Source organism: Etheostoma cragini, chromosome 2, assembly GCF_013103735.1.
Source record: "Etheostoma cragini isolate CJK2018 chromosome 2, CSU_Ecrag_1.0, whole genome shotgun sequence".
NCBI lineage: Eukaryota > Metazoa > Chordata > Actinopteri > Perciformes > Percidae > Etheostoma > Etheostoma cragini.
The window spans coordinates 2832700-2974573 of NC_048408.1; the positions used below are offsets into that span (position 1 = coordinate 2832700).

The 141874-nt window shown below is 39.9% G+C and overlaps 12 protein-coding genes, 1 long non-coding RNA gene and 1 other non-coding gene across 25 annotated transcripts in view; 3 read left to right on the top strand and 11 right to left on the bottom strand.

The window, feature by feature from the left end:
• The window catches only part of LOC117957301 (microtubule-associated tumor suppressor 1 homolog), a 71731-nt gene extending 69921 nt beyond the window's left edge, over window positions 1–1810 (top strand). For all 4 annotated transcript variants that reach the window (XM_034892959.1, XM_034892950.1, XM_034892975.1 and 1 more), the window contains 2 exons: window positions 1–17; window positions 565–1810. The exon at window positions 1–17 is cut by the window's left edge and continues 81 nt beyond it. In XM_034892959.1, coding sequence (XP_034748850.1) covers window positions 1–17; window positions 565–778 — 231 coding nt within the window. In that variant the 3' untranslated portion in view covers window positions 779–1810. The remainder of the gene's footprint in view (window positions 18–564) is intronic.
• Window positions 1811–1933: 123 nt separating this feature from the next.
• On the bottom strand, window positions 1934–6581 carry LOC117957323 (fibrinogen-like protein 1). The gene is made up of 7 exons (XM_034892986.1): window positions 6420–6581; window positions 5460–5628; window positions 3879–4038; window positions 3529–3626; window positions 3358–3446; window positions 2377–2573; window positions 1934–2228 (listed from the first exon to the last, which is right to left on the bottom strand). Exons 1-7 carry the CDS (start codon window positions 6474–6476, stop codon window positions 1949–1951), a joined length of 1050 nt encoding a protein of 349 aa, XP_034748877.1. The 5' UTR covers window positions 6477–6581; the 3' UTR covers window positions 1934–1948.
• A 1163-nt stretch (window positions 6582–7744) lies between these two features.
• On the bottom strand, window positions 7745–7836 carry trnar-ucu. The gene is given in 2 exon segments: window positions 7745–7780; window positions 7800–7836. It is a non-coding gene; the product is annotated as a tRNA-Arg (tRNA).
• An 8760-nt stretch (window positions 7837–16596) lies between these two features.
• On the bottom strand, window positions 16597–42148 carry patl1 (PAT1 homolog 1, processing body mRNA decay factor). Its single transcript, XM_034897768.1, has 20 exons — window positions 42014–42148; window positions 38222–38327; window positions 35280–35504; window positions 34752–35003; window positions 32490–32578; window positions 32229–32309; window positions 31437–31637; window positions 30240–30341; window positions 28702–28788; window positions 28133–28350; window positions 26813–26957; window positions 24962–25079; window positions 23367–23464; window positions 20411–20470; window positions 20155–20300; window positions 19852–20011; window positions 19033–19158; window positions 18393–18484; window positions 17924–18073; window positions 16597–16916 (listed from the first exon to the last, which is right to left on the bottom strand). Exons 1-20 carry the CDS (start codon window positions 42026–42028, stop codon window positions 16895–16897), a joined length of 2493 nt encoding a protein of 830 aa, XP_034753659.1. The 5' UTR covers window positions 42029–42148; the 3' UTR covers window positions 16597–16894.
• A 4389-nt stretch (window positions 42149–46537) lies between these two features.
• LOC117937725 (LINE-1 retrotransposable element ORF2 protein) lies at window positions 46538–48431 on the bottom strand. Its single transcript, XM_034861908.1, is given in 2 exon segments — window positions 46538–48254; window positions 48286–48431. Coding segments are annotated over 2 exon segments (1863 nt in total).
• Window positions 48432–49859: 1428 nt separating this feature from the next.
• Window positions 49860–57084, bottom strand: ndufs8a (NADH:ubiquinone oxidoreductase core subunit S8a). The gene is made up of 8 exons (XM_034899078.1): window positions 56970–57084; window positions 55318–55373; window positions 54875–54940; window positions 54435–54524; window positions 54204–54312; window positions 53712–53775; window positions 53334–53462; window positions 49860–50566 (listed from the first exon to the last, which is right to left on the bottom strand). The coding sequence occupies exons 2-8, from the start codon at window positions 55358–55360 to the stop codon at window positions 50435–50437; spliced, it is 633 nt and encodes a 210-aa protein (XP_034754969.1). The 5' UTR covers window positions 55361–55373; window positions 56970–57084; the 3' UTR covers window positions 49860–50434.
• Window positions 57085–58787: 1703 nt separating this feature from the next.
• On the top strand, window positions 58788–65166 carry si:dkey-9i23.8 (beta-1 adrenergic receptor). Its single transcript, XM_034861153.1, has 8 exons — window positions 58788–58844; window positions 60028–60167; window positions 60260–60323; window positions 60498–60623; window positions 62070–62208; window positions 62289–62446; window positions 63756–63829; window positions 64913–65166. Coding segments are annotated over exons 1-8 (912 nt in total). The 5' UTR covers window positions 58788–58843; the 3' UTR covers window positions 65123–65166.
• Window positions 65167–70761: 5595 nt separating this feature from the next.
• On the bottom strand, window positions 70762–72104 carry tmem187 (transmembrane protein 187). Its single transcript, XM_034861126.1, has one exon. The coding sequence runs from the start codon at window positions 71963–71965 to the stop codon at window positions 71180–71182; it is 786 nt and encodes a 261-aa protein (XP_034717017.1). The 5' UTR covers window positions 71966–72104; the 3' UTR covers window positions 70762–71179.
• A 776-nt stretch (window positions 72105–72880) lies between these two features.
• On the bottom strand, window positions 72881–78958 carry saraf (store-operated calcium entry-associated regulatory factor). 2 transcript variants are annotated; one of them, XM_034861099.1, is made up of 7 exons: window positions 78713–78958; window positions 77437–77615; window positions 75387–75568; window positions 74995–75281; window positions 74648–74801; window positions 74425–74522; window positions 72881–73644 (listed from the first exon to the last, which is right to left on the bottom strand). In XM_034861099.1, exons 1-7 carry the CDS (start codon window positions 78777–78779, stop codon window positions 73619–73621), a joined length of 993 nt encoding a protein of 330 aa, XP_034716990.1. In that variant the 5' UTR covers window positions 78780–78958; the 3' UTR covers window positions 72881–73618. The 2 variants fall into 2 exon arrangements, with proteins under 2 accessions (XP_034716990.1, XP_034716982.1); XM_034861091.1 differs by having other exon boundaries at window positions 74995–75279; window positions 75370–75568.
• Window positions 78959–82702: 3744 nt separating this feature from the next.
• Window positions 82703–105992, bottom strand: galnt7 (UDP-N-acetyl-alpha-D-galactosamine: polypeptide N-acetylgalactosaminyltransferase 7). Of its 3 annotated transcripts, XR_004655119.1 has the most exons (16): window positions 105403–105990; window positions 99981–100092; window positions 97439–97757; window positions 93238–93404; window positions 92983–93113; window positions 92710–92789; window positions 91345–91527; window positions 89736–89853; window positions 89488–89610; window positions 88568–88683; window positions 87673–87775; window positions 87424–87522; window positions 86463–86591; window positions 86333–86363; window positions 84926–85094; window positions 82703–84895 (listed from the first exon to the last, which is right to left on the bottom strand). XR_004655119.1 is itself a non-coding variant. In XM_034861078.1 (15 exons), exons 1-15 carry the CDS (start codon window positions 105523–105525, stop codon window positions 84988–84990), a joined length of 1941 nt encoding a protein of 646 aa, XP_034716969.1. In that variant the 5' UTR covers window positions 105526–105992; the 3' UTR covers window positions 82703–84987. The 3 variants fall into 3 exon arrangements, 2 of the variants coding, with proteins under 2 accessions (XP_034716969.1, XP_034716960.1); XM_034861078.1 differs by lacking the exon at window positions 91345–91527 and adding an exon at window positions 91809–91991 and having other exon boundaries at window positions 82703–85094; window positions 105403–105992; XM_034861069.1 differs by having other exon boundaries at window positions 82703–85094.
• LOC117937302 lies at window positions 95294–97379 on the bottom strand. The gene is made up of 3 exons (XR_004655123.1): window positions 97365–97379; window positions 97068–97074; window positions 95294–95365 (listed from the first exon to the last, which is right to left on the bottom strand). It is a non-coding gene; the product is annotated as an uncharacterized LOC117937302 (long non-coding RNA).
• Window positions 105993–106882: 890 nt separating the features above from the next.
• Window positions 106883–117054, bottom strand: asb5b (ankyrin repeat and SOCS box containing 5b). The gene is made up of 7 exons (XM_034861112.1): window positions 116804–117054; window positions 110644–110723; window positions 109330–109437; window positions 109062–109215; window positions 108174–108308; window positions 107155–107346; window positions 106883–107064 (listed from the first exon to the last, which is right to left on the bottom strand). Exons 1-7 carry the CDS (start codon window positions 116922–116924, stop codon window positions 106937–106939), a joined length of 918 nt encoding a protein of 305 aa, XP_034717003.1. The 5' UTR covers window positions 116925–117054; the 3' UTR covers window positions 106883–106936.
• Window positions 117055–123370: 6316 nt separating this feature from the next.
• On the top strand, window positions 123371–129065 carry spcs3 (signal peptidase complex subunit 3). The gene is made up of 5 exons (XM_034861140.1): window positions 123371–123637; window positions 124836–124909; window positions 126452–126528; window positions 126728–126843; window positions 128802–129065. Exons 1-5 carry the CDS (start codon window positions 123495–123497, stop codon window positions 128932–128934), a joined length of 543 nt encoding a protein of 180 aa, XP_034717031.1. The 5' UTR covers window positions 123371–123494; the 3' UTR covers window positions 128935–129065.
• A 1706-nt stretch (window positions 129066–130771) lies between these two features.
• kdm2aa (lysine (K)-specific demethylase 2Aa) overlaps window positions 130772–141874 on the bottom strand; it is a 28543-nt gene continuing 17440 nt past the window's right edge. For 2 of the 6 annotated variants that reach the window (XM_034895268.1, XM_034895252.1), the window contains exons 16-26: window positions 141666–141749; window positions 141144–141392; window positions 138988–139023; window positions 138733–138847; window positions 137926–138528; window positions 137641–137806; window positions 136580–136831; window positions 136309–136472; window positions 134037–134183; window positions 133516–133734; window positions 130772–131578 (exon numbers count right to left, since the gene is read on the bottom strand). In XM_034895268.1, coding sequence (XP_034751159.1) covers window positions 131397–131578; window positions 133516–133734; window positions 134037–134183; window positions 136309–136472; window positions 136580–136831; window positions 137641–137806; window positions 137926–138528; window positions 138733–138847; window positions 138988–139023; window positions 141144–141392; window positions 141666–141749 — 2217 coding nt within the window. In that variant the 3' untranslated portion in view covers window positions 130772–131396. Of the gene's footprint in view, window positions 131579–133515; window positions 133735–134036; window positions 134184–136308; window positions 136473–136579; window positions 136832–137640; window positions 137807–137925; window positions 138531–138732; window positions 138848–138987; window positions 139024–141143; window positions 141393–141665; window positions 141750–141874 lie in introns of all 6 variants that reach the window. The other 4 variants (XM_034895260.1, XM_034895292.1, XM_034895284.1 and 1 more) reach the window with 4 other exon arrangements.

Here is a 141874-nt window from a genome sequence, read left to right on the forward strand (position 1 = left end):
CATGCTGCTCTCTCCAAGTATGTTCTCCAGGTGCTATGTGTGTGCGTTGTGTATGTGTCTGTGTGTGGGGGCGTTTTGTGTGTGTGTGTGTGTGTGTGTTTGTGTGTGTGGTGAGATGGTGATTCATTGCTCTGCAGAGGTGTCAGTTTTGCCATCTGCTTTCACACAATATTTACACAATCAGATTTGTGACAGAATCCACATTACTGATTAATAAGTGGGTCAAAGTAAATAATAGAACTGCGAGAACAGTCCCTGAATTTAAACAGTTAACAATAATCTCAAATTAATAAATAATCTGAATAGGCAAAATAATCACAAGCATGTAGCATCTGCATTGTTTTCTAGTGTATCATCTGAACGGTAAAACACGGACATTTGTTGATAGACGGAGTGTATTTTATTGGATAAATAAACACATAGAACACATGGTCGATCTTGTTTAGTTAACCAGTGTTAACCAGTGTAAAGCATGTTTTACATAAGTTCTTTTATCTTTATGAATCATGATAGCCACAGTGTGTCTCCCTTCAGCCCACTCCAGCTCTCTGTCTCCCCCTGCAGGCAGCTGTCCAGTGAACAGGCCATTCTCCAGCAGACGCTGCAGAAAGAATCCAAAGTCAACAAGCGTCTGTCCATGGAGAATGAGGAGCTGCTGTGGAAGCTACACAACGGTGACCTGTTGGCGAGTCCCCGCCGGCTCTCACCCACCTCACCTTTCAACTCACCACAGAACTCTGCCTCCTTCCCATCAACCGCAGCTGTATCACCCAGATAACCCCAACAACAATGGATATTAATGATAAACTTGTACATTTGGAATAAATTGCATTAAAGACGCTTATTTTGAAAGCGAAAAGACATTGCAGTGGCACCGATGCACTTAAGTCTAAGAGTGGGACTGGCCTTGTTCTCTACCAAATGCCTGGTTCTTCAACAAACACTTCTTCTTTTTCTGAAGAAAACATAACAGGCACACCTCAGGGTCTGTACAGGCGCCTCACTCTTGTTTTGACTATTCCTACCTTTTATTTCTAAAATGTTGTACAGTTTAAGTTCAGTTTGTCCTGCTCTTTTATACCACTCTTGCTAAGGGGGTGGATAACAGAAAACCTTGGATTTGTAGCATATGTAGGATTGTGAAAACATACTCAAAGATGTTTGGGTTTGACAAATCATAAAATGACGGGTACTTCTTGATGGATTAGCATGGATTCTTTAACTTTTTCCCTTCTTTTAAAATGGATGTTTTTTCCCCTTAATAGCGAAGCTCAATCACTTCAATAAATCTGCTTGGGACCTCTGAAAGAAGTGAATGAACTTGATGTCTTACTGTGAACAAACAGGAACAATTGTTCAGTTTGTTAATTTGAGGAACTGACCGTTCATGAACCTTTCATCCAAAGGATATCTGTTCCTCCCTGAAAGCTCCTCACAACCCTCTACCTTAATCAACTATGTGGAATGTAATCACCCTCGGATGTTAAGTCTGAGCAGGCATCTCAGAGCCAAATATACAAAAGAAGTGTGTTGGCCAGGACAGTGTTCACCCTGCTCCCCTTTATTTTTTCCTTTAAATCTCTCATTAACAAAAGCATACGACTCACCCACCTCCTCTAACCTCCTCACCTTGTGCTCAAACAGAAACATATCTGTCTTTGATTTGGGTCACATATTAAAGTCCCAGAAAAACTCCCAGACTATGTAACTGGCCTGTTTGTCCTGAAAAACCTCAAGTGTACTCAAATTGCCTCAGTTCACCATGTTTTACTTTGGACACAGAATAAATGCAATATGACATTATATTAAAGCAACATTGTTTTATTTTGAGCAATAAAATAAACACAATTGTATACATATTTTGAAAAAGTCAAACAGCAAAGATCAGGAAAGGCTTGCGTGACAATGTATTCAGTTTAAGTCAAATGTATAAAAAGCAGGAAGCTTTTCAGCTCGAGTAAGGAGACGCGTCGCTTCCAAACTGTCGGCCTCTCTCTTCAGCCTGTCGGTCATAAGGGATTTCACCTGCAGCTCTTCTGGAATCACGTTGTTCCGGTAACGGCGCAATTCCCAGTGGCGGATGTTCGAGGTCAGCGGCTCGTACCATCATGACTACGGATTTGATGGAGTACCACCAACCGTGCCATGTGTACCACACCACCCCATCATCTGCCATCGCTTGGTACGGCCCTTTGTAGTAATGGCCATTCAAGTTGCCTGAATCACACCTTTGATGAGGAAGTAAAAGGAAAAAAGATTAGACATATATGGTCTTGTTCGTGTTTGTATATTGCCATTTTCAACTTTTCTCCCTTTTTTTCCATTACTAATTTGCGTGTTGTCTTAGCAGCATAAATGAAGGTGTCAGTCTATTACCTGCTGAACCACCAGCCTGACTTGCTGTGTCTGATACACTTAGCATCATCGTCATTCTGGTGATCATAGGTGCTGAACTTGACCCCACCTGAGCCCAAGTCTGGACTGGTCCATTTCTGCCCAGCAAAGGGGGGGCCATCGACCAGGGCATCCCCTGCATTCCCAGTGTACTCTCCCACATGTAATTGGTACTGGTCCTTTTTGTGAACAGGGGAGGAAATTGCAAAGAGTTTTGAATAAATTGTTGATGTTGCAAAAGCGCTTTTTTACATATTATACATATACATATATAGACTATCATCTGATTCTTGCATCAATGAGGAACAATGTTTTAATTCAGAAATAGAAAACATATGCAATCAAAACTAAGGACTGCAAGAATTGTTGCATATTTTAAATTCATATATGTAATACTGTAGGTTGATGGAGGGGATAAAGTTTTGTTTTAAATCATGACATCAAGATAAGAGGAAGGGAAAAAGGGCAACGGGGGTAAATGTAGGAAAAAGTGAATGGTTAGAGATGAGAAGATTAACATGTGTTGAGAGGAAGATTAAGGAGCAGTAAGGGGTAGTAGTATGATGAAAGAAAAATTGATTATTGGAGATTGCATAGGAAGAGAACCGCTAGCAAGCCGGAAGCCAGGCGTCCTTGATGTTGTTCCCATAATAAAGGTCGTAAAACAGTCTAAATAAGAATATTGTTATGGGAAATAAAGAGAGTGCAAGATTAAAGACAAAAGAAGGCAAGTCAGAAGAGAAACAGAAAAAGAAGGTTATAGGCAGTTTTTACTGAAAGAAAAAGAGTAGAGTGGAAAGACATATAATTACAAACGCTTTATTGATTTAATCCAGTTTGGGGAAATTCATAAAAAAAATTGTGTTTTGCAAAAGAGAATGAGATAACTTGAAATTTCACAATTTTTGTTGTGCCTTTTTACTTCCTCATACTGTTTTAATTTTGGCAGTGTCCCTGTTTCACCTTTTCATCACCCACTTTGAAGTTATTGTACTCTGCATAGCGCTGATTACCCACAAAGTCCTCCATGTCGATCCGCAGGTTGTAGTTTCCTAGAAAACACTGAGTTACACAGGCAACAATCCTATAATAAAAATACAAATCCTGCAAAGCCACACATAGATAGAAACCCACCTTGTGAGGTGAGATCGTGTAGAGGTTTATTGCCCAGCCAAAATTCTCCATCAGGGGAGTAGAGGTCTCCAAATCCATGTTTGTACTCGACCCATGCTCTGGACACACACAATGATTATAATACATGCACATACAAGAAAGAGTATACTTTATACAAAAAAAGGAACCAAAAAGCCAAGGCTTTTTGTTCAAGGTCTCACCTTTGGCATTTCTTTTTCACACACACACACACACACACACACACACACACACACACACACACACACACACACACACACACACACACACACACACACACACACACACACACACACACACACACACACACACATACACACACACACACACACCTGTCAAAGTTCTCAATGCCATCTCTTCTTCTCTGGAAGACAGTCCATCCTCCTCCATTGTTCATGTCACAGTAGACGCTCAGTGCGGTGGGAGAAGCATCTGGACGGATCACATACAGGCCACTGGCCACGTTACCGTCTGCAAACACCTCGGAGCAGTCTGTATGCACAAAGATAAGGCAAGGTAAAGTATTATAACCATGTAGGTACATAACTGGTATTAATTGCAATTCATCAGAAGCAAACAGAAACACACAGACATTTATTTTACATCTTTGTGGGATTCCTCTAAGCTTCCCACCTACAAGGTCTTAATTACTGCAACAGAGGGGTGTTCATGGACTCTCACAGGAAACATAACCACACTTAAAGGCAGCATAAGCTACTAAATGCCAACTGCTGATCGGCTGCCTGCTTATAGTTGATTAGCAGGGCCTTAAGAAGTTGTTTTAGCTTAGATAAATGGAAGGTTAAATATTCACTCTTCTTTGAGCTTTGTTTGGGTCTTTACCAACTCCACAAAGTTACCAAACACATGTTGTAGTTGGAAACAAGATTAATATGAACACTTTTAAGGCTGGAAATCTAAAACAATGAGCTAAAAGAGTTGGTGATTATTCTTTGTGAGTTTTCCACTACAAGCAAAACCCTTTTACATTACAACTGGTCATCTAATCCACTGTTATTAAAATACTGATTAGCATTGCTTTTACACTAAAGACTGGTTTGTGGGTACAGTGGCTTGAGAAAGTTTACACACCCAGGCTAAAGTTGATTAAAAAGAGGAATAAAAAGAAATCTTTTGAAAATTGATCTTAATGCCTTAGGAAAATCTAACCTTTTAAGGACACAGATTTTTTCTTTGTGAATGAATAATGTGTTATAAACAAATAAATGTTCTTCCTTAAAATACAGGGGGCGTAAATATACACACTCCTCTGTTAAATTCCGATAGCAAGCAGATTTCTATTTTTAAAGGCCAGTTATTTCATGGATCCAGGACACAATGCATCCTGATAAAGTTCCCTTGGCCTTTGGAATTAAACTAATCACATTTAGTTATTTCAGTTAACTAAATGGCTGGTTTGATTTGCATTGAGAGATGATCTTTTGGAAAGTTCCCCATGCCTATCGCTATGTATGGTGAAGGCTATGTGATGATATGGGGTTAGTTTAATTCCAAAGGCCAAGGGAACTTTATCAGGATGCATAGTATTCTGGATCCATAAAGCAATTGGCCTTTAAAAAAAAAAATGTACCTGCCTCTGTGGGAATTTAACATAGGGGTGTTTATATTTATGTCCCCTGTGTTTTGAAGAAGAAAAAGTGATTTATTAACAATACATTATTCATTCACAAAGAAAACTGGTGTCCTTAAAAAGTTGGATTTTCCTAATTTCTTTTAATCAAGGCATAAGATATTTCCTTCTCTACATTCCTCTTTTTAATCAACTTTAGCCTTGGTGTGTAAACTTTCTCAAGCCACTGTAGCTAGGCAGGTAGGACAGCCGACAGGTGATATAATGTAGGAAGTTTTGAAGTGAAGGCAGATGAAATGCTAATGTAGGTAACTCTGCCTACCTCTATAGTGGTTCTCAGGGCCCAGGTGTGTGTTGGGTATGTGCTCCAGAGACTGTGCCTGGCTGTTGTGGAGCTCCTGGATGTAGCGATGCTGGTCGTTGATTACAGACACCAGGCCCTGGATCTCGGCTTCCAGACGGGCCACATTCTCCTCACATGGCACAGGGGCCTGAAAAGGGGAGGAAAGAGAAGTTTCATTAGTAAAAACACATTTAAATACAGCTACTGCTTCCAGATAAAAATTGCAACCATTATAGAAAAAATAAATGCTTCATGTTTGACATTCTGTAGTTTCCATTTTTTATAGTTTTAAACCAACAATGGTCTAGTTCTACCTTGTCTAGTTTGTATCCAACTATTGTTTTCACTTTGAAAAATTATGTTTAAAACATTAACAATTCAATTCACTGGTGTTTATAACAGAAGTTATCGCGGGAAACTTTACAGAGACAGTAGATTTAGACCACACTCTGTAACATACAGAGACCCAACAATTCCACCCAAGTGCAAGCTTTGGTGCAACAGAAACAGACAGAAATTCAATAACACAGAGACACAGATACAGACACTATACAGTAACATGAGAAGCAGGATGTCTTTCCAGAAACTAATTCCTTGTTAGTCACACTATTATAGTTTTGCATGCGAACCACTGATTTGCCAAACAAACAGTCACTATAAAAACTGTCCAGTGAGGTCTTGGATTATCTGCAGAGGAAAAGAGATTGGTGGTCTTTTGTAACCGGCATTTTTTCTTAATGCTATGACAACCACAAAAAGAAATTTGGATAACTTTTTTTGTTTCGTGGTGAAAAAAAATCTGAGACAGGTATCTAAAACATCAACGCTCAGAAAACCCAAACTGTCTGTATATGGAATGATTAGAGTAGTGTTTAGTATAACATTGAAAAAATAAGTTGGAGTTTCTTAACATGGTGAAAATAAGTTGGAGTTTCTTACCGCCAGAGAAGCAACCATGTGAAGAAGAAAGGCCACTGAAGTCCTCAGCATTTGCATAATCAGTGATCTGATTGACTCAAACTGCCACACTTTCTTGTCTCAGTTTATTTATATAGACTTCCTCCCTCCCCTGTCCTATAGGCTGTTAGCTAATATTGTCCACTGCTCTTTTTGACCATGGCAAGATATTATTAACTGCACGTTGACTGACACATGGCCTCCATCTAGTGGCTAGAATAAGTAGTTATTGTCTCCTTATGATCCCTGATGCCTCAAACTGAACCTGCAAACTGCTACAATGCCTACAATTATTCACTTGGCTATAGTTTCACTCGTCTGATGTGATCACTGGTGATGCCAATGGCAGAATGTTCCAATTATGAATATGTGTTCTAGTTTAAGATTTCACTTTGTTGTTAAGAGATTTGTTATAGTTGCTGGAATTACAGATAACAGAGTAGTTTTTTGTTACACAGTTGTCATTTTTGATTGTTTAAGACCAAAATGTTGTCAATGATTAAATCATTACATAAATGTTTAAATCAATTCATAAATAATTAAATGCATACATTAATAATAAAAATGTTGGGTTTTTCAGTATTTGTGTCTGGATGTTAATGAGGTAGGGGGTAACCGAAGTGTAAAGCAAAGTGGACCTGAATCAATCATGTGATTAATCTTGTTTAACAGTTAGATTAGATTGAAAGATTACCATACCATCTACCTCATTAACATAAATACATACACTAAATTAATAAATAAAAAGGTGGAAATATATAAAAGTATAAATGTGGGTTTGTAGAAATAATCACTTAGTCATTTTTTTATTTCCTGATTAACTACCAATAATTAAAATTAAATAATATAATATCATTATAATTAAATACTGTAATTACTTATTCAGCCAAAACACATTTAAATACATACATAAAAGCTTAAATAAATAAATGACCATACATACATTTTAATAAATAAATAAAATTGACATGAATACTTTAAGGCGCTCTGCCACATGTATTTCATTACTTTGTGGTAATGTCACAGGCAATGTAAAGGCACCTTTAAACAATTTACTAAATGTTTCTCTATTTCCATATTTCATATTTTAATTTCCAACAAACATTTTGCCATTCATTGATTTAAGTATACATTTTATCAAGCATGTCAATTTTTATAAATTACTATGTGACATTTTTGTTATCTGAAGTCAAACTTGCTAAGATGTGTAAAATATAACAAGAGAGCAAGACGGAGGTTAGCTAAGAGAACCATAATTTGAACCAGTCGCGAAATCTCTGTCATTGTGAAGCGCAAATGAAAAAATGCGACTCCGGTGGGACTCGAACCCACAACCTTTGAATCACTCCTCAAGTGTTTGACTAGAAGTCCAATGCGCTATCCATTGCGCCACGGAGCCACCTGTAGGATTTCACGCTATTCACGGTAAAAATGTTCTTTAGATAACATTGTATAAAGTTGTTTCTATACAGCAGAGACTTGGACCCGGGTGTACGTTTTGATAGTTTTTTTTTTCAATCTGAACAAAAAAAACAAATTAACTAGAAAACGTTTTTTCGTTTGTCATTTCAAACAAAAAACAACGAAACGGTAAAAACAAAAAAAAGAGCACTTGTCCCTTTTTGGTTTCTAATAAACGAAAAACGACTGGACCAAATTCAAATAACGGTCCTATTTTCATTTCTCCGTTTGACGATCTACGTTAAAAGAAAGACAGATGGGCCAAGTGACCCGGAAGTAATAGTAAATAGAGCCCTTATAAATAAAAGCCAAGCTTTTAGACTGGTCATAATATGCAGCACTGACGTTATAGTAACGTTAGAAGAACAACAAGCAATCAATAAATTGGCTTAAATGAACATAGACCCAAAGAAATATGTTTGCAAAAGTAGGCCTAGTTTATTACAGTGATTTATTATCCACAAACACATCACCAGTCACGTTTAATGAGCGCATTGTGTGGTTCGATAACCAATTTTTTTTTTGTGTGCAGAGATGTTCCTGTTACCGCTAAATTATAAAATTAAACTAGAAAATTCCGCAGAAATTTTGTCAGTGGGCCTGTCTTGGTGCCCACATACACACACATTGGAAACGTCAGTTAGGAGTAAGTTGGTCAACACGGTCTCCAGGGAACAGTATTATGATAGGTGTGTGTGTGTGTGTCTGAGTGTGTCTGTGTCTGTGTGGGTGAATGTGTGTGTGTGTGTGTGTGTGTGTGTGTGTGTGTGTGTGTGTGTGTGTGTCAGAACTGGTTGCTATGCCATAATGACATGTCTGCGATCGGCACAAGATTTCTTACATGTTGACCTAAAATGATGTCTAAAGAGTTCAAACTGGAGGAGAGAGAGCAACTTCCAGAGATCCGTACGCCCCCCCCACTCTGTCCTCCACTCTAGCTCTGAACCTTCCACCACATACACACACATTGGAAAATCTGAGACGGTCTGAAAACGGGACGATACGTAAACTCACACACACACACACACACACAAACACACACACGCACACACACATGCATCTAAGAATCTATTATTTTTCCCACCCCTAATGAAAACCTGCACAGATTACTTGTTTTTTTTCCCAAAAAGTAAAAAAATGGATTTAATGGAACTAATGGAATAATATGTGTGTAAATGCTTTTACCTGTGTAGCCCATTAATGGTGGAGCTAACAGGTTTTGCTCGGTCCTTGCCCTTTACCTGCCAATAATAGACAAACTCCTTTGCTTCTCTTTTGACCCCTTTCAGATAGAGATGGTCTGATACCATTTTTTGCTTCCTGACACCAATTCTGATACTTGCGTATCGGCCAATACCAAGTACTGATCTCATACCAGTGTGTGGTAAATATTTTATTATGTGTAACTGTGTACTACTATCCCTGTATGGATGTGATATGATGTGATTTGTTGTCGGTCTGGCTCAAGTTAAAGTCTTTGTCAAATATAAACAACAAACACAAACAATGAACACAGTAGAACTTTTCTTTCTTTCTTCAGTTACAACAGACAAATAACAAAAATAAATACTACTACATGGATTCTTTTTTAAGGCTTTATTATGTGGTATTGGATCGGTGCCTAAGCTCCAGTACTTCCCGATTCCGATACCAGCTTTTTAGGCAGTATCGGAGGCAATACCGATACTGGTATTGGTATTGGTATCGGAACATCAGGAATCCACCACGGCTTTACAGGACTTCAGCAGAACATTAGTCAGATTAACTGATTATATGAATGTTTCGCAACTTAACAATGACACCGAATGCCATCTTGGGGGGTTAAAACATGTGATTACAGCTTTTTGATTCCTACATTTATTTTTTATGACTTCTTTCTATCTGTGTAGATTGAGCAGGAGCTTATCGATAAGATCTGGCCAAATTTGAGAGTCATGCCAGATCATCTCCAACGAACAAACACACTCTGGTCAAAGGTTAGACACACTCAAACAATTTAAACAGGTCATACAGACAGTCAGACAGGGGGATAGAGACTGACTGACTATTAACATTATTTACCAAAACTAAATGGTATAGCCACCAGCACACCAACAGGACTGCTTCAGTCAGACGGACTGGGGCGTATTTGAACACCAGGAGCTGGAAACATTCACAGAAACAGTACTGGACTACATCAAGTTCTGTATTGGAATTGTGACTGTGGACAAAATCATTCGGGTCTTCCTTAACCAGAAACCCTGGATAACCAGCCATGTCCGTACACTCCTCAGAGACCGCGACGCTGCCTTTAGGTCAGATGGACCAAGCAGCCCTCTGTACAGGGCTGACCTGAAAAGTGGAATTAAAAGAGCCAAGGTCTATAAGAGGAGCTGGAGCAACTCATCTCCCCCAGCCATGCCCCCACCTGGTTCCTGCACTAGCCCAGCCCTGCCCCATCCACATCTGGTTCCTGCACCACATATATAGAATATATAGAGCATATATAGAAATTCAGAGGCAATGACATGGCATTCAGAGGCAAAGACATGAAAACCAAATAATAGTGATAAACACAGCAGGAAAAAGTGATCAAAAGTTTGGGCACATGCTCATTTGGTCCATACATGTGAAAAAAGTGTCTGTCTCAGGTATCTCAGGTATGATCAACAGCACGTTCTGGAGGAGAGGCAGGTTTTTGCGGTAGCCGGAGACGGAACAAACGACGACCCCCCCCTCAAGAAAGCAGATGTTGGCTTCGCCATGGTAATGATTGTAGCTGATGTCATCCCACTGCTTTGTAACATTTACGGCAGAGTAAATTATAAAACAGTAAATACAGTAATCAGTACATAAATTATAAAAAAAGAAACATTTTCAACCCATTAACTCGTTCATATGAGCTGATTTAAAAGACAACAAGGTGTGAACTTATTTGTAAATGTAATAATATAAAATTTGTATTATTCAAATATCAGATGCATATTAATTTGCTACGTTTTCAAGTTAATGGAAGATAAACAAAACTAATGTGCGAATAACTGCTGGACAGCCTGTCCGTGGCCCCAACCCTCAGACCTTCATTCTGACAAATCAGGTTTTGATCCAGAGCAGACAGGAGGTTACAGGAAAAACAATTGATTATTCTATTAATTCTGATTTGATGATGGATCTTTCTCTTTGTTTTTTTCATTATCGTCTAATCCACTTTACTGATTCCTTTCAGAAATATTTAATTGATAAATTAAATATCCTCTAATACCCCATTGAAAACAAAAAAACCTTAGGGTCCAGCTTTAGTGTAAACTTTATGTAAGCTGACCGACATGCTGCGTTCTGCAGGGCATTGCGGGGACGGGTGTGGCAAGGGAGGCTTCTGACATCATCCTGACAGACGACAACTTCAGAAGCTTTGTGAAGGCTGTGATGTGAGGCAGAAACGTCTCCAGCATCGCAAAGTTCCTGTACTTCCATCTCACAGTCAATGGTCTTTGTGGGAGCCTGCATCCCCCAGGTCAGAGACACCTGACACTGCTGCTGCCTACATTAGTGGCCAACATAATGATATTGACACTCTACTAGCCCAAACTAACTGACAGTAGGGACCATTTAGTACATGTCTCCAGATGTTAGCAGCACCGCTGCTGCTATCATCTGGCATCATCATGCCTATGGTGCTTCCAAAAAATAAGCATTGTCTGTGTTTCGTCATTTTAGAACCGGAAGGAACCAGAAGTATCAGTTCTGGTGACATAGTAGCCTAGGCCTAGAGACAATAAAATAATTAATAAAGTCGCAGAGGCAAGACGCTCTGCCTATAAGAGGCTGCCGGTGTATGGGGCGTGGCAGAAGACGGAACGCAGCACGCCTCTGTGAAAAACAGGGGTTAGAGACCTTGTCATCACACTGACATTTCAGACTGACAGGATTAGCTGCCGTCAGGGTACAAGCGGACAAAATGGTTTCTCTTCGAAAGGAGCCAGTTGAGGTGATTTGGGTATCTGTTAAGAGTGCCACCTGGGGGCCTCCCTAGGGAGGTGTTCCAGGCGCGTCCAGCTGGGAGGAGGCCTCGGAGAAGACCCAGGACTAGGTGGAGAGATTATATCACCAACCTGGCCTGGGAACGCCTCGGGATCCCCCAGTTGGAGCTGGTTGATGTGGCTCGGGAAAGGGAAGTTTGGGGTCCCCTACTAGAGCTGCTGCCCCCACGACCCAATACCGGACAGGCGGATGAAGATGGATGGATGGAAGATTTCTGCCACAAATCAAAGTTTGGCAACATTTTAATCAAAAGCTATGGAGGTTGTTGACATCAGCTCATTCTCTGATCGCACCGCTCCGACACAGTTCTGAAGATTAGCTCAGGTTTGGAATGTTAAGCTCCAATCTTTCTTAAAAACACATAGTTTTGAATATATCTGCACACATATTTTGTCCACATGAGGCCAAACCATTCATTCGGCAACGTGTTGTGAAAAAACCCTTGGAGGGAAAACCCAGATTTTTTTATATCCCCATTTTGGCAAGTCCATGATACTGCTGGGCGGTATGACCACAAATCACAGTATTTTTTAGGATTCTGGCGGTTTCACCTGTTAGAATTTCACATCTAACATCGCGTTCGTTCGGATCTCTGAGGAAGGAGCTGAGGGTCTAATTGAGAATTAAGAAAAGGTTTAATGCAACAGAATGATGAAGATGATAAGACAAGACAATCAGACACAAAACAAACATGATCACACTGCAGCTGACAGCGGACTGGATCCATGCTGCCTCCTGATGGAGTCACATGAAAGCAGTCCTGAATATGACTAAATCACACACACATATATCCCCTGCACCGGGGGGCGGTTCCATTTCACCTGGTGCATTCCAATCTATTCTCATTGGGTCGTCGTTGGCATGGCAACATGCGGCGCATCTTTGCTGTCCAATGAGGAACTGCCTTCTGCACTTTTTGGGGTCGCTTTTGGTTGCAGACCAAAAGGGTCTGTCATGTAAATGTGAAACTCTAACATCAGTAAAGTTTAATCAGCATTGGATTGTCTTAGCCTAGACTATCTGGTATGATATGTGTGCACATTTTGTTGCATAGCAGGAAACCTCTTTCCTATGTTAAATGCCTGACTTGACCAGATCAACTCTTTACAGTCAGAGAAATAGAGGGGGAAGGTGAGGAACAAATGGCCACCTGACTTTATGATACATTGTTACAACATTCTTTATAACTTTTACAACTCAACACACGGTATATCGCAGTATTTTCTTTCTTTTGCTTGACTGGGTCTTTATAAAGGTTTATAAGGGGACGGACATCCGGCTGAAAAGAGTGACTTGTCGCGGAGTTTCCAGTTGCAACGGAGCAATCCCGTGTGTTTCTATCATTCATCAAATTGCTCTGAATCATTCGTGGTGTAGACAGCCCTTAGTTTCCTCTCAAATTATAACATAAATAAAGTAATGGAGACATGGTTCTCTGTGCTGCTGATCATCATCATTAGACAATAAAAACTGTCTCCAAAGCTCCAGGGGCTTCGAGTCACAGTGATGTTGAGGAAAAGGATGTTTGTGTCTGTCCCCCTCTCAGCTGGTAACCAGTGTCCCCACAAAACTGGCTGAAGTTCCTGAGGCTGCCTGGTGAAGGCACGCAGGAGGAGAACCCTGAGGGTGAGATGGATGAGACCAAGACTCAGGAAGAGATTGACTGCTGAGAACAAGCAAATGAAGTGAAAGAGGTGGCTCCGCAGCTAAAACCGCATGTCGACGCAGGTATTGTTTCACCTGTGAAAGGCGATTCCTATTCCTATTTACATAGCACTGTCCATTCTGAATAGATTCAGGAAATGTGATTGACAAAACAATGTCTTGTCTTGTTCTCATGAGATATGAACCCAATATTGTCTTGTGAGCCGGGTGTCTCGTCCCACCTCTATTTGCGATATGTGCTGCCTGCTCTGATATATGTAGCAAAGCCACCTATTATTATCATCCACTGTCAGAACAGACAATATAGAATGAGAATTAAACCAGGATAGAAAACACCAACATGTTCCTCTAAAATAAAACCCTGAGATGGTTGTTTTTCCTCATCTTTCAGACTTGTGGAGTGGATGCAGCGTGTCTCCCCGCAAAGATCTGGAGAAACCTGAGTCTCGAAACTCCATCCACAGCTTAATGAGCAGCCAGGAGTTCTGCGTCAAGGACTCGGCTGCTCGGGTCCCCATGATAGTTGAAGATGATGCTGCTAACGATGAAGTGGTATTAAGATTTCATATCATAATTTTAGTGAAAGTCTTGTGTTGTTTGACCCATCCAGCCCCTTGAACAACCTCCCCACATGGATTTTAGCCCTTTCATAGGCCTACTACTCGCTAGTATGAACAATTATGCGATAAATTGAAGGTAATACCTGAAGAATGCATTCCATTGGTTTCCTGCTGAGAACCATGGCCTCAGATTTAAAAGTGCTGATCCTCATCCCAGCTGCTTCACACTTGGCTGCAAACCGATCCAGTGAGTGCTGAAGGTCACAGACCGATGATGCCATCAGGACCACATTATCTGGGAAAAGCAGCAATGAGATCCCGAGCCCACCAAAGTAAAACACCTCCCCACCCCGACTACGCCTCAATATCCTGTCCATGAAACAGGATTGGTGACAAAGGCCAACCCTTACCTGGAACGGGTCCGACTTACTGCCGAGAACCCGGACACAGCTCTTGCTTTGGTCATACAGAGATTTGATTGCCCTGAGAAGGGACCCCCTCACCCCATACTCCTGCACCTCCCACAGTAACTCCAGAGTGACGGCAGATGACCTCAGACCAATCTGGTGTAGGGTTTCAAAATTAAAGCCCTTTAATATAGCCTTAATTAGACATTTTAAAATATGTCTAATTAAGGCTATATTTAAACTCTTATTCAAATTGATGTAAAAACAAAAAAACTAAGAAACTAAAAAAGGACTAATTCTGCTTAAGATTGATATATAGTACACCACCCCAGACTGTCACTCAGTTAATATCAGACAAATCGGATGTAGGATCTCAAAAATAAAAGCCCTTGAAAATGGTTTATAAACGCTATACTTTAACTCTGATCCATGCTAATTTGAAAAGAAAAACTTCCTATTAACACAGACTTATTTCACTTCAGAGTGATGGAACACCTCCTCAGATTGTCACTCAGTCGATATCAGACCATTTTCATGTATGATTTCAAAATAAAAGCCCATGAGAATGTCTTATTAAAACTTTTTTGTCTGATTCAGGTTGATCTGAAAGATCAGGTTGATCTTCAGATTGGTATAACACCACCTCACAGTCACTCAAGTCAATATTAGAACATTCTGACGTCGGATATACAAAAAATATATACTAAATATACTAAATAAGCCTATGTTCAGGTTTTTGTGATCTGAAAAGAAATCCTGTTTGTACTCTCGTTTCACTTTAGATTGATAGTACACAATCTAACACTGTCACTCAGTTAATAGACAAATCTGATGTAGGATTTGGAAATAAAGCCCTGGCAAATAACTAATTCATGCTATATTTTAACCCCGACTCAGATTGATCAGTTTACACACTCATTTCACTTCAGCAGCTTTGAAAAGTCTGACAATGTTAGAATAGTCTCATGTTGAATTTCACAATCTATACACACATTAATATATACAGATACCGCCCATCATTTCCCAGATACTGTACACACTTACATGCAGACAAAATATAAAACATTAATAAAACGTATATGAATAAATTCAAGTAAAATGTGAAGAAAAGAATACAAAATAGTTTGTTAAGTTTCTGTGTGTATCTGATATTTTGTAATGCTTTCTTGTCCACAAAAGATCTACATCAGTGGGATATGATGCATCATCTGTGTTGGTGAATTGTCTCTTAAGTGAAATGAGCGCGTAAACTTTTTTAGATCAATCTGAATTGAGAGATAAAATGTACATTGATTAAATTTGAAATAAATATGCCATCTGTTGGGACTTTTTGCTTCATCTGTTCAGCTCATCTATATCCACGATGTTCCACTTCCGTGATTGCTCCGGTGCGGCAGGAAATTCCGCGGGATGCATGTCTCAGATGTTCGTTTCCTTCCTTTTCTCCTTGTGTTGGAACTTTAAACACTGGTGGATTTCTGAGGACTATGGTTACCTGCTCCTCAGATCTCTGCAGTTTTCGCTTGCACGACTAAAAAAAACTTTTGAAGTACACGCTCCACCAAAATAAATTCCTTCCCAAGGCTATTTCACAGTGGCTCACTGCGTTTGGAGCCGCACAAGACGCTTGTGTTTAAAGAAATGCCAATAAACCAGAGCACATTTTTCTCCCATCCCAGAGTACTGTGAACTCAACCAGAGCCTCCTCCGCAGCGTGTGGAGGAAGGTCTGGCAAAGTCTACAATTCAGCCAATGCGTTTCACCTTGTTTTCTTTCCACATGGACTGTTTATCTGCATCAACCAAAGCCTCCGTAACTGTGATTGTAGGACAAACCAGAACACATCCAATACCAAACTCTTGTCCGTAGCATTCATATGTATGGAGTGTGTTTATCAAGATTATGCGGCCACGTTTTGATAAGGATGAAGAATGCTGCATTTTTATTTTTTTTTAAACTGTCCATTGTGAGTTTGACACAGTTGTAGGTGGAGTACGTAATGTTTCACACATTTGGTTCTAGCAGTGTAAGATCAGACTAAAACACTAGAAATAGAAATACTTTTTAATTTGAAGGTTCATCACAGGCATAATCATAAACAAGATATTTAAAAATGCAGATCATCATCATACAGTCCATCTCTCATGCGCTGTGTCACTGTTGTTCATTCACACAGACAACCAAACACCAGAAGCTAAACACAAAAAAGTGACTCGAGATTCGGCTGTATTAAAATCAATCACTCACACACGCACGCACACACGCGCACACACACACACACACACACACACACGCAGGTCTGCAACCGGTGGGCAGGGTGTTGGGTTGATGTCTGTTGTAACTTCTATCTGGACAAAGAAGAGATCCTAAAAAAAGGCAATGAATAAACTGTTAGATTTTATTTTTAAACTTTTGATGTTAACACAATGAAAGAACATATTTCCCAAATCATTCCTGCACACTAGTTTCCATCCACTTGTCAATCGAATTATCTGAAGTTATGTAATAAAAAAGTCATGTGAATAAAGCGGGTGAAAGTGCGTTTCCATCCAACGGCTTTAAAGCTTTGCGATCAGATTGGTATATCAAATTGATTTGAGACATTTTAGTTTTTCCATTCATTTTCACACTGCATTCAAGCAAATATTGGCGAACAAAGTTCTTCTAGACAAAACGGATCAAGCTGTCTACCAACAAATTATCAATATTATATACTGATTAAGCAGCTGAGACAACGTCGGCAGTATTGACGGCAAAATACATTACAGAAAATTTTGTTCTGTATTGACAGTTGAAAAAAAATATATAAATATTTTTTTTTAATTACATCTTTTATATATATATATATTTTTATATCTGCATTTATGTCAAAACCTTTGAAAACATCAAAATGGAATTTATTAAATATATTAACATCTTGTATAAACATCTTTTCATATTCTATTTTGCCTGGAAATGCCTGCATGTCGCGTGAAAAAATATTAGAAATAGGACCAATGCTTATTTTGAAAAATAATAAAAATATTAGAAATAGGACCAATGCTTATTTTGAGATGTGTGTCACGCAGGCAGCGCGTAACCTCTAACTTGTTAACGTGGGAGCTGAAATAAAACAGACACGCTACACAGCTGACAAACTCACGCCACACAAGCAGTGTGAGGAGACCTTAGTAGTTTACAGCAACATGATCTTTATGTACATTACAACATAAATATCTTAAATAAACACACATTTAAATAAAACTATTTAAAAGGATTAACTCTGTATACTGTTTTTAGTATAACCAGCTTGTTTTCTTTGTGCTAGCTTGTCCACGCAAAGCAGCTAACAAAATGCAACATGACACTTTTTGTGTGATTTGATGTAACTCACTGTAGCTTGTCCTGTAACAGCTCCAGCCTCTGCCGATCAACGTAGCGTGAGAAGAGGGAGAGCAGGTTGGGAGGGGTGAAGAGGGGAGAAGAGAGTGATGAGGTCGGCACGCTGAGCAACTCCCTCGTCACTGAAAACACCAACTCCGTCCTGGAAGGAAAGAGAAGGCCAGTGTGGATGAATATGCAAACAAAACAAAAAAACATTTAAAGAAGCGTGAAGAGAAGAGGATAGAAGGAATGAAAAATGACTTCTGGCAGAGTTTTGTCCTGGGCACAGAGCCATTTTGGGATGCGTCACTATGACGACAGCTGCTGCGGTATGATTTTTTTCTTACCGTACAAATTAGTATTTTTTTGTATCTTATGGAACACTGGATACACTTTCATTGTATTAAATGTACCAATTGACATTGATTCCATGGGACTATACAAGAAAGTAATTGACATCACTGACACACAAAGCTTACCACCGATTGTCGTCCATGAGTTGACAGTTGGGGTCGGAACTTTGCATCCTTTCTCCTTCACTCAGGATCAGATACAGCAGTGTCAAACCAAACTAGACAGAAACAGAGATGTGTGTTTGTTTGGTGCTATCATGTACTTGAGATGTATCTACACCTTTATTGGAGTCCACCTAAATTTACTTGGTTGGACATGATTTTAAAAAGGCATCCAAACCTGTAGATCAGGTTGCATTTGTTTGGCAGCTGTTCAAATATCAACAATCACTTACTGCACCTTTAACAATATGGTTGAGGAGTTGCTAACCACACTTCCTCCAGTAAACACAACCCTAAAGCCCTGTTTGACACCATCAACATTTCAAACCTTGGCCTGTCTTTCCCAATAAGAATTGCAGTGAGCTCCTCTTCTTTGTGAATAAGAGTTGTCAGGGTAGGGGCTGTGCATTTAGTCAATTTTTGATTATTTTGGAAATTACATTTTGCAAGTAAACTCTTTCTTTGTCTTGTGCTCTTGTTCAAAAAGTTCAACTTGAAATGAATGTAATAGTATTCCATTATTATAAATCATATAAATCATCAATGTTTTGTGTGTGTGTGTGTGTGTGTGTGTGTGTGTGTGTGTGTGTGTGTGTGTGTGTACCTTGTTGTGCAATACTTTGGCCAGTTGGCCCTCATTGCCCTGTAGCTCCTGGAGCAAGTCTGTAAGGGCCGAGCTTGACAATGACTGGATCACAGCAGAAATCGGCTCCACTAACCAGCACAGCACCTGAACAGGAGGGCACAGGATGAAAGACAGCGGCTGGTAAGTGCAGGTAGCTATAAAACTGTTGAAATCGTTGTCTGTAGACTTGAATCAGAAACTGTGCAGCTTCAAGTGTTACAATTGCATTAATAGATCTTATTTCATCTGATGCAATACCGTGGCGTTTTGAATCATAGCCAATGCTAGATGTAACGTTAAACAAGAAAAAAGTAAGAATAAAATTCTTAGCTTTCACCGTCTGTATAATTAGATTATCTTGTCTGTCTTTTAATGTAAAATCCTTTCGTAATTAACAGTAGCCAGCCTTCAACAAGCTAAACTAGTTGACAGGGCTTGAAAAACAAGAGGAGTTTCCCTACCAAAAATTACATTACATGTCATTTAGCTGATGCATTTATCCAAAGCAAATTACAAGTGCTATACATGTCCTATGATTCGGGCTACAGCCTCTGTGTTGTTTTATTATAATGTATGGATCCTAATGTATGTATTATAATTGGATGCTTTTATTCACAGTGTGAAAGCACAGAAATAAAACTTTAAAAAAATAACATTGAATTGGACAAAAAAAACATTCCTAGTGTGTAAAGGCCTTAAGGCACAGCACCTGTTTGTTTTTTTTGTTATTTTTACAAAGCGCCTTAGCCGAAATAAAGAAAAAACTATACTGGGAGATTGCATTGTGAAATGGTTTACCTGGTCCTGCTTGTCCTTCTTGGCCAGGGCAGGAAGATTGCGAGAAATCGCCATGACAATGGCGGCAGCTTGGGTTGAGGGCAGAAAAGGGAGGAGCCTGGAGATGAGCCGTTTGCCCTTCCTCACTGACATGATCATCACACACTGCTCATCACTCACTCTTATCAGGGGAAAGAAAATAATTAGTGTGTGGAGACAGGCATATATTGGGTGTTTTAATTATCTCTTTTTATCCCATATCTTAAATTATGTAATTTACGCAGTTATTAGTTGTATTGTACTTAATCTATCCTTCCCTCCTACCTGTCGTCCCACTCTTTCTCCCGCAGAGAGTTGCACAGCTGCAAGGTGTTGGTTTTATGCTGCTCGAGAAGAGCCTCCCTGTCCTCCTCTGGCACCTGGACAAAACGTTTCTCAAAGTCTTGTACCTCCAGCATCAAACTGTACATCTGGACAGAGAAAGATGAGGGTACAAAGATAGTCAATAAAACATTTGAGATCCAACAGTGTTTCCTGCATTTGGAAAATGTGCTTGACATGTAGAGTTTCCTTGACCTACCTTCTCCACAGTGTAGAGGATCTGTCTCCTCTTATTCCAAACCTGCTTCTCCCTTTTTTCCTGGAGTTAGGCAGTCAAAATACTTCAGATTAAAAAAACAGACCGGAATTAATAACAAAAGGAAATATTCCAGAAGGAGCAGAGTAAAATAGCAACATTATGGCACTACACGCTACTGTGCTGTTTTCAAACTGCTTTTTTCACTGCCCTTTGCATTTCTTACTTTTGAGAACAAAATGTTTTTTGTGGTTTTGTTTTATTTACAACAAAGCGAGTAAGAGGCAGCTGACTGGCTCTTTTGGTCCGTGAGACCAAAGCCAAGCAAACAGTTAGTTAAATTTGCAGCAGAGGGTTTGCTTAGAATTGATTTCACGATTCTCTGCCACTATTTTGATTGACCATGACAAACAAAACAAAACATATTGGCATTACCAAACCAAGGTTATTATCATTTTTTCATTAGATTTTGTTTTTGTTTCGTTTTGACTTTTTGTTTTCAAATTCAGTTTGAGTTTTAACTGGATTTTAAAAGCGGATTTGCTAGTTTATTTTTTTATTTTTTGAAAATGCTTAGTTTGTATTAGTTTTAGTTGTTTTTGTTGTTTTTAAGCCTTGAATGGTCTGGCACCACCTTATCTGGCTGATCTTTTATGCCACCATTCTCCAGTCAGAACGCTAAGGTCAACAAACCAGCTGCTACCACCAGCTTGTCTTGCTAAGACAAGATAGGTTAGCCTCCTTGTGTTCGTTTCTCAAATGTAAGCTACTTTCAAATTTGTGGGACAGTTTCCCTGTGTTAAACTGTCCACATATATTACCACCTTACACTGCAAGGCACTTCTTGTATCTGACAGAGTCATAATCAGAAGCCTTCATTTGCAATTTTTGACGGTAGAAAATGCTGCTACCATCTAACATTAGCCTACTGCTAAATATTCTAGTAGCTGCATGCTAATGCCGACAGCTTTAATCTTGGCGGCCAATCCAGTTGGGTAGTACTTGGTTTAGAAGACCATCCCCATCTAAGGGTTCTCCCTGCCTAAAAATTTCATTTTTTAACAATGTTGTATATTGTAAATAATGTATACTTAACATATCTTTGTAAGTAGTAAAAAAATACAAACTCCCCCCCAAAAAACATTAAGTCCCCCCTCCCTTGCCTCTCAGTGGTTTGGTCCCCTGTCTGCTGTACGTTACCCAACTGCACTCGACTCATATCGGGTAGTGACAGTAATGTAGTGAGTAGGCTGTTCAAGGCTATTTTATCCACATTAAACACCAGATGAAGTTGTTCTTTTCTCAAATAGAAATGATGCTGAGTAATTAATAAAGTCTAATGACTTTATTAGTCTAATGACATGACTAATAAATAATTAGTCATGACAAAAAAAGTTTGCTATGTTAGTGGTATATAATGTAACGTTATCTACCTTGTTTAATAGCTTGCGGGATAGAAATGCACCCACTACAACTAACGTTTAAACGGCGATATGTGTCATATGTTAAACGTCATATGTGTGAACTGATATTAGAGTTAAAATTGAAGATCGACAGGTGGTGTTTTGCTCAATATAAAAAGTGGTTGATCAGTGGGTTTGCTGCAGTTAAATGTATATCTTCTGTCCCAGATGAAACCTAATATTTATGTAGAAGACGCAAGATCATTTTATAATTACAATATGACTGCGTGGTGAACGTATGAACCTAAGTATTTATATTTAAACATCTGACGTTAAAGATTTGTGTTGTTGGAGCTCAGTTGGTAGGGCGGCCGGCCGTATATAGAGGTTTCCTCCTCAACGCAGCAGGCCCAGGTTTCGATTCCCACCTACGGCCCTCTGCTGCATGTCATTCCCCTTCTCTCTTCCCTTTTATTTATTCAGGTGTCCTGTCAATTAAGGCCTAAAATGCCTGTAAGGAGGACAAACTCGATTAAGACTCAGCTCCCAAAGTTTAGTAAGATTTGGACTTATGGAATCCATTTTGATTCTCATATTTTTCTTTTAATATTTGTAGTGGTAGCTAAAACGAAGAGGTTAAAATTACAAACAAGCAATATTTTTCCAGACGTGCAATATGCATGTTTCCTCTCAGTAATTTTAAAATGTGTAATGATTAAGTTTGTAATCAAAAGTGATGAATGTAATGGGAAAATGACATAGACAATGATTTTCTTTCAAAAATTGTTCATCTCTTAAGGGATTTTTTCATCTAAGTAAATCCTTCAAACTTCAAATATCCTAAAATAAGTCCTCCAGTGTTGGCGACGGCTAAAAATGTTATGACTCTGCATTTCTCTACTGTAAGCAAGGTTGGAGCCATGAAACATTCTACAGACGAGATAAAACTCTGATTTCTCAGACAGAATGACGGCTCCAGTCATTCTTGACGCACTAGAGACAGATACACGGGGATATAAGGAGGTGTATTACTGATTGTATTCACCAGAACTCTGGCCACTTTGTAACTCCGTTCATTGTGAAAGCTGTTCTCGTCATTTGATTGTTCTCTGCAGAAATTGAATCCAGTTTGCAGCCTGTCTTTATTTTGTTTCAACAAGGGCTCTTATGCCACTCAAATTCCTCCCTCCCTGTACAGAAACTTCCACAACATGCCCAAAAAATAATCTTATGAAAAAAAAAAAAAAGATTTGATTTGTTGTTGCCCAGATAAAATGACAGAGAAAAGAAAATGCCAAGTAAGTACAATAAGTCCTCATATGAAGACCACACATAACATCTTGACTTGACAGTCAGGTCTCAGTGTGTTGAGCTTAGTTCATATTTTTGAAGGTTCTTCTCCCCCCCCCTTTCACAGTTAAAGAGAAGGGTATGTGACTAACTGGGAAGCAGCTTCAGGAAGTGACATATCCTAAACAAGCCTCTACTGTTAGTCAATTTAGCCAGGTCAGTTTAAAGAGACCATTGTGTACAAGAAAAGAAACATGCAAACAGACCTCATCATCTGTGCGGGTTGTCACCACGGCATCAATCATCTTGCGAGGGTTGTTGACGCTGGAGACCGTCAGCTTACCGAGAGAGCCTGCAAACTGAACTGTCGACAAACACATTTCAACATTCCCTAGGGATCTCCAGTATCATGTGTGAGATTAATAAGGCTAAACCAAAAAAGAGCTGGGTATAGAAATAAAAAATAGATTTTACAATTCAAATTGATTAATAAAATCCCAAGATTTCTCTTTTAAGAGGCTGAAGCTGGCTAGTTTTAAAAGGTTTTAGAGTGGAGAAACTGGTATCATAAAACTAGACAATCTTAAGATCTATATCAAGCTAGCTTTTTGCTAAATAATGCTCCAAAATTAGGCTAAATTTTGGCGATAGACATTTAAGAATGAATGGCCTAAGTAATATAGCGTCTTATCACCACTCTCTCTGCACAACAGAAAGCACACTTTTACCTGTTAGGTAACATTGAATGATTGAAAAGCAGCCAATCAGGAATGCTGCTACCCTCCGCTGCTCGCCGAACAAGACGGCCTAAGTTTCAGTTTTGTGAAACAGACTGCGCAGTTTGTAAATAGGTAATATAATATTTTGTTGCTGTACTCAGTTCTAAGTTTTGTGCAGTGTGTGTGTGCAACTACCAGTTAGTAATTGTCGTTTGTTGTTAGTGTTACTTCATAATTATGTTATGTTGTGTTGTGTTAAAGGGACTGCAATATTGTTGGGCACGCTGCGGAGAGTTGCACTGACTATGTGTTTAATATTAATGGAGGTGTTGACTTGCAAGCCTTATGTGCCTCAAATTAGAACTATTGTTTGTTGTTCTTACACCATGAATTCAGGGTTAATTTAAAGAGTTAATTCTGCAGCTCATGACAGCTGATTTAGCATGTGTGCATCTTTATGCAGCAAATCAGTCTTTGAATAGGGATAGAGCCTATTACTGCATTTCTGAGTTTTGTATTTGCTTAGTAATAGGTATTTATTAACACAAAATTTGCATCTTGTCTGAAGACAGCGTGTGGAACGTGAGTTGAGAAAAAGGTGTGTTATTTCAGAGTAGGCAACAGAAATTATAGGTCGGAGTTATCTCAAAGATTTTCAGTGACATGGCACAATATTTAAATGATTTCAACAATGTGGATGAGATCATTATAATTGGATAACCGCCTGTATTCTCTGAAATTATCTGATGTAGTGACACAGTGTTGTGTCCGAGGTATATCACAGGACACATCCCAGATATCTGGCAGCATCTCTCTCTCTCTGTGTTTTTTTAAAGTATCAGTTGAGGCACCGTTAAGGCATTAGCAAAGTATTATTTTATCACCGTTTCGAAAACAAAAAACAAAACATACCCAACCCTAGATGTGACATGAAGCCGCCAAAGCTGTTCCACATTTTGAGTCGATTGTGATTTGTTAAAGGGAAACCAGCATTGGACATGCATGTGCGAAACAGAATTCTGTGCAAAGCCACGTCCTATGTTTCGACCATACGCCATTGATAACACAAATCCTCCGTACAGTTAAATGACCCTGTTGATCACGTACTAGGGAGTGTAGATATATTCTGGTCTGTTATTTACCTGGTCTGTAGGTGTGTTCAACCTTGGCCACCTGTGGAGTGATCAATTTGGTGGTGTGTTCCTTCTTGCTGCTGTCTCTCTCTCTTTCCTGACGTTTCTCCATCTTTTCATAGTAGTTCTATACACACACACACACACACACACACACACACACACACACACACAGACACACAAACACACACACAGTCATCTGACCGTCATCTGACCAACTTTTTGACACTCAGTACAACTCAGTCCTTCGTGTCACAGGGACTTGTTTGGTTTAATCAACGCGTTGGAGTGCAGGATGGTTCTTGGGATCACGAAGGGCAAGGCCCTCACCAGTTCACGTGAAATTACATTACATAATACGCAAGGGTCACCGGAGCCCTGAAACTCAATGCCAGGCCAATACAAAAAGTCAAGTACTTCTTGTCTTTTTTTTCACTGGGGCAAACTTCCAGACCATGGATATTATAGTCTTCACTTCAGCATTTAAATCCTGTGCTGCGTCAATGAGTCACTATCTCCACATGGCTGTAAAAAACACACTCCCAAACACACAATAGCAGCTAGATGGAAGTAATCATCGGTTGTTGACATTGGTAGTTTTGCTCATCTGGCCTATGCCGATATATAAGTAAATTACTAACATGGGCCAATACCAATGTAATTGCCTGATACAAGCAGGAGGGCCGTGTGTGTGTGTGTGTGTGTGTGTGTGTGTGTGTGTGTGTGTGTGTGTGTGTGTGGCAGAGCTGCAGGTCATTTAAGTGTAAATGCGAGTAATTTGGCCTCTTGATGTCTCATTGCAAACAGGAAGTGCATTGGAGACGGCACATTTTACTTTTTAGATAAAAAGGTAAATGTACTTTTCTGGGAAAAAAGTGTTTATTGTACTTTTCTGTAGCTACTTACGTACAACCACATAAACTATCATGCATGAATGGCCAGGCCCGCTAACAAAACAAAGAACTGAGTAGCTCAGATTACGAGACACACAGTAAGAGTGTGACTTCATTCTCTGATTTTGGACTCCATTACTCCGCTATCTTTACAGATCAAATATTTGTTTAAAGTGCATATCAATGTTCTGAATGTTGAGACAAAAACAACTTAAGAACAAAGCACTGCAAAACAGGCCTGGTGTCAACATACATAAATTAAACACAATTATGAATCTTACTGATCTTTAGTTATAGAATCAAAATACATTAACTGACCAGGGCCCTGCCACTGAGGGGGCTTTCACACCTGCCTCATTTAGCTTGGCTGAAGTTTGCTTGCCCTTGGTGCGGTTTGTTTGGGCAGGTGTGAATGCAACAATCGCACTCTGCTAAGCACCAAAAGAGGACCAAACAAATGTACCAAGACCTCATTGAAGAAGAAGAAACACAATAGGAAAAGTCCTGGTGGTTCCAAATTTTCCTTTCACAATTATTGAGGCAACTGTGCTCCTGGAAACATGGTTTTAAAATGTTTTTATACGCCTGACCTGATCTATGCAATGCCACAATTTTATTGCAGAGGTCTACAGAGTTCCTTGGACGTCATTGCTTGGTTTTAGTCCCGAAATGCAGGTGCATTGTGGGATCTATTGTACATACATTATGTCCAAAAAGTTCACATTGCACAAAGAATACACCTGACCACAATTTGGAGTGCCACAGCAAGAGCTTGGAATACTTACGTAGAGATTTAATCTTTTTGAATTTTAATACATTGTAAAACATGTTTGAACTATGTTATTATGGTTATTGAAAGTAACAAAACTGTTATCGATTTAAAATTACATATTAAAATACAATACAAAGTGTGCAAACAGTGTGGAAGTCTGAATATTTTCTGAAGCCAGTGTATGTAAAAACCAACCTGATAGTAGTAGTCATCCAAGTAAGGGTCAGTACTTTGCAGCTGCATCATCTGGATTTTGGTTACCCATTCCTTCTCTTTCTGAGTCATAAGGTTACTGTAGGGGTCCCTGCTGCGCCGGTCCATTCCAGTCCTCCCACGGTCCCTAAAGGGATGATAAAAGACAAAGATGACATAGGCTGCATTTAAATAGTCAAAAATAAATTATGTATGTATTTTTTCTAACTACTTTTCATCAACCTAGATAGACAACGTAACTGACGGAGGCCAAGGAAAGCTGTAAAAGGAGAATTTATAAGGACTCAGGAAAAAACAATCGTGGCACATGCGAATCCAACTGCACTTGGCATACTTATGAAATGGTAGATGTTACTGATGGTGAAAGTAAAATGTTCAAAAGATGCACTACAAAACATGCATCTGGATACATAAATTAAGGACATTAACTATCTTTAATCAGGATATATACTTTAATAGCCACATAAAACAAACTTCAACAAAATGATGCTGTAAAACTAGTTCTTGCCTTTGTAGCTTTGAGGCTGGACTATTGTTATTCCACTGCAGACTCTCCAACTCATACTGAATGCAGCAGCATGAATACAATTGATTTTAATATCATCATTAACTTTAAACATGAAATTAAAAACATCTTGTTAGAAATAACTAATGTCACTTTCTGGAAAAACAGACTTCAGTGTTATGGTTAATATGTAAATGTAAATGTGCTGTATTTATAAAGCGCTTTTCCAGTCTTAACGACTGCTCAAAGCGCTTTTACATCTACAGGAAACATTCACCATTCACACACATTCATACACTGTGGCCGGGATGCCATACTCATCGGATAAACATTCACACACATTCACACTCCGATGCGCAGCACCGGGGGCAACTCGGGGTTCAGTGCCTTGCCCAGGGACACTTCGACAATGACTGCAGGGGCGGGGATCGAACCACCAACCTTCCAATTGGAAGGCAACCGCTCTACCACTGAGCCACAGCCGCCCGCTATGCTGGATATAAACGGGTGAATGGCGCGCCACTTCAAATGTTCCTGTTGCAAGGAATTGTGAGGTTTGATCTCCTTTCTAGGGATGTTTTGAACAGTTTTTTTGGCACCTGATCCCATTTTTAAAGGCCAGATAATAGAGCCAACACCAGTTTGCGTCTGATCTAGGGCTTTTGTCAGGGTGCTCCGAAAACCGGACATGTAACAACTTGTGTAGTGTAAACTAGGCATTAGTGATCCGGGACCACAGTACTGCAGCTCTTAGAATCTCATTGTTCACATGCACGCAAACATACACACTTGCTTACCCTCCCCGGCTCTGCATGCGTTGGGTGAGCATGCGGCGGTGCTGGGGGTGAAGGTGTGTGGTGTTGTGCCGGATAGGTGGCGTGTGGTTGGGGGGGCCATGAGGGGGTGGCGGACCCATTCTATGACCAAGTGGAGGAGGAGGGCCCCCAAAGAACGGCCTAAAACCACCACCTGGTAACAAATGAGGCGCTGGACCACCATGAGGAAAACCAGCCACCTGGGGAAAGGGGGGGAGGGGGGGGGGAGAATTACTTAGAATAATTCATGTAATTTATAACTATTTAAGAATTGGAGCTGCTGTGTCAGTATTACTCATTTGAAAAGCAGTTTCCTGACCTGTGTGTGTGCGCGCGTGTGTGTGTGATCCTGCATGTGCAATACGCCACATGATACACATGCCATTGTACATTTAATTACTTTGGTAGCAACCACATTTCACAAAGCGTTATTACAGTTAGGCTTTCTTATTTTCGAGATATGACCCATTAACAGAGATATAATGCATATCTACAAAACAGTCAGTTATCTGTAACTTCAGAAATCTAAAAAGACCATCTTCTGTACCAACCTGAGAGTTGAGCAGCTGAGCCCGTTGAATCTGTGACAGGACAGGACCAACTCCAGGAGGGAACGGGCCGCGACACAGTGGAGAGTTCTGACCAAAAAACAGCACATAAAAAACTTCTTACTCTGGAGTAATGAAAATATAAGTTGGTTTGTCTCTTTTGTCTTTATTTCTTATAATAAAAATCAAATGTGAAAATTGATGCTTTCTTGCCAAGAATTAGATAGATATTTATTTATCCCCAAAAATGGGAAATTACAGTGTTACAGCAGCACATAGGAAAAAATATACATACATACAATATACATGAAAGAATAATAATAAAATATAAGAACAAATATTTAAATATATACAAGATGGGAAAACAAAATGTGCATCTGCTTAAGTTATATGCTAAATGTATGCTAAAATGTAAATGAACCAATTGTGCCGGTTGCCACTATTGCAAAATGGGGTGTCTAAAAGTGTCATCTAGCACCCAGGGTGATGAGCAGCAACTTAATATCAAATTTTAAAAACTTTATATCCCATTACAAGTTAAACACCGTGAAAAACTTTGACCGTGATGAGATAAGCCCAATTTATAATTTTCTGTATTAAATATTTAACATTTGTTGGACTGCAAAACAGAGAGCAAATAAGGACATCTTCTTTAGTACAGAGACAACTTAAAACCTTGTTTGTCAATAATAAAATAGATTTTCAGACCCAATGTTTAAGCCCTATCTATCTATCTATCTATCTATCTATATGTATATATATATATATAAAAACTTATGGGCATTTGGTAGTTGTTTTAAGCCACTACAGAAGTCCGCAATGCCGGATACAGAGCTCTGTCGTATCAGTGGCAGTTGGTAGTTGTGTTCAGTCACCAATAGGGGACTGTGAGCCGGTACGGGCACCGCCCAGGCCTTTCAGGAGCTGGGGTAGTTGAGTTTAGGCCGGAAAAAGCATCATTCCGCCATGCAGTTAAGTTAGGCACCAAAACAACAAGTTAAGTTTAGAAAAAAAGATCAGGGTTTGAATTTAAACACTCTCGAGGAACAAACACGCATTTCTTTGGTAAAAGTATGTTGCCGTAGCTAGCTGTCAAAGATGGTGGCCGTTCTGCACATGTGCAATTCACATTGTGTATTGACAGGGTGTAGAAACACTTAATTGTGTGAAAAATAGCACAATTGTGGTTTAGTGCACTTATTTTTTGAAAAAAACATAAAAACTACAGTCATTAAGTTGTTTCCTAAATATCGGTTGTTTAATTTAAAAGAAATTACACTTTATGATCCATTTCTGTGTAAAAGGAACGCACACCTTACGTAAAATATATATATAGAAAACTGTCTATTTTTACGCTTGTAGAGCTAATCTCCGCAGAGCATACGCACCGCTACGCGCTGCTCTCGTGCCTGGTGTAGCCAGTTTCATTGATTATAGTCAAACCCCCCCAGACAATGGTGGGGGAAACACTGATGCTCTTTGATGTGATGTTCATACAAAGCTGAAAACCAGAGGGAAGGATGGTGAGAGGGAAAACTCACAGCTATATTGAGTAGGGTGTTGGGTGACACGCGCTCAGGAAAAGGAGGAGGATATCTGTGCTGGACTGGGGCTCTCACATGAACCGCCGTGGGGTGGTGAATCTACACATACCCATTCATACACACAGACACAGGACAGGGTTGACAAAAACAAAGCAAACTACATGTTAAGTACTATCACAATATGATGCAGCATGGTAACTACTAGAACAAATAAGACTGCTAGCCACACTATAATGGGGCTAACTGACCAACTAGATACCATACATCTTCGACTTTAGTAAAAACTTACTGCTACTGTATATATTTCATCGGTAAAGCCTACATGTTTAAACTTAAAACATTTCTGACTAGGACATCCTGTGGTAGTATAAAAGAAAGACTGTGGTAAGTTAACAATTGTCTTCTACTAGGCCAAATGGCATTCCAAATTGTCAGACATCAAAAACATTATGTGGCTTTTTTGAAATGTGCTGGTTTGTCTTGACTCTGCTTGACTTGGTGCCTCAGACAGCACGGCAGGGATTTATATCTCCTTTACAACAGGGGGACTACTTAAAGGTGTGTCTTTTACTGTAATGTGCTTGTCTTGAGTCAATGACGGTTAAAATAAATTGCCAAAACTTTTGTTCCTATATCCTTCACGTTAAAAGTCCCATAAGTTTGTTAGTTAAAAGCTTTTATTATGAAGCAGCAACATCAAGTAACGTTTTTGTCAGCAGCAACTTAACAATTCCTTTACAGGTGAGGTGCAAGAATGAAGTGAGGCAGGCCGTGAGATGTTTTGTTTCCTTCCCATCTGTCTATCAAATCAATTTCAGTAGTCGGGAACACCCCACACCTAGGCCCAAACCCACACCCACACCAAACAGTGCCGAGCCTGGATTACTATTCCTTATTTCATGAGTTACTGGATTTTCACTGGTAATGCATATAAAAAAAGGATTCAAATACAGATTTTGACATTGATGATCCGGGCAACGAGGGAAGCTTCAAAGCATTGGTGTCAGCTTTGATACAATCTACGGTTTAAAATGGCAATGGTGTGAAAACACTGGACTGGGCGCAGCCAAAAGTGCCATTGGAAAAAACACCATTACCAACCACCTTAACAACCGTGAAAAGGGGGGGGAACAACGATGAAAAAGTATCGGTAAGGAAGCACAGTAGGACGAAGAACAGTTGGCGATTATTCACCTGATTATTCAGGGCATGGCTCATAGGCTGTTTGGGTGGCGTCCCAATAGGCACTGCCCTCACCGGAGGGGAGCCAATAACAGGCGAAGAAGAGCGTGGAGGTGGGACCCTTTCTGACAAATCCCGTCCTTCATCATTCCTGCCTTGAGGAGGTCGTTTAGGAAGGCCCACCTCCTTGATAATAGACATTAGTGGACTATCCTGAAGTGGAAGAAGATGGTGAACACAATATTAGAAAAATACAGATGATGAATTAACAGCTCGGTCAAGCCCTCATGTACAAAGATTAGGAGACATATTTTTTTTGTGTATTAAACATCGTAATGTTAAATTGTTAGATTATTAAATTTTTTTTACATTTGGGACCTAAATGACTTAATATCAACTGCTTTTTGTGACTAATGAGGCCAAAAATGTCCCAGCTGCAGGGGCTTTAATGAAAAAAAAATGGTTTAAGGAATCTGTACTCCCGGTTAATCTTGAACGAATGTTTTGGGTTATTATGTACATCCCCATCATATTACAATTTTGGTTATTTTGTACATCCCAATCCAATTATAATAACAACAGGTACATAGATTTAGATTATTATGCAATAATTTCGCAACGCAGAGGTGAGTAGCATTTTTTCACTTCATTTTTTAACTTTGTTAGTGTAATCTATTGTCCAAATCTGTTTTAAGTTATGCCCTATGCAGTTTTTAAAGCTATCCCCCCCCCCCGCCAAGGAGCAGCTGGTCAACTAGATATGGATGCCCAGTGCTTTGAAGAAGAAGAGTGAGTGTCCCTTACCTCCATGTGTGTAACCAGTCCGGGGGTGATACTGACCGGTCCAAAGCCCATACTGTTCTCCCAGATACTGTGAGAGTTCATCTAGTGATAATACAAAAAATTAAACTTAAAAGGTCCTGAAACAAAAATATTCTACAAAGTTTAATACACATTGTAGCAACTTTCTTCGTTTTAAATTGTCCTTTGCACAATCCGATTTATAGGGACTAAATATAGGGGGATTGCATTTCAACCAATTAGTTTGCAGGCTTTCAAACTAACCTGGGCCATAGGAGTAGTCCCTCTGCGCAGCAAGTGCTGCTGCTGTTGGTAACTGAGCAAAGATGAGGGAGAAGGGCCAGGAGGAAGGCCTGGAGTAGTAGAGATTTAAATTAAACAGGGCAAATACAGCAGGGTAAACCACAATGTCACAAAGTAGCTGAAAATAAGCTGTTGTGTCCAAAGGTAAATTTGTGGCAAAACTAAACATTTTTTTTTTTATTCTTAGCAATGACACCACTGCACTGTTCAGACTGAACACAAAGCATGGTGAATTAGGACTGGGCGATAAAAAAATCTTGAAAAGAGATTGCAATAAAATTCAGGTCAATTTACACGATAATGGCTTTTTGGATTTCCGGACACGCCCACTTCCTGTTGTGAGCATTTGTCTGTTGGCGACGTGCAACGAGGAGCAGATTGAGCTGGTCTGCAAAATATGCTGACAGGTGGTGCCAAGCAGGACAGGAAACAACAAATATTTCCTATCACCTTGTATAGGTACCATTTAGGGACCACAGAGTATAAAATGCAAACTCATGCTGGCTCAGTTAAAAGAAGTTCCGTTAGATTGACTGCTGTTAACAGCACTAGTATTAGCTGTGTTGTAGCTGCTGTACCAAAATAACAATCAACTGTTGTCTTTTGCAGCCATTGCCCCATATGAAAAACCTTTAAAAAATATATATATATTACGAGCGCAATTTCTTATTGTAAAGCGAGAGCAGTAGTGGAGGAAGTATTGAATCTCAGTACTTAAGTAAAAGTACAAATAACTAGAGACATACAATACCACAATGACAACCCTCCTTAAGAAAGTACCTGATTTTAAATGTACTTGTACTAAAACTGACTATTCACTTGTTGATTTTGAAGACACAAAAAATGAAATTGTAATTGTAAGATGACTGCACGAGGAAAGCAAGGCTACATTTTATTTTGACAGTAGAGGGCACTACTGCCCATTTTTTATTTTTTATATCTTAATAAACTATATTCTTAAGTGCAAATTGTTATCCGGCTTCGGTCAAGGCCCACTTTAAACAAGCATTAGCCCTGCCCTACGGTGAATTGTTGTATTCACTGAGTGTGAGGAATCTTTGAATGGAAAACAACTTGAGAGAAAATTAGAAGTACAGTTGTGTTCATAATAACAGACCGTTAAAAAAAGCAGTATTTACATTTTTCTATACAAACTCAAACATTTACTGTATAAACTAAAAAACCAGCATGCTCAACATTTGCTTCCTTCCTATCTTCCTTAAATATGGGCCAAAGTTGACACCCGTTTCTTCACAGAATCAAACTCACAGATTGAACACAACACTGCTATTATTTTTTTAACAAGCCCCTTTCAATTACAGATTCAAATTACAGAGAAAAGGCAGCACTGGGCTCCTACATTGCTGCTTGCAACCTTTTCCAGAACAATTTTACACCAAAATAAAACAAGTTAATATGCAGCTGAATAGTATAGGCCTACTACTGACTTAATGTATAATTTTAGCATAAACAACAACATCTTACCATTACATTTATCTGACTGACAAATCACAAAATATCCCAATTAAAATATGATGCATTGTTCATTGTTTCACCTTTTACTTTAAACATTTGAATGCAGGACTTGTGCTCTGCGGACATAGGCAGTTTTACCTAATGGCATAGTCCACCAAAAAGGGCCTTGTGAATTTGTGTGTAGAGATAAACAGTTAGTGAAATTCTGGACAGATACCAATGTTTGAAACCAAAGTTTGGCAATTTCAGAGACCCTGTTTTGTTGTAATTTTCATCTAGTCTCTTGAGTTTGCATCTACCCTCTTTCAAATGTCACATGGAGCCTAGGCAACATTTCTTTTTTGCACGTGAAGCCCAGGAGGCCAGGTGTTTCTGACCCTCTGGTTGGTTAGATTGTGAAACCTTAAGCAGCTTTTGCAATTTCAAAATAACATCAATACATTACAATGTCGGTTTGAATGGGATATGTTTCTCAACCCTTGTAATGACGTATGCATAACTTTTACTTGGACTGACCAGGCCTTTAGCCAAAAGCTGATGACTTGTTTCACTTTCACCATTGTGTTGCACACATTAAAAACTGTAATGTTGTTTGTAATTAGAACACAGATAAAAGCCTCCTACTTGGCAAATTATCATGTCAATTTTCACATCATCAGTAGTTACGTCAGAAGGTTTGCAATGGACAATGGTCTATTCGTTAACTGATATCACTAATAGAAAAATAATTATTGCAGTAATTCTCACCTGAGGTAGACGGCCCAGGAGGCAGCTGGTGCTGCAGGTGATGGTGTGGTTGAGTGGGATGCAGGATGGAGGGCTGGGGCAGGACTCTGGGTAAGTCTAGGCCCTGCAGAGCAGACAGGCTGGATCCTGTAGAGCTGGGGGATGGACCAGGTCTCTCAGCTGCTCCGACCCCAGCAATGGCAGGGTCAGCATCCAGGATGAGCCTGGCCAGGGACTCAGCCAAGTCACCTTCCCCTCCTCGATCCTCCACATCTGAAAATACAGTTTCACTTGGGATTTTCCAACCAGGTGTATTTTTTTCCCATGTATATTATTGCTTTAAATATTATCTTAAACAACTGTTCAAGCCCAGGTAGGCTGAGTCCTTTGAGCGGCACTGGTTTGAATGTGACCTGCGGCCTTTTGCTGTATGTCATATCCCCCTTCAACCCCTCCCTTTCCTGTCTATTCACTGTAACTATCAAATAAAAGGGAACAGCCCCAAAAATAATCTTAAAAAAAAAAGAAGAAGATAATTACATCACTGACCTGGTGGAGGGGGTCCAGAGGAAGACGAGAAGAATTTGAGTGAAGGGATGGAAGATAACTGGTGGAGATGGTCCGTAGAGGAAGGAAGCTGGGTGGAAGATGAGTCCTTAGCTCCTCCTGAATTTGATTCTCCTCCCATCTCCCCTCCTAACCCCAGTCCCACTTCTAGTCCGTCCCTCTCATCAAGCTGAGCGAGGCGTTTGTGTTCCTCCTGCCAGTCGTCATCTGGAAGAGGAGAGAAGGCAGGCATTCGTATTTTTATAAGTTATAACTATGACAAATTGTCTCACAGGTGATTTTACAATCCCAGTAGTGTGTTTATAAAAAGGTAACAAATAGGGCTGTACCGAAAAGTTTGAAGCTTCATTGATAACGTTGAAATAAATAAATCAATATTGGAATGATGTGCAGTTTTTTTTCCTCGCTCCTCTGTATCTCACTGACCTCCTTCATATCAACACACCCACCCGTACTCTCAGGAGCTCTTCATCTGTTTACCTCCTGCCTGTTCGATAACCAAGGCCTCGGGAATTCCATTCCACCAGACATTTGCAACATTAACTCTTTCCCTTTTCAGAACCCGTTTGAAAACACATTTTTTCACACTCATCTGCTCTTCAGTTTGTCTTTACTATTATTGCTATTTTTTTGTCTTGTAAAGGTGAACTTGATTGTCAAGAAAGGTGCCTATAAATAAAATGTATTATTCTTCTTATAATTATTATAATTATAATTTTCTGCATGTCTATTCATTTGGTTTAAACCCTGTATTACTGCACAGTTATTATAAGTAGTTTCAATTCAATTCAATTAAGTTCCAGTGTTCCACTGTTAGTGATCTATGGGTTGAAGGATTTGGATAAGCTTACTAGAAAAGATCATGGGTTCAGCAGGTGAGTCAAAAAATCAAGCAAGTTATTAATGCAGTTATTACAAAGCCCTAACCTACCCAATACTTATGGCTGTGTAGTATTGTTTCAGACTTGTGTAATCCAAACATTTCCAATAACTCTGCAGCGTTTTTCTGTCATACCATAATGACGCTAAAAGCGCCAGGTAGGGCTGGGCAATATGGAGAAAATTAAATATCACAATATTTTTGACAAAATATCATGATTTCAATTTTGTGATATTGTAGAGTTGACTATTGGTGCTTTAACAAAATATTTACACAACGAGATTTGTGAAAAAGAATCATCAATTACGTGGATATAATGTATAAGTGAGTAAAGGAAAATATTACAACAGCTAGAACAGTCTGGTAAGTTCAGAAAATTACATCACTTTACTGTAATGTAGCCTTTAAAACCAGAAAACCAGAATCTAAGACAATATCTTGTCTCATATCACAATAGATATAATATAGATATGTTGTCCAGCCTTAGCCTCAGAGACCGATTATTATTATTTAATCATTAATATATTCCTTTGTTAGAATATCCTGCTGTTATATATGCTGCCCAATGTAATTGATTAAGGATTTTTTTTAGGGTTACAATATTACAAAATAGGGAAGACAGACTCGAAGCATTCATCACCATTGTGACAGCCCTATTAGGTAGTGCCTTGTCTGCTTGCTTGTTTGATTATGAACCTCAGGGCACGTGCACTTTTCTATCCATAAACAAACAATTACAATAAAAGAGGGTGAGGAGCAGTTGAACCGGGTGTCATTGGGGTCCGCCTTTGTGAAGGCTGCTTTTATTCCTGCCCCGAAGAGCGAGGATCTCTAAGGAGCTATAAGCAAGGATACACAAGCTGAAAGTTGTTTTTACCTCTACCCATACAGCTGAGAAATTTGTATCTTCTGTCATATCTATAATGTTATGTTAACTGGTGTTTATGTTAAAAGGAGCATTCAGTTTGATTCCAATACAAAGCTGTTGTTTGTATATTTGTAGCAAGAAAAACAAAAACAATTGGTCCTGTCTACACCATGTTGTCCTCCTGCTAGAGTTAGCACCCAACAAGCTTAAACAGGGCACGTTTAAAACGTGTTTTTAGCCTCTAAACATGTTCAAAATGCTATTAAAAGTCCCTACCCACGGCCAGTGATTCCTCCTGAGTGAACACAATGAATCTGATTGCAGTAGATGTGAAAGAAATGCATTAAAGTTGTGCTAATTCAGCTCTATGCCTTATTGCGCTGATGTGACCGAGCCCAACCTGAACCCAAACATCATTTCTAAGTATCTGTTGAAACCCGGTCCGTCAGTTACCTTTGGGTCCCATCGGGCTGGGGTCGGATATCCATCCTCTACACTAAACCCAGATAGACCTTTGGAGATTCACTCAGGTAATAGAGTGACTTACATAAGGTATCTGTTTTTACTGTTGGTTCACAGATATAGTTGTAGCACATTTTTTACAATAATAATAATACATAATACAACACGTGTTACAAATACAGAGCGTTATGAAGTGTAATGTTTTCTGTTTTAAAATGCATTTTCTATTGATCAGTACACTGAATATACAGTATAGGTGTAACAGACCACTCCCACGGTTCAGCATGCATGTGACCCGGAGATTAATTGCAGTTTAACCTTTATATTGTTAAATACAGTTTTACTGTTGCTGTGAGACCGGCTACATTTGATCAAAGGTAAAACTGCAAGGTAGGCTGCAGAAACAAACTAAGGCGCAGGTATACGTTGTTGCTTCTGGTTTTAGTTGGGGCGTGAAAAATCAACATCAACACGGTCAGAGTTGAAATAATATGATCTTCCCCCCCATAGAAAAAACATCAGCACAGCCAGCACAAGGTGGTTAACTGTAGATCGTGTGTACGGACTGTGTACTCCAACTCAAAAAGAGCATGTTTAAAGTAATACGCCGTGTGAATAAACCAGGTACAACAACCGTTTTTAACGCAAATATTGTATTCATTCAATTTCAATTTTGGGAACTTGTGAATGTTTTTTTTTTTTTACATGACTCACCAATGGCCCCAGCTCCAAAGGTGTCATCGTTGAACTGATCAATTTCATCTTCCTCCTGTATCAGTCCGTCGTCTTCCTCCTCCAGCGTACAATCTTCATCCAGGGACTGCAAAGACAGCAAGGAAGACATAAAAGGACAAGGAACATAGTGAGAACAAGGAAAGAAGAAGGCAGGACATGGAGATGTGAAGGAAAGAGAAGGAAATGGGAATTAGTTACACAAATACAGTAAGTATGTGGAACGACTATGAAAGCAGCCAGAATTACTAATTTCTTTGGCCCAGCCGCAATACCCAATACAAATGTATGGTTTGTAAATTGTAATTTCCCATTGCAGGGTTAATAAAGTATAAATTATTATTATAAAATAGGAGGTCAAGCCAGACACAACCAGTCAGTTAGATAAACTTCAAGCATGCATTTAAGATATAAAATCATGGATGACCTACAATTTTCTGATGGTAAACTCAGACAAAACTGAAGTTATTGTGCTGGGCATTAAACACCTCCAAACCTGATTATCCAAAGATATAGCTACCATGGATGGTATTGCCCCTGTCCCCCAGCACTACTGTGTTTGATCAGGAATTATCTTGTAACGCCCACTTAAAACAAACCTCAAGAACAGCCTTTTTACATCTTCGTAACATTGCCGAAATTAGGAATGTCTCAAAACAATGCTGAAAAACTAGTCCATGAATGCTTGACTACTGTAATTCTTTCTGATCCAGAATGCTGCAGAGCGTGTTCTGACAAAAACTAAGAAAAGAGACCATATTTCTCCTGTATTAGCTTCTGTGCATTGGCTTTCTTGTAAAATCCAGGATTTAATTTATAATCCTTCACCTGACCTACAAAGCTCTAAATGGTCTAGCACCAACATATCTAGAAGAGCTCTTAGTGCCTTACTGTCCCAATTGAGCACTACGCTCCCAAAACGCAGAAATGCTTGTGGTTCATAGAATCTCTAAAAGTAGAATGGGAGCCAGAGCCATCAGCTATCAGTCTCCTCTCCTGTGGAACCAGCTCCCAGTCTGGGTTTGGGGGGCAGACACCGTCAACACATTTAATAGTAAACTTAAAACTCTCCTCTTTGATAAAGCTTATAGTAAGTAAGTAAGGCCCACCTGCTTTGCTTCATAGTCGTCAGATTCATTTACCATATAATCAATAATATAACAAAATCAGAGAGAGGCAGGGCAGTACAGCCCGATCCGGTTGGGGAGAGTTCTAGCCTGACCAGGCTCCTCACTTTAACCTGTCTCTCTTAATTATGCTGTAATATTATGTAGTTTTAAACTGCAGGAGGATTTCCTGTGACACACTGAGCTCCTCTCTTTCCATTTGGGTGCTTCCATGTCCCAGAAATACTTGTTACTAATGCTTGTTATTCCCTCAACCGTTCCTGTCAGACACCACCTACCTGGGTCTGTCCGAGGTTTCTTCCTAAAAGGGAGTTTTTCCCCGCCACTGTCGCACTAAATGCTCACTCTTGTGGGAATTAGTAGAATTGTTGGGTCCATGTGAATTATATTGTGTTCTACATCTACTCTATCTGTACAGTGCCTTGATATTATACTTGTTATAAATTGATACTATAAATAAAATGTTATTGAATCGAGGTAGCAGACAAATCTGTGGCTCAGCCATGTGGTGGAATTTCCAGAAAGACCATCTCTTGGTACAATGAGAAAAAGGGAAAGCTTAAACAACATGAGGTCATTCGTAAGTCCCAGGTCAGGGGACAAGAATATTTGGCCAGTCTCTAATAACCTAGTTCATGTATAAAGATGTATGTGGCTATACAGATTCAGGGAATCTCCGCAGGTGCGTGATAAAGGAATGCTTGGTTTCCGGATCATCTCCTTTTGGAGGTCAGTGAAAACTAGGCTTTAGTTAAGCAATCTGTGTTTACGGTGCCAGCAATAGCTTTGTTTGCATTGAAAGCTTAGCTAAACTTGTTTAAATGCATCTTCAGGAAGATAAGAACTTCAGAGCGTCAAGACAGCACGACATGATAACGCACCGTGGTTAAACTGTACCGCCTGCCTAAGTTCTCTCCTCAACTGAGTGTTCATTAAATACTTCTGTGTAATTCATCAAGGTCTCGTAAATTTTTACGTATGTGAAATGAGTTGCGCTGCGCTTTTGAGTGTGTCCTTAAGAACCCGCTAGGGCTGGGCAATGTATCTATATAATATCAATATAAGAGACTAGATGGTGTCTTAAATTTTGGATATAAGTGTTGTTTTTATAGCCTGCATTACAGAAACATGGTCATTTCTGAGCTTACCTGTTTTGCCCTTACCCACTTAGTCATTATATAAACATTACTGGTGATTCTGGTGATTATTTATAATCTCATTGTGTGAATATTTGTGAAAGGACCAAAAGTCAAACGGCAGTATCGCCGCAATATCAATATTGATAATTTGGTCAAAACTCATGAGATTTGATTTTCTCCATATAGCCCAGCTCTACAAGCCAAACAAGACAGGAGTAATTTGGTGTAATAAATATTAATATATATCAATCTTAGTAGATTACATTAAGTTTATGCATCTATGTTTTTAAAAAAACTATTCTTATACAGGAACACTAATCTAAGTTTGCAAGGGTTTAACAACATATTTTTTGATTCTTTGTACAGTAACTAAAATGTTATAAGCAGCACACAATTAGCACCGTTTAAAGCACAAACGCGTAAGGCATTTATCATGCAGTTATTTCATACAGACCCAATAATTAAATTAATTACCAGATTAATTACAATAATTTATGTAATTACCAGAAAAAAATTAAGATTCAAGATTAAAAATCCTTTATTCATCCCACAACGGGGAAATTAAAAGCGTTGCAGCAACAAGGGAAAAAAATTACAAGACACTCCAAGAATAAAGAAACATTAAATGGAAGAAAAGAGAATGGATTGTAAAGGTGTAGTGACTAATCTATGTTTTTAGCCCAACATTACACTATAAAAGGTGTTTGGCCATTTTGGCTTAAATAGCAAATATAGTCATCAATAATTAACGCTAGGTGCAAAACACATAACTTAGCCAGCATGATAAAATGTCAAGTAGCAACCGATGCACTATAGAGGTCAAAATGTGTCAAATTTAGTTGGTTGACAATTCAGTTTAACTCAATACTAGCCCAAGTAAGTATGACTTATAAGTTAACATAGCAGTGACTGATGCCAGTTCAATTAGCTAGTAAACTGTGTCCGGGCATGGGGAAACTCACTGGAGAACACAGAGTAGCAGCACTCGAGGCAGTAATTTAGGTAACGTTAAACATACCAGTTTATAGCTCCCCCTTTGACTACCAAGTTTAAATAATATGAATAAACAGAACTCCTGACCTTTTCTCCAGGATTTTCTGTAACCCTGTAGGTAGCAAGTGAGCCCGTTAGCCACAATGCTAATGCTGACGTTACATCACGCAGGTCGATAGAAAACTGCTTCCTTAAAACCAACTAATATGATACTGTGGGGACACAGCTTTAAACTGTCGCATATTGACCTTTCATAACTGGGATTAAGTTATGAAACAATAAGCTTATCCTTGTCACCATTGGAAGGGAGCGCTCACCTTTCCTCGGGCTCATATCACCAGCCAAGCTGACTGATTCACAGGCCGCCAACCACATTGAATTTGGCAGTCGCATAAACAATAGACAACATTCCCCATATAAATCAAACACCGTCCATTATTACTATCAGCTCTCAGTAAAACATCCGATATCCTTTTCAGGAAAAGGGCACATGGGTCTTGGGGTACAATACTCACCTGAAATCGGAACATCTAACGTTATCTTTAGTCTTTCGGGAAAAGAAATGCTTCGGGAACGAGGTGGCGCGCAAATTACGCAAAAGGGACGTCCACTTGAACGTGCGTTGCGGAACAACGTGAACGAGCACGTATTTGGGGGCGGCACCGGGCGCTGCTGTTTTCCCGTCTGCGACAGTCATGTTCATGTTAGCAGTCACACCAAGAGAATATACAATTTTGAGGTGCAATGTCCGTGATCAATCCGTTTAGTAGTGGAATATTCCTTGGGGGAGTTGACATTACCGAAAAATTACTGTTCATATAAACATCACGAATTGTATACAAGAAGTAACTCTGCCCTCAGGAGGATTAAAGAGAATCAAACATGATATTAAATATTCTTTCACTTATAGAAGTTCAATCCATCAGAACAATCTGTCATTTGGTCTTTCACTGTATGTATACTAAAATATTTTGAATTGATGGTCAACATTTTATAAGACAGAACACTGGGCAATTCCATTTAAGGATAAAGATATTTGTATTTGTTTTGAAGGCAATGAGATGGACAAATGTCGATGTATGTTCTTTATTACTAATAATAAAAATAAAAAATAAAGAGTTTTTTTTAGTTTTAATATAGTATAATATAGTTTTTAAAATAATACGTTTCTGGGTAAAATATATAAATGAAAAACTAAATAAATATGCATTCACGTTCTTTTCGGATGGTCTCATTCCCCATATATCATGTTGTTCTCGTTACTTTGTTGTGTTTAGGAGCTTTAAGTCGTAATATGGAAACATCATGGGCACTACAAAAAGATGTGTTGTGTTTTATTGCACAGAGCATTTAAACAACACACTGATCGGTTTCCAATTTTTATTTTCAGTTTGAAGCTGATTTTCTCCCAGACGCACCAGTAACATTGCATTTCCTAAAATATTGCTTTAGCATACCTGACTTGTGCTGCATTCCAGGCAACACATATCCAGTTTTTTCACAACCTTGTACCAGTAAAAATGCCCTGGAACGGCAGTCTAATCCGTTACTTACTACCTGTGAACTCCTACATGATAGTATACTCCCAGTTACAGTTTTTGACCTCACACACACATACACAACAATGGCGTCCCCTGTTGATGATGTACCGACGCTGGTTATTGACAGTGAGAAATTGAAATAAATAGACATAATTGGGCAAGGTAAAGTAATTCCGCACATTGTAATCAAGACAATGTCTTGGTTTTCTACTCCTTTAAAATAAACTAAAATATTTTATAACGATGGAGTCGAATCTCCAAAGACTCGTATGTATGTATGTATGTATGTACAAATAAAACTTTGCATATCTGCAATAAAGTCTCTCCGGATTGAAATCTTATTGTTGCTCTTCCCCTTGCAAAGTTATCTATGGTAAATAACCATGGAGAAATGCCACACTGAAGATTATGTTGAACAGAAATAACACATGCCTTATTTGCACCTGAACTCTTCCCTACCAAATTATGTAACAAGTTTGCCTGCTTCTTTACAGACAAAATCAGACAAACTGTTAGTGCCTCCGTGTAAGGCCAAGGCTCAGTGTCATTCAGGTTCCCTCCTAAAAACAATTCCACCTGCATCAAACAACTAAATCCCATCAGATTTAAAAAAAAAAGATTATTTAGATTAAGAGAGCTTCCCTCTAGGCTGGGTAAGGGTCGTGGCAATTTAATAATCCCACTCTGACAATGACGAACGAGACCAAAATCTCTTTACAGTATTGTCACACTTTTAATGCTAAAGGTGGGTCTGCATCATGCATACCAGTGGGAAGCTGTTCTCTATCTTTATACCTTGGCTAGTTCCTTCTCCTCTTGCCAGGGGGGTGAAGGAGGTTTCAGTTTGTGTTTTGCATGCCTTTGTTTTCAAGACAAAGGGCTCACCAGCTTGAGGTCAGTACTGTCTGATGACAACCAGGTGGGAGATTCCGTAGCATATGCGATCAGGTTGCATTGTAAAGGAATCCACATAATCAAATACAAAAGAAGTTTAAACCTGACTACATTAGTTTGGTCAAATGCATTTTCATTACACCATGATCAAACATAGTTTTTCATCATAGTATACGTTGTCTGTAATTATTTAACTGAGACAGCCTTTTCCACAAGGGCTACACTGGTATGACTTTTCTTCAGCATGGATACACATGCATGTCTTGTAATCATCTGTGTGACTGAAACTCTTCTCACATTGGTCACACGGGTATGGTCCAGTGTGGTCAAGTAGGTGTTTTTTCTTCTTCTGCTCTAAAAGTATCTTTAACTCAGAAACTGCAACACCTACAGACACCAGACTTTACACTTCAAGTGTCTCACTCACTCCTCAGATAAAAAAAAAATAGACAACTGAATTTCTAAATATGTTCATGTTCATATGCCTTTAAATATCTTGTAACCAAATGTAACAATACTGTCTGTTTATGTATGTGTAAGTAAATAAAAACTTATATGACAAAAGACAATGACTGACAAGATGGTTGTACTACATGAGGATATTTTACATTATTATATGTCAGAAAGTAATGCATCATCAAGGCTGTGTTGTAGAAGTTGATTAAAGCCTTTTACCCTTGCACAGTTAACCATATGCAGTGCACCCATCCACATGCTGCACATTACACACATTCAGGTGATGTGAATGTAAGATGATTCCAGAAGTAACACTAATTTGTGTTTTTGTTAATTACTTTTAAAGAAATGGCAGACATTTTCATGATGTAAATTGAGGGAGCAAAAGCAGTACTGGCTCCAAATATATTCTAGAAAATCGGCAGCCTGTATCGGACATCGGCTTAGGCTGAGAAAAAAAGAAATCGGTATCCGTGCTAAAAAATCCATATTGGTCAATCCCTAGTGATACACACATTATTTTTTTAATGTACTTAAACAACGGAAACCTCTCCCACATTGGTCACAGGGGTGTGGATTCTCTCCAGTGTGGACACGCAGGTATACTGGGAAATTACCCCACTGACTAAAGCTCTTTGCACATTGGTCACAGTATGGCCCGATGTGGTCACTCAGGTGATTTCATGTTTTTTTTTTTAAAGAGGATTTTTTTGGCCTTTTCCCCCTTTAATGGACAGGACAGCAAGGTAAGAAAGGGGGGAGCAATGCCAAAAAATCATCACAGATCAGAACCATGGACCTCTGCATTGAGGCATAAACATTTATGTAAATGTGTGCCTGCTCTACCAACTGAGCCAACCTGGCCAACCTCAGGGGACTTTTGAAGGAACTCTGATTGCTAAAATGCCTCCCACACTGGTCTAAATGACATAGTCTAAATTATAACTTGTTTGAATGCCTTGTTCTAAGTCTTCAACATCCAACATGGAAAATGTTTCAGCCAATATATTGTATATTTGTTGTTGTTTACCAACTCCAGGACCGTATTCTGATTTTATCTGAATTCTCTGAGTTTTTATCAGGTGTAGTCCTTAAATCATAATGGATATTAAAATCACCTACAATAAGTAGGTGGTTTTAATGTCCATGTGGACATTGACAATGATAGCCTAAGTATTGCTTTCAACTCACTACTGAATTCAATTGGTTTTACTCAGAGTGTGCATAATACCACTCACTGTTTTAACCTCACCCTCAACCTTGTTATGGCATATGGCATCAAAATTGAAGAGTTAATAGTATTTCCACAGAATCCTTTATTATCAGACCATTCTCTAATAACCTTTGAATTCTTAATACAGTAATATAGGAAATTAAATTAAATTGTCTACACTAGATGCATATCTCGTCATAGTTGTCAGATTAATTTACCATATAATCAATAATATAATAAACCATAGGGAGGCAGGGCAGAGTTCTTACCTAACCAGCCTCCTCTCTTTACCCTGTCTCTCTTAATTATGCTGTTATAGTTTTGGACTGCTGGAGGGGGGCTTTCTTAGACACACTGAGCTCCTCTCTCCTCTCTTTCCATTTGTGGGCATCCATGTTCCAGAAATGTTTGTTAATAACCTAGATTTGGGGAGTTATTCCCCAGAGTCCTTTCCCCCCAGCATGTCTCCTTGGACTAGGGAGGCACCAAAATCATGGTTGCAGCTGTCGCCTTGGGCTGCTACATGTCCTGCGATGCCGTTACATTCTGCTACGGTCTGCATTGCCCTGTAATGCCGTGAAGTGCCCTGCCATGCAATGAATTAGACAAACTACTTTTTCTAGTCACTGTTCCATTGTCTTTTACTGTGACTGTTATTGCCACTGTTCATCACACGCCAAACCGTCCCCGTCAGACACTGCCTATCAAGTGCGTGGGTCTGTCTAAGTTTCTTCCTAAGGAGTTTTTCCTCGCCATTTCACACTCCTTGCTCTTGTCGGAATCAATAGAATTGTTGGGTCCTTGTAAATTATAGATTGTGGTCTAGACCTAGTCTATGTGTAAAGTGTCTTGCGATAATTCTTATGAATTGATACTATAAATAAAATTGAGTGGAGAATACCATTGCTAATTTTATTCATGCTTTACTTACTTACTTACTGCCTGTCACCCCTACCAGGGTATGGGCCGCCAACAACAACAGCTCTCCAGAGTCCTCTGTCCTGGGCCATTTTCTCTTACTGGTTCCAGGTGTAGCCCATCTTGGTGGTGTCAGCCTCAAGGTCGCGTCGCCAGGTGTTTCTTGGCCGACCTCTCTCCCGCTTGCCTTGTGGGTTCCACCGCAACGCCTGCCTAGAGATGCTGGTTGGTGGTTTTCGTAGGGTATGCCCTATCCAGCCCCATCTCCTCTTCCTGATTTCTTCTTCAGCAGGGAGTTGGCCCCTCCTTTCCCGGAGGTTGGTATTACTGATGGTGTCAGGCCATCGGATCTGGAGAATTCTTCTGAGGCAGGTGTGGATGAAGGTCTGTACTTTTCTGATGGTAGTCTTATTTATCCTGCAGGTCTCTGCCCCATACAGTAAGACTGACTTTACGTTGGAGTTGAATATTCGGATCTTGGTGGTCACTGACAGCTCTCTGGAGGTCCAGATGTTCTTGAGCTGGGCGAAGGGGGCTCTTACTTTACAAATCCTTGCCTTGACACCTGCATCTGAACCGCCCTGCTGGTCAATGATGCTTCCCAATTATGTGAAGGACTGCGCTTCTTCCAGGGGGCTCCCATTCAGGGTGATGGGTTCTCTGCTTGCTGAGTTGGTCTTTAGGATCTTGGTCTTGTCCCTGTGGATGATTAGGCCGATTTGCTGCGACAAGGTTGCCACTACATTTGTCTTCTCTTGCATCTGCTGCTGGCTGTGGGAAAGTAGTGCCAGATCATCGGCAAAGTCTAAGTCATCGAGCTGAGTCCATTGTATTCCGTTCCTACGCTCGCTGGTGGATGTCTTCATAATCCAGTCGATTGCGAGAAGGAAGAGGAAAGGTGACAACAGGCATCCTTGTCGGACTCCTGTTCGTACTTGGAAGCTGTTTGTGAGCTGTCCTCCATGTATAACTCTGCAGGAAATGCCTTCATAGGAGATTTTAATCAGGTTGACCAACTTGGCTGGGATGCCATAGTGCCGAAGGAGCTCCTAGAGGGTTTCTCGATCCACGCTGTCGAATGCCTTTTCATAGTCGATGAAGTTGATGTACAATGATGACTTCCACTCCAAGGACTGTTCAACTATGATGCGTAGAGTAGCGATTTGGTCAGTGCAGGATCTATTTTGCCGGAAGCCTGCCTGTTCGTCTCGCAATTGCGAATCTACGGTTTCCTTCATCCTCTCCAAGAGGACTCGGTTGAAGACCTTTCCTGGCACCGATAGGAGTGTGATGCCCCTGTAATTGTTGCAGTCGCTGAGGTCCCCTTTCTTAGGGATCTTGATAAGGTATCCTTCTTTCCAGTCTGCCGGTACATTCTCTTCCTCCCAGATCCTCTCAAAGAGTGGGTACAGCATCTCCACTGATGCATCCAGGTCTGCCTTTAGGGCCTCTGCTGGTATATTGTCGGGTCGAGACGCCTTCCTGTTCTTCATCAGGGCGATAGCCTTCCTGATCTCTGCTCTGGTCGGCTTTTCACAGTTAATCGGGAGATCCATGCTAGCTGTTGCTATGTCTGGGGGGTTTGGGGGTGCGGGCCTGTTCAGGAGGTCTTTAAAATGCTCTGCCCATCTGGTCATCTGCTGGTCTTGACTATTGATGGTGTTCCCCTGCTTGTCTTTGACTGGCCTTTCTGGCTTGCTGAACTTCCCGGAGAGTCGTTTGGTGATATCATACCAAACGACTCTCATAGCAGCATACAGTGGCAACATGTTTCATGTTGCCACTGTATGCTGCCTGCTCCGCTTCTGCTGCCAGTCCTTCTATATAATCTTTTTTGTCTTTCTTGATGTTTCTCTTCACTACTCTATGGGCTTCTGCGTAGTCCTCTTGAGCCTTGGCCTTGGCTTTCATGCTTTACCATTACTTTAAACTGTATGGTTATGCAAAAGTAAGCCACTAAAAGCCTGTTTTGAAATTTATACTTCCTGTAAGTATATTTCACTTGTGTTTCTGTGAGTAAGTAGCCATGGCTTGGGTGTGTCTTTTGAAACCATGTCCCCCCCCCCCCTCCCCCCCCAAAGGGACTTACTACTCCAACAGAAACCACTGTCCCCCGACTGCACCAAACTGCTCTATTGTAGTCCAGCCTTTACTTCCATAAAGGTCTTCATTTTGCATCGCTTTGTAACACACGTTATAATGCTCGCCTTGCTGCTGGCGTGGCACGCCTTCATACTCTGCTTCTGACTGGCTAGTAGTCCAACCTACTTACTAACCTACTAAATGAACAGTTACCTAATAAACGTGTATTCCAAACCCTGTAGACCAAAATGTTTAGTGATAGAGAGAAAACCTCAGCACTGTTTACATTTTTATAAGTTAGTGAGCCCATAAGTATGTGAAAATAAAAATGCAAACTGAATTATTGCCTGTTTATTTTCACTTTTAAAAAACATTTGGGAGATCATAGCGCTATTGTGGAATAACATTTTTAAGTGTACAAAACAATTTTAATTACATTAGCCTCATCCTAGCTTTCATATTATAGAGATTGACTATCCCTGAAATTATTTAGACATGGTCCAGCCATACAGGTTACTACCTAGATACAGATGATTTGTCACGTTGTTTTGACGTTAAGGCATTTGGATAGATAAGAGTGGGGGGGGGTATTTTGTTCAATAGTTTCCGGTTAGTTTGCGAGTTTAGCTTAGGAGCCCACCTGGGAGGACTGAATAGAATTAGTAATATAATAAAACTGAAGAAACAGAATCAAGGGACATTTCAAAGTTACTATCCAAGTATGAACAGTCAGGGTGCTTTAATAGCAGCAGACTCATTTCAATTAGGCTTTATAAACCGCAGCTGTATGACTTTCTGATTAAAAGTTTGATCGTATCATGATTGAACCTAAATACTATTGCTACGGGTTTATTTTCTCGGTTTTAAATTGGTAATATTAGACCAAGTGAACTAAAAAATCTGTTGTGCAAAATACAAGCAAGCAGGAAGTACAGTTAGCCATGAATGTAGGCAACAAACACTAACTTTAGTGATATTTAATGCATACTGCTGAATTACATGTGGGTGGGAATCTTACCTTTTTTTATACTTATATTTAAGTATACTTTATTCAATCTTTGACTTGATTTTACACAAAACATCACTCTAACTCGAGGTCCACCTGCTAGCTTTTTCAAGAGCTTTCAACCACATCTCAAGGGAGTAAGTCTTCATTAACAGATGGAGTCTGCAGAGTATGGTGACCTGGAGATTATGTTCACGGTTTTAAATTCTTCACCTAAAGTAAAGCTGGAACCTTCACAATTGACACACTTATTCTTTCTCCCAGAATTTTATTTCTTGTGTGAGGGTGGAAACAGCACAAACACCATCATACTCTCCACTGACATCCAAGATAATAACAATAATCTATGTATACTTGTGTAGGACATCAGATGCTTGCAGTCTGCCATCAGTGTACAGCACTGATACTGCTCAAGCATGACTCAGTCACCATAATTTTAAGTCCAGTGGGACTGTGCAACCAACCACATGGATGACTGGATGATCACTGACTGGACCATGCTGAGGCAGCTGGTGTACACTCATCACAGAACGCCAGTGTAATTATCATTCTACAATAAATATGATATCCAAACAATAACATGGAAAAATCTGAAACATATCAAATATATTCCGTGTATCAGAAGGGGATGACACTGACACAAGAGAAAATGTGTTTGGTTTGAATTAAAAGCTGCATTGGCAAACCCAAATCCAACCCTGAGGCACATCCACAGCTGACTGTCTTCTTTCAGTATGTACAGTATGGACGTATGTGTGTGTCAGAGGTTATTCTTGTATGTGCTAAGGGTATACTGTGTGTGTGTGTGTGTGTGTGTGTGTGTTGTCTATCGGTAGAGGTAATCCGCTTGTATGTTGGCAGCTATCTCTGCCTCCCACTTGTCACCATTGTTGAGGAGCTTCTCCTTGTTGTAGAGCAGCTCTTCATGGGTTTCAGTGGAAAACTCAAAGTTAGGACCCTGAATAAAGAAGGAAAGAGAGAAGATGGAAAGGGGAGTGTAAGAAAGAAAGAAGGGGTGAGAGGTAAGTTCAAATGGCCTTTTCTATGACATAAACTTAAAAAAGCTGTAATTTAGTTTGGTTGGGGCTTACCTCACCCTCATTGTAACAAATTGCCACTTTACATGGCACTAAACCAACTTGTGTAGATATTTAGTTTAGCCATTTCTTCCAATAGCTGGGTTGCCTGGTCGTCTTGTGTGTAATAATGCTTATATAACCTGAATCCTGTTATGCATAGTCAGGTAAAGACATTTAATTTAATTTCACTATGTATGCTGTAGGAATGTCACATGAATGTATAAATTGTGAAAAGAATATAAAGAAAAAAGAACAACTTATGGCTTTTGAAATTTGTCTAGAAGTCTCAAGGAAAACAAAAATAAACACTGTATCTATTACAAAACTGTTAAGATTTTGTTCCTAGAAAAGTCCACACGGTTTAATCCAAAGAGTTAGTTGGGTCATCTGCATAAACCACAGCCACACTTCTTTACACTGTCAGGGCAGCCTCTGACTCCCTGACCCCCAAAACAACAAGCTTCATCCACAATGCACTGCATACTGTACTCATAATGTGTACTATCATTCAACATTTATGTGAATAGACAGCAGCTCACTTTTTGTAGCTGGTTACACACCAAAATGTTCTTCTCTTTCCTAAAGTCAATAAACACAAGTAAACGGAATACAGGAACAGCACCACGCAAATGGGGTAATTTTGCCAACTAACTTATAACACTAATAACGTTAATGCTGCCAAAATATCATAAAAAATGCCGCTTTGGCTCAGTGGTAGAGCATTGTCTGCCAATCGGAAGGTTGGGGGTTCAATCCCTGGCCCTGTAGTCCCATGTTGAAGTGTCCTTGGGCAAGACACTGAACCGCAAGTTGAGTGTGAATGTGTGTGAGTGTATATCTGATGAGCAGGTGGCACCTTGTACTGCGGCCTCGGCCACAGTTTACATGAACGAATGTATGTGAATGGTGAATGTATCCTGTATGATGTAAAAGCGCTTTGAGTAAGACTAGAAAAGCGCTATGTAAATACAGCACATTTACATTTAAATACCTTTAGAAATGGTAGTGGTTATGTCAAAGTAAGCAACTTTACGCCTTTTTAGCATTAAATACCTCAGCTAAGTGCATTCACCGGTCTTTCTGACTGAGCAGGCACGACTTGGTGTGTTTTTCAGTGACAGATGTAGTGAATTCAGGGCCCCAGGCAAACAGCGTCTTCCTTTACTTTTCACCCTTCCTATTGAAAGTTGGAGAAGTACAGTGGTTTTCTATGTTGATTTTATTGTGGTAGACTGCCAGGGCAAATTTCTGCCGCCACGGTATTAGAAATAGCGCAGACACACAATGTAGTTGTGGTTGCCTTTTAAATTCTTCTGCCGACATAATGCACCCTGTTGGCTTCTGCTCACATTGCAATTTAACAAGTAGAACTACGCTATCTTCCAAGTCGACTTTTAAACCAACAGCTCCATCGAAAATGTCAAAGCGGGAGATGGCTTTGAAACACAGACAGCAAATAAAGGTAAGAAATAAATAACTATGGCTAACATTACAAGAAACACAAGCAGGATAGCCAGCTAACTGGTATCGATCTCGTAATGTGACTTTTTGTCCAAAGACAGCCTTAGAAAAAAGCATTCAGGTGGTGTTGTTAGGATGGTGTTGGGTACTTTGGGGCCACAGTATATTATAGGCTCCTGTTATCTGAAAGCTTTTCCATGTAATATGATTTTGACAATGTGGATGAGGTTGTTATAACTGGATGGCCTGCAGCTTCAAGCACAATTAGTTTGGATTCAAGAGTTACATTTTGGAAGACAAACGAACAGACCTGCCTCCAGTACAAAAATAAATCCTAAAAAGGAAACACGTTTTTTCTGATTCAAAACTTTTGACTACTAGTAAAACTATTAACTGCACAGTACAAGTGCTGCTTTCAAATGTTTACTTAAAGTGAGGAATAAAGAAGATGCATTATTTGCTAAATGTACTTACAATTAATTAATACTTAAAAATATTTTAATTGTTGTAATTTGTGATTGTCTCAATATCCAATTGAGAAGCTGATTTGAAGTGCTTTGGGAGGCCTCTAAGTTATTCCAATGAGTTAGAATAGCAACTTATAAAAAAAGAAATTATTTGTAAACAACAAAATAATTGTATAGCTGTTTGGGGTCATTTTAGTTGGAGGTAAAGCAATCTGTCCGTTCCCAACAGGCACATTTTAAACAAGCACTGCCCTAGCTGAAAAAAATTGACATTTTAATTTTTCTCTGTAATATATATTGCGATATAAATAGCCTACAGGAAGTTACCCTCTCTAGAGTCATCCAGGGGCTTGCTCTCCTGAAGAAGATGTGTAACTTTTTATTTCGCACCCCAAACGGTGTGCCATTTGAGACAAGTTTGTCTTGTTTCAAAACAAACTGCAGTTAGGGATGGGGAACTAAGCTTTTTGAAGCACTGAACCAGCAGTTGTGCCGTGTTTGATAAGTCAAAATGGTGAGATCTGGATTTGGTGGATAAATGTCCACAGACTACATTGAAACAAAAAGTGAAAGCCAGTTAGAAAACAGTGGGACCATTTACAGAACTTTCCAAAAATAATGTGTGATATTGCATCAAAAACTGAATTTACTGTATATCTACATGTTAAGGACCTGCAGACACCCTGTATGTCAGACAATGTTAGCATCATACACACACCTCTACAATAGCGTCCACAGGACAAGCCTCCTGACAAAAGCCGCAGTAGATGCATTTTGTCATGTCGATGTCGTAGCGAGTTGTCCTCCTGCTGCCGTCGGCACGGGTCTCTGCTTCGATGGTGATGGCCTGGACACACATTGTTTGAGATGAAGAGACGCACTGACATAGTCCTCTGATCTGCTATATGGCACGAGATTTAATATAAATGCCTATATGTATTCACAACTGACAAATTTATATATAATCATACATTTCTTGCTTTAGTCCCAGTAAAGACCATTACTTATGGTTAAAACATGCATATAGCCAAAGTAATTTTGTCTTGTTAATATTAAAAATGCAGACATGCAAATGCTGCTGTGCATGTGTGCATACCTGCGCAGGGCAGATAGCTTCACACAGCTTGCAGGCGATGCAGCGCTCCTCTCCTGAAGGATACCTGGTGCAACATAATAAAGACTTCAGTCACCTTAAACCGATATACTAATGCAGTTTTTACATTACACAGTACCTGCTTAAACCGAGCCGACCTGGTAAATATCTGACAAGAACTTTTCCATTTGACCGATTAAATGAAACCTTACAGGTAACATGACCAACACCAATTTATTTCTAGCAGAAACTCTGGCTAGCAAGCATGTGACTTTGTCTTGATTAGAGAGCACATTTTATTAAAAATGAGAAATCAGTGAGTCACACTAATGCCTCCTCGGGTTAGTCCCTACAATGACTAGTGTTGTGTGTAAAAAGTGTGTACTGAAAATTTGGTAACGGAACGTAGTTTGACTAACATACAATGCATGTTATTGATTTATAAACTCCTGTGACCCACAATTAACTAAGTGGTTAATAAGTAGTTGCCCTCACCTGCGTAGTGCGTGTTCTCCTCTGAAACGAGGCGACAGAGGCCCCTTCTCAAATGGGTAGTTGATGGTGGCAGGCTCTCTAAACAGGTAGCTCATTGTCATGCCCAGACCTGACATCCCAACACAATCATTCATGTTTAATTATTTCTCAAACATCGTACAGGACACATAGAAAAAGAGTAGCCCAACCACCTCCAGGTTTTCTTTTTTATATGAGTGATGTTCAGCTGACCTCTGAAGAGCTCTGTCCAGAGCAGAGTCTGAGCAGCTCGGTCTGTGATGGACTTCATATCTGTGGGGATCTCTTGGGCATTCACATACTCTGCACACAAAAACACAAGGTGAGAGGCCTGTTGAACTTTTATTGCACTTGAGACTATTATGAACAAAAAGGTGTTGTAGTGCTCGGCCCATCTTGACAAGCTGCTACACGGTCTGCACGCCACCATACATCCCTGTGTTAGCTGCGTTTGGAGCCCCAAAGCTTCTAATCTTTTTTGGCACAAATGGAAAAAAAGCCCCATGCTTCATGATACTTGATTCTCCCATAGCAACCATAGTTAGCTGGCTAACCCAGTAATCTCAAACTGGTAGAAATCCCTGAAAGCCCTTCAAGGAGACACACTACAACAATACATCAAAATGAGTATTTATGTGTGTACTGGTACTTACTGAATCCTTCCCTTTGTGTGGACACACTGAAGGACCTCACTAGATTCTTGCTGGCCACAATAGTGCCTGAAAGGAAAGATACATTAATAAGTGCATTGTCATTAAGATACTGCATCCACAACTGAATACTACTACACAGGTACCGGATATGGGCTTTAAGAGTAACTACAGTTGTTTCTTAAAATTTCTCCATGCACTTGTGTCTAATGACTGATGTGACCTGGCGTGAACCACGCTACAATGTAACCTAAAGGGGCAATTGTGGAGCCTTGATTTTTGTTATTAAAAAACTTTTTGTCCAAAGATAGCGGTGTAGAGAGTGAAATGCGAGATGGTAGAAAATGAAATTCCTCAATACTGATATGATTTCGACAATGTGTCAGTTGCATTAAAATTACTAGTATTTTGTAAGAGGACCTGTTCCTTTGGTGATTTAATCTTACCTGGCCTTGACACGGAGTACAGTAAACGCAATGTTGCAGTCATCTTGTCTTAAAAGCTGAAACCATACAGTATAATACTTTGAGAAACAAGTCAAAAACAGTGACTGCATCAAAACATCATAATATATTCATTATTTGACAATTACATGATTGTAAATAGACTGTCCCTATCTACTCCCAGTACCATAATCTAAACCGTGCAAGGTTGATTCTGACGAATACTAATGTGTGACATTGCAACTTTCTAAATATAAACCCTACTGCGAACTCTTAGCATTAAATGCGGAGGTTAAACCAGGTGTTGTCCCCAAAAGTGGTCATCTGCCAAAAGGTGCCATCTGTGGGGGAGCCCTGTGCCCTAGACCAGGGGTATTTAATGTCCTCTAAGCCAGGGACCCCTTAGCTGAAAGAGAGACTGAGCAGGGACCCCTACCATATGTATTTTTGAGTTGCATATTAAACCGGGCAGAATGGAGGAAACAAAACGGATATTATTTATGCATGTTATTATGTTAAACATACTGTACACCCAGAAAGCCCAGGGACAGTTACAATTAACTGTATAGCTACCATGGTTACCTATAGTGAGCTTATTTTCAAAGTGTAAATATTTTTTCCCCACAAATAGGCCAATTTATCTTTGGTGTTACAATGTTGCATTAATATTACATGTATATTTCCAGACTTCTTTATTTTATTTAAGAAACTCAATTATTATTGTTTTACATAAATTGGCTGCGCCCTTGCAATGACTCTGAGGACCCCCCTATGGCTCCCGGACCCGATGTTGAAGATCTCTGTCCGAGAGTATAACCATTCTAATTGTTTTTTCACTTGCCAACAAGTGATTGCAGCTTCTACCATGTCATTGAAAAGTTGTTGCCTTAAAATTTGCTGATTTGATTCCTGAGGATAATAGTTGACAGATTATAACCAAACGCGAACTTTTTACCTATTGAAATACCTTGAATGGGCCAATACAACCAGTAACATGCTTCCCAACATATTTAAACTGGGTGATACATTTGATCTGCCTCCGCACCGTCCCTCAGACAGCGATACGTTTTTGGCGGATGCTCACTTACACCTACTGGCACGACACCTGTCCGCACAGTAAAAACAACAATCACTGAATCCTGATCAACATTACTTGTTCTGCACGATGATGTAACGTTACAGGTTGAGCTGCTGACGCTAGCCTTATCTGACTTTGTTACAAAGTCGTACAACGTTACTGAAGTACATCAAACTAACTTAACTTTGATCTGAACTCTTTAACCGTGAATTCTTGACCTAAGCTAATATGACGCTAGCACTACGACACTTACTTAAGTAGCACAAAATATCCTCGCGACCACTTGACTTTGCAGCATATCACTACTGTTCTGTAATGTGTACACAATAAATGATAGCTAGTTGCCTTTAATTTGTGAAAAGTAAAGGCAAGTCGCTAAGCTAAGATAGCGTTAGCAGTGATTAGTAGCCGGGTTAGAGCACATACTGTCAAGGACTTTCGCACCGAGGTTATGTAAGGTGAATTAAGGGTGATTCTAATTCTTTCAAGGTCAGGTATAAATTATAAATATAAACAATTTGATGTGACGTAACGGAGCTGTGTAATGTTTTATGAAATTAAATGGTTTTAAACTCACCGAAACGTCGCTATTTGGCCTTCTGAACCAGAACAGCGGACGGTTTTGCGTAACGGACAGTGCGTATGAAGGGAAGTTAACCTACGTGATTGCGTCATGAACGTATTGTTTTTCTTTTTGCTGATATTACAAACAGCAGCTTGCATCCTGTTGCATTACCGCCATCTCCTGGATTAAGCTAAAAAACACAGTGCCCAGTACAAAGACTGTAGACATATTGACGGTCAATGGTCCATTACAACAGTAGCTTGCATCCTGTTGCATTACCGCCGTCTCCTAGATTAAGCTAAAACACACAGTGCCCAGTACAAAGACTGTAGACATATTGACGGTCAATGGTCCATTACATACATATATGGTCCAGTAGTCACCGTTTTGGTCTTGGGGCGCTATTTGAACAGGACAAAAATAAATATTTAACTTTTTCTATGAAGCAAGGCTTAACATATGTCATTTCGGCTTAAGAATTACTTGCTGCACTGTGTGATAAAAGACAAAAAAAATTGTGAGGACAATTTTGGTTTAGGATAAATTATTTCTGCAACACAGTCAGGGTTCATGAAAGGTTGGTACATTTTAGATACATCCAACTTGCTGACATTTTAGATTCGCCAAAATTATTTTGTGACACAATGTTATTTTTGGACTTTTACAAAGCTTTCGTCGTAATTCTTTTGATTGTCAATTGCAATGGTGAAGTTATTAAAATAAAAATGAAAACTTAAATAGCATAGATTTAGCATAGGTTTACAGAGGTGGAAGGAGTGACTGGAGAGATCCTCATCTTCGACACTCACCTATAGGATTATTAGGAACACCTTTCTAATACTATGTTTGACCCCTTTTGCCTTTGGAACTGTCTTAACTCTATGTGGCCTTCATTCAGCAAGGTGCTGAAAGCATTCTTTAGAAATGATGGCCATATTGGTAGGATAGCATCTTGCAGTTAATGGAGATTTGTGTACATGGTGGCCATAAAGGGATGGGCATGGTCAGAAACAATGCTCAGGTAGGCCGTGGCATTTAAAGGATGCCCAGTTGGCACTAAGGGGACTAAAGTGTGCCAAGAAAACATCCCCCACACCGTTACACCACCACCACCAGCCTGCACAGTGGTAACAAGGCATGATGGATCCATGTTCTCATTCTGTTTACGCCAAATTCTGACTCTACTATCTGAATGTCTCAACAGAAAGCGAGACTCATCCGACCAGGCAACATTTTTCCTGTCTTCATTTGTCCAATTTTGGTGAGCTCTTGCAAATTGGAGCCTCTTTTTCCTATTTGTAGTGGAGATGAGTGGTACCCGGTGGTGTCTTCTGCTGTTGTAGCCCATCCACCTCAAGGTTGTGCTTGTTGTTTTTGTTAGCTTAAACAGATCCACTTTCTTTACTCCCCTGTCCCTCAAATTGTACTCCACTTAAAGCCTTTAGGTCTTTCTCCAGCCTCACCCTCTCTTCCCTCACTCTCTGTTCCACCTGTGCTGGCTGGTCCTTTTTCTTTCTTAAAGGAACAGCGTGAAAATGTAAGGAAATAAGTTGATATCCTGACCCAATACCCCCCCCCCCAATACCCAATCCTTTAACTATAGGTCTCTGCAAATCCAAGGTCAATGTTGTCTAATTTTGATCTGTCTATCTAATAGTACAGTAGCTTATTTTCCTTACTGTTGTTGTTATCATCACCTACAGGATAATGATAGTAGTAGTTGCAGAAACTGAATTAGAGGCACCGTGCGTCAGAGCCATTCAAGTTTAGCTAAATGGAGCATGTGAATTTTAATTGAAAATGATTTTGATGACACACCCATCTGAGCTCTCTGCAAACACCCAGAAACCACTGTTAAAGGCTGTGGACTGACACCTCACCGCAAAAGTAAGTGTAGCCTTTCCTTTATTAAATAGATAATGGTAAGAGATTATGTCAGAATGAGGTTTAACACTGTGTCTATCAATATGCATGACTGAACTTTCTTAGACCATAGAAAAACATCAGAGCTGTTATGTACAGAAAAAGATGGATATCATTGAGCGGCAACCATCTCACCCAATCTTTTTACCATCATTTAAATGCAGCGGCTGGTACAAGCAGCAACAAGGAGAAAAATGCATTGGTGTCAACTAAAACACATAATCCTGTGCCAGTGTCTTGTGAATACCAGACACTAGAAGTCTCTGAAAAGACTTTGAAAAGACTGAAGTCTGACACCATCTCACATATAAAGACAATCAGTCCTATTGTTTTTGTCAGAGACTATAAGACTTTCCTACCAAGACTTCCAACTTACCAAAGACTTCACTGTTTAATAAACAGTATTTACCTTGCTTTGCTCCCATCTTATTTTCCACAGCCCCTAGAGCCTACTGTCTAACAATAAACATACATATGGGGTGTAATAGGTTGCTTGTACAAACGAGCAATAGGGTCATTTTTCCATTTGCATTGTCAGTTGTATTGTGTGTAATACCCAGTTCCTGTAATTTTCATTGCGGGACCCTTTAACTCAGGTTTTTGCAATCTTACTGTTCTTGTAGCATGAATTAAAGTATTCCCGTCGCTTCAAATTTTTGTTTTTGTTAATGTATTAGTTTTTCTTTTATTTGACATGACAATGACAGACAAATCCAAAAACCACCAAATAATTCCAGATGAAATCATTTAAATTAGCATAGATAAAATCACAACACAACATGCAAACACACACACACACACACACACACAAAGACAGAGACAGAGACAGAGAGAGAGAGAGAGAGAGAGAGAGAGAGAGAGAGAGAGAGAGAGATGTGCAAAAGGTAACTAGGTAACAGATCCTGGCTCTTGGGAGGTGACGATCTGCCTCGACCAGTACAGTGACAGTTAAGATAATAGAACTGACTAATAATAATTGTAGAAGGATTGCAGGGCACGCAGGGCGTTAAGCAGGACTACGGCAGCAGCTGCAGGTGCCACCACAATCCAAGGAATCCAGTCCTTGAACCCAGTAAGCAGTACCAGTTCCATGTAGGGGGTTACTTTATGGTAAACTCTGCTTTCGTCCGTTTCCTTTAAATTCCAGTGAGTGAGTATTTTAATGGGACTGTGTTCGTGGAACGTCGGTGGTCAGAGGCAGAGAGGTGGCTGATGGTGGCTGTGTTGGGCCTGGAGATGGTCATGGGAGTTGTGGGAAACTGTTTTGTTCTGCTGGTCAAAGTCATGGTGAGTTGTTAAAGTTGTTCCTTATATTGGTGTGAAATATTATTTGTGTTTTTTGTGTCTGTAAGTTTCCTTTTTCTGTTTTTCATTTTCAGTGCAGGGGTCAGTTCACCTGTCGTTATTGGCTTCCTTTCATCAGTCTCACCTTGTCAGATTTAGGTAAAATTTACATTGACACTAATGCTATTGCATTTCATGATTATATATCAGATAAAATTTTTGGGTGTCTTTGAACCAACTCTTAAATGGATTCTAGTAATTAAAACAGTGTTTGACATGTAATGTCAGTGCAGGAAGTCATCATTTCTTATAATGAACCACTGTGCTGTGAAGGCTGCTCCTTCCTCATCATCTCCAGCTCCCTGTTGGCCATTTTGAAAAGCGGTCAGAGGTCACCGTGGTGTGAGATCGTCAGTCTGCTCAAGTTTGCCTTCATCACTTCCTCCATAGGGAGCAAAGGTAAGGCTCAGCTCCAAGCACAGTGATAGAGATTGTGGCATCACGAATAAGATTCGGCATAGAAAAGTCACAGTAACAATCTAACATCAAAGCTTTACTCATTAAGGCTGCACATTCATTCAGATTGATCAATGTTTTATTTATTTATTTGTTTCATGATTTATCTGTAGTTCACAAATCCAGGATCATTAGTCACTATATTGACTCTCATTGCTGTTGGGTGAACACAATAGCCCTTTCCCAATTCCCAGTTTGTACATCCCAGGTTCCTCTCCTCGATTCCTCTCCTCGCGACTCCGAGCATAGGAATCGAGGAAGAGCCTAGAGGAGTGAAGACTTGAGTTAACAGGCTTTCACAAACATGAGACGTCATTACTTCAGGGCTGCTGCAAAGGCACGCTGCATCCGCTGTTCATTGTTTTAGTTTTTTTCAGATATCTGCTCTGCAACCTTAAGTTCATGTAAAATATAATATAAAACAGGCTTTTGTTTTTTCTAAATTCTGAAAATATTTTGTGTTCTTTTCACCATGTTCCATCAAGCTCTGTCTAGACCTGATAAAAGCACCTATGGTATGGATATTTTCCAGCTTATTGTAATTCAGTTACCTAACTGACATCTGTTTGAGACAGATTGTCTTTTTTATCAATAGAAAATTGTATTTTTATGTATTCTGTCTTGTTCAAATCTTCTCTTTTGCTAATTATTTAGCCCTTTTAATTGCTATATTTCAAATCTGAAATTTTTAATATTCCCATTGTTGACAATATAATTTCTCTTCATGAACTATCCTCCAATTTTCATTAATAATTTCCCTCCGTTATTGCTTTAAATATAATATAAATGTGTATTGTTCTATTTGCAGTAATTTGGATTACATTTAATTAACTGGTTCCTACTTCTACTTCTTTCTTGATAGATCTGTTAACACTAGCCTCTGATGCATATATCTGCTTAAACTGAGCTAGTCAACATTAAACCTGTTTGAGTCGTGATTCACTCGGATCTTTAACCCGAGTCTTTAAATTAAATCCCAAATCATGAGTTTCTAGTATCATTAACCCGGATCAGTTAAGTCCTACTACAATTTAATCTAAAATGATAACAGTGCCACACACAAACCTCTTGCAACATTAACTACTAGACTCAGAGCCGAAAGCTTGCAGGCCAAGGGATTAACTCGAGAACTCACGATGACTCGTGCGAGTCAGTCAATCCCGCAAATCAGCTTCGAGTGAAGTCTCTCCTCGAACTCAAGTGATTCAAGTGACTCACACAACCCGGTTCAGCTTAGTGAGAGACTCAGAACAACCCAAATCCTTAAAAGTAAGGGGGTTTGCCAGGCCTAGTCACAATAACTTACCTTGCATCAGTACTACAGTAGTAGGCATAGTCCCATGATTCCTTTGATGCTGTTAGTGTCATGGTTTATTTTTTCCTTTCCAGCTATCCTTTGTGTGCAACGACTGATTGGCATTGGCTCCACAGAAAGTGCTTACTTTGTTGTCATAGTGACAGCCTGCTTGGCTTCTTGGGTGACAGGAATGGTGTTTGGGAGCATCCCTGTCGTCTACGCCTGGATCAGGTATGTAGTCAACATAATGCTCGCAGTCAGAGGAAGTTGTTTCTACTCTGTTCATCTCCTTCATGTTGTCTTTACTCCAGGTATGACCCTGCAGAGATGCTGTGTGCTGTCTTCTGGGAGAACAGCTACTCAGACATGTTGGTCTACATTCTCTGTGCCATCTCAATCTGTTTCTTCCTCCCTTTCCTCCTAATCTTCGTCTGCTCCTTACTAAGTGCCACCGGCTGCCGCTCGCGGTGCAACAGGTAAACTACCTGAAAAAAGATAATTTCCAACGACACCACACAAGCTGGAAACTGGTCAGATGATGTTTAGCAATGTATAAATACAGTCATGGATGTTGTTTATGTCAGTAACAATTACATTGTACACTTGGATGTACATAGACCAGACTACAGCAATGACTCCAATAGTCAGAAGTAACCGTATCAGTAACACTGGTTCCAACTTTCCTTAATTGTGAGGATTTGATTTTTATTGCATGTAATAATAAATTGAATATGTTTGGGGGTTTGAACAGTTGGTTGGATAAAACCATCTGTTTGAAAATGTCCCCTTGGGCTATTTTATGGCACTTTGTAGACAAAGCTATTGATTGAGTAATCAGGAAAATAAACATCAGACTAATATATAATGAAAATAATTAGCAACTGAAGACCTAATTCCTGTAATGAGTATGAAAGCTGAGATGGTTGCAAAAACAGACTCAAAGAAATAAAAGTGTAAGTACAATCTATGGCTATGGAAACAGAAGGAACGCTCTTCAGCCAGAAATAGCCTAAGTAACCTGATGAAACACCCGGAGAGGGTTTAACATGGATGTATTATAAGAACTACTGTAGATACAGCGTTCAAGGCGGTGCCCCGTTCATTCCTGTGAAAGTTGCTAAGTGGGGCCAAAAAGGTTCAATTGATGGGTGTACAATTACCTGGATGATTGGTGCATGCTTCCACATTGTGTTGTTTCATAGAGCAGATGCACATGAGACACATGAGACAATTGGTCCACCTAAACTAAAAACAACAATACAAAATCTGTCAGCATGTAGTGTGTTGTCCAATCAGTAATATTTCTGTAGTCTCAAGGTAAACAGGACAGACAACACTTTAGCATATACCAATATATATATATTTATACACACACACTGGTCAAGCATTAAATCACATCCACTTTGAAAACAACCAATGTCTTTGCCGTCTGTCACCTTCTTTTTGGGCTTTTATTCCTTCTACTGGTACTGTAGGTCTTTCTTAGCAGTACATTCACCGACTGGAATATTTAATAGGGGTTCGTGTTTTCAGCCATGCCGTCACCGGTTGTTGCAGCAGTCTTGTTTGTTCCAAATGTGAACGCTGCTGTTGACTTGTTAACCTTGCAGACATCTGGGCACTCACTGTCAGCAACCCTGGTTGTGTGCAATTCACATGGAAATTGACCCAAGTTCTACCATGATCCAACTCACCTAGCAACCTGCGTTGTGAAGCCGATTTGATTGACGATTTATACTTGCTCTTTTCTCCAACTTTTTTTCTCAGTGATGATGTAGCAGACCTGTCTGCAGTCACTCCTCTGCTGGTGGCCTCCTTAATGCTCTGCTACACTCCCTTTGCTCTGTCTGAGGTGACACATGCACTCATTCGCTCATTGACACATGCACTCATTCAAGTTTTTTTATCTAGGGGTCTGTTAAATAACTAAAGGTAAGTAACTAAAGCAGAGATAAGAAATATAGGGTTTGAAGTATATTCCTGAAACACGCACCTTGTGGCTTAGTAGTGAAGTGCAGCATACTGTCCTTCACGTGAGAATATGGTGTCTACTTATTTTGGGAAAACGGGACAGAGCCATAAAATTAGTGGTTGTAACATCATGATGTCACACATTATTTGGTTTGATTGGTTAGAAGCTTCGAGTAAGGTGCTACCGCTTTCACTATCTTGTTTTTTTGCAACTAGGTGTGACAATGTTTTAATTGAGGAGGTCAAGCCAGTGCTGTCCATGTTTGCAATGGTGCTGCACTAAACTAAACACTAAAGAAGGAAAATTGAAAATTTTCAACCCTTCTGAAGCGAGTCATCCAGTGGAGATTTACCCGCAGGTGTGTGCCAACTTTTAGTTACTGGCGCCATTCATCTGCATGTGCTGCAGAGCAGAAAATCAACAAACATTCCCTTAAATCACAACGCTGTCAATAGATTGTTAGCTTGATTAGCAGACTTTTATGAATAAGGCTTTTCTAGATAACCAAAATGTCCCAACTAACTTCGATGAAGTGAAAACACAGTGAGATGGTCAAAGTTTAGATAAAAACATTGACAACATGCACACACACATTGCAAAGGTGAGCGTTGGTAAGCCTCTGTCTTGAGTGGCAGGTTGGCTTGTAGCCACACCCTAAAGGATCCCTTTCTTTTACGTCAGTTTGGGATTTATCAAATTAACATCATGCTGTAAGACTTGAAACTAGCGATTGAGGCCATGAACTAGAGAAAATGTTTATTGAGGTAAGCAGTCATTTTCTCATTGGCATTCTTTTGTAACCAATCGCTCCCAATGTAACTTGAACACTGCTCACATGGAAACAACACACTATCTATTGTATTGGAATGTACACAGATGTAAAAGCCACATATTGAACACATTTTGTCCACTCACAGACTTTGTCTTTGTTTCTTTCTTTCTTTCGATTGACCTCCACACCAGCTGATCCTCCTGGGCAGGATGGACCTGTCCCCAGCACCTGATTGGTTAAGGACGCTGTCATCAGTGATGTCATACCTGGACTGTGGTCTAAATCCTCTTATTTACTGCTGCCATCAAGACTTTAGAGAGGCGGGCCTGGCCCTGCTGTGGACCAATAGGAAACCACAATCAGAACCTGTCCTCACTTCTATCACTAAACATAACGTGTAAACAGGTAATGGGTTCCACACTTATTCCCCAGAAACTTCAAGAACCCAACAGCGAGGGCACTATACTGGCATGTGTTTTTAGATTTCAGGGGAGTTAAAGGCCACTTCTTTGTTGCCTTGTAATAAACTGCATATTAGCCAATTTCTTTTTCCTCTTTTCTTTTCTCTCTTTCTGCTGAAAGTAGAGTTTTTGAAATATGAATGTCTGCAATACATTCTTAATATGGATTTTATTAAGAGCATAATGCCATTTATGTAAGGAAATTACTTACTTAATGACTTTGTAATTAACTGTTTACTTTCACCAAATTTTAGTGAAACAGTCATAACCCAAATTAATATACCAGTTAGAAAGCAAAATTATGACAATACTCTTTCTCTATGACTTAGGATGGTCATCCCTCTGGAACACCCTCCTTGCAGATACCCTAAATGCTACATTCAATTCAATTTTTTATTTATAGTATCAACTCAGAAGAAGTTATCTCAAGACACTTTACAGAAACAGTAGGTCTAGACCAGACTCTATAAATTACAAAGCCCCAACAATTCTAGTAATTCCCCCAAGAGCAGGTAATTAGTGCGACAGTGCTGAGGAAAGATTCCCTTTTAGGGAGAAACCTCTTAGGGAGACGTGTCTTGGTAGGCGGTATCTAGTAGGACGCATCTCCCCTCCCTAATCCAAGGAAACATGCAGGGGGAAAGAACATAAGGACTCCAGGGTATGACTCCTCAGAGCTAGGTTAGTACCAGGCATTACACACACACACAACAGGAAGAAGTACAACATCCTACTTACCCTTCTAAAACTTTTTTTGGGAGTCCTGCCAGACCTCAGTCAATGAATAGGAGTAAATAATGGTTGCCCCTCTTGTACGGCCCATCATGCATAGGTACAGTATGCATTCACAACCTAGAAGTATAAGACTGACCTGTGATCCACGGTTTCTTACTACAAAAAGAGATTTATCAGACAAAAACAAAGTATCTCTGTCTCCAACTGCTTTCCTGGTGCCAGGTCCATCATACTCTCTGAATACACCTTGTATGGCCCAACATTTGACCACAAGGTCTCTTTGCGACCTCCTGCCCATAGGTCACTGATTACTGTAAAATATCAATGACAGTCAGTCACTTCTGAAATTCAAAATTTAAGGTGTGCTTTGTGTGTGCTTTGTTTACTCAAACATTTCTGCATTTTTTTGAGCGTTTGGAGTCCTTCTGGAAATGGATGTTAGTTCAGCTGTTGGTGTGTGCTGTTTATGTGTTCATGTTGTGAAAGGCCAGCCACAGTTGAAGGATCCACATTTTTTTAGTTTGGCAGGGATCATGTACATTGTGGCCTGCAAATACTGGTCCCAATCTTGGGGGTGGTCAGACGCCATGTTGTCCAGGGACCTGAAAATGCAAGTTTCAATTACAGGCATGAGAAGGTTGAAGAGAATTTTGGTTAAATTTCACAATAAAGATGCTCTGCTGGGAAATGCTAACCAGCCTGTTGTACAATGACAGCACAAATGCATTCAGGTATTAAAGAAAAATGGAAACCTCTGTACTGTACGCAGAGGCTTCTTTTGATGCCCAGCCTCTGACACAACCCATAACTGACCTTAAAAATGATTGGTTAGACAGACATGAAGTCAGCACAAACTTACATATGGGGACAAATCAAGCATGGTTACTGTACCTTGTTGCAAAACTCTAAGCCCTGATCTGTTAGCAGTCTATGTGGTGCACAATATTTGTAAAAGAAATCAACAATTAGAGCTTGCATTACGTGTTGAGCTTGAATTGGTGCACCATGTTGACGTGTGGAAACTTTGTGTTTTTTTTTCGACACCACAGCTTTTGTGTTGTAAATGTTGAATATTAGATCTTTGTAAGTCTAAATAAAACCATATGAGCATTGCGTATGACCGATGGTAGTACCTGTTGCGACACAAGTTAATCTTGGTGCACTGCGCTCTGTTTTCCTTGCGGATAGTGGTCTTCAACAAACACTTCAGGAGGTTTAAAAGAAGTGTTGCAGCTATACCGCCACCTACGTTGTCAGTCATTTAACATACTAATATAATTCTATTTATGTAGGCTACATATAGATGAGTTATGTTAAGCTACAACCTCATCACAACCACATTCTTTGCATTTAGCATATACTCATTCATCCAGATACAAATGACAGCATCGCTCTCGTATTGCAACAAATATTGCATCGTGGGTCGGAAAGAAACATGTTTTCAATTGTCCTCTATGTCTTGCACATATAGCAGAATTGACAAATAAAGTTGACTTGACTTGGCAGGAGTTTGATCAAGAAAGTATATCTCATGTTATTGAATGTCTGAATATCTGCATTATTATAATTAGGAAACACAGCAATTGCAGATATGTTCAATCCAATTGTTAATAGTTGTTTTAAGTTTAGATATTCATAATTGGAAAAAACATTCCATATATAGTGTAATTTTAAATATTCAAAACTTCACTATGCATAGTAAAACTATCCACAAAGTGGAGCAGGTTCAAAATTCTTCTTTTATTTTGTTGATTTATTAGAGTCAAAGGCTTTTGGCCATGAGGAAATCCATTTTCGTCACGTTTTAGGTATGAAATGTTACATACATTATGCTATATCTGAACAAACCCCTCTGTAATAGCTTTCACAAGTAGATAGGAGTGAAACTGGAACGATTGGTATGTGTAAGTGCTGCTGTAGTTGAGTTTTCTGACTTAGAGTATGAAGTCAATTTTCAATTAAATTCTATATATATATATAGTGTCAGTTCAAAACAAGAGTTATCTCAAGACACTTTACTGATAGAGTGCTTCTAGACCTCATTCTATAATTTACAAGGACCCACCAGCTCTAGTAGTTCCCTGTAGTTCTAGTAGTTTTAAGAAAAAAAAACATTTTGAGAAACACCCTTTAAACATTTTAAATCCCACACATTTTAAAAGACATTGTAAGTGATAGGTAAAAAATAAATAACAGATATCAACATGAAACTTCCCCAGCTAATTACTTACATTGAGACATATATATATATATATATATATATATATATATTTTACAATATATATTACCCCAGTTTGCCTACATTTTAGATATAGTACTGTTTTAACGATGTAAGTGTATCCACCAAGGTGTTTGTGGGTTACCGCCCCTTGAGGAACCTAAGACCCTAAGACCTCAGCTCGCCGCCGCAGATTCAGTAATGGAAACTTTGAACATTGTCCACTCAGGTTCAATGCCCCCAGCCTCCACATGGATGCCCGAAAAGCTCCGCCGGAGGTGTGAGTTGAAAGTCAGTCAGACAGGGGCCTCCTCCAGACGTTCCCAATTTACCCGCACTACCCGTTTGGGCTTACCAGGTCTGTCCAGAGTTTTCCTCCACCCCCTGACCCAACTCAGTTGACAGCTCTGCCCCTCTCTTCACCCGAGTGTCCAAAACATACGGCCTCAGATCAGATGAAACAATTAGAAAATTGATCATTGACCTTTGGCCTAGGGTGCTCTGGTACCACGTACCAACATAGCATCCCTATGTTCGAATATGGTGTTTGTGATGGACAATCCATGACTAGCACAGAAGTCCAACAACAGACAACCACTCTGGTTTGGATCAGGGAGGCTGTTCCTCCCAATCACGCCTCTCCAAGTATCTCCATCATCACCCACGTGTGCGTTGAAGTCCCCCAGCAGAACTATGGAGTCCCCTACTGGAGCCCCATCCAGGACACCATTCAAGGTCTCCAAGAAGGCCGAATACTCCGAACTCTTGTTTGGTGCATATGTATAAACGACAGTCAGAGTTTCCCCCCCATCACCCCCAGGCGTAGGGAGTAGAGTCCAACCCCAATCCAGGAGTACGGTTCCAGAACCGAGACTGTGCGTAGAGGTAAGCCCCACCAGATCTAACTGGTAGCGCTCCACCTCCCGCACAAGTTCCGGTTCCTTCCCCCACAGAGAGGTAACGTTCTACGTCCCCAGAACCAGCCTTGGCCGCCCGGGTCTGGTCCGTTGAAGCACCTGAACTTTGCTGCCACCCATGTAGCAGCGCACCAAACCCCTTTGGTTCCACCCACAGGTGGTGGGCCCATGGGCTGGAGGGAGAAGTCCCACGTTGCTTCTTCGGGCTGTTGCCGCCAGGCTCCGTGGCAAATCCGGGCCTGGCTCCAGACGGGGGCCCCGGGCTTCCTCCAGGCGGGGTCCCTCGATCCCTTCCTTGTTCTTTCATAGTAGAAAGAATGGTTCTTTGAACCATTCTTTGTCTGGCCCCTCCCGTGAGACCTCTTTGCCATGGGAGACCCTACCAGGAGCACAAAGTTCCAGACAACACAGCCCTCAGGTTCATAGGAACACACAAACCTCTCCACCACGATAAGGTGATGGTTCCCGATGATGGTGTGCCAAAATCTCAATTTGAATAACTAGTAACTAAAGTTTAAGATTAATGTATTGTAGTTAAAAGTACAATATTTATCTCTACAATGTAGCGAGTAGAAGTAGAAAAGTGGCATTTAGAGACTCTAGCAAAGCACAATTACATTAAATTTGTACTTAAGTATTGTACTAAATTGACTTAGTTACTTTCCACAAATGATGGATAATGATGTGTGCGATCCTGCTTGTGTGTGTGTGTGTGTGTGTGTGTGATCTGCAAACTATATAAATTGAGTGCAATTTTTCTAGTTTAACTACTCAAAGCGCTTTACACCACTCGGACCTAACCTGGTGGCCAAGGCTGCTCATCTAACCTTCAGGCACATTCACACGCTGATGGCGCAGCATCCATAATAGTTATATAACTATATATTTATAGTAAATATAGTAATACTTTTTATCAGAAAATCCACTTTAGTGTCTGTTTGGAAGTGTCCTTGATGCTATTTAACAATGTAAGGAAGTGTTTAAATAACTTATTATGCTGTCAAGGAAAGCCATCAAGGTGAAGTGGGTCATGGATGACCCTCCTACTTATGTAGAAATGTGGAAATCTCAGATTTTTGACATTGTGGCTCTAGACAAAAATAGGACGTTATAGTAATGGAAGAACTATTCTTTTTTATGCAGAAATGTATTTATTTTTGTCAAAAAAAACAAATGTGTGACTTTTACACACCAAATGATTCATCGCACCTGAGAAATGTGAACATCTCTGTGCTTTGTCACATGAGATTCACAGAAACATCAAAACATTTTGTACATGAGCATTTGCTACAGTGAATGTGAAAGTCACTTTTTATAGATAAGGCACAAATTAAAACTCAGATGCAGCCGATGAGTTGTCGATTTACCAGTTGCATGTACTTTCTATCAGTATGGTCTTACTAAGCAACAGCAGTGGTGTTTGTACAATTTGTAAGATTGGTTAAAGTACATTTTAATGCATTGATTACATGTAAATAACTAAATTAAGTAAAAAACATTTTTAATCAGGGTTTGTGGTTACATTTATAGATGCCTAAATGGCCAGGCTCCAGAATATTTACAAGGGTTTGAGTATATTAAAGGCAATGAGGCAGAGTCAAAAAATATTTCTTTTGGATCTGAATCCTTTTGGTGTGGGGGCCAATACTTGGAAGTGCTTACATTTGATGTCAAACTCGCTGAATCCTTTACAGTGCAAACACGTTTTTTAGAGAAAATGGAAAGAGGAGCGATGGGTGAATGTATTTCATATTTTAATACATTTGCATATTGAATAACATCTTACTATTAACTAATATTAACTCTGCACATCAACTTAAAGTTTGTACTGTAGCAGAGACTTGTTTTGATTTGGGGCTATACTATGGAAGTAAATCATTTGAACTTTTAGCGTTTTATCTGGTTCCTCTGTTGTATGCCAAACTCCTTGTTCATTAGTTTTCCCTGTTTATTTCACACTTTTCTCTTTTTGAATTGTGCTTTCTTGCTATGTTTTTATTTGGACAAGGGTATGTGTATCAAATCCAACCCACGTTGAATTAGTTGGTGTTAGGTTATAATAGCCCAGTATAGTATCTGGGATTAAAGTAAAATGTCTCTCGACGTTTCTTCTCCTCTGGTTGTTGCTCACTCCTGCTGTGCTGCAGTCTTTCCCTGTGCCCTCTGTGTCAGTGTGGTCAGGAAACAGAAGCTGAAGTGGAACTGCAGCACGTCGCACACTTTGGACCAGAAGTGTCCGGTAAGCCGCTGAAAGAGGCGGTACTGAGCAAGCCAGTGATCCAGCAGCTTTAGTACCACGAACCCCGTACACGACAGCACCGCCAGCAGCAAATATCCCCGCGTGCGACCGTCCCCGTGTGCCAGCTGCGCGTGAACTCCCGTGTACACCGCGATGACGACGTGACAGCCTAGCGCCAACTCGAAGCCCCGCTCGTGCGCCAGCGCCAGGCCGTAGCTGAGAATAGACAACAGTACATGCGCTGCCGCGTGCCTCGCGCGCCACTTCTCTGGCCCGCGTTCTATAAAGCTGACCCACACAGGAACCCACGCAAAAATCGGTAGGGTGAACCACTGGTCGAGCACGGCAGGAACGCGCCGCAGCAGCGCCAGGCGTGTCCACTGCACAGGTCCGTAGAACACAGCCATGAAGGCGAATACCTCTCTCATGTACCGGCTCTGGTACGTCTCCTGAACGCCTTTGTGCCACAACAGCCAGTACAGTCCCATGAAGATATAAGCCAGGTTAATAAGACAGTTGCAGGGCATCGCCAAGAAACTGGGCAGAGAATCAACCATTTTCTCTGCATAATGGTCAGAAGACAAGTCCACCTCAACTTCGTCGAACAAGCTGGTGTTAGCCAAGACGACACAGACCACAAAAGGCACCGATACGTGAAGCAGAGCAGACTTCATTACAGATTATTTAACATATTCTAAAGTAAAGCTCTTGTGCAACAACCTGCAAACGCAGAGATAGTTTCGACACAGACTGAGATTGAAAGTCCGAACTCCTATTGTTTTGGTATTTAACATCACATGATTTAAAATGGAGAGTTTGGATTGGCAGCTCGCCCCCCAAAAAATCTCTCTCTCCCTCTCTCTCTCTCTCTCTCCCTCTCATTTGCTTTTTTGGCATGAACAAAGAAAACATGCTGTTGCCAAAGCAGTTTACATTATATAGTACATATCACATACATCACATATTAAATACATACCATAGCTCACATAGATTATATACTGCACTGATAGTTATACACATTACACAAAACAATTGCATAACACACTATAATACTTAACAGTTTTGTATAATATAGTTACTGTACAATCCTAAACCAATATGTAATGTTGGGATGTTATTGTGGTGAGTATAAAGTCTCTGTCTAATAAAAGATAAATGGTTGTGAGAGATACGGTCACATACGAACACACAAGGAAAACCTGAGACAGGAGGAAGAATTGAAAAAAAGTGAGTGTCCCCACGAAAAAAAACATGAAGCCAGATAAAATCAAAGACGACACAATCGCAGGTGGCAGAATAAATCTAAGGACTTAGCCTACTACAGCAATAACAGTGGTACACATAAAAATGTCCACTGCTTTGACCATCCTGCTATATTGAGTTGAATGGGAATGTGCTCTACTCTCATTCTATTTCTATGGCATTTTTCATCAATATCTTTATATCAGAGGTGGTTAAAGGTTGATGAGATGTGGAAACTGCATGTGGCTCTGTTAGCTAACATGCTGAAGCATTGCGTGTCCCAGAGGAAAAGGTGGAGGCTCCAGCATGTGTTTTTACTTTTGGGAAGAAGAGAGAAAAAAAGACACTTTTGGTTTCTCTTTTTATTAGATAGTTACTAAAATATCACACACCACATGCTCAAAATATGGCCTATTAATAAAACACTTCAAAGCGTTGAACACATTCTAAACTTATATGATAAGGGAAGCAAAGGTTGGAGGGCTAGCACATAATAGCAAATAAAGAAGGATGAATGTACAAAAAATATATATATTTTTTTCCTATAAGCCAGATTTAGCACTTTTTTTATTTTCTCAATATCTGTCTTTTGTTTTATGTGAATGCAAAAGGTGCCACAGTTTCCATTGATATCTTATTGCATGTGAGGCAGAACACATTCATGAGAACGTCAAGAAATCCTACAAAATCAGAGAAACCCTAGATCGCTATTTCCTCAACAAGACCACATGAATAAAATGTATAAATTAAAAAGTTAATTCCTGTTGACTTATGCTATCTTGCTTACAAAATGCTGATCAAATCAGTGAACTGAAAGATCATCTTCTAAAACCACATTAAAGTAATGGCATGCTCTTTCAAATACCTCTGAAGCTCAAACCAGGCATTCACAGAAAAATACAGTGCTTCCGGTCAGTAGCTGGCATATTGACCTCTCCAGAGAAAGATAGAACTAATTCAAATGTTACAATGTTGTTGGACAAATTCATTTCTGCATGAAGAGAGTGTCTTTGCGTGGTGCTTTCATCATGTTTGACCATCCTCCAGCCAACACTGAGCTCGTCTTTTATTCTCCTCCTCAGCTTCTATCTTCTCTTGGTTCCTCCAAAACCTGAAAAACAAAGATGTTAGTCAGCCAGCGGTACCTACAGCATGTCTTTGGATGCACATTGCATTCACCAAAGAAAAACCAGATTGAAGGCATTTCCTCCTTGGTTTGAACCACTTGGAGATAGAAATGTCACTGAGTAATTTGGGTGGTACTCTCATCATCAGTGAGGTAGTCTTTCCTTTAAATAACCAATTAGATGTCCTGATGACGGAAATGCTGTCTTGTGTGTACGAGTGGTTGATATGTTGAGAGATGTGAAATAAAAAAAATAAGAGAAATAAATCTCTATGCCTTGTTATCCAATTCACATGGAATAAAGCCTTATTTGCACAAAATAAAGCTCTGTTCGCATTGAAAAGTCAAAATACCATGAGCAGAACAATTACTATGTCCAGTGTTCAGGAAGAAGTCCGTTTAGGAGCACTTAAACCAGTACGACATTCTCATAGAAATAGAATGAGAGTGGAATGGACATTGAAACGTTTGCTGTTGTCTTTTGACTAGTTAAAAAGAAAATGGCGCTCAGCACTGTGCAATGAACAAAGACATAGAATGACTTAGCCTACTACACCAATAACAGTTCTTTGCAATGGCATTGGTACTCATAAAAATGTCCGCTGCTTTGACCATCCTGCTATATTGAGTTGAATGGGAATGTGCTCTACTCTCATTCTATTTCTATGGCATTTTTCCTCAATATCTTTATATCAGAGGTGGTTAAAGGTTGATGAGATGTGAAAACTGCATGTGGCTGTGTTAGCTAACATGCAGTGCTTCTACCTGAAGCAGTGCGTGTCCCGGAGGAAAAGGTGGAGGCTCCAGCAGGAGGACGTCTGCTGTCAGTGTAGGCCGATTGGTTATAGTTGTAGGGCTGGCTTCTGCAAAGCAAACATACAGCACAGACATCCAGAATGGAGTGGTAGTCATAGAATTTCGGTTCTACAATACAAGGCATATATTCTCTATTTTTCACCCATTTCTCTCTCTCCATCTCTTTACTGACCTCTGACGGCCAAAGAGATATCCCAGCACCCCTCCTGTTCCCATGCCGGTCCAGAAGCCTCCGCCTGTGCCAGGAGGAACTTGGCCTCGTGGTTGCTGTTGTCCATGAGTGTAGTCACTGTGGAAACCGTAGCCTGGGTTTGCACCACAATTGCCTTAACATAAAACAAAAACAAGAACAGATTTAAGCAAGGTAGTTTTAATCTTATTTCATACTACAGTGCTTATTTATTAGGCACATCCTTCATAACAAAAGGTGATGTATTGCTTTAAGGAAGTGTTTGTCAGAGAGAATCCGCAGTCCAAACCAGACCGTCTCTCCATGCGTAATCAGTCTGCATCAGCTACCTGTGAAGTCAGGTTTAAATCCCGGGGGTGGTGGCCCTGCAGTCGAGCCATAGTGATTATCTCTGGGGTAACCAGCCTGTCCGCTGTCCTGCTCCGAATGGCCTGTGTTCCCGCTGAGGAACAGCTTGTAGACGCCGTAGGCTAAGACCAGAAGCACAACGACCACCAGCAGGCTTCCGGAGTCCTCGCTGCCTGAGGGGTACGAGCTCTGGTGGCTATGCTGGTGATGTTGCTGCTTGTTTCCAGAGAAACCGCTGAAAAAACTGGAGGCAAAGCCCCCGAGACCTGAGACAGAAACATAAAAATAATCTCTCTTAATAGCTAGTCCTTTTGTGAAGATAAAGCCTCATACATTTTACAACTATATCCTCCTACCTCCAAATTCCTTGAATCCACTGTCGGAACCCCTGCTGCCTTGTTTTGTCCTCTGGCCCTCTGTGGTCAGTTCCAGTGTATACTCCAGGCCACAGGAGCCCTTTAGTATGTAGGCATCAGCAGGGTGACTGTAGCCCTCACAGCTCACCTCAATGCGACCAAATCGGTAGGCATTGTCCAGATCAGTCTTACACTCCCACTGTAAGGAGGTCAGCACATCATTCAAAACCTTATTCTCCTATTTCTGTACACAACTCTTTGTTTCCAAAAATCAAGGAATGTATTATATCTGAGTTATATTAAAAGTATACACAGCTCACAGTCAGTCACACCTCCTGGCACCGGGGAAAATAAAAGTCTGCCAGGAGTGATGTAATTAGGTCAGTCGCAACATGCAATAAATCAATAATAAATTGCATAATAAATAAAAATGAGCTGGATAAATTGGAAGTTATCGAGACCGGAAACATTTCCATTTTATTTATAGTTTTTGATTGTGTTCTGTTTTTATTCCAGTGCATTTTTTGTCAACAGAGACTGAGAGTCTATTTTATTGATTGTTTTTGGTCATTTTGACCATTTGGTCATTCTCTAGAAATAAAACTCTATTGTACCTGCATTAATATACCATTATCATTACATTTGATGAAAGTGGTCTTAGAACGACATTACCATCCACCTCACTGTCCCCCCAGCTCGACTTGTCACAATGGGGACCAGAGCCTTCAGCCGCTCTGCTCCCCAGCTCTGGGACTCACTCCCACCTGACCTCCGCAATATCAACTCTCTCCCCCTGTTCAAAACTAGACTAAAAACCCATCTGTTCCAGCTTGCTTATCTATAAATACACTGTTCCTGTTTTTGTTTTGTTTTGTTTTGTTTTTGTTTGTTTTGTTTTCTGTTTTTGTTTTATTTATTTTTTGTTTTGTTATAACTGCTTACACTTTTCTGTTCCCTGTATCTGTCTTTTATTGTATGTAAAGCGACCTTGAGTGTTCAGAAAGGCGCTGTTAAATAAAATGTATTATTATTATTATTATCATTGTTTATCGCAATAATTTGTGGGACAATTTATTGTCCAGCAAAATTTGTTATTGTGACAGGCCTAGATGTAATGACCCCCATTACTGTCCTGACCAATAGAAATGACTTGTATGGCAAGGACAAGATGATTCCCAACAGCACATACAGCCTATTGTGTTTGTTGGAAATATATCCTAATGGATACTAAATGTTTAAGGCTGATGCCAATATCAATTTTTTTCATCAATATCTGGATGAATTTAACGATAAAGCTGCAGGTGCTGCCACCGGGAATTGTAGCCCAAGTTTCTGTCGTGGTGGATGGGAGATTGAGTTCCAGGGCTGGGTATCGTGTAAAAAATGATGATACTAGGTCCCCTAAAGTATGCCAATGACAATAGAGTACTTCATTTTGTATAACTTTTTTGCCTACTTTGTTTAATACCCATCATGTGAGTAATCATTACCATCATCATCATCATCATCATCATGTGAGTAACATGTGAGATATAAGTGTCTTGACATGCTGAACTGCTAACGCTGTAAAATAAACCGTGCTTGACTTAACCACACCAGAGACTGGGAACTGCTGCTGCAGTTGTCAATCACACATCACATTAAATCAAAGAATGCTTGTAGTGAATTAGCTGCGAGCAAAACCAGTCCAGAACCAAAACCAGCTTTTGATACTACTTAGTACTGGGTTATTTTGGTACCGATACCCAGCCCTATGTACCAGATGAACTCTATCCACTTCCTGTGTAAAGCAAAATGTCATCTTTGACCATTCCTATTACCAGGGATACTCAACAATTCATTTTTTTGTTGGTCAGCTAAAGTAATATTTCTTTGAATACATCAACTTGGACGTTGGGAATTGTGATGTTTATTTTTTTGGTATTTTGTTACATTTTTAACCAAATGATTAGTCATGAAATCAATCTTTAGAGGAAGGAATTGTTTCAGCCCTACTTCTGAGCAAATGTTATATTCCACACACTTCATCTCTCTGTCCTAGCTGCAAACCAGAGCCTCTCTCCTCACCTGTACATCCACTCCATCCCAGCCTTTGTTCTGACACTGGATCACCTCTGGGACGAAGGCCTGGCATCCTGCCGAGCCTCCAACACATTGGAGCTGGGGCACTGGGCTGGAGCGCCTCGCCGTGGTGTAGCGACCCTTGTACAGAGTCAACACCTGGATGTCCCGCAGCAGCACGCTGCCTGCAGTGGGGAGAGGAGAAAAGTCAAAAATAAAGCTCCATGCTAAAAAAGGCACTTACTCTGGGAGCAACAGGTTTTCCAGAGAATGTTTTAGGTATTTTCAGACATTATGATTAATTTTTTAAGGCTATACTGGTAACATTGCTGTAACATAGGCCTATATACAGCATTTTATTTATACATGTCAGGTTCCTGAGATGCAAGAGAGCTCAGTGCCACTTTGTGTTATCTGTTTTTGTTATTTTCATCATTCTGTACTTCCGGGTTTTTGTAAGCGTGCTGTCCATACAGTGAATAAGAATTTCTCCTTGGGGACCATAAACAACAACAACATAACCGGAAGGAAAAGAAGGACGCAAGTATTAGTTTTCAGTGTTCGAATCACAGCTGCATGAAGTCATCCACAAAATACAGAAGCATTGCAGTACACACCTAGATGGATGCTATTGGATAGAGATACAAATAAACGAATAAGTATCATCATTATTATTAGAAGTAGGCCTAGTAGTAATTATGTTAATTACCCGTGACGCAGTTAAAAAATGTAACTTCCTGGATGTGAAACATTGACACTGGTGGCGTTAGATAAAATTGTGCGTTTAACTAACTAGCGAGAAATAACAGGAATTAACGTTGCTCTTACATGAGCACACCTGTCACTGATACAGACATTTACACTAGCTAACGTTAAATGCCTGCGAATTGAGACTACCGTACATATATAGTCTGGCAGAGAAACTGCCGTGGATTTTCTTTGCAACTTCAGTAACTTTACGCCTAAATGCAGCCTGTTCCGTTAAACGAATGTTAGAATTGAACATAACGTATGTAACGCTACGGTACTTCAGACCGTCTATAAACTCTTTCATTTACATACTTTCTTTTAAATTAAGCTAATAAATTGGAAAGCTGTCGGAAATTGTTGTGTTGTTTTGTCTGTTTGCTGAGCTATATGGTTACTGGTTGTCTGTTGTTGTTAATGTTACTTTGCTACATTTCCTAAACAGAGCGGCTACCATTTTTATAAATTCACAAGTATCACTTATGAATTAATAAAATAGAACAATAAAGGTCGAGAGGAAGGAAGCAATACTTACCATCATCCCAACTATTGATGTGCCCCGCCAAGAAAAACTGCAACCCAACTGTAATATACCATTTCATTTTGTTACTGTGTAATGATCCTCTCCACAACTAATTGTAGTTATTATTAAAATGGAAACGGTCACTCTGCATTACATTAACGTTACAGTACACCTTCCTCCCTTAACTGTCTATGCTTCCTCCACAAGAAACAGTAACTTCCGTGTTGCGTCAAGTGTTTTTGCTGTCGCAACCAATGGGGAGCGAGCACGACTGCTACACGGCTCTGAATTTATCTCGCGTGATATGTGTGTGTGTGTGTGTGTGTGTGTGTGTGTGTGTGTGTGTGTGTGTGTGTGTGTGTGTGTGTGTGTGTGTGTGTGTGTGTGTGTGTGTGTGTGTGTGTGGGTGTGTGGGGGTGTGTGTGTGTGTGGGGGGGTGTGTCTCTCTCTCTCAAGCAACAAAGACATCAAAGACAGTCACACTCACTTTTTTCGGTGACTGTCTTTGTTGTGCCAAAAACAGACTGAAGCAAGTGGGTAATCGAGCATCCACAAAGCGTATTTGATGCTATCAAGCCATCACCCGCCGTTAGCACCCCATTGACTGCTACTCATTTTGGCGCCACTTTGACAGCAAATAACTTTGCATCTGAAGCGTTTAAAGACTCCATTTGTCCATTGTTTATTTCTAAAGAAACATGACAATATATAAAGGGCATGTTATTACATTTATACATTTTATAACATTATGTTATAGAACCTTAGCCTGTTTTTACAAAAACATCTGCTAACGATTGTGTCATAACCAAGTGACTTACTGTAGCATGTTGCATAGTCTTTCAATGCTTCAGATGTAAAGTCATTTGCTGTAAAGGTGTCGTCAAAATGAATGTCAGTCAATGGAATGCCTAACACGAGTAAACCTTGTCAATGCCAAACTGCCTAACACGGTTAATAAACCAACCCTGTTTTTTTTTTATTTCATGCAGATAACTCATTGCTACAGACTGAATAAATGACTGAATGAGGAAATTAAAGAGCAATGTGTCAGAGGGAGACTGAGAGAAACTCAAGGTTAGGTTCAGACTCGGTTACCATATTATCTGAGGTTAAGAGTTTCCCACATTTCAGGGTTAACAAACTCAGAGTTTTCACTAAACCTGCTACTGGTAGAATCCTGATTCCACAAACCTTGTGTGTCTCACTGCTGTGCTTCTCAGAAGTGGTCTAGATCAGTGATTCCCGAAGTGGGGGTCGGGACCCACAGGGGGTCGCGAGCCAGAGAGGGAGGGTCGCAAGTTGATTTCCAGAAATAAAATAAAAATTTAGAAATGATTAGAAATAGCATTTGTTAGTCATGATTTTTAACATAAGATAAAACTTTTGGCTAAAACCAAGCAAATAAATAAAAAAGGAACAGCTCTTTTGATTTGAAACGAGGGCAAATCATCTGACAACCGAGCTGGAGGACGCATTGGTTGAACTGTCAAGCGACCGAACCTTGAAGACAGCGTGTAATTCTAAGACGCTGGCTGAGTTTTGGATTTCAGTTGAGAGGGAATACCCACAGCTATTCAGGGCGGCTTTGGATGTGATGATGCCGTTTGGCACTACCTACTTGTGTGAAAAGACTTACTCGGCACTGATATATCTTAAAAATAAATACAGATCACGATTGAATATGGAGGATGATCTCCGAGTAGCGGTCTCCAACATTAAACCAAGATTGGACTTGCTGTGCTCCAAACATATTGCACATCCATCTCATTAGGTGAGGTTAAGTTCAAATTAAAGTAATGAGTAAATTACTGTAGAATAATGTTATGGCTGTTGTGTTATTTTGTGTTGTCAATATGCTCGTGTTTGGATACGCCTATAGTGCGTGCGTGGTTGCACGCAATGCTTATATACGCCTATAGTGGGGGCGTCGCAAGTCACTTGCACCAACACTTTGGGGGTCGTGGGCTGAAAGTTTTTGAAACCCCTGGTCTAGATTTTTGGGAGCAGGTTGCCAGGGGCCGCTCTTTCCAATGCATACAGCCCTCCCTTGTCTTTTTCTCCCTCAGCTCAGTGAGACTTGTTGTGAAAAGGGGGTGAGCAGGGAGCTCCGGTGGAGCCCTTGTCCTGCCAGCGGCCTGCTTGTGCCATGACTGCTGCTGTGCAAAGGAGATCTTTGGAAAAAAATACTTTTTTCAAGTGTTAAGGGGTGTGGATCTCTGAACCTTGGCCAACACTCAATGTTGTCGCATGAAGCCTCAGGCCCTGACTTAAAGCTGTGCAAGGGCGCAAAAGGCCGTGCAGTAAGCTACTATAGTGACGCACACACATAGTACGTAGTAAGCCGCACAATAAGCCGCAATAGTAACTCTGTAACTGGAGCAAAATCTGTTCACAAGAGGACAGATGGTGTCTACTTTTCTTCTCCCTAGGAATGCCAGTCTGCCTGAAAAGTAGGCAAGCTCCATGATCTGCCTGTTCAAAAATAGCAGTTAAGGTTGCAAGTTCCTGCAGGATGGGCCTGGTTTATCCTTTACCCTGATCCAGCATTCGTGAAATAGGTTTCATCTGGGTTCCACTCACTCTACTCTCCTAAAAACATTTGGATGGTAGAATTTCCCAGTCCACGTTTCGCCCGGTCAGGGCCCTGGCTGAATACATGAAGCGCACGTGGGCCCTACCAAGGTTAAAACGTAACCGAGCATTACATTTAAATAATGTTTTTTAACTTAAAGCAAACAATTACCACTTGTAGTTATTTATAACCTCCTTTAAGGTATTTTATCTACCTAAAGCCTACCTCAGGAATTTCATTACTTTACTAAAGGTGCTTGTTGGAAAGCCTGTCCACGTCCCCCCGCAGTCTGCAGTCAGTTGAGTGAGTTCAGAGAGGCAGCGGACTTTTTATCTATTCCTTTACTTCATTATGTCTGATTGGTACGTTCGTGAAAAAAATTTGAGTATTGCTCATGTGGAGTTTGTTGTGTGACACCATGCAGGACAAACATTTGTCAGTTTAACTGTATAGTTTAACCATTTAGATCAAAGTTATTGCAGGAGTTATCATAAAAGCCCGAATTTCCTTTCTCCACAGCATGCTCGTTGAGAGTCTACTTAGCTAATCATAACACCGGTTTATTTCACATTCTGTGTGTGCTCTGAGTTTATAGGTACATTTTAACTTTTATAAAATAATGGAGATTATTGTGAAGTGAATCTCAGTTTCTGTGCTGTATAGGTTATGTGCATTTAATCACCTTGTGATTTATTCAACGCTCCATTTCTGTAGCCTACTTCTAACATTCGTTACGAGCCAGAGCTACAGCTACTGTAATATTATTGTAATTAAGTAATTATATTACCCACTGTTGATTTCTACACCATTCATAGTAGTATAGCTCCTTTATCATTGGTGTCATTATACTGCAGCTTAAATTGTTGTATTCTTATTGTATTTATCTTTGTTTCTTGTAGACCACAACTACAATTCAAAATAAAGCTCTGTTAACCAGACATACTCTCCTCTGGAGCCTGATTCTTTGACCCAAGTCAAGTCCATATCTGCCGCCTCAACCAGTTAAATTGTGGGACCACTTAATGTAAGTTATAATCACATTATAATGCCTAACAACAGTGACTATTATGCATTATGCATTTACAGTATACAATGACATTGCTTTAAGATTATAAACTCAAATGCATTACAGTAAGGAAAATAAGTATTTGAACACCCTGTTATTTTGCAAAGTTCTCCCACTTAGAATTCATGGAGGGGTCTGATATTGTCATCGTAGGTGCATGTCCACTGTTAAAGACATAATCTAAAGTAATTTAACTATTTATTTGTATGATACAGCTGCAAATAAGTATTTGAACATCTGTCTATCAGCTAGAATTATGACCCTCAAAGACCTGTTAGTCTGCCTTCAAAATGTCCACCTCCACTCCATTTATTATCCTAAATAAGATGGACCTGTCACAATATCAAAGAGAAAACACAGTGGCGGTAGTAAAAATCAGGTCTTTTATTTGCTTAATCACCCACTGTTTAGCCCATAATAAATTTCTGCTATAAGTTAGATATTTACATCATTCAAGGCCCTTCACAAAATACATCATGATCATCTTAACAAAGAAATATATTTACATTGTACAAAAGATTGCATCCATGATCACTTGTACACCAAACCCTCTTTCCCTTGCAAAAACAAACCAAAAAACCCACATTTTCTTCTTCTTGTTTTCCACAACATAAATTGTGTATTTCTCACAGGTATTAATCCCCAGCCAAACAACCCCGTGGGATATTTTTATTTTCAGACAGTAGGGCTGGGCAATATATCACTATCATATTGGTATCTATATATGTGGCTAGATATCGTCTTAAATTTTGGATATTGTAATATCCTGATATGACACAAGTGTTGTCTTTTCCTGGTTTTAAAGGCTGCATTACAGTAGATTGATGTAATTTTATGAACACACTAAACTGTTCTAGCTGTTCTTTTATTTGCAGTTACTCACATAGTTATTATATCAACATAGCTAATGATTATTTATCAAAAATCTCATTGTGTGCATATTTTGCACAAGCACAAACTGTCAACCCTACAATATTGATATTGAGATATTTGGTGAAATTTTTGGGCATATTTGATTTTCTCCATATCGCCCAGCCCTATCAAAACAGACAGTAACTATGTCACAGATTACTGGTCAGCTTCTGAATTATCATCAAGGGTGTCAGTAAGGCAGGCAGTTCATAAGTCCCTTGTCAGTCAAACTACTGTTCTTAAAAACGTGCTCTCCTCAACATGTTTAAGTAACACTAAAGCATCTCTGTGTTTGTAAAAGTTGATGAAAAGGAATTCAAACCAATGGAAAATTAATAGAAGTAAAAGGCAACTAATGACATTGAACAAAATAAAGATTTACTTTTATTCATGCTATTGTGCATTGCACTTTCAATGGCATAGCATGAAATAGCAGGACTGGACTTGAGATGAATGAAGCTTTACGTAGGACTCAAGCATTGCTTGTAGGGCTGGGTATCATTTAAAACATTATGATACCAGTAACAATACCCATAAAGTGATACCAATACCAATAGAATACTTCATTTGAAATAATCCTTCTGCATTTCACGCCACAGGTGTGTAGTATAGCCATACTTTTAAAAGTTTGGTGGCATCTTTAATCTGGGATGTTAAGAATGCCTTTCACAGACTCTGGAGTGCAAATGTGAAGAGATAGTACAATTCAATACTAGAATATGTTAGTGTCCAGCCTATTTACTATGTGCCTGTTGGAGCCTTACTTGCATCTCATTGGCATCTGGGGACGGCTTCTCCCTGGCCCCAGAATAAGGTTTGTATGTATTTTGGCAGAGATTACAAAACTGGCCTATTGGTGAAGCAGATGACCAAACAGGACCGTGCAGAGAAATAATCTTTACATGTTGATTGTTCCATACATGCAAGGATGATTGCTCTATGAACAGATTTGGCTCATCTGAGTATTCTTTCTTTAATATATCCAATAAATGCTTAGTTTTTGACATCCTATTTTAACTAACTATTCCAACCTGGAAGCCATTTATGTATATGTACAGACTTGGTTAAAACACCTAGTAAAACACACTGATGTTTCATAGAATCCTCCACCACTAAAAAGGACTCCTTGGTTGATTGAAAAGGTCTAATAAGAGAGGGACACTTCAATAGACAGAGTTGATGCGACTCATTTCATTAATCAATTTAGTGGTTGAAAAGAACAAAAGAACAAATAAACAGTGTAAGCAAAACCACTATGAACAACAGCGACAGAAAACAGAAGGACAGAGACGGAGTCTACTGTGTCTTAGTTCAGTGTTTATCCAACAGGACAATTGGAGGACCAGTAGCTTCAGCCTCCATACCAACCAGTTATCGGTCACCTGGAGTGTCTATGTGTCTGTAGAATGCGGGAGTGTGTGGACCAACAGTACCAACTAACTTTTGGGTTGAAACTGTTAATAGTCGATACTCAGTGTCTTTCATTTGGGACATATTAACTCCCTCATGTTGGAGGTACACTGATACTAACTGGCTCATATAAAAAAACTTGTATTTTTCTGTAGAGGACAGTATCAGCTTGATATTTGTGTAAACTTGTAGTATAAATGTATTTAGTGGTGTGTGTATGTGTGTGTGTGTGTGTGTGTGTGTGTGTGTGTGTGTGTGTGTTTATCTAAAGTCACCATGTTTCTCTCCCAGCTTCCAGTGGTTTTCTTGGTGCAAGTTGTTCAGTCTTCAGACAGCCACTATGTTGTTCATCTCCCATTTCTGGGTGGTTTTACTGTTGTCACAGTCTGATATAAAGACTTTGTGGAGCAGGTCGGAGCGGTCGAGACATTTCCCTTTTAGGAGAACACAGATAAACATTACTATTAGCAGTTGTTACAGGGATTCAGAAGCCCAGCCCCCCAAATGGATCCCTGGAAATGGACCTTTTCCAAAGGGGTTTGTGTTTCAACATGGATGCGTTTAGAGGTACTCAACTTGAGAACATTTGGCCTCGTCTAATTTATGGCAATGTGATAGTAATGTTATGTCTCAAAGTGGAGATTGTTTCAATATTCCACAGCAGCTACATCTGAAACATGACTTCAACAGTCACAAAATTATGTGACTAATGACATTTGAGATGGTTTTACCTTGCTTTGTAATTGAACATGTGGTTGGTTTGTAACTGCTCTGAACCTTTGTGTGGTTCATTGACTGACGCACAGTCAAACACAGTGGGTTGTAGTAGTGATAGACTTTAAAAACGTAGTAGAGATTTCACAAGCTAAATTACTATAATTAACCTAGATATGGTTGCTGATGCAATTGAGTGTTTAAACAAGGTTAAATATGACTGTTCAATCACAGCGGATTTATTCTGTTTTCTTGCCACTCTCTGTGATCTCATTTAGTGTTTCAATAGGGCCAATGCAATTTTTTGAGGCTGATACTGTTTAAAAAAAAATATATATATATATATATCTGGCACATATCTGGCAATATTTTTAAACAAACATTTTTGTTAAGATTCCTTAATTATAAAAGTATAATATTACAAAACTAACTGTCCTCAAATCTATATTTGACACTGTACTGTACTGTACTGTGAGTTCTTGTTACTAACTTGCTAATACTGATATTTCTGTGTTAAACTAATATTGGCCGATAATATTGCCACTGGTTTAAAGAGTTTAACTACACAAAGGGTGAAAATTCTGCATGTGCCTAGCGGTTGCTTCATGCTCTGTCTGATCAGATGGCAGTGTTTTCTCCTCTAACTATATCAACAGGACTACAGCAAGGGGTTCGCACACATGTTCATGGACAAAATCTCAAAACCTTTGTAAGACTTTTCAGATTTTCCACCAACGTGGAAACCCTTTACAGACCACAATAGCAGTAGTGTGACACCATTAATGACTTATAGTTTTCAAAGTGTGAGATTTTGAAAAAAACTTAATTGAAATTAAGGCTTCCTAATTTTTCTTCCACTGGTGACATGATTATTATATGTGACACTGATGACAATGAATGGAAACTATATGAAAACATAGTGAAAATTAACACTCTGTTGAAATAGTGCAGATTTTACCTGTTGGTACATGAGTGAATCGATGAAGATCCTGGATTAGCAGAGGGAAAGAGAGAGAGAGTGGGTGAATTTTTCTTTATTCCAATACTTTCTAATTTCTATCTAGTGTGCATGTGTGTGTGTGTCTCACCTTAAAGTATTTCCACTCAGTGTTCTGGTTCTGATCACAGTGTGTGATGATGACCGCTGAATTATCACTTCCTCTAGTCAGGCACTGGTCATACTGCATCAACTGGTTGGCTTCATTGATACGGAACAACTAAACCCACACACAGCACACACGGATTAACACATCACAGAGTCTAGTGTAAAGCACTAGCTGCTAGGGACGGGCATTTGATTGAATTTGATTGAATTAACGAACAACTATCAATTAATCGTTAATACTTTTTATACTAAAATCAGTTATTTAACTTGATATAAATTAAAATTGCAATGAAAATCCACAATTTGATCTTTATTACAAAAAGAAGAACTTGTGGCAGTTAGACTGGTTTGGTTAGTCTAAACTTGAAGAGCAGAGGAACCTGCAGCTGCGAGCCGGTGTATCCAAAATAATAAAATTCAGAATGCCAAGAACTAGTGGAGGCAAGGGGCGACTGTGGCGTTGAGTTTGTTAAACCTGCTTTTTGGGACAGACCCTGCATTGTTTTGTAAAACCTTAACTAATCAATTTTGTTGTGGTGTTTCTGAATATTTTGGTTGACAGAATCTTTCTATAAAAAGCTCCTTATATGTAGGATAAGATGAGAAAGAACTGGGACTCTGATGATGACTGGTAATATAAAAAAGACTGTGGTAGACAGCAATGCACACCAATAAATAATAACCTGTCTGACCAAAAAAACTATTACTCCTATATAAGAAGTAGTTTTGAGGATAAAAATTAAGGATTTTGGATGGAGCTTGGCAACTTGAGACATGGACAGAATAAGAAAAAACCTTCTTTACTAAGGGACAGGGAGTTCAATTGCCTTGTACTTTAACAAGCAAACCTAACTAGATCGAGACCATCTCCATCTGGACTGAACAGAGCTACAGGAGACAAAGCAACACACTTCCTTAGGCACTGTGTGTGTGCGTGTTATTACCTGGTTACCCCCCATCCTGTGGCACGGTCCTATTTCCACATTGCCTCCATTGGTGTGTCCCATACTGTCAATACAGTAACTTGTCTCAAAGCCTCGAATCTAAACACACATAGATAGGATGCACACACACACACACACACAGCCTTATAGCACAAGATATTACAAAAAACGAGCCATCAAATAACCAGGAAGTAAACAGTACTGTAGTGCTGTGTGTGAGTGTGTGTGTGCGTGTGCGTCTGTGCCTACCTCTCCCCATTCTACATTTTTTGGAGGCAGAGGGTAGTGCAGTGGAATGTCATACGCTATTTCCTCCATGAACCATTTGAAGCTCTTGCATCGATGTTCCTCCCTGACAAAAAGTCCAGCCAACAAACAGCAAACCAAAAAATCACAATCATTGAACTTAGTTTGACTGCAAGCTAATTTTGTCTTAATTTCTAACCAATTCTAAATAATAGACAATGGAATTGCATGGATTGTCGGCTTTTTTCAAATGTTAAGAATCTTTAGTATGTCTAAAGTAGTAATCAAGGCTTAAGACATATTTTTCAATACATAAATAAATGGATAGCATTAGTAAATGAATAAATATGCATTTTTGTACCCTTAAAACTTTTTTTGTTGGTCCAACATAAGCCAGTACTTAATGTGTTTTTTTGTTCCTGATGTGACTGTAGTGCAATGGTTGTGGCACTTGGACACTGACTATGGCAATTCCCACCCTTGGATTATTTATACAATATATTTGAAATCCTGTTGAACCAATTATCAAATAAGACTTGTACACTTGTTCTAGGTTAACTATTTATGCATTTGCGTTTTTCCATTTTGACTCTGATGAAGACAAAATGGTGTTAACATTTAACAATTAAAGGCTGCAAATCAATCAGTGTGCTCCAGTCCCCTTTTGGAAGTCTGCTCTAAACAGTCTGTCAGTGGACTTTTCTTACAGTATGATCTCTCGATTGTTAACTTTTGTCAGGGACAGCCTAAAAATCAGGCAGTGTCCAGGGTAAGGTGTGTTACACGCACAAATATGAGAAATTCAGAGATGTGGAAAAGTGTAATCAAATAAGACAAAAGAATAAAAGTTTTTAACATTAATCAGAAATAAATACATAGTATACATATTTTGTTATACCTGAAGCGTTTAAGCTCGCTGATGTCTCCGTAGGCTAGGGTGAGAGTTTCAGGACGACTGGCATAGAAGTAGTCCTTATATTCATCCCACCATACCTCTACCACACGAACATAGTTCTAGACACACACACACAGACGCAGACACCGAACACACAGACACACACACACTTATCAACTCATAATATACAGAAATTGTTGATGGAGAATGGACAACATGCAAAATGAATATCATTCATTGCACTTTAACAATAAGTAGGCATACACAATTTTCCACAAAAAAAATGGGATTTATAAAGGACAAATGTGGGCACCTCACGCAGAATTCAGAATAGGCGCAAAAACATTTTTCTACTAGAGCAATCAGGGGGTGATATAAAATAAAAGTGCAGACTAAAAGAAAGGTGAGAGATGGAATGTAATAATATTTGTTTATCTGGGTTGATAACCATTTTCATTGACTATGGGATTTTTTTTGCAGTGTCAGAAAGATCTGTAAAATTGTCACCCTAAATCACATTTATATACTTAAAGTTGAAAGTTTGTAATCAATTTATTTTATTGTAGGCATAATTTTATTTTCCGTTAATGATCTTTACAATTTATCCTGTGTTATCAATATCTGAAAAGTCTGTTTTGAAATGAGCATGTCAACTTAGTTACAGATTACCTTTTGAACATTTGGAGCCAATACAGGTAGTACCGGTACAGGTAATTAAGGGCATGTCTGCATCCATTTTAGTGCCAACTGTGGTAATGTGAATGAGGCTTGTGGATGTGCAGCCATTTCCACATTGAACAAGATTAAAATAATAGAACCATGCTTACAGAGAGATGTCAAATGCTGATAAAAAGAATGCATGTGCATATTTCTGTCTTTGTGTGTACAGAGTCTAGATAGTTTCAAAGCAAGAGTCACTCTACCTTCAGAGTAGGCGACGATCCAACATGTGCAGGTGGAGGGTTTCCTTGCCATCCCTGAAGTCTGTAGATATGTCCGACACGAGAACAGGGTACAAAGAGCAGCTGTCCACCACACTGCCATATCTACATAAAAACACAGAAATAAAACTAACATAATGGACAGAAAAATATTGCTATAAAGTTTTTTAAATGATTTGTTTGTGGCCATTTAGACTCAGTGTGTATAAATTGGTCCATGCCATGTCTACCTTGTATGATATTTCAAAATTCTCTCCTCCCCATATTTGTAGTCCGGGGTCATACAGACCCAGCTCAAAGAAGAAGTCTCTCTCTATAGCAAAGAGACCACCTGCCATGGCTGGAGACCTACAGGTATAAAGACAGACAGACACATCCACATACAGAAACAGAAATATAGACACATACTCAAACAGGTGCATCATTGTCACAATCATTATAATCACATCATCTTTTTTTTTTAGGCTGGTCTGAATCCCACATTAAACAGTTAATTTCTGTCTAAACATTGGCATCTACATTGCCTTTCCTTAAAGGTGACCTATCACTATTTTCCGTAATCCTGTCTTTTCTAAAATGTTACAATGTCGGGTTTTCATGTTAAATGTGTCCAAAGCGTCAAATAATGAGGTAAATGTATTTCAGAGAAATCCCCAGGAGAAAAACCTTGGATTTCCCAATGTTCAGAACACTCGGGTTTCAAAGATTTTTCTACTTTTGGCGTTGTGTCCCATCACAAGAAGCTGGGTTTCTATGATTGTTTATCTGCACCAGGCAGGCTACTTAGGCGCTTTTTAAAGAGACAGGTGCTCAGACAGAGGGTGAATATCGGTGTAGCAGCCATGGGCAGTAGGAGACTTTTTTGAATATTAAAGCATGTAAACATGTTCTAGCAGAATCACACAATATAAGAATGAATCTGAAACAGTATAATAGGTCACCTTTAAAGCACATTTGGTCAGTAACAGTATTAATAACAACAATAACAACACAGAAAGCATAATCAGACTGAGAGAAACAGAGTCTAAGCACAACAACAAATTAGCGGAAGCAAAGTGGAGAAAGACTGACAACAAGACATTGAGGAAAAAGTGATTGTGGGAAGATGGGGGTGATGGTGCCCAAGTCCGAACCCGATTCACACCAGAAGCTCCCCTGTAGACCCGACAAAATGTCCCAACACAAACTCCACTTCCTTTCCTTTTAGATTCAGGTCCAATAATTTCTCACTGAAAGCAATTCCATTATACCTAGCTCTTTTAACTCCCTGCAGTTCAAGAAGGCTAAAAAGAAAAGGTAGATTCAGACTCCCTTAAAAGAAAAAGAAAAATCCTTTCCTGTTTTATGGGGAAATTGGCCCAAATAACCTTTGTTTCAGCAAAAACATGAGAAAGCCAGACTAAGCGGTAGCTAACTAATGGGAGTAAATCCCACTAAATAAAATAAACAAGCCTTTAACACAGTGTGGTGAAACCAACAACAATTAACCCCCAGTAGTAGAAACATTGAAGCACACAGGCAGGCAGTGGACAGGACAGGAGTGACCTACTCCCCATCAGAGGATTGAGACAGTTTTGGTTTAGTTGGTTAGTTGCGATACGCAGTAAGGGTTTGACTCGTATACAGTGTATATTTTTTATATTTAAAGTTGGTATTCTTGTCCATAGCAAGCAATGGTACCCAAACTCACTGGTCTTTGTGAGTTTTTTTCTTTCATTTTCACCTCTCTGGTTTAAGATTAGCATTTCTTAACAGGTTAGTTAGGGTAGTGATAGTCTTAATGTCAGACATATCATTAGCATTTGTCCAAATTAGTCAGAAGGCACTGATTTTTTGTACCTATATGGCTCAGTCTGAGTTTTTCTGAGTTTTTTTTCTCGGTCTCCCAAAGGTATTCTCTTCCAGAGCATGCTCCAGTCCCAGGCTCCTCTAGCAAAGGCATCCTCATCTCCTCCACCCTGGGGCTCGATGGTGAACTTCTGGCCGTGGATGGAGTCGATCAGAGGCACCGTGCACACCGTTCTGACAGAGTGGGGATGGGGCCAAGCATACAAGATACATGGGGGGAAAGAGGTGTATGGGGTGGTGTACATGAAGGAAATAAAAACAGGCAAATATGGACAGCAGTGCCAGTCCAAACACAAAGACATTGGGTGGGGAGTCAGAGACCAAGACACAGCAAGACACAGCAAGACACAGCAAGACACAGCGGAGGATAAGACAGGTGGGATGAGGGAATGGGAGATGGAGACACAAACAGAACAGGGATGAGTGTTAGCATGCTGGCTGTGGTGTGTGTGTACCGGTACGGCTGGGTGGTATGTTTTCTTTTGGCCTTCTCTCTCTGGCTAAGCGGTACTCTCTTCCAGAGCAGGCTCCAATCCCATGCTCCTCTAGCCAAGCCGTCCTCATCTCCACCCTGCTGGGGCTCCATAGTGTACTCATTACCATCTATATAGTCTATCAGTGGTACTGTACATGCTGTCCTACACACGCACACAAAGACATACACAAAGAAGCCTTTGGCTGTATTGCGCCAGGATGATTAGTCGAACAATACTCACTAGTGAATTCCTTCCAATGCTCTGTTTACAAGTTTGCAGAAGAGAGTTTTACAGCTGAGATTTGGAGCTAAGACCTGTGGCCAAAATCCTGAACAGAATTCTGCAACAACAGTGTTTTAGTACACTGTGGCAGCTGAGAGCAGAAGCAGATTAAATACAATGATCAAAATGGACAACACCTTATGCAAATCTGTAAAATACAAGCAACCCATGAATCTCTATCACTGGATCAGGATAGAAAAGAAATGCTAAATTGTGATATTGATGTCTTTGAATAGGCTGCACAGTTACCCTGTAGATTAGAATAAAGGTAAGCCCAGATATTCGAGTGACCGGATCTCAGAGTAAATATATCGTAACAGTGTTTGTGTTTGCACAGACTGGTACTCTTTTGGTACCATAAAATGATTAATTACAATAACATAACGTTAAATAAAGTTTCCAAATCTAACCATATCATACTGTCTAAGAAAAAAAGTACCAAATGTATAAAAATAAGAAAGCTGGGCTAAAAGAAAGCTTATGATTTAATAAACAGACTGAAATTGAGTATTAAACCAGTTTGTAAACAATCTCTGTTAGATGACAGCCAGCCTTTATAAAGTGGTGTGTGTGTGTGTGTGTGTGCGCGGTGTGTTACCTGTCTTTTGAAATAGGAGCAACCAGTGGAGCATACCAGTTGATTCCAACCTCACAATGAGCATCCAGGTAGATTAGCACCTACAAAACCAACACACAAACACTTGTACTTCTTTATTCCGTATTGTTTAAGGAGAAGGACATCAATGCTTGTTCAATGCAACTGTGGATCACCTAGTATAAGTTGAGGGCACATATTTTGAAGGTAAAGCCACCTATAAATATTCACACATTAGTTACAGTAATTGTGGTCGGCGCAGTAGCACTAAGATACCTGTCCTTTGGTGGCCTTGTGGGCTCCTATACTCCTGGCCTGGATCAGTCCTTCTCTCTTCTCATTTCTGAAGAGTTTTACAAGACCATTCCATTGCTTGATGTAGTCCTCCAAACGTTCCTTGAGATGGGCTACACACACATGCACACATATTTATATTATACTGATAAGGAATTGTTCAAGAGATGACAAGGTATACAAGTATACAACCCATCCTCCCCAACCCTATACTGTATGTGAGAAAAGTAAACCCACCTTTGTTGCTGAAGTCATCTATCATGACAATCTCAGCCAGGTATTTCCTGGGAGTCCTCTTGATGACACTGTGGATGGTTCTCATCAGTGTAGACCAGCCTTCATTATGGAAGACTATCACCACACTAGAGGTCATCAGTCTGTCATCATATTGCCAGTACTTACACCTGAAGAGGTAGGACAGAGTGCCAGGTGCAAGTCAGTTACATTCATGACATAAAGCTGTTGCTATCTCTCAATGCAACTTCTTGTCATGTAATTGGATGTGTAGGTGTAAATGAGGGAAAATTGTCAATTTGACAACATTGTAGTAAATAGTTTTGGTTCATCAAAAAGCTTTCTTGTTAAGTAGAGAAGCTAATGCAGGACCAATTAGTGCATAACAAGTCACCAAAATGAGGGGGGTTCCATTTGTGCAGTAAGACTAAAGTGTCTTATGAAAGAATATTCTTTATGAGGGGGAGTGGATTCAAATAATTGCACAGCCTTACTTTCAATACAAAATCAATAATTGCAACATGTTTCTAAAAGTCAACAAGTTATCAACTTAAATAATTGTAATTTTACTATTAACCAAAATATGAATTATGATTTTTCCATAATTTCTGTTATAACCCAGCTCTCCTAAATGTGTCAGAAGGAGGATTGATGGTTAGGGATGCTTCCTTTGTCTGATTCTAGTTCCTTTTACAGCCCAACTGAAAGTGCAGCAGGTCATGGTATCTTTTCTCTGCAGGTCCTGAAAAGGTCATAAACTTTCAGTCACATACCAATGGAAAGATAGCGAATAAGCACACAAACACATCACATCACTGTGACCAAGAGACCCCATCCTAAGTGAATAAGACCAGTGGTGCAGGAGAAAAAGAGCCAGACAAAGGAAGGGGAGAGCTGGGATAGCTTGATCTATGTAACTTTGTCTCTAGGATATATCCTACGTAATAAAAAGGATTCACACATCAACATCTGAGATTCTGACTATTAATTGACTGAACCCTGAGACCGGAGAAGGATTTAGCTCCAACACCAGGTAATAATAAACGTTTAGGGTGTTTAATCCGCCAAGAGCTTGTAGAAGTTTGTTTGACTTATGGTTTCCAGTAAAATGTGGTGACTGCTAACTTGAGAGGGAAGAGCCAGCCTAATGGTGGGTGCACTGGGTTCAAGGATAAAGATGGTTCACAGTTGTTGGATAATTTCTTGTTATGAGAGGGTTTTCATGTTTTCTTTTGCCTTTAACCCTTTAGTGCGTAACTTTTTGATATTAATGTTAGCCCATTACATTCAAGCCATTGCCAAATGAGTTGCGTTCATGGAAGGCTTGTATCATGTGGATGCGATGACAGTGTTTTTATCATTAAAAAAACCTGGCAGAAACTGCGCCCTATAGCTGTTGAAGCCATTACACTGATTTTTGTTTTATCCTCTTCACATGCATGTAATTTATAATCATACGGTTATGATGATGCCGATTAAATTACTGTGGATCATGTTCAAATGATGCCGATTACAATTACTGTTGATCATGTTGACACGATGTTAATTGTGATGATGATGATGGTGGTGATGATGATGACAATGACATCAGGGGGTGTTAACTCTATATGTAGACCTCACCTGAGCCAGGTGTGTGTGTGTGTGTGTGTGTGTGTGTGTGTGTGTGTGTGTGTGTGTGTGTGTGTATGATTAGAGAGCGGAAGGAAAAACTATTTTTCAACCGTATTTTGTAAGACAAACTGTTTTGGACTGGATAATCCTTCAACCAATCGGGCCGAAAATCAAGGTGACATAGCAGCGACAGCAGAATCAACGGGTCGCTGTGCTTCAGCGGCCATCATGTTGAATGTAAACAAAAAGCTGCTTGCCATTGCTGCGCTAGCGTCATCGTGTAAAGCTCATGGTTGTGATTGTTGTCTTGATTTGGAAAAATTTGAAATGGGCTTGACTGACTTGCAAAGGATATCTCAAATTTGCCGGACGTTTGTCAAGGTTTTTCCCAACTACCCACTAATGCCATTGCCAGTCAAAAGGAACCTGTGGCAGAGGCTGCTAAAAGCTAATAGGGAACGTGAGCTGGGTTTAGACCGTTGTGAGACAGGTTAATTTTACCCTAAGGATACCAGCTGATCTGAGTGGGTGGCTGATCTTTAATGCAATATCTACATTTCCCATTATCAGCAACCATTCATCCAATGTTCCAAATGCTCATTTTTTTTACTAATCTGATGTTATTTTAAAAAACTAACTAAGAAAACATTAAACAACCCTTATGCAATTATGTAAGCACATAATGTAATATGGAAACTGCTGCCCTGGTTAAAAAAAACAAGGCAACTTATCTCAGCTGGGATTCTGTCTATAATGGAGTCCAATGGAAATTTGTGAGTGACCCCAAACTTTTGACCGGTAGGGTTTGTACCCACCCTTAAGTAGACATCTCTTCTATGATGAAAATGAATGGGTATCTGACTATTTGTTCTACAGTTTCTTGTTTTGTTAACTTGTGGATTCTTGGCACTTTATTTTCTAAACTATAACTACAACTGGAAAGAAGACCAAGAGTCACCTCTGCTGCTCAGGATAAATTCATCCGAGTCACCAGCCTCCAAAATCCCAAATTAACAGCAGCCCAGATTAGAGACCAGATGAAAACCACACAGAGTTCTAGCAGCAGACACATCTCTACAACAACTGTTAAGAAGAGACTGCGTGAATCAGGTCTTCATGGTCAAATAGCAGCTAGGAAACCACTGCTAAGGAGTGGCAACAAGCAGAAGATATTTTTTTGGGCCAAGAAACACAAGGAATGGACATTAGACCAGAGGAAATCCGTGCTTTGGTCTGATGAGTCCAAGTTTGAGATATTTGGTTCCAACTGTGCCTTTATGCGACGGAGAAAAGGTGACCGGATGGATTTTACATGCCTGGTTCCCACCGTGAAGCATGGAGGAGGAGGTGTGATGGTGTGGAGGTGCTTTGCTGGTGACACTGTTGGGGATTTATTCAAAATTGAAGGCATACTAAACCAGCATGGCTATCACAGCATCCTGCAGTGGCATGCGACATCCCATCCGGTTTGCGTTTAGTTGGACCATCATTTATTTTTCCACAGGACAACACACCTCCAGGATGTGTAAGGGCTATTTGACAAAGAAAGAGAGTGATGGAGTGCTGTGCCTCCACAGTCACCGGACCTGAACCCAATTAAGATGGTATGGGGAGAGCTGGACCGCAAGGCGAAGGCAAAAGGGCCAACAAGTACTAAGCATCTCTGGGAATTCCTTCAAGACTGTTGGGAAACCATTTCAAGTGACTACCTCTTGAAGCTCATCAAGAGAATGCCAATAGAGTGCAAAGTAGTAATCAGAGCAAAGGGTGGCTACTTTGAAAATATTTCTTATATTCTAGTTTCTTCAGTTATTTCACACTTTCTTGTTAAGTACATAATTTCGCATGTGTTCATTCATTGTTTTGATGCCTTCAGTGATAATCTACAATTTAAATAGTCATGAAAATAAAGGAAACGCATTGAATGAGGTGTGTTCAAACTTTTGGCCTGTACCGCAACAACACACACACACACACACACACACACACACACACACACACACACACACACACACACACACACACACACACACACACACACACACACACACACACACACACACACACACACACACACACACACACACATCCGTAATGTGGCAATGTAAAGGACTGACTCATGTTTATTCTTCAACTGTCAGATCATCCTAGTAGGTCTTAACTGTTTGCTCAGTGGGGTGTAACCACCACTAAGACTTTTATTGTGTTGTGCTTGGTATCACATGATGTCTCGTGTCACTTTTTGCATGTGTTTTGTGACAAAAAGTAGTTTTGAGGCCAGACGCAGGGATTCCTCCTGGTGAAAGATTTACGAGTACTTACTAGTCACTAGTATAGTATTTACTATTACCCACTATTGCCGGTCAGTTAGGTAGTGTTAGTTAATCAGAAAGTTGTTCAGTGTCCAGGGATGTATTGATTTTAAAAGTCATGTATGGATTTTAAAAGTCATGTAGTGAGAACTAAGCTCAACAGAGACATGCCCTAATTAGTATTAATTTACAAATGTGAATAAGTACTGCAATAGTAATTTAGGGCTGACTACAGTTAAGAAGGTGGAAGTTATACAGTCAGTATGAACAGCAGTACTCACTCTTCATGGCGTATATCACTAATGGTTCTGTCCAGAGAGATCATGTCACTAGCTACCATGTTAAAGCCAAACTCTTTGATCGAAGACTGGATGGCGTCTTTGTACTCTGGACCCAGGACAAAAGGCTTGGCTCCCTCTCCAGGACCGCCGTGTACCCCTTGAGGCTCAGGTTCCTTGGGCTCAAAGTTTCCCAGGATACCTTTCTTCAGGACGGGGCTGGTGTAGGCTTGTGTGTGGGGTTTGAATGTCACATACTGCTGTTGGATCACCTGCTTTTGGTTGGGCTGCTGGTCAGGTTTCTGCGGATGGTTGGCCCCTCCTGGAGACGACAACCAGAAACCAAAAGATGACACACTATCACAAAAAAATAAGTGCTAAAGAAACTGTACCTTACCTGTATAGTATTACATTATGTCCTCTTTATAAGAGGGAAATACTATAAAACTAAATAGTGTTTTATAAAAAATATTGGTACTCACTGATTCAAATCCCTGTTTGTGTAATTGGTTTTCATTCTTAACAGCTACTAAAGATTTTAAGATATAAAAGACCATTTCTGATTTTGTAACATCTGATAGCACCAGATTTCCACCTAGCCTAGGGCTGAAAATTTTGAATAAAAAATAAAAACTATTAACTGGGGAAGATTAACAACATTTTACTGTAACTACAACATTGCATTACAGTACTTTGAAACTTTCCATTAGGTTGCTTTGAAAGCTAGCATGCGCAACTATTTTATATTATTACGGCCGTTACTTTCCACATTTGTTTTTCATATTTTTTCTTTGACTATGTCCCACAAGCGGTCCGTTTAAGAAGAATATTTAACAATAATAACTAGCTAGATAAAAACGCCCTAACCCTTCAGATCACAGGCTCGTGACGCATGACCGCTTCCTGCCAGGCACGCCATTTGGACGGAATGAGTTCGTTGGTGGCCAGCAACAGCGAGTAAAAGTTGGAAGTTGAGGTGCTGTAAGAGTGCTTTTGAAGTGAATGAGAATGCACGCATGCATGCACATTTGGTTTGTTATGGTTTGTTATGGTAGCCTCTTGCCACTGCCGCTAGGTTCTTCTCCTAATGAGTCTACCCCAGGATGAAAACAGCCAACAGGCAAGCTTAATTTGTGGCAAGGACAGCTAACTTTGAAGGAGTGACATTTCTTGATAACTGGCCGCGGCCCCGATTACTCGTTTTATTAAGGCACAAACTAGATTCATTGTGTGATAGCCTTATAGCGTCACTGTTTCATTCTCTCATACACAAGAGAGGACAGTTCTCTGTAGGTTAACAGAACACAAGTGTGTGCATGTGTGTATGTGTACAGGTGTGCGGGGGTGTGATGGGGACAGGCGACAGAATCCTGTGTAAGCAGTCCTGAAATAAATGTGGACCTTCCACAATTTTAAATCCTTGTTTTTCTACATTATCATTAGTTAGAATTTAATTTAAAGTGATATTTAACACAAATATAACATCATAAAAATGATAAGATGATTAATCATCAATCTTTTAGGTGAGTTGGGAACAACAGGAATGTTCTTTTGTAAGAAGAAGTTGGCCCTTTGGGGGCCCTATGCAAAAGAAAAACAAGTTTCACATAGAGTGATGCAAAGGATTTCAGCTATTGCTGAGTTTGAAATCTTAACATAACATTATCGTCAGCACACTCATTGTAAATGCAGACATCAGCTGCTGTCTCGTTAGATAGCGTTAACTGTAACTTAGGCTACTATTAAACAGGCATACGTTAGCTAACAGTTGGCGTTAACAACATTATTGACCAATAAAGTCACTAGCAAACTTACAGATTCCCTGTTGCAGCTGCCCTGAGGTTAGAGGCTAGCAGATCAGGGTCTAGCTCTGCTTTGCGTTTTCCTGCTGTTTGTTTACTTGATGTAACGTTAAGAATCGCAGCAGTATCTCACCATGGGATGCCATCATTAAAACATTACATGACTCTGACAGTCAATACTTGCAGTGACCTCATCGTTCATTGTAACATTTGCATTCTTTCATCCTACCATATTTGTCCCAAAATGTATTATTATTGTCCCTGACCCTTTTTTTTGGCCCCGGAAATAGGGGAGGTCCTTAAGCTCAGTCACTGGTCATGTGGATGCGCCGATAGTGTTGTTGTCATTACTCGTGAGAGCGAAACATGGTAAAATATCTTAACTGTAACATGTATTAAATAAATAGAATTGTAGAGATCTTATACTTCTGTTAGACCATGAGTATAAGAAAAACAGCAATTGTGGTCCTTTGAGTAAATTCAACAGTTTCCAAACCTCTGGGTTTGGTGTTCACTAGCCTTCATTAACTCTCTAATAAACGTTTTTTGATACAGTGTGCCACAGTTTTTGTGCTTTAAACGCTCCTTGCAGGTAAATTTCACAGAAAAAAAATGTGTCTATGTCAGTATCAGTAAAATGGCAGGTTTCCTTTAAAACCTGCACCTTGATGAGATTGACTCTTTTGGAGAATGAAGGAGCTGGGTTTGTTTATGGGATGTTTTAAAATGGAACTGTGTCTCACCATGTTTGAGTCTGATGGAGTTGAGGTCAACCTCCATCCCTTCTACATGAGGCCAGGGCACCACAGGCTTAAACTGATCTGCTAGGTCGCCTTTAGGCAGCACACTGTCATCCTTTACAGAGGGATACAACAAAGGGTATTATACAGTACATTTAACAGATGCACATTATTAATACATTAGAGAATACTACTGTTGTAAACATGCTGGGACAAAGAAATTATTGAAAAATAAAACAGTATGACTAAATATGGCTATGGACTAACTATAGGTCTGGTGACGGTGATCAGTACACAGAACACATATGGTTCAGCACAAAACAGCTGTGTGTATCTAGGCCTGTCGCGATAGTCAGAGATGGGAAGTAATACTTCATTACTGTGCTGTTCTTAGATTTTTCTAGTTTTTCTTTAATATTTATTTTTGTGGCAACTTTTTACCTTTACTCCTTGCATTTTAAACACAAATATCGGTACTTTCTACTCCTTACATTTTACAAAATTGACTCGTTCCTTTAGTTTTGTACAAAAGGTTGTCATGTCGGAGAATAGCGCGGACATGCGCCTCACACCACGAGCGTGCGCGCGCACAGAGAGAAAGGTGAGAGAAAAAAGTACGGAACCCCCCTGGGGTTAGCTGAGAAAAGGATTCATGAATCCGTGCTCAATGAATTATTAACGTGACCAAAATAGGAAAGATATTCTATATATATTCTTACCTTAATAACTTGTCTCCTCCTAGTTGTATTACAGCACTTACTGTTAAAACATAAGTTTGGAGACACTACCTTATATAATCATTAAACTAACAGATATTTTTGTGTCGGTGTTGTTGTTTATATAAGCTAAGCAGTTTATATATGTCTAAGCACCGCCGGCTGCTAACCCCTACTAGAGACCAATCTTCTTTCTCCAGGTTGGAGGACGGCTCATTTTGATGAAAATTTGTTTGTAGCTCATTGTTAACCTTACAACGTTACAAAAGATGCATCATTTGTGATTTAATGTAATTTCGCTAAAGAGTAATTGATCTCAGAAGTTTGAATCTAAGAATATCTTTCCTGCTCACGTTTGTCAAGATTATGAATCTGTGTGCACAGTTTGTGAAACCGATGGCACGGATTATGAATTATGTGCGGTTTTTAGTTTTTTTTAAATCACAGAATTCTTTTTTGTGTTTGTTTCTCAGCTGACCCCAGGGTGGCTCCGTAAAAAAAAAGAGACTAGCTGTCTGGTGGATAATCAGTTGAGATATTGTGTGTGTGTCTATAGTTCTGGCACACTAAAATTAAGTTAGCTGGTGATTTTGTTGATTGCGTTCTTCACCTGTAACCTAGGTTACACCTGGCTGTTGATTCGATATAATGGCAATTGTTGAACGCCCTTGCTAACGTTTGTATTTTAGGTGCATTATTTACATGCTACAGTTACACTTTATTAACATAATGGATTAGTGGGTTTATTGTTATTATTTGCTAGCATATATGATTCTATATGCATTGTGTATGGTAGCCTTTACAATGTTATTTGTTTGCAGAAACACACACACACACAAACACACACAGCTACCCACGCCCGTGTTTGTACTGTTGCTTGATTGTAATAAAGCATTAACAGAGAAAAGTTGTCTCCGTCTGTGTTTTAACAGACACACCTGGGCCAACTTGGAAACCAGAATCAGCTTTAAATACAGTCCTAATCTAGTCCTCACTAACGAGTTTCAAATCATTTCACTTGAGTTACCCTTATTATTGTTGTTTGAGTCATTAATTCCGAATTCTATCTAATTGTCAATACACTAGGCTACTGTGCGTTGCACTTGATGCACCACTTCAAGACAACTCTACAGATTCCCATCGTCCTCTGCCTTTTCTGAGAGAGATGTTGGAGATAGTGGACTATGCATCAAGACTGACTCCTGGTCAATGTGCTGCGTAATTCTAAAATATAGGGTATTTCTTAATTAATGTGAGTTTAGTCATTCATATTTTATCCTTTATTTTCTTTCCAGAAGCCCTATTTGAGCACACACACAAGCATGTAGATTCCTTTAAATGTTAAGGGCAAGATTGAAAAAGAGAAACTAGATCTGTGAATTCTCGCAGAATCACAAATGAATTCATATTTTGCTATTCAGTCAGAATCTTACTAACCTGGAGTCCCAGTCTCTGTCACAATAATCATATATGTGTTTTAGGTCTATTGGCAGATATCCATTTAAATTGTAGCCAATGGCGTATAAAGAGCTTTTGTCCATGTCCACTGAAGTTTCTCAGCTTGCATTCTAAAACATGGTTGTCATTCATAAGGCTAATTTTACTTTTAAACTATAAGTAAATTTCCAAGCCTGTACTTTGTTACTTTTACTTGAGTAAATAAGTTAAATCCGTACTTCTACTTTTACCAGAGTATTTTTTTCACAAGTATCTGTACTTCTACTTGAGTACGGGAAGTGTGTACTTTTGCCATCTCTGGTGCTAGTCAATAAATCAATTAATCGCACGATATAAAAAATTAGCATTTTTAGGGCCGTAATAATTTGCATTTGCATGCTTGTTTGTGTTCCTTCTCTCTCTACCAAAGACACTGGATGACCACTCTTGGTTCCTTAGCGTAATGAGGAGTGAACCCTCTTGTCAGTTGCATATGTCTTTGTGTGGGGTGGCGGGATTCCTGACGGAAAGAGAGACAGAGGAACTGCAAGGCAATGCAAGTATATGAGCAATATCCCCAGTGTTACTCTGCATCCTGTTTTCTCACTTTTATTCCAAAACACACAGTTGACAACCTGCCTGTGTAGACAGACTCAGACATAAATGCCACTGGCTGCTATGGACGCAAGCGCTCTAAGGAAAGTGGCTGCATGTGTCCGATAATACACAGAACATTAACCGGTACATGCCTACAGCTGTCTGCTGTCAGAAGCTCCCGGACGGTGCACTGAGACTTTGTTATCTGCTTGTTGGTCAAGGGTTATTGATTGGTTATTTATTATTATTTTCATTTTGTTTTCTTTTGGAAGGCTGGCTGCTAAAAAATAACCACTTACTAGCTAATGAATTAGCCTGAGGTAAACGATAGCTATCAATAAACAGAAGTGATGTGGTGGCTGGCGTCTGGTGTGTGTCTCCGACTTGCAGAGGAGCAGAAGAAAGTAGCTGCACCTTTGCCAAAATTAAGACTGAAAACAAAACTACTTTGATCCAAACATTTACTTGCCATTACTGTTAATTTTGCCACATATTTTTATATTTAGTCATTCACGTATATTTTTTTGTTAGTCAAGTTTTAGTCAAAAGAGAAGTTAGGTATCTTAGTCAAGTTTTAGTCAAAACATTTGAGTCTTTCTGTAAATAATGTTTACATTATTTCTGATAACCATTTCAGCCAAATAGATTTTCACACATCTCAAATATTGGTTAAATGTCATAATTACCTGACAATATACAGTGGTTGAATTTTGTTAAATCCAACTTTGTTAAACATGTTTTTATATTGAGCCTCTTCCTTCCTGTGTACAATACACAGACACATGTTAGATAAGCGCCTGGGTTCCACAGCACGTTGTTTTGTTGCCAGCAGTTGCATAGTCTACATTTACATCTGGCCGTTCTGCAAGCCTGTCTCCTTCCCTTACCCAGGTCTACACGCTGTTACAGCTTCTCCAGCAGGTTGAACTGGGCTTCCTCCCTCCCCCCGTGGGCCACATCTCTACCTGAATGCCCTAACGCAGAGATCTTCAACAGGGGGTCCGGGACCCCCAGGGGGTCCTCAGAGTAAGTGCAGGGGGTCCATTAAGTTATTTTAAAAATATTCTTTATTGTATTTTTTTGTATTGTTTTGAATGTTTCTTTCATCAAAAAATTAAATAAGTCTGAAAATATACATTAATATGAATGCAAAATTGTAATTGCAAAAAAAAAGACATTGAAGATAATCTTACTATAGGTAACTATGGTAGCAATACAGATAAGCTTAAGAAGTCACTGTGCCTTCCAGATGGAAGTTTAACATTAAAGCATGATGCATAAATAACATCCATTTATTTTCTTCCATTCTTCCCATTTTAATATGCAACTCAATTGTATACAATACACAGACCTTACTCTGTCTCTCTGTCAGCTTAGGGGTCCCTGACCTAAAGGACGTTGAAGTTCCCTGCTACAACGGTTATCCCAGTTATTCAGCCCGTCTGAGCAGCGCCTAAGGACTGTTGCCGACTGAGAACCGCCTGAGAACAGCCTGAGTGTGTGAACCTAGGCCATGAAACCTTAAACATCCCACTAGTAGAACTGTGGGAGTAATATGAGTGGGTTTCTATTTTTTTTCTTCTCATTGACGCACACAAGGATACACATGCACCTGCCAATGGTTTTACACTATTCCGCTGATCTAGTTGTGTTTTTACAGGTAACTGTCATTTTTGACCCCTTGATTACAATGTGACAGAAACATAAAAAAATGCCCATTCATTGTAGTAATAATCCTGTCACCCAACCCTAATTTCACGCTTGCAAAATTTTTTGTTGCTTCAATAGGTGTTTTCACATTATGGGGCCATTTTGTTGCAAATCAGCACAGATTCATACACTAAAAATGCCTTTTTTTTGCCTAAAAAGGGCATGAGTGAACACAGAACTGCTTATAAAGAACTCGGTGAAGACATGCTGGACAAAGCAGAAAAGAAGCTTCCAAGTTTCAAAACCATTTTATCTGTATATTACTCACAAAGTTGTGTTCAAGTCACATTTAGAGGGATTCATATTATTTAGGGGGAGTTTAAGACATTAACCAATCATTGTTACTGGGTAATTCTGGGTATATGAATACAAAAAATATTTTCTTTTTTGTAAAATTTATTCAGGAGAGTTTCTGGTCCAAATAACGTTAGCCGGACCTTTGGTAAAACTGTTAGTTCAAGACAGTTCCGCCTTAACGACGCATTACAACAGTATGGTGACATATGCGGATATGTATCCTGGAATGAACGTGTGTAATTTATGAATGTAACGTTAATGGAAATAGTCATTTGTGAATAGAGCTATCGTTACTAGTATTTAGCGAGGGAAGATGTAACTGTAACATTAGCTAAGATACATCCAAATGAGAAAACTAGCGTCCGTAGCTAACGTTAGCTAGGAACAAATCTCCATGACAACCAATGTAAGTAGTAACGTTAGCTTTTAACGATAGAGCTGAAGCGTGTTCCGATGTCATTGTATTAGGAGTGATGTTTTATACAGAATCCACTACAACTTATCATTATGAGTCATCATACATAGATGTTTTTCATAGCTACGTGTATTATACATTTTGAAGTGTTGGGTTGGAGTTATGCTAACACTGATACGTGCAGTTCCCTCTTAGAGACTAAGCTGGCTAGCTAAATTAAGGTAACGTTACCTGATTGCCGTTTTAAACTTACCCGTTTTCCAAATGGGTTTTCATCGTTGGGTTTCGGCGACAAAGAAGACCAGAGCACCACCAAACCAAGAAAAGTCCCAATGACAAGTAAACCTCGTAGAATGAACCCCACTTTTAGCCTCATATTGGAAGTTCTTCGCGAGTAGCCAGGCTGCCAACAGCTAGCTTAACTATATTACCCGCTATTGCTCTATACTACTAGCTAGCCAGGGCCAGCCGGCTGGCACAATAGCAAGCAGCTAACAACTAGTTCGCTGCTGATGTTGCAAGTTTGAACAACAAGGCTGGTACTAACGTTATCTTGAAAACAGGCAGTGGCGCAACCGTGAGCTTCCTATACAATATTTTGTATTGACCAGGCTGACTGAAACTGCGCCTTTCCGGGGTTCTTCTTCCCGTCTCCTTCTTGACACGGTCCCTCCGACCTGCCAACGTTACTGCTGACAGACACAGCTCAGCGTCGCAGCAGCACCCCACATATACGTTTCTGATATGGCTGGACTTGCTCGTGAACTCACGGATATCCAAATATGCTTACTTGTGGATTTACTGGTTGTGGGAAGACAAAATAAGAGCGGTCTGTCTTGTTTTCAAACTATGTTAGGTGACACCCAACCATTATAAGGACTGTGGCTCATTGTAACGCCCACGAATGTAGGCTCCTAATAAGCAGAGATAACAACTCAGGGATTACCATGGAAGAAATGAAAGAGCCAGCAGGTATTCATAAATTAATATAAAATAATGGAGGCAATGATAATACTAAAAAAAAACATTAGAATACAAATAAATATCAATAAATGATTGAAGAGTGTTGTCTGTAAATTTAGTTGTCAACTTTGACATATTCTGAAGACTTCATGGAGAGTGTTGGTGTTGAATCATAGTATAAACACCCTCACAGCTCCACTTTTCATTTTACACTTCGCCATTCTATAGACAAAAGGCTTTCGGAAATACACTGCCAAGCATCATAGCAGGACAAATAGGTTGTAGGCTATTTCTTAGACCCTATGGCTTGAACTTAGAATCAAAATCTGACTAGACTACTTGCAGTATGTGTTAAAGTCTGAAGTCAAAAGCAAATTAGTATTTATATTCTGAAACACTTCCTAAATTACCTTTTGACAATGTTAACACAATATGCTAAAAGTGTAATAACAGAGACTGCAATTCAATCAACTAAACTACTGGCCCACTGCTGTGAGCCTGCTGGATAGGTCTGTAAAGTCATGCCATGCATCATTCATTAACACCTGAAGGTAAACACTTGCCAATGGAAAGTCCAATATTTACAATATAACACATTTGTGCGCAAATTGAATAAACATTTTAAATAAACACAGACTTAGCCAATTATGGCAACACAAAGGCATTACACTATGTACCAGAGTAAAGCGTGCAGTAGAGTAAACGCAGTGTATTTGTATGTAATGACATTGTAGTAGCCAAACTCAACCACACAGTGTAAAACATTGCAATGTGTAACAGTTGCTTTCCCTTGTCATGCTGCATGTGTGTGTGTGCCCATCCTCCTATGTGTGCTCCAGATAGTGAGTGAGCAGTGAAGGGAGAGGAAGGAGGGGGAGCAGCTTCAGTCTGGATTGACCAATCAGGTTCCTGATCTGGATACGACACAACTGGCAGAGATTCCTCGGAGAAACTAAAGAGAGAAAGAATGATATCCTCTTACTGCTGGGATACTGCTCAGCTTGAATTTAAAGTAGTTACTTTCTTGCATCAGTATTACTACCTTCAAATGTCAGTAGCAGCTGTTGTGTTTTTCCACCAGCAGGTGCTAGCTCCACAGGCCGCTGATTGTTGCTGTCTCTGATGTTGACATTAGCTCCATAGTCCAGTAACAGTGACACCTGATCGGCACTGTCCTGTCTGACAGAGACGTGCAAAGGACTGTCACCTCCTCTGCCTACATTAACATTGGCTCCTAGAGTAGACACAGACAATAGGAGAGGAGAGAAGAAAATATATTAAATATTAAAATGTAGTCATAGTTTAGATAGCATAGAAGACAAGAAGAATTTCTCCTGTATGCAGTGAAACAAAGTACTGTAGAATTGGACCCTTTATTAGAGTTCAGAGGAATAATGAAACATCACAGAGCCTAGAATAGTAGATCCCAACCTGTGGGTCAGGTCCCAAGACAATCCTGTGGGCTCACAGGTTAATTACAGGTATAAGAAAGAAAAAGGAAATGTTTCTGTGCTTTTTGCATTTTTCTTATTCACACTGCATACCTTCATTTCTTCAGGCCTGTGACAAAGGGTAACAAAGAAAAATTGCTTAATTTCAATGGGGTCACAATCCAAAACTGTCAATCAAAAAACACTGGCTGAGAGCATTGCATCTATGCAGCTAATGTGGAAAAACAAAAGACAGAGAAGAATCCTAAAAGGATGTTTGGTGGTCAGAAAAATTTCCAGATTATTACTAATCCGCCAGAAAATATAAGTGAAGTATTTTTTTCGACCAAACATTTAGACCGGAGTTGCATTAAGCAATGTTTTATATTTGGCCACTAAACCCAAATATCTCTTTAATGTGATAGGGTTGTTAGTCCTGCAGACTGAGAATCACCACACACATTGCAGCATTAACTTGACAAAGCTTTAAGCACATTAAAGCTGCTTATTTTCTGTACCAACAAGACCAAAACAATCAAAGAAAACTGGGGGCACCTGCTCCCAGTACAGGAGGTAACAGAGGTGCGCCACAAGTTGAAATGCCAGAAAGTGGCCTATAAATGAGACACACCGCTGTGAAGCAGAATCTTTGAGCAGGCTGTGTGTTGGTGTAGGCAGCTCATGTAGAGAGGAGAACCCAAGTGGGACCCTTCATAGTCTGGATCTGCCCCATGAGACAGCAGGGATTCTACACACTGGCTGTTACCTGCACACACACACACACACACACACACACACACACAAACACACGGCGGTTAAGTGTGACTCCTACACACCCAACTGAACAATCTGTTCAGACCAGTTAAAGTGGTCAGGTTGAGTCAGTCCTTTACATTGCTCTCTATAGCAGGTTTTCACCAGGACGTGACCGTTTTACTGTAGTTTTAACATTACAATCTGTCCTATACTGACCTAATGTTGTAGCTGCCTTTAGCTGATCTTAGAGCGGTAAAGATTAATCCATTAGTTGTCAACTATTAAATTAATGACCAACTTTTGATAAACAATGATCAGTTTAAATCTTTTTTTATGAAAAAAAGGTCTGAATTTGCTGATTTCCACCTCTTAATTCTGACTATTTTCTAGTTTTTTTCACTGCTCTGTGACAGCAAACAGAATATAGCTTTCCATCTTGGGCTTTAGAAAAAACACTGATTGACATTTTTCACAATTTTCTGACATTTTATAGACCAAACAACTGATTGATCGAGAAAATAATCAACAGATTATAAATTTTAACAAACAAAATAATTGGTAGTTGCAGCCTTAGCTGATCTGTTTCATTTTGAAAATGCCACCATGTACAAGTGAGACTGAAATCTGGTGATAAGGTGTTTGAGATGTTGTGCATGATAGATGGACACACAGCAGAATATTCCAACAATATCTACACATGACCTCTGGATGCTGAGCTGTTGAATCATATACTGCACACAAAGTTCATGTTTTGCGTATTTACCTCTTTTGCAGGCTTCGTGGAGAGCCGAGGGGAAGTGTGTGTGTGGTGTGTGGGTGTGTGCTCCATTCTGCAGCAGCAGTTCTATACAACCGTCACTCCCAGAAGCACAACAGTTGTACAGAGGAGTGACACCATCGATTGTAGCAGCATTCACCTAGACACGGACATACTTTAGATCTGAGCAATTCAAAACAGTCACAATATCTACTAACACACACTATCTCTCACACTCTCTAATGGAGGTGGTGATAAGATAAAGAATACTTACATTAGCTCCAGCATGTATTAACGCTCTGACACAGGCTACATGTCCTGACAGGCAGGCTTCATGGAGAGGGGTTACATGATCGATGGTGAGAATGTTGGCGTGATATCCCTAAAGAACCAAAGGACACGGCATTATGAGTTTAGTTGTTTAGGAAGCAATCTGTTTGAATCAGTCTTTTTATTTGACTTTTTGAGTTTTTCTATTTGATTTAATCCTTAGTAAATGATAGTGACTGGAGTAGTGGCGCATTGTCCAGATTTCTGTCTTGAGTTCATTTTTTATCTGCAAATAAATATTGGTTCTTGATGTACACTATTGACAGCAAGCAAACCCATTGCAACATGCTTTTACATAGATTATTTAGATACTCAGTTTTTTTAAAACTCTTATTTTGGATCATATGAACTAACTTTATATTACACAGTTAATAGCTAACTGTATATTACACAGCAGTGACACAAACAGTAGTTGTACTTTTTTATCATTAGTGTATCAGTCCTTACATTAAAACCGATTTTACCCACAAAAAAGGTTACACAAACACAAATAGCATCTTAGATATAGTGTGTAAAATGTACTCTCTAACATTGGAGTAGAATAACCTGTAAAGAGACTGCCGTTGCACCAAATGCTTGCTCTTGGGGGAATTGTTGGGTCTCATTTTTGTGTTGTCTAGACCTACGTTATCTGTAAAGTATCCTGCCATAACTTCTGTTATGATTTGACCGTATAAATAAAATTTAAATATATTGAATGTTGTAAAAGTTTCATGTAGGCTACTGTCTTTGAGAGAGAGTCCACATGTAAAGGGGGGCACGGGGGAGACAACAGGAGATTAGTCTGTAAAGGCTTTTTGTCTTTGTTAGTCACATTTGACAGCTCTGCTGTATTTGTACACCTCACTGTTTTGCCTGATGCGCTTTGCCAAGAAGTTTTTGAAGCAACCATGTCTGCACTAATGTGTCTTGGCTGCCTAGAAGCTGTTTCATGCTTCTTGTTGTCAGCTTGGTTTTGGATGTTGTGCTTTTATCACCATACACGTTGTAATCTTGTTGATATATGTGTGTTGATGTAGCTTTAAGTTAGCTACCTAGCTAATGTTAATGTCTTTATAGAAACAAAACCTAAATGCAGCCAGGGCTTTTTAATGAAGCGTTGGGATGAAGTGCTCCCAACAGCCAGCCAGGGCTTTTCTGCCAGAGAAAAACGCTATATGGACTAAAGCCCTAAATCTCCAGTTTCCAAACTGAACTAAATATACAACTACACAAAGTGCAAAACTGCCAAGTGTGTGTGTGTGTGTAAGGATATTGCCTGGGCCAGCAGAGTGCGCAGAGCAAGCAGTCGACCCTGAGAAGCTGCTTCATGGAGAGGGGAGCGATCTGCCCAGGACCCTGGTCACACAGACAAGGAAACAAACAAAGAGTTTTGTATACCACTAACTGACGCACTCAGATAGATATGTAATACTCGCATTATGCCACTGAACTTCAGTTGTGTTATATTCTTTTTTTATGTGTAATGTGAAAAAGGATTTGGTGACTCCCGTTTGTAGTATTTAACAGGTCATTGTAATAGACAACAAAGTATAAAGCAAAGGGATATTACACTTGTTTTCCCCCACAAACTTATCTTTTCCAACTATAGCTGAGGCTTTAAATAGCAGTTATGGATTGTCAGAACACTAGTCTCGCTATGTCAGCGTTGGAGCATGGTCCGGCTATACCGCTAAAACATTCTGGGAAAGGGGGAAAATATATCTGGCTTATTTGGATTTCTTCAGACCAATCACAATTTTCTTGGGTGGCAAAATATGCTTTATATATCTTTACAGTTCAAAGTTTTTTAAAATCTAAGATAGATAGACTCAGGACCCTTAATGTATTTAACAGTGAACACTTACAAAGAGGAGTGATACATATATAGTTGAAAAGTCCCAGTGATGTTATACTCTCTATTAGCACTAATGGAATGCCTCTTACCCAATCAAATGACTTGCTCAGAGCTAAGAGAGGAAAATATCAGCTCAAAAAAGAATCTCTATCTGTATTCAGCAGGACTTTAGCATTGCTCCCACTGGTTATATTTAGTGCTAGTGAGCTTTCGTTCAACAGTTGCGGCATCAATAACTGCACCTCAGTATACACCACATAAACACACACATATCTTATCTACAGCATACCCATATCTCCGTCTCCCCATGGCACATCCAGCCACTGGTACATATATGACATTTTATGAATGAAATGGAAGTGGAAGCACCTCCACACCGTTAGCTTGTTCTTGTGTAGGGTCTGCCAGACTGGAAGATCATCTTACCGGCCACACTGACAACTCACTGCAAATACTAATAATAACTACCAGCTAGCTTATTAGCTAACTGAATAAGTAGCTTGAAAACTGACTTGCTGCAGACAGAGCCATGTTCTGTGAATCTGCTATTAGCCTAATAGCTACAAAGATGTTTAAAAGCCTCGGTATTATCATCTAATCTGCTAAAATAAGAGAGTCGACAGTTATAGCAGCTATTTAGATGGTCTTTGAGGTGATTTCTGTCCCCGACCTCTGTACATGCCAGTTGCTATTTGGGACAGATCATGAGAAAATCAACACAGATGAGCTCCCTATTTCCCTCACATTTAATCTACCTGTCTGAATGGCATCCTCTGTCACTGCAACACTGTCCATCATTTGTCCATTGTTTCCCCTTCATACCTTTGTCTCCTTTCATGTTCCTCAATTTTCTTTGTTTTTGCTTCACAAAACCAGACATCTCATTAGCTTAAATTTTATAAGAAATTAAGACATACAAGTAAGGCTCTGCAATTAATCAAATTTTGATGGTGATTTTATATGGAGTTAGATTTGCGTCTTTATTACATGCGAGAAAATAAATGATCTGGGAGGGAAAAAAATGTTTGAGAAAAAGTGATCCACTGATAGCAAAAAAGCATTTAATGACAGAAAAAAACATTTGATGTTTCATACCAATAGCAACAAATATTTTTCTTTAAATATAATATATTTAAATATAATTTTTTAAAGATTTGGTGGCTATTACCTACTACTACCTGCTATTTGCCAGCTACCCATCGAGTTGTGTGTGTCATCATCTTACCCAAAATTGGAGTGTTCATGCTCAACTAAGGACCGGTGAATCGACAATGGTGTAATGCTTCAGTTCAACTCCCAAGACAAGACGATGCTCACTCGACTGGCCTATAGGACATTATTTTCCCAGCGAGAGCAAAATCCCAAGGGGGTAAGCCTCTCCTCCCCAAGCATAGCTCCCATGGCGCCATTTTAATCATTACATCTGAAGCGTTTCAAGAATCTATTTGTGCATTGTTTTTTTCTAAAGAAAACGACAATGTATAAAAGGCTCCATTACCTTGTAGCTCACTTTATGGTTGCAGATGTTTTTGTAAAAATAGGCTAATGATTGTGTTATAACCACGCAACTTGCTGTTGCGTAGTCAACAATACACCGTATTGCCTGAAAAAGCACGCAGACAGTTTTGACTTACATCAGCTGTTTACTGAAAATATATGTTTTTCTCGCCTAAATTTTTACCCTTAGAAAAGTGCTGCTGTTTCCACATGCTTTGGCCCTCTGGGATGACCCTGAGTTCATTGGGAAGTTAACACTCTCAACTTGTTGTTTCTAGTGGAAGTGTGACACTAGGCCTTACTGACACAGGGCTACAGAGGTTAGAACACAGAATTTCTATTTCCGTCCAAGTAAATCATCTGAAAAATTAATAAAAAGCACTACTGTAAGCATATTATAGGGGCTATATACTAAAATAGTACCCTAGCCTCATGTCTCAACTTAAAAATCCAGAAAAAAAAATTACTTATAAAATGGATTTTGTATGAATGTATTTCTACAGATGTGTCTGTGCGTTTGTCTTATTTCTTATTTCTAAAAAAGCCAAAAAAGTGCTAAATACAAAACTTCTGAAATACAAAAACACATCCACATCACTCACAGATATGTCTGAAAGAAGTACATACATAGATTTATAGAAATAAGTAATCATAATTTCATGAAATGGTGAATGCAGAAGTCTATATTTTTGCCTTCAGACAGCTGTAAGAGACCACAGGAATAGTTTTTGTTGGCCATGTTTGGTATCAATCAACTCGTCTTCTTATTGGCTACACAGGGATGCCAGTGTTATGACCTTATCTTCTAATTTGTGGGCTCCACTGTCAATCTTTACCACGTGGGCCCAATGGGGAGTGTGAGATTTCATTTGCTTAGCTTGGGGGTATCTTGAGATACACTGATCCTATTGGCTGGGATATACAACGTTCATTGCAAACTGCACAAGCCAGAGAATGTAACGCTGTCTTTGGTTTTGCTGTAGCGTGCTCACGGAAAAAGATACACACGATAGAAACCAAGAAATGATGCACTCTCTAGATTTCTCTCTGTCAAAACTTGGGCTGAAACTACAAGATTGTGAGGGGACCAGATAATTATGGATTACAAGGCTTGGATATTCTAATACCTTAGGGTGTTTTCGATGTAGGAAACTAAGGTTTTGGGCGATCTTTCACCGCTGTGATTAAAGACACGAGGAGACAGGTAGGAAACACACACTCGATTAGACTCAAATCTTTCTGTGTTTCTTTACTTCAGAACATGATTATCACCGTTGTGAGTCACCTTATTGCTTAGTGTGTGGGCTCGATGGAATCAGGAGACTTTAAGCTTTCAAATGATGTATGGCATGAGCGTGTTTATGACGGTTTAATGCTTACAATTTAGGAAAGAAGTCAGCACTTCCGAAAAACGGCGAGTTTACGTCCCGTGCACGGGAACCGTCCGCCCAAGAACTTAATTACTAACGTTAACTAGCATGTTAGTTAGCAGTAATTAGCCTGTGCCTATGTTATCTCCTAACATATACCTACTCTCTCCTTCTCTGCTGATTGGGAGTGATTGAGATTTCTCTTGGCACAGCTACCAGAAGACTTACAACTTTTATACACGTTTCCCACGTTACAACTAAGACGTCAAGCTCAGTTGGAGGCTGCGCAGTGACGCTCATCACCAGAAAAGTGCTTCTAATATCCTTCACTAGTCTCCGTCCAGAGCAATGGGATTTGTTGGTCCACTTCGTTAACTGTCTATGCAAAATCCTGACACAAGAGCAAGAAATTACATTGAGAGCAAAGGTTTTGAGAGTGAGAAGAAAAACATTTTGAGAGAAACACATTTCTTTTGAGAGAAAAAGTTTTCACATAGCAAAAAATATACTTGAGGGTTTAAAAAAGTATTTTGAGATAGATATTTTTTCTCAGAAATAATAATAATAATAATAATAAAAAATTTCAAATTTATATTTTTTGATGTTCTATGAGAAAATATGCTGTTTGCTTTCAGTGTAAAACACATTTTCTTTCAAACATTTTTTTCTTTTCTCAGATCTTTTATTTTATTGCATGTAATAAAGACACAAATCTGACTCCATAATTTTGGCTCCTAACGATCACCAAAACAGTGTAATTGAGAAAACCCCCCTCAGCCAACATTAAAAAAAATTTTTTAATGGGAATTCAAAAGGTTCAACGATAAAAGTATTTAGGGAAACTTTACAGTTCATGTGTTTTCATTCGTTTCATTTTGTTTTGTAAGTTAAATTCAACATCTTCCTAAAGGTCAGACAGGTTATGCAGGACTGGAGTTGTTAGGGTTAGTGAAGTAACTGAAATAAATCCAGGGCATGCTGATCTTGATTTGTAGTAAAGACCTCAGGACAGACCAACCACTGGGTCAATGTAATGCCATGACAACACCACCAGAGCACACAGAAGATTAACATCTGAAAGAGCCCTGTCTGAGTGAAGTGGATGAAGTGATGAGGAGGGCAAGATCTAGTTCAGCACCAGGTCCTACATGGTCTATAAGACCATCCCAAAGCTACTCCATCGGCTTTGGAGGGCCCTGAAGGTGATCTGGAAGAGAGGGAAGATTGTCCAGTAATGGAGATACACTGGGAGAACACCGACATTTCGGATCATCTCTTTGCTCAGCATGGAGACCAGGCTATTCTCTAGCGTTGTGCCGGAGAGACTGTCCAATTTCCTACTGAGCAACAACCCCGTCAACACGTTGGACAGAAGAGAGAAGCATACTGTGTGTCCCTGGGTGCTTTGAACACACTTGTATACCAGCTCATCAGGGAGGCAAGAGGGGGCTGGGGACCTGGCTGTACTGTGGTTTGATCTTACCAATGTCTATGTCATTGTCTATATCTTGTATGTCTCCTCTGGCCTGATAACATCCGACCGGCACCAGCTGGAAGTGGGGAGAATCACCGGGTGTATCATTAATGCTGTTTAAGTCATTATTCATGGACGATTCCCTTTGACAACAACAGCAGTGCCGAAAGCCAGGTGGATCCTGGAGGGTTTAAAGGTGCCCTGCCACACAAAACCGTTTTGACTTGCATTATTTTTTACAATATGTTTGGCCATATGTGTTTGTGTTATGTTGTGAGTGTGAAGATGAAATGCTACCTCCTCTGTCAGCTCTAGCTACTGAAAAGAAATAAGTGGAGAATTCAGGCCAATTACAAAAGCTGGTCAGTCTGACGTCATGTTGCCTGAGATCATTACTATTCATGAGCTTGCCCAGTTGGGCTGGGTAAAGTATGCCGATAGCCAGGCTCTAATTGGCCAGCTGTTAGCCAGTCAAAGTCAAGCAGGTTAGCTCGTTGAATCTTAATGAGAATTGGCACAAATCAAGCTGAGTCTTCCTGCAGGCTTTTTATACCATGCTAAAATGGCTTGAAACAAGGCAACCAAGGCTTTGTTTATGAAGGTCTTCAACCTGCCTGAAGAACACAGACACAGGCTAGAGTCTGAAGATACAACCAGGTCATCACTTCCATTGGAGATTGCCACTGGAGGACACACAAAGCAGACGGCCAAGAACTAGTGGCGACGCAGGTTGATTAGGGATTGCCTCACGTTAACGAACTTGAACATAGGCAAAACTACAGCCAAAAAGCCAATTACCGCATATGTTCTACACCTGCATGAGCAAAAGTTCACTGTATAGATAATAATCCAAAAGCTGCTTTCAATCTACACTTATGTGCTGTGTTTTGTTTGCTTTTCCTTCAATGTTGTAGGTTACACTGCTGAACGTTAGCTGCAGAAAGCAGCTGAACATTTCTATCTTAAAGATAAAACTGATTATTAAGGGCTCACTTATTTATTTCCTGGCCCCATCAGTTATTTTTAAATTCAACTGAGAAATGGTCAAAAACACAGAGAACACTGTATATGCAGACAGGATATATTATAAGTGGTTTATAAAAGCTTTTTTGGTATTTAAACCTGAAAGCCAAAAATGGAATCCGGCTGTCAAGAGTTGTAAATATCGGGATGCAAATCTCTACAGTTAACCAGCAGCAAACAACTTATGCGTTTAACCACAGCATAGCAGTTTACCGACCTTGACTAGTCAGAATGCCCCAGCAGGCTTTTTTCCTGTCCAGGACGTGCTCGGGTAGCGGTCCGGGCTCAGCGCCTCTTTTCCGGGACATCTCTGGAGCTCCGGACGGAACCTCTGGCATGGCTGGACCTCACGCGCTTACCCCTTCAAAGCACAGACTGCAGCAGCCTGGCAGAGAACAGGCGAGCAAAGGCAGGGCCGGGAACGTAGGGGAGAAATCTGATTGGCTGAACGGCTTTGTTGTGTTGTGTTCAACGCACATGACCATCTCACATGCGCGCCCACGTGTGGACGAGAATAACTATTTTTGTACTTAAAGTGGACACTGACAGCCGTGTGTGTGTGTGTGTGTGTGTGTGTGTGTGTGTGTGTGTGTGTGTGTGAGTGAGTGAGTGAGAGAGAGAGACAGAGAGAGAGGTTACAGAGTGCTTACCAGCACCAGGATTTAATGGAATGCCATTTTATATATGTGTTACATGTTCTGCATTATTGCATTTTGTATGTTTCATTTAGACTATGCAGTACTAATGTTAACCAAAGGATTCAGCTCCTAATGTGCAAATTGAGTAAAAAAATGTGTACATAATTTCTAATAAAGATTTTGTTAAATTAATCAGTACATGAATTGGATCAAAAAAGGTGCCGGTACTCTAAATCAGCAGTTGCATGACATGATAATTGCATCTTAGATGCATTTTTGTGCTTGTTTGGTGAATGATTATATATATCTTACTTATTTACAGATGTACATACTGTAGTTATACCTTTATGTAGCCATATTCTACTGCTCTTCACAATATTCCTCCTCTACATACTTATTCTTACTACTCTTGTTACCACACTGCACATAGCTGTGTAACCTGTACATATCTGTCTGTATGGTTATCACATCACATATGTAATCACATACAGTGAGGAAAATTAGTATTTGAACACCCTGGTATTTTGCAAGTTCTGCCACTTAGAAATCATGGGGGGGGGTCTGAAATTGTCATCGTAGGTGCATGTCCACTGTGATAGACATAATCTAAAATAAATTATCCGGTGGGTGTGGACATTTTGAAGGCAGACTAACAGGTCTTTGAGGGTTATAATTCTAGCTGATTGACAGGTGTTCAAATACTTATTTGCAGTTGTATCATACAAATAAATAGTTAAAAAATCATACATTGTGATTTTACAATGTATGATTTTTTAACTATTTATTTGTTAAAAATACCTGTCTATCAGCTAGAATTATGACCCTCAAAGACCTGCTAGTCTGCCTTCAAAATGTCCACACCCACTCCTTTTATTATCCTAAATTAGATGTACCTGTTTGAGGTTTTTAGATCCATAAAGACACCTGTTAATCCCATACAATCAGTAAGAATCCAACTACTAACATGGCCATGCCAAAGAGCTGTCCAAAGACACTAGAGACTAAATTGCCAATGACCATTTGGATGATCCAGAGGAGTCATGGGAGAAAGTCATGTGGTCAGATGAGACCAAAATAGAACTTTCTGGTCATAATTCCACTAACCGTATTCGGAGGAAGAAGAATGATGAGTACCATCCCAAGAACACCATCCCTACTGTGAAGCATGGGGGTGGTAGCATCATGCTTTGGGGGTGTTTTTCTGCTCTTGGGACAGGGCGACTGCACTGTATTAAGGAGAGGATGACCGGGGCCATGTATTGCCAGATTTTGGGGAACAACCTCCTTCCTCAGTTAGAGCATTGAAGAAAAAAATTGGTTGTAGTAAACAAGGTTGCAAAAGTGTTGCTAATACCACAGAAGTAAGACTTCTTCATCTTCACCTGATCAATAGATTCATCAGGTTCAGCAGATTGAAGTTTGGGCCAAGTATCTAGAGGTCTATACAAGAATGGTGGGCCATTATTCCATCTGTTTGTACATAGGCTATCCGACATAGGTTTGTCTCTACATTGTCTGCAGTGGGGTAAAGTCCACAATGTTGTGATTGGTATGGTCAGTTTTTTTCTGATGCGGTCACAGAGGTGTGCACCGGTTAATGCAGTACATAGCTCCAATCTTGGTACTGCTTCTTTAAGTAAACTTGTGAATGGGCTAATATGAGACTAATCTCCACTTTGCCTTTGTCATCTGCTGATCTTAAGTATGCAATAGCACCATACGCATGTTCAGAAGCATCACAAAATATATGGATTTCTTCCACTGTGGGGAAACATCCATCTCTTTGGAAATGTAACAGCAAGGGATGGTGATTTAAGGAAGGTACATGAGTTCCTTTTCCCAGGATATCCAAGCTGTTAGGGTGCCTTGTGTAGGAAGAGGATAATCCCATTCTTGTTCTTTTCTCCATAGTTGTTGAACCAGAATTGTTGCACGAGTTGTGAAAGGTAGGCGGTACCCTAATGGGTAATACAGGCAAGCAAGGACTCTGTAGATGTGACGCATTGTTATGGTATGTGCTTCCAAGGTTCTGTATTTGTACCTGAGGAGGTCAGGTTTGCAGTCCCACAGCAATCCTAGTGTGGGTTCTTGGGGATCAGCATGGCCTTCAGAGAGCCAAAGTTCACTGCTTTCAGATCTTGCTTCAGGTGGTAAATGGCTGATCACAGCAGGATTGTTGCTTGCCCATTGACAAAGTTCAAAACCTCCAGTTGAAAGGGTAGCTCTTAATTTGTGAAGAAGTGTTCACGCTGCAACAGATGATCGAAAGCTTTGCAGGCAATTTTCAACATAGAAGCACTGAGTTACTGAATTCTGCAGCAATTTTATTTAATAAAACTGAATGAGGCAAATTATGTATAACAGAACAGACACACACATGGGTCATAGAATCGAGGAAGAAACAAATAGAAATCAGAACTTAAGTCAATATTCCACCAACTGTGGAACGGCTGCGGATCGGCTCCACTGCGCGTCTGCTCCGTGCTATGGCGTCCTTCAATACCCACCAGGTCCGGATTTGTTGCGGAACAGCTGCTGAATTCACGTATGATTGCTGTAACAGGATGTAGTTTCTATAAACAGAACCACAAAACCTCTGACCTGTTGACTCCAGGCCTGTCTCCGCCCATTATGACATTTTCAAGGTGTAGTGCAGGGAAATATGATCTGCCATGACTCGTGAGCACGTGTATTTAATTAGAAAATTAACCGGATGTTTTATTTTTTTATCTGTTCGACTTTCGGTCCCGCACAATCTTACCTGTGCTGAACTGCTGTGGAGCTCTCTGGTATCGCTGGAGCTGGGACGGAGTCAGAACGCAACCGTTCCGCAGTGAGTGAAATTACACACGTTGACACACATTTTAAAGGAAACCTAACGACTCCTCCGCCTTTCTGCAGTTGGTGGAAATCCGAGGTCAGCCATTACCGGAAAAGTGCTTCTGTTGGACCTTACTGGTCTCTGTCGAAGTCTACGGCGTCACTTTGTCCATTAATTTTACTGCACATGCATTCATGCATTAACTCTGAATGAACCTGCTCTGAAACTCTGGAACCGAAAACTCAGTTTCTCATCTCAGGGTAAATCAACTCAGAGTTCAGGTTTAGACTCAGAGTTTGTTAAACCTCTATCCTGAAACGGCCCCTGATTAGTAAGCATGATGAAGCATTTTCACCAGCCAGTCAAATTGCAACTAGAGACAGTAATATGCTGTATTATTGCCACTGCTGTGCCACTGCTAAAGCACCCATAAGACCTACAACATTCAATATGGCTATTATTCAACATTTAAAGATATATTAATTTTTAAAAAATTCCACATTTCTTACAACTTCACAGTTTAGCTTTAGCATTAGCTTTACAAAAAAACTATAATTACATTAGTGATGTTTTTTAGAATTTTTTTTTATTTGATTAATGTTGTTTTGTTTTGTATTGTTTTGATGGATGTTTTTTACACATTTCCTGCAATGATTTGATGAACAGATTTGAATAGCCTATGTTTTGAAATATTGGGATGAACTGATGACCAGGGGCCTGTTGCACGAAACCAGGATAAGGGATTAAGCCGGGATATTCAAGTTATCCTGGATGAATTCAACTTTGACTTGGTTGCACAAAACCAGATTGAATTAAACCCAGCAGAGTAACCATGGAGATTTATTCCTTGCGGCTAGCCTTGTCCAAAGCAGGCTAAACAGCCAGGCTGAGATTAATCCTGGAGTGTGTCAAATCAGCTGCCGTCTGATCCAAAATAAACGTGTTTAACAGTTATTCCGTTGTCTTCTGCATGTGTTCTGCTTTATTTGTATTTACATGCCTTAGCCTACTTGTCTCAGCTGTGACGATATTGATGTAGCGATGTTCCCAGATGATATGGCAGACTGGTCAGAGAACAATACCTTCATGATTTCATTTTCTTGTTGCTTATCCTTCTCTAATGAAGGGTAGTTTGTGTTACTCCTTAATATGTAAGCCTTATGTTTTTTATAATAATTTACATTGGTTTCATAACCTTCTCCCATTAGTCTCCCATCAGTGGACCAATAACGTGGCCTATATAAAGGACGTATGTAGTGTAGTTTACATTCATCACACCGGGAACACCACAATGCTTCTTAATCTTTAGATTTTGGTGAGGTCACTTGTCAGAAGAATAAAAAAACATGAATATTGTTTTACAAATGCTCAGATTGCGTGTATTGAAGTCTTTTACTTCTTTTTCTAGTTGTTGTCCCTTTCTGATTGTTCTGTATGAACATTACTTGTACAAAGAATTAGATTTAGTTTATAGAGATTTGTGCATATGGTTGTAAAACATGTTCTCACGTTGTGAATAAGGGTTTGAAATTAAGCCTAGTCATTAGGGTCCATTTCCCGAGGAACATTAATTCCCTCTGCTCACTTTTAAGGGAAAGTAGGCTAAATAATAATACAGTGTATTTATCTAGTGCTTTACATGGTAGGCTAGTCCTAGACACTTTACAGTAAAACCAGCACATTTATCACATAAAAACAGAAACATGAAACTAGCATATTTAAAGCAATTAAAACACAGTGTAGCCTACAGCTTTGTAAAAATGTGGAGTGACTCTAGGCTAAGTAGATATTTTTACACCCTCACACATTCAGTCGGGTCCACTATGTCGGGCTTTTTCTCTCCGTTTGACAACAGCCGTATTTCCCTTTTTGCATATTCTTCACCTCCTCGTTACTCTCCATTAGAAGCTGCTGCTCATTGGGTGAAACATGTGGTGTATGCGTCTTCTCCATTTCCGCATCAGTAAATCTGTGATCGATACCGTGGTCTATTTAAGAAAGACGTGAACGTGCACTTATCCCAGCTATCTAGACCTGGCTTGACATAGCTTCACCTGTTCATCCTGGCTTGGCAATAGTGCAACCGATTAAGCCGCGATGAGCAGATCACACTGAGTCAAGCTGCGCTTTTTCACATATCCTGGATATCTTTATTCTACTTTTGTGCAACAGGCCCCAGGTTGATAAACAGGCACCATTTCCAAAAAAGTCAAGAAATTGGTTAACAATGGTGAATTGATGTAGACTGTTGATGAAAAGATGATTCAACTCTACAAAATTATATTTTGAAAACATATTTGATTTTTTGATTACTTTAAAACATTAATTCATATCCTAGCGGCTAGGGTTAGCATATAGCATCTGTTGGCGTAAAAATTATTTAATAATAATATCAAAATAGAGGAAGTTGGCTTCAAATTAAATACTTTAACACATTGATTATAAATTATTGTTACACACACTTTATATGATATTGCCTAATACATGTCATAAGAGCAATGGGAAATCTAAAATAATATCCAATTATTTTTTATATTATATTTAATATGTTTTATTTGTATCAAGTTCACTTGCTAGATTACATTTACTATGCATCTATATCATGTATTTAGTATTTAGTAACCTATGTCTAATTGTAAATAAAAGTCTGCCTTACTTTGCCCAGTTTTTATTTTGTGACTGCATACATGTACCTTAGAATTGTACTGAGTGTGTATAAAGAGCAAATACATGTACATACGGTAAACACCACATAACCGGTGTTGTTATTGCATTTGCTATGAATAAAGTTATTGTAAAAAAGAATGCCTGTTTCTTCCGCTTACTCATCGCTCGTATTTAAATTTCTTTTCTGTTTCTGTTGCGTCAAGTTTGCTGCTGGTCACGAACACAAAATCGGAAGTATACCGAAGAGTAAAACTATCTTTAAGGACATCACTTACACTTCTGAGTTTAAAATACATTTTCGTTTACAGCAGACTCTTTCGATCTGCTTGTCTAAAATTGTTGTTTGAAAGCACCTATAAACCAAGTCCAGGTGCCCTTAAAGCCCTTAGAGGTTACTCTTACACGACGACAACTATGCCACAACTACGACATGGATGAACCTATACAGACGGTTTGAGAATTGTGTAATATATTTTTTCTATCAGCCTGTTACAAACGTTAGTTAAGGAGTGATTCTTTATTGGACTGTGTGAATGCAACTATCTAGTTTTTAAAAGAGTGTATCTTCATACAAAATCATTCCTAATTGAAACTAGTTTTTTTTATTTCTTGCATTACTTTAAAATGCTTTATTTTGAAACTCATGAACCGGGACGTACGTATTCATTCTAAGAAACTTGACGTTTCCTTTCTGTACACAGTAGCTAGCAACCGCGCACATCTCGTGCGATACATCTCTTATTGAAATACTGTAATTGTCATTATTCTCGTGCTATTTAAAGATGAATACGGTTCTGTCGAGAGCTAACTCTTTGTTCGCTTTCTCCCTGAGCGTCATGGCGGCCTTAACTTTTGGCTGTTTCGTCACGACAGCGTTCAAAGACAGAAGAGTTCCTGCTGACATCCACGTCTCTAAAGTCATGCTGTAAGATGCTGTGTTTGTCATTATCGTGTGTAACAGATGTTAGCATTAACTGTACAGTATTGTAGTTTTGTAACATGTATTACTATGCTGTAACGCCCTTAACGTTTTAACGCAGGAGAACAAGCCGCAGTTCATGCTAAAGTTCCTGGTGCATGGTGCTTTTAGGTGCTACTGGTGTGTGAAGAGCAGGAGCTTGCAGGAGGGCCTGTAACCCTAACCCTCTTTCTGCTGGTCAAACGTCCCAGTTGGATATCTACTCTGCTTGAAACTCTGGTTGTGGGACTTTGAATTGCATACCTGACTACAGTTTTAGTAGTCTTTATCGTTTTTAAACTGTGAAGACAGAAAAAAGTCTTATAAGCCAGACGTGTTTGTAAAGTAATGAAGCAGTTATGTGACCCGCTAATGAATTAATCACATTATATTCAAAAACATATGTTCAGCAAACTGTCCAGTACTGAGAGTTGTCACCTAAGTCTTAAGATTAGATACAACTTTATTTATCTCGAGTGAAATTGCTGTGCAGTAGTTGCAAAGCAAAGTTGGAAAAGTTATAATAAGATAGAACAAAACAAAATAGTAGGTTAAAAAAAACTAGATAACAGTAAGATGCAGACAACATTTTATGCCCAAACAGGTAACTAGTGTGTGTGTATATATATATATATATATATATACACACACACACACTGTATATATATATATATATATATATATATGTGTATATATGTGTATATATGTGTGTGTGTGTGTATATGACTCAAGCCAATCAGATATTAAAATAGTTGGTGTTAATTCAATAGGGGACAGCTAATTGATTAATCTTTGCAGCTCTAATCAGTGCTCTACTGTGTACATGTGTATATACAAGTATGTTGAAACCAATTGAAGCTAAACAACTAAATTACAAAGTGCATTTAACAAGTGTAGCTGTGGCAGAAGTTATTAAAATAATCATTACTGATGCATGTGTATTAAACTAATACACATGCATCAGTTTCTTTCATTTTCGCATCTCCCCAATCACTCATCCTCAGTCACGTTCTACTCTAAATGTATTCACTTACAGTTGTAATCCATCATTCTTCTTGTAGTTTTAATTTACACTTGAGGTTGGAAGCATGTTCTCCCTCAGATCTTTCACTCTTCCTGGTTTCTTCATCACTTCACTTTCTTTATCTCTCTTTCTGTTTGACAGGAAGAATGTTGATGACTTCACAGGACCCAGGGAGCGCAGTGATCTGGGTTTCCTCACCTTTGACCTCTCAGCCGATATCCTTTAGAATACTGCTACTCAAAATGACTTTTACTGTAGTGAAATAAATCTCAGAGTAGTTACAGCCAGCAGCAGCCAGTGTCAGACGCTCTGTGGGGCAGTTCAACCCTTGTTTGCCAGGTGACTTGTTTGTCAAAATCTTAAAGGGTAACTACTGTTTTTGTCAACCTGGATCCTATTTTCTTTTTTCTTTGTGTCTAGGTGACTGATGGGAACGACAATATTTGAAAATTGTCCAGTATTGAGCAAAATTGGTTTAGTATGCTACAAGGTACAATGTAGGTTAATAGGGCTTTTGTCCAGCTTGTGTTTACCTTCACAGACACAACATTACGGAAAGGTTGTTTAGGGAGGTTGACCTTTCTGGTAAAGAGTAAGATACTTTTTTTAAAGATTAAAACATTTGCAATATTGTGTTTGCTAAACCCACCAGACTACATGTAAATAAACAGTAATTTTAGCATCATTAAATACACTTCGTTCAAAGTCAACAAAAACAAAATGAAACTATGAAAAGCACTTTTGGGTTGTCTTTCCACTTTTCCAACCATCACAACTCTAGTTTTTGTTGAAATAAACACATAGTTTACTGATTTACACCTTTGCATTATACACGCTAAAAGTATTGTTTAAAAAAAAATGCAGTCTGGTGGGTTTAATGCAAGCTGTTTCTGGTTCAACAGAAAGGTCTCATAGAGGCCTATGGTTTATCTCTGAAGTGATCCTTTCCATAATGTTGTACCTTACCACTTAAGGGTAATATTAATCTGAGCCTGTTAGTGTCAAAACGAGTACTTTTGTGAAGGTAAATACAAGTTGGACAATTGTCCTATTAACCTATATTGTAGCTTTATTTGCCGCTGCCAACTGCAACAATCTTGCTTAATACTGTTGGGGAAAAAACAGTGGTAACACTTTAAGTGGGTCTTATATAGTGACATGATATTTGACATGGCCCATGTATTTGAAACACAAGAAAATGTTGTGGTAAATTTGTTTCTTTTCAAGAATCAACACTATTGGCTGTATCCTGCACCCGGCGCAGGACAAAGCCTGGCGCAAGTGTCTTTGCGTTTCCACTTGCATGCGTGTTGTGTGCAAGCTATTTTAATGTTGCACTATCCATTTATTTTTTTGACATTACTAATACTCAAAACGTTATAAGAAATTATTATATCACCTTGATATTCTTGGATCACTGACACTATTATTTATAGTTACTGTGTGTTGAAAACCTGTGGACATGGAGACAAAAAGCTAAATTTTAAACATTTTATCTGAGTGATTTCTTCCACCCCAATAAAGTGGAGATGAATTACATTTCATTTTTGCTGATCAAAGCATTAAAATGCGCTTAAACTCAATCAGCGTCCCTGTTAATCACAGTTTTCATCACTACCTTCTACAGAAGACCCTAAAGAACAGCATCCTCTCTGTATACTATAACAAGTTTACAGTTTTCTATTGTTAACATAGTCTCTGTGGTCCATATTAACATAAATAAATGTCTGTTCTCTTGTTCCTTAATGTTTTCTTACATTTGCAGCCAGTTTTTGACTGGAACGTTAAACAGCTGTTTCTCTATCTGTCTGCTGAGTACAGCACAAAGAGCAATGTGAGTCGTAGTGAACACACACTCACACCCACACTTAAAGACGAATGTTATATAAATCTTCTTTATTATTCAACAGTATCCAGTGGTAAATGGGTAAAATGTGCCAACTTTCCAAAATGTACAATCTAGTTATATACACCTATTTATTAGGTACACCTATACAAAATGGTGTGTGTGCGTGTGTGTTTGTGTGTCTCAGTCTCTGAACCAGGTGGTTCTGTGGGATAAGATCATCCTTCGAGGTGAAAACACCAAGCTGAACCTCAGAGACATGAAGTCCAAATACTTCTTCTTTGATGACGGGAATGGACTCAGGTGAGACACACACGCCAGTGGTGCTTGATGAAATGTTATGGTAAAGGGTTAAGGTAATCAATAATCATGTTGGTTTAATCGCAAAACCTTTTTACAGTTTGCCTTGCCTTGGAGCACATCCCATTGCTATTAGTAGTATCATTGAGGTCCATAGGCCACTAAGTGGTTTAGCAAAGGCCATCGTCACTACATGTGTATAGTAAATATCATTAGTAACACCTGTGCTGAGCTACCTTAAATCCACAGGAGGGAGGGATAGACAGTATCTTAGACAGGCCCAACATTTTCAATTAATGATTAATAAACCTCTCCAGGTCCTTCTTTCATTCAAAAACCACAAGTCATATTTCAAGAGAAAACCAAACGCATTGATGTGGTTTTTATGTTTGTGGTGTCATGTATATACAACACCGGACAGGTTCTGGACTAGTTTTAGTCACTGTTCCATTATCTTTTACTGTGACTGTTATTGCCGCTCTTCATTCTATCCCAACCGTCCCCTTCAGATACCAACCCCCCAGAGCCCGGGTCTGTCCCAGGTTTCTTCCTAAAGAGAAGTTTTTCCTCGCCACTGTCACACTGTTGCTTGCTCTGGAGGAAACTACTAGAACTGTTGGGTCCTTGTAAATTATAGATAAATGTGTCGGAAGATGGAGAATAAGAAATATGAAGTATAATAATTTATTTTTCCGATGCACGCTGGTATAGCAGCATATTAGCATACTAAATTATAAATTAGCATTACCTTGACCAGTTACAATATTAAAATATTACCGTGTCCAGTAATGTAATATTCAGTATTAGGCTCACCTGAACCAGGAGAGTATAATAGTCCATATTCAAGGTAAGTTTCAAAATGACTTGTACATGTGCAATAATACTCAGGGCCGAATCAGTGGAACAGGCTGGTCCTGAATTTTCCTTGATAATCCCACCGTAGCCAGGACTCTGACAGAATCAGTGTTTGTACTCATAAGGTTGTCACCGACATGCCAGACACCTGCCACGTTGCCTCAATATTGTCCTATGGAGTTTTAGAGTTGACAGCCATTCAGAGCAAACTAGTAGGTGTTTTCAGTCCTAATGGCAGGCAGCAAGTCCTCGGCGTCGATCATGGAGGGTGTCAGGAAAATGAAAAGCTTTGAGAGCTTTCAGCTCTTCTCTGCTTGTGTTTTTGAAAATCCAAATTAAACCTGACACTTCCATATAAAGGTCTGTGTTTCTGAATAATACTGGAGTGTGTGTGCAAAAGGCACATTGTGGTATTTTTCAAAGCAGTCAACATGAGACAAGACTTCCAGTAGTTTACCTGCAGGGCCATGTGCCCTGGTTCAACTGTCTTCTGATTGTCTGGGATGGTTCATCCTTACCAGACTTGACAATCTTCAGAAATCTGACCATACATCCATGAGGCTATTCAATTCTAACAAACATACTGTAGACGGTTTGGAGATTTGGTCAGTCACTGGATAAAAACATAAACAGTGCCAGATTAAATACAGACTAATACTGCAATTTAGTGCTCCATCAAATTGTGGCACTGACAAGGGACTAAATAAAAAAAGAATGGACATGATCTAAGCTGTGGAGGCCGACGTCTCTTTAGTTTTTGTTAACAGTATGGTTCAGTTTTTAAAAACACTGGATCCTAGATTTCTCATAATGCAACTCAATGATATCTTTTAGTAGAGCCTCCCGGTCTGGCTAATGTCCGCATCTTTTCACCCCACACCTTCAGTTTGTCACACAGACTCCAGCTGGGGTAACCCTAATGACACAACCTATGGACATCATCCGAGATATGATCTCAAACTCAGCTCCTCCTGAGACACAGAAGACATAGCACAGTTTACGCATACTCGTTTAAGCTTGTGGATACCAATTTAAAATGTGAGGTTTAAGTTTGTATATCTGTTATGTAATGTGACTGGCTAACTGACTGCCATGTCTGTCCCCAGGGCCAATAAGAACATCACGCTAACTTTGTCATGGAACGTTGTTCCCAACGCTGGAATCCTGCCTCTGGTGGCTGGAAGTGGACAAGTCAGCCTCCCTTTCCCAGAAGCATATGAGACCACCAAGACCTATTAGACAGAAACACACACCCAGCCAGTTTCAACACACACACACACACACACACACATACACACACACATGTTTCTTCATAGCCCTAACCCTAAATTAATTTTTGGTTTGTAATAAAAGTTGAGATTGGAATATCAGTGTCTTTGTAAGAATTTTTAGATAACAAGTAAACTGTTGATAAAGGATCAATTCAACCAAACACAAACATGTTCTCATTGTTCTTCCATGCAGACATTAGGATCCGAGTTCAACTCAGAGTAGTTTCACTCAGAGTTAAGCACATGCACTACCACTATTAAAAAGACAGCATTAATGGAGCCATGATACTATGATTCACCATGGTAACCAATACTCATGTGCACATAAAGTCAGTTCGAACATGTATTTCATTTCAAAAAGCAACACAGCGGTTGTTGCAAAAGACAGAATTTGCTTGGGAGAAAATTGCTGCAAGAGTAAATGTGTAAGTTCCAATATAGTGTATTCATTTAACATTTCATCAAATTTTAATATTACTGGTGAAATGGTATCAAACCTATAATCTATTTTAGGTGCAGAACCATCATAAACCCAATTAAAATTCACAATCTTTTATTTTATAGGGTTAACATCATTCACCTGCGTTACTGTGGAACTACTTTTTAATGGCTCCTAATGGTTTGTGTCCAGGGAACACTCCAAAAACATTTAAAACATTCTATCTCAGTGAGGATTGTTCTGAGGGACAGTGTGTGTCTCAGTGTGTGTGTGTTATCTCAGGGAGGTTGTTCTGAGGGACATTATGTGTCTCAGTGTGTGTTATCTCAGTGAGGTTGTTCTGAAGGACAGTGTGTGTCTCAGTCTGTGTGTGTGTTATCTCAGTGAGCATTGTTCTGAGGGACAGTGTGTGTCTCAGTGTGTGTGTTATCTCAGTGAGGTTGTTATGAGGGACAGTGTGTGTCTCAGTGAGGTTGTTATGAGGGACAGTGTGTGTCTCAGTGTGTTTTATCTCAGTGAGGTTGTTCTGAGGGACAATGTGGGTCTCAATGTTTGTGTTGTTCTGAGTGTTTGGTGCGCTGAGCCTGTTCTGAGATGTGAAGAGTTGTGTTGCTTGGAATGAGTTTTGCAGGAGATGTGAACTGTTTAGTTCAGGTGACTGTGGTAATGAAGACTGTAGTTTGAACAAGTGGCTTCCATTGTGCCCACAGTCACAATAAAAAAAACAATAAACTAATCCTGTTTTTTATTCATGCAGATGACAAAGTGCGCTAAAATGCACCTAATACAGAGGGAATGAATGAGGAAATGAAAGAGTGCTGAGTCAGAGAGAGGAGAGAAGAAAACTTGCTCCTGACCAGGTTGGGTTCACAGACTCAGTTACCATTACTAACTACAGTAACTGACTGAGGGGTAGGCGTAGGATGGAGAAATGGGATTAAGAGTTTATAAATCACCTCTCTTTCTGAAATGGGCTGGAGTTACCCCTCTCTCTGGTTTGATTAACCTGCCCTTCTGAAACAGAAAACCCAGAGTTACCCTCATCTCAGGTTAACTAAAACAGACCCTACAGAAGAATCTGTTGAGTGTGAGAGTGCTCTGATGTCTGTCAGCTGCTTGCTGAAGAAGCGCCCTCTGCTGTCCACAAACTAAAGTGAAACAGCATACACCACTGGCCTGGCGTCAGAGATCAGAGATGTTCAGGGCTCTGGTTCACGGTGGTACGGCTGTAAGCCACTGATACAGTCACATACAAACTCTTGATTTTGAGAGAGTAAAATTACGGCTAAATAACAACTACCAAAGCAGTTTAGTTATTACCTATGTGGGAAACATTGTTTGAGCTTCTGAACAAATGCTACGAATAGAAAGTTTAACCATTCTTATTTTTATTGTTTTCACACAGTTACAAAAAAATGTACAAAGTCAATGTTTGCATGAATCTTAACATGGATGAAACAAAAAATAAACATATATACACACACAGAATACCACTCCTTAATACGTTTTTATTTGTTCAGGTTTAGTGTACAAACGATTCATTTTTTTAAACTCCCAAGAGATGTCAAGATGTCTTTCAAGCAGTACTCCATCCTACGTCAGTCTATACCTAACCTATAACCTTTGAGAAGTCACTAAATCTTTGGAGTCAGTTCAGTCAGTGTTTCAAGTATTCTGACATTTTGAAAAAAATGTTTGAAGTCTTGCCAGATGAAAAGATTAATATAAATTACAAGTTTGAGTATTTAGCCTGGTTAGCACAAAGACTAGAGCCAAGGAAAAACAGCCAGCTTAGTAAAACAAGTTGTCATTCATATGTTTTATCAGAAGACATTGTGATTTTTAGGAGCTGTTGAGCCAAAACTATCAGTTTGTTCAAGTTTAATGTTTAATGTTCCAGGTTTGGTGCACTTCAGGTTTTGAAGAACCTACACAAACGGTGTCTTGTTCCCTCTTACAGCTGGCTGTTTAACAGTGTACAGTATATCATGTTAATCCAGGCGTTGGATGAGCTTCTCCTCCATCATACAGTAGAGGGCAACATGGGACAGGTCAGAGATGAAGGCGTCACATGCACGTCTGCTGATGCCTTTACAGCCTCTGAGGTCCAGCAGAGTCAGAGAGGAAAGTCTCTTCAGGTAGGACAGACAGCTGTCTGTCAGCTCACTGCAACCTGGACACACAGACAGACATCAGGAACTGCTCTCATCCACAACAAAACTTTGGTTAAAGTGCTCTCTGCAGCTAAAGATTGTTGATCAGGAAAAAGAAGCTGATGAGGCAAAAGAAGCGTTTCTTTACAACCGCAGGTGGAGCGTGGGATTTGGTAGTTTCAACAAATCCAACCAAGTGATTTCTCTCAAGTGGATTGGCTTCATGTCAATTTCAGGAGTTTTCCGTAGTTGTCCTCTCCTCGACAACAAAAGTGTCGGCGTCTCTGCTTAACCTTTTGTGATCACAAACCACCCCCACCACGCAGTTCCTAGTAGCATTTATCCCGTCAAATAAGAACACGGAGGATAAAAAAAACATGGACTCAACAGAAAACTGAGCACCGCTGCTGCTGCCGTCCTTTCTCAGCGGTGACGTAAAATGCATTACTCAAGCTTCTGCACGCAAATGTTGCCTGACAACACCATTTTGTTAACATAGCCATCTGTGTGTCCACACAGTACAGCAGCGGGGGCAGGGAGTTGCTGAATCCCTACAAGGCTCATTGATTGCGGTTTACTGGCTACATGTCTCTTGTCAAAAACCAAGCATCCCCCAAGAACCAATATTGCCGTCTACCCTACATGAAAACTAAACATGGGATGCACTGAATCTCTAGACGAGCCACAGCTGATTGAACCGCTCTGCAACATGTGCGGCCGCTCTGTGCGCTGCTCAGACAGGTTTCCTGCTTCTACCGCCCAGGCCACATCACCTAAAACTACCACAATGCACAACTGCAACACAAAAAAAAACAGACATGTTGAATCTATGTGAGCCGCAGCCAAACCGCGACTGACTGAACCTGCAACATGTGTTATAGGTTGAGCTTTATAAAAGAGTAATTACAACAACAACAAAAACACATGTATGAGGCAAGTTTTGCTTTCAAATGTTTCGTTAAATTAAAAAGCCTCTGCACGGGGCGACCTCTAGCTCACCCAGAAAGGGCGCGCGCCCCATGTAGGCTGAGTCCTTTGCAGCGGCTCTTGTTTGAGTCCGACTTGTGGCCCTTTGCTGAGTGTCATCCTCCATCTCTCTCCACCTTTCCTGTCTATCCACTGTCACTATCTAATAAAAAAATGGAAGAGCCCCAACATTTATAAGGAAGAAAAAAAAAGTGGAGATTTTCAACTGAAATATAATGCTAGATACTATAATTTTTTTGGAGAGTAGAATCTGAATCAGCAAATAGCACATAAACAACAAAAACAAGCACATAGTAAGTCAGTAGCATAGGCCTAGAGTTGCATATTAGGTGCTTTGGGGTCCTTCTAAGTTATTTCAGAGTACAATGGTTCTGGAGACCAAGCTATTGGCCCTTTCCAACAGGGATGTTTTGATCGGGCACTGCACTAGTACGGAGAAATCCAGAGAGAGTTTTGGGGAGCTTAATTAGGTTGAATGTAACGGATGTTCATTAAAATGGTCGCGCACTACAGCTTTAGTTAATATTATATCAATAATTTGAATTTACAAACTTTATAGTCTTAAACCAGGACTTAAGTAGCTTGTGAAAATGGAAGTCCTAGTAGTGCAACAATAAATGTGTTAGCTGAGTTGGCAAGTATATTAAATTATGTTATAAAATCCTGAAAGTAGGCACTTGTCGGCTCTGAGAAGCTGGGGGTGCGTCTGCTGCAGGGCCTGAAGAACAAGCAGCAAACATAAAAGACTTGATCGGGACACCCTTATTCTTATCATTATAAACTTAATATTTCTCTGACAGTTCAGCAGACGGAATATGCTGTGTCAGTTGATACTGACAGTATTAACTTCACAACCCTTTAGAAGGATATCTAAACCTAAGGAGTGGTGAGCTGGACATCATAAAAGAAGAATGCTAAGAAGTTTTAACTCCTATCAAAGAACTTGCTAGATCAAAGACCCTGTGCTCACCTGCCAGTGTAAGTTCGGTGAGAGTGTTGCGGGTGTGAGTCCCGGCTGCTGCCAGCAGAGCGATACACGAGTCGGTGATGTCTTTGCAGTGAGCCAGGTCCAGCCTCTCCAGCTGGGGCATATGGCGCTGAAGCAGCCTCAGAGTGGACTCACTGATGTCCAGACCGGACAGACGCAGTGTCACCATGTTCCTCAGTCTGCTGCGGGACGACTCTGAACCTACAGGAACAGACAGAGGTGATAGAAAGTATGGAGATTGCATCCCAGAGGCATGGTGCAGATTGTCATGCCAACTACGCACTTTTAGAAATTTGGTAGCTGTGCTTTACTGGTGCACTTTAAAATGTGGTGAAATCAGAAATAATACATTAAATTCTGCATAGTGGAGGCTGTCCAAACATGTCCATTATTCACTAATTTCATCCCATTTAACCACAAGTCCCTTGCATTCCACGCAACACCATAAGCCCCAAGTGTATAGTCACTGAGCTTTGAGGCTGCTCATTTCGGCTGCTACTAACCAGGTGGGGTGATGGTCTCTTTAATCTGGGCATCTTTGAGGCCTTCACACCAGCGCAGGTCCAGAAGCCGCAGGTAGGGCAGAGTGGGAGAGACCATCGCTGACAGACAGGACCAGGACAGACCAGTCACTCTTAACTCCCTCAGACCTAAAGAAACACACAAAGACAGAGATAGGGGTGGAATGACTGACGAGATTGCAAACGTGACAATATTTCTTGTTGAGTTGAAAAGTTGTCTCTTCATATCAGTACACAAGTGCAGACCAGCAGCCAGAATGACAGAGTCTGGCCTGGCTTTATCTTGAAATTAGCATTAAGAGATCCCCCTCCCATTCTCCAAAGACTCTGCGTTGGCTTTTTTTCCATCTGCAACCCAGCGTTAGAATGTTACCGGTACAGCCGCGCTTTCTCCCCATCACACACATCTGGAGTTCAGTGTGTTACACAAGCACTCTAAACAAAGAGAAATGTCTACCCTCATCTTTAACGAGTTAGCAGCTCCTGCAGAAGTTATGGGTCTGAAGAGGATAGTTATACAGGACAGAAGCCAGTCAAAACCTTTTAAAGTGCTTGTTTGTCATTTTGTGACGTCCAATTGAATAAAAGACTTTTTCCTTTGATGTTTTCTTTAAAATAGTGTTAAAATCTCGTCCTGTCTCCTAAAGTTAGTCAGAATCGACAACGGCTCATTTGCCGGGTAGTTCCGGTTCTGCCAATTTTCCGCAGGGAAATGGCCCACTTGTGTGACGTCTTGTGTTATTTAACCGTCCAACTTAACAGAAGTAGACTTTATTTTTCACAATGACGGTTTTACATCCAATCGTTTATTGATTCCGACCGCATATGAAAGCAGCTTCATTTCACATAGAAAGAAGAGAAACTGCACCTACGGATTTATCTTTATTGCCACCATTTATTTTTTTTATTTGTATTAAGGCTGTATGTTAAAATTGTTACTAAAATATAAACAATGTAAAATAATATAATGTATTTAAATTTTTTTTAGCTTCTCAGACAAACATTTTTTTAACTTTAGTGCGATGCCATGAGTAATGTTTTGAAGTTAGTTAGTTAACACTGTCTTTTGCTAGTTTGCTACACGGGGTGACCAGTTGCTAAAAAATAACTTGTGAGTGACAAGTCATATTCTGCAATAAATGTGCACACACGGTCAGCCATAGACAACAGTGTGTCACTTTAACAGTTGGTCCCGGCAACGCCATGGTAGGTTTGAGTGCATGGGCAGCAACTCTATGACTAACTCTTTCCAGTATTCCAGCTGCTGCTGGAATACGGTAGCGTCCTCAAGCAAAACATGCAGAAACAAGCAGCCGGCTCTCAATTTCTGGCACTGCCTACAGGTCACCGTCTCTACCTACTTCTTCAATCCCCACGCCCAGCGCCATTTATTTTTGAGTCCTTTATCTATGGGTAGGACCATCAATAATCCCCAGGCTTCATAAAGTTGCAGTCCACGCTTTACCAAAAACGCTAACTTGACGAATGAATCTCAATTATTGTTGCCAGGACCTCCTCTGGTCTGCTTCTGATATATGACGTTGGTTAGAGCTGCGTTCCGCTCTTATGATTGGTAGGTGAAAACAACTGACTCGAAAATATTAAACCGCATGCAAGTTCCCAATTATAGTTTATTTTTTCCCCTCACTGCCACATGTCTGAGATCTGTCAAGATGCCGGAATACTTTAGGCCCTTTACTTTAGTGCTTGTGTATTATTTTTTACCCTCATAGTGTTTTAAAACTTTTTGGCAGTGATTTTTCCCTTTTCCTGTACGGGACTCTCTCACCGCCTCAAACCTTAGTTCAAAACACATAAGTCTGGTCCGTTACATGTTTGGCCACCGCAGTGTGACGTTGGGTTGCGTTTCTTCAAAAGTTGAAGGCAGGCCCGCTGCGTTTTTTTAGCGTGTTCCCTCTACCCACGCCGCAGCCTAAACCCACTACCTCCATTCAAAGTAAAAGGAAAGACCTGCATTTTTGACAGACTGTGTGAATGCCCACTTACAAATTGAAAATGCAAATTTAAATAGCTTCCTTTACTGTACAGTGTTAACAGTTAACTTCATTAAATATCGTATGGGGCAATTTATTAAGCAAGGGCAGTGCTGTAGCAATACAGTCTGGCAAATCTATGACGGGCAGACTATGGTGAACCCAATATCGTGTATCGTCTTGTCACACCGCTAGTAATGACACGTGTAGGGACAGGGGGATCTGTGTGTGTGTGTGTGAGTGATAGTGTGGGTTTCTACCTGGGAGTCTGGTGAGCAGACAGTTAAGCTGTCTCTTGGCCAGGGGGGTCCAGGACAGGTCCAGAGAGGTGGGCTGGCGTTTAATGATGCCTGCCAGGGCCTGGTTACTGAGCGGACTGCACCGACTCACATCCACGTGGCTCCACAGACGCTTGTCACAGCTCCTGCACAGGACATTGGTTTTATTCACAAGCTGTGTGAGACCTCTGCTTCTTGTTCACCAGCTAAGGACAACACTTGAGTGTTTGTAAAATAAAAGAGTGTTACGTACCACTTGTACCAGGCCTTACAGACAATCATGCAGGCCAGCAGCTCAGCTCTGTTCAAGTACCTGAACACAGACACCCACACCTCCTTCTCCCCTCCTCTCTCGTTGCCCACGTCCTTAAAAGATGGCAGAGACAGCAGGGATGGAGGAGACAGGGAGGAAGGTGCCGGAGTAGCAGCAATTTCATCTTCCTCTGAAGAAGTCGCTGAGTGATCTTTAGTGCCTCTGTCGCCATGGTTACCCCGCAGACGTGGCCTATAAAGTTAAAAAATATATCAAATAGCGTTTGAGTTAATGATGTTAGATGACAGTGGCATGTTGAAAAAGAGTCAGTTTGGGAGTATTCATTTCCGAAGAAACAAGAATATGGCAGTGGACTGGACAAAACACTGTGTTCCAACGTTGGTTCATGCAAACTGGGAAACTTAATAACTGAGGAAAGAAACATTTTACATGCCCATCCCTAAAAGCGTCACACTTTATCAATATCATCATGGTCACAGGTTGTTTGTCAAGGTGCTCAGTTTACAGTGGATGTATTTTTGGAAATGTTTGGAAAAAAACGTTAAAAGTCAGAGTGCTTTAGTTAGTAGGGAAAACTTGGAAAGCAGTTGCAGCTCTAACAAGGTTAAGACTACGGCGGAGGTAACGTCCACCGCGTATATTGTAGATGTCAAATATTACATTTTGAATGCTAAGCATGATTTATGCTTCTGCGTTAAATCGATTTTGTGGCTACATATGTAGGCCTTTGTAGGAGTCTTTCACACACACTCACACACACACACACACGCACGCACGCACACACACGCACTGCTATTTTCTTTAAGAGATCGACGCACAAGTATAAACCTCCGGCGAGGGCCGTAGGCTACAGAGAAAGCTCTGCATGGAGCCTCCGCAAAAACCATAAATCCTGCTTTGACAAGAAGCATCTGACTTTATAAGCATTAATGTTAATGCTAATGTAATATTTGTATTATATGTATAGCCATTAGAGGCATGCTTTGTGAAATGGGTCTATGATAATCTTTGTCTGAATTTGACAATGTGTTGAGCTGTACCTGCCAGGCCCTCTTGGGGTAATACTGTCAGCTGTGGTGTCAGCGCTCTTGAGTCGTGAAGGTTTGGACAGAGCAGTCTTTTTTTGGATGAAGCCCTGCTGACTACCAGCACCCCCAGCAGCTGTCCTCAGACCCATGGCTGCTTCCAGCTTTGGAACAATGGAGCCTTAACAGTGACAACATGTTATTGTTAGGAGTTTGACTTATTCATTTTTACTTCACATTTCAGTGAACACACACTAATTTAAATTGATTATATTGTAGTTGTTGAATTTGAAGTCTTACCAGAGTGTCTCTTGGCCTTGTGGGGGCGCTGTAGAGTGACAGTGAGATAGGAGCCACTCAGCAGGTCATCATTCAGATCAGAAACCAAGAGGACAGGAGGTTCTGGATCTGAATCCCAGCGCCCTTCCTCCTCCACCTCCTCCTCCTCTTCCTCCTCTTCATCTTCCAGGGTGTCCATCTCGTCCTCTTCAGGGTCAAAGTCCTGCCCATCACTGTCCTCATCTTCATCATCGTCCGTCCTGCGCCTCCTCCTACATCGACGATGCACTCGTTCTTTGTCTCCGTCTTCACTGTCTTCTTCCTCGTCGTCGTCGTCTTCGTCATCATCGTCGTCATCGTCTGACTCCTCGGAGTCGTCTCCTCTGCGCTGCATCCTGGAGCCTCCCCTCAGCCTCACCCCTCGTCCCCTCCGCCCTCCCTCCCTCATGCCCATCCCTCGCTTTAGCTTGAGGGAAGAGGAGGAGCTGGGAGTCATGAGTCCTCCTCTGCTTCCTCTGTGGGACGAGCCTCCTCTCAGCAGGCCTCTCCTGTTGGCACCAAACCCTCTCCTGGAAGAGTGGCTCCCGCCTCGGGTATGGAGTGCCCCCTTTCTTCTCTGACAGGCTGCAGAGATGGACGTATGGATGGGACAGGCATTCAGGTCAGAACATGGTGGTGAAATCATAACAAAAGATATCTGGACAATGAAATTCGAGTACTTCGTTTTCAGATTTGAAATAACCTTGGCGAATAACCAGTCAAACAAATAACTGGCAGGCAGTAGGCAGCAGAAATGTGCTTCTGGTTAGTCATTTAACACAGACAAACCTTCATCATCATCATCATCATCATCACTAGCAGAGTCGTCTCCATCGCGGCTGTGTCGCTGTCGTCTATAAATCTTAGCCATACGAGCATCCAACAGGGTGGAAGATTTCCGTTTCTGGATAGGCAGGGAAAGAAGTGGAAAGAATAGCAAAAATACAAAAGGAATGAGATGAGAGTTAAACAGAAACAAAAAGGACATTTTTAGAGTATTTAAAAACAAACAGGTTAACATAGAGATCCATTAATTACACTCACCACTGGAAGGCCTTCACCTTTGTCTCCTTTAGACTGCTAGAGAAAAAGGATAAAATGTCAATATCAGAAATGACTTAAGAAACTGACAGAGAAGAATCTCAATTAGCTGACAGTAGGTTTCTTTGCGATGTATCTGACAGTGTTGTGCTTTGCAATGGCAATTTAGACAGAAACAGCCATTATGCTGTGCTAAAGTTCAATAACAAAGTTTGTCCATCTGCAAACTTTCTGTAATCTGAACAACGTGTTTTGCCAATATTTTTATTGCTGGCAAGGGAAAAACAAAACAAACAAAAAACTCTGAAGGTTTATCAGGAAACACTTTAAAGCCATGGCAAAATGTGTTTAGTTGTAAAAGGACGAGTTTAACCAGAACTGATACTCCTGCTGTCATCTACTCACACTCACAGTGTAGTTACATAAACATTAAATATAGTTTAGAAATAGAACATCACAAAACAAGAGAAAGAACATGAAGTAATTTAGTGCTTCTTTTGCTGCCACTAGTCCCCCCCGATCAGACCAACTTAGAGTACATAATCATGCTTATAAGATATACCGAACCAATCCCCATGAAAAACAAAAACTGATAATCTTATACAGAGCTATAATGGCACAATAAAGACAATATTCCTATAATCTGTAATTGATATTTAAACATGTTGACTGTGTGCGTGTGTGGCACCAGAATGGCACATGCCTTTAACAGCTATAACAAGCAGTTTGGTACAACATTGATTAGATCATTATGAGATTATTTTGGACTTCCTGCTGAGGAACTGTGAGAGAAAAGCCACTTTAGTCTATATTTTGATATTTAAAAAGAAATCACAACTCAATCAACAACTATTTCTCAACACCCTTTCCCCATTACCAAGTGACGGAAAGTCATTCAAGACTGCAGTGATGGGGGGAAAAACGTAAACAGGAGGAACAAACTCATTTACAATCTTAACAGAAAATTAGCAGATTTTTAACCTTCACACCAATCACTAGATGTGGGTACAGGATATGGTGTGAAAAGGGCCCACAGTTCTTTTCAGTGTTCTCTCCGTCTCTTAGAGTGTGGTCTAGACCAACTCTATCTGTAAAGTGTGAGAAAACTCTTGTTATGATTTTATACTATAAATAAAATGAAATGTAAATGAGTAGGGCTCAGCAGCGAAATGTGACGTCACGGTCAATGGTGTACAGAAGAACTACGCAGTGCTACTTCAGCTTTGGTAGCTGCGGGGCACTATGTTGTTCACAAACTTCCTTGTTCTTTTCTGTTTAACTGGAAATTAGCTGTAAATGAGTCGGGATAGCAGAGAGAGACTGTGGGAAATGCATACATCACTAATCTGGTCATAGTTTGGTGAAAAAGAAATTAGAAGGTTGTACTTTTCTGGTAAGATGTAAGAAGATTTTATTCCTCGACATTTTGTGAGTTAATTGTGTTTACTACAAAGCTAAGAGCTTTGCGAACTCACCACTCTTATGCAATGCCTCCTGGTACATGTAGGCATGGTTGCCACGCAGGACAACTTGCTTTCTTAGTCAATCTGACACACACGCACACGCACACACACACACACACCTTCAATAGACTACATAAACTGATTGGACACATTTTCCCAAAGCAAAGCAAACATAATACATTTATAAAAAAGGTACTGGAAACCACTTATTTAAAGTGAATAAACTGACTGTTAAAATGTGCACGAAGCCTATTTGAACATATGCAGTGTCAGTCACAAAATTACTTTCTTTACCAACAAATCAACTCTTCAAGGTCTGAGTGTGATCCAAACCTGGAGACAAGGGTGGTTTTGTTAAAGAGCATGTCTGTGTTTAAAACCAGGCTTCACCTTGTCTACTATGATGAGCCATGAGCAAAATTATGTAGAAAGTATGAGTAGGGAAAACAGCCCAAAAATCATTCAGCTAAAGGCAGTTCCAAAACAAAAAAAGTCTGAAGGAAGAGGCACTACTCTTGTATAAACTATGAAATCTTACACAGGAAATCATTCTGTCAGTAAGAAGATCACTTGAGTAGTAAAATTTATATCAAGAGTTTTGTCTGTTCTCCTGAAAGGGTGGAATGGAAAAAAGGGGTGGGGTGCACTTTACAGACGGGTAAATGTAGAGAGTAGGAAGTAGGCGGCACCTCTCACCAGTCTCGAGCTGATTGGCTGAGAAGGCAGAGGGGCCGCCACCAATAGAAGTGACGCTGAGGAGGAAGAAGAGCAGGAAGGAAGAGAAGGAGGAGGGAAGAAACCACAGCGGACCACCTCCCCATCCTGCTGGGTGCCCACAGGACCCCCTATGGTAGCAGAGGGCCCGGGGCCCAGTCTAAGGACCAGGGGGCCAAGGGGACGGATGTGCTGCTGGCCTGCAGCCAACGGTTCATCACTGCCTGATGACTGACGGAGTTAAATTAATTTAAAAGAAAAACATAAAATAAAGCAACCAAAAAAATAAATATGAAAAACAAAAGACAGGAAACACACAATACCCATTAGCTTTGGCACACGTCTGCAACTAAGTGTGTGTTTGTGTAAACGGCGGGTTAATAGACTGAGTGCAAGATTTTGAGAGAGACCCAAAACTACTACTGAATATATGTACATTCACGAAGTAGGAAACCCTGAGACTGTGTGTGTGTGTGAGTAAGTATGTAGTAAGACATTGTGTACCTCTGGGTCAGTGATCCCTTGGACACACTTTGGACACTCCCAGCAACTGGGCAGGTCTTTATTCACCACTCCTTCACCCTGAACCTGCAGAGGCAGACATATTATTAGTAAAATGAAGACGAAAAGAAATAAAAATGAAAACGATAATAACACAACACCAACTAAACATTCAGCCTGGGAACAGAATGCAGTCCACTCCATAGTGTTTA

Excerpts from the sequence above, each read along its gene's own strand:
- asb5b (XM_034861112.1), bottom strand. The coding sequence starts at position 116,924 with ATGCCAGAGGTTCCGTCCGGAGCTCCAGAGATGTCCCGGAAAAGAGGC. Across the intron at positions 108,309-109,061 it reads CCACGAAGCCTGCAAAAGAG|GTAACAGCCAGTGTGTAGAA; the intron begins GTAAATACGCAA and ends GTGTGTGTGCAG. Across the intron at positions 107,347-108,173 it reads AAAGATTCTGCTTCACAGCG|GAGCCAATGTTAATGTAGGC; the intron begins GTGTGTCTCATT and ends TGTCTACTCTAG.
- galnt7 (XM_034861078.1), bottom strand. The coding sequence starts at position 105,525 with ATGAGGCTAAAAGTGGGGTTCATTCTACGAGGTTTACTTGTCATTGGG. Across the intron at positions 97,758-99,980 it reads CTCCATCAGACTCAAACATG|GAGGGGCCAACCATCCGCAG; the intron begins GTGAGACACAGT and ends TGTCGTCTCCAG. Across the intron at positions 89,611-89,735 it reads ATTTTGAAATATCATACAAG|ATATGGCAGTGTGGTGGACA; the intron begins GTAGACATGGCA and ends GTTTTTATGTAG.
- LOC117957323 (XM_034892986.1), bottom strand. The coding sequence starts at position 6,476 with ATGCAAATGCTGAGGACTTCAGTGGCCTTTCTTCTTCACATGGTTGCT. Across the intron at positions 3,627-3,878 it reads GGCATTGAGAACTTTGACAG|AGCATGGGTCGAGTACAAAC; the intron begins GTGTGTGTGTGT and ends GTGTGTGTCCAG. Across the intron at positions 2,574-3,357 it reads TCAAAGTGGGTGATGAAAAG|GACCAGTACCAATTACATGT; the intron begins GTGAAACAGGGA and ends GTTCACAAAAAG.
- spcs3 (XM_034861140.1), top strand. The coding sequence starts at position 123,495 with ATGAATACGGTTCTGTCGAGAGCTAACTCTTTGTTCGCTTTCTCCCTG. Across the intron at positions 123,638-124,835 it reads CACGTCTCTAAAGTCATGCT|GAAGAATGTTGATGACTTCA; the intron begins GTAAGATGCTGT and ends TCTGTTTGACAG. Across the intron at positions 126,529-126,727 it reads AGTACAGCACAAAGAGCAAT|TCTCTGAACCAGGTGGTTCT; the intron begins GTGAGTCGTAGT and ends TGTGTGTCTCAG.
- patl1 (XM_034897768.1), bottom strand. Across the intron at positions 32,579-34,751 it reads TCCTGGGCCGTCTACCTCAG|GCCTTCCTCCTGGCCCTTCT; the intron begins GTGAGAATTACT and ends CTACTACTCCAG. Across the intron at positions 20,301-20,410 it reads TCCTCTACACTGTGGAGAAG|ATGTACAGTTTGATGCTGGA; the intron begins GTAGGTCAAGGA and ends TTCTCTGTCCAG.
- tmem187 (XM_034861126.1), bottom strand. The coding sequence starts at position 71,965 with ATGAAGTCTGCTCTGCTTCACGTATCGGTGCCTTTTGTGGTCTGTGTC.
- saraf (XM_034861091.1), bottom strand. The coding sequence starts at position 78,779 with ATGAAATGGTATATTACAGTTGGGTTGCAGTTTTTCTTGGCGGGGCAC. Across the intron at positions 75,569-77,436 it reads GGGATGGAGTGGATGTACAG|TGGGAGTGTAAGACTGATCT; the intron begins GTGAGGAGAGAG and ends ACCTCCTTACAG. Across the intron at positions 74,523-74,647 it reads TATCTCTTTGGCCGTCAGAG|AAGCCAGCCCTACAACTATA; the intron begins GTCAGTAAAGAG and ends TTTGCTTTGCAG.
- ndufs8a (XM_034899078.1), bottom strand. The coding sequence starts at position 55,360 with ATGACTGCAACATTGCGTTTACTGTACTCCGTGTCAAGGCCAG. Across the intron at positions 54,313-54,434 it reads CTGGACAGAGCTCTTCAGAG|GTCTGGGCATGACAATGAGC; the intron begins GTCAGCTGAACA and ends TTGGGATGTCAG. Across the intron at positions 53,776-54,203 it reads GGAGAACACGCACTACGCAG|GTATCCTTCAGGAGAGGAGC; the intron begins GTGAGGGCAACT and ends ATGTTGCACCAG.
- si:dkey-9i23.8 (XM_034861153.1), top strand. Across the intron at positions 60,324-60,497 it reads TCTCACCTTGTCAGATTTAG|GCTGCTCCTTCCTCATCATC; the intron begins GTAAAATTTACA and ends TGTGCTGTGAAG. Across the intron at positions 62,209-62,288 it reads GTCGTCTACGCCTGGATCAG|GTATGACCCTGCAGAGATGC; the intron begins GTATGTAGTCAA and ends TCTTTACTCCAG.